The 121896-nt window shown below is 45.5% G+C and overlaps 4 protein-coding genes and 1 long non-coding RNA gene across 5 annotated transcripts; 4 read left to right on the plus strand and 1 right to left on the minus strand.

The window, feature by feature from the left end:
- Positions 1-55338: 55338 nt before the first annotated feature.
- Positions 55339-61549, minus strand: LOC131556255 (uncharacterized). The gene is made up of 3 exons (XR_009274587.1): positions 61474-61549; positions 60919-60996; positions 55339-56219 (listed from the first exon to the last, which is right to left on the minus strand). It is a non-coding gene; the product is annotated as an uncharacterized LOC131556255 (long non-coding RNA).
- Positions 61550-62369: 820 nt separating this feature from the next.
- FERMT1 (FERM domain containing kindlin 1) lies at positions 62370-82732 on the plus strand. Its single transcript, XM_058801703.1, has 15 exons — positions 62370-62442; positions 65360-65533; positions 67023-67256; positions 68683-68829; positions 69366-69579; positions 70015-70117; positions 71287-71394; positions 72245-72376; positions 72519-72568; positions 74630-74754; positions 77243-77349; positions 77905-78126; positions 78784-78908; positions 80583-80724; positions 81813-82732. Exons 2-15 carry the CDS (start codon positions 65383-65385, stop codon positions 81984-81986), a joined length of 2034 nt encoding a protein of 677 aa, XP_058657686.1. The 5' UTR covers positions 62370-62442; positions 65360-65382; the 3' UTR covers positions 81987-82732.
- A 4656-nt stretch (positions 82733-87388) lies between these two features.
- LRRN4 (leucine rich repeat neuronal 4) lies at positions 87389-96318 on the plus strand. The gene is made up of 5 exons (XM_058801799.1): positions 87389-87734; positions 89182-89898; positions 91030-91234; positions 92312-92449; positions 93513-96318. Exons 1-5 carry the CDS (start codon positions 87551-87553, stop codon positions 95059-95061), a joined length of 2793 nt encoding a protein of 930 aa, XP_058657782.1. The 5' UTR covers positions 87389-87550; the 3' UTR covers positions 95062-96318.
- A 7807-nt stretch (positions 96319-104125) lies between these two features.
- CCT4 (chaperonin containing TCP1 subunit 4) lies at positions 104126-110086 on the plus strand. Its single transcript, XM_058801975.1, has 14 exons — positions 104126-104316; positions 104738-104790; positions 105028-105117; positions 105707-105815; positions 106338-106480; positions 106749-106870; positions 106959-107091; positions 107420-107559; positions 107753-107849; positions 108154-108264; positions 108527-108657; positions 108738-108972; positions 109478-109591; positions 109873-110086. The coding sequence occupies exons 1-14, from the start codon at positions 104199-104201 to the stop codon at positions 109888-109890; spliced, it is 1614 nt and encodes a 537-aa protein (XP_058657958.1). The 5' UTR covers positions 104126-104198; the 3' UTR covers positions 109891-110086.
- A 1518-nt stretch (positions 110087-111604) lies between these two features.
- FAM161A (FAM161 centrosomal protein A) lies at positions 111605-120267 on the plus strand. Its single transcript, XM_058802555.1, has 8 exons — positions 111605-111724; positions 112791-113038; positions 113477-114655; positions 115102-115269; positions 117167-117266; positions 117688-117839; positions 118433-118583; positions 118740-120267. The coding sequence occupies exons 1-8, from the start codon at positions 111605-111607 to the stop codon at positions 119220-119222; spliced, it is 2601 nt and encodes an 866-aa protein (XP_058658538.1). The 3' UTR covers positions 119223-120267.
- Positions 120268-121896: the final 1629 nt, after the last annotated feature.

The raw sequence follows: 121896 nt of genomic DNA on the forward strand, positions 1-121896 counted from the left end.
CAGTTAGTGTGCTTTGGTCCTTCACACTCTGACAGCAGATGGAATACTCAGGGCTAAGAAGGAATTTCAGAGCAGCTCCATGACAGCTGTGTGATAACTGCAAAGCTCTTCAAAGATGTTTTAAAAATGAACCAAACGAGGGAGATGAAGAGAAGGGGAGCAGTGGGTCTGTGTCCTGTCCCTCAGCACAGCTTCCCTGTGCCCAAGCTTTGTTTGAGTCACACAGAAGCAGCACACCCAGGAGCTTCCAGGCACACAAGAGGGCTGGTTACTCACTGCTGTCAGAGAGAGACAATTCATTCCTGCAGCACCCTGAACACCCCCAAGGCCATGACACCGGCTGGGTTTGGCTGCTGAGCACCACCAGAGGGTGTGCACAGTGCACTGAGCACAGTGCAATATACCAAAACAAAGGGTTGACCCCAAAATTCCACACCTAGACACAGTGATTGGTAGGCAAACCCTCTGATTAGACCTTTACAAATCACAGTTCTTAAAATATGCTCACTGCTCAAGAGGAGTTACTGGTTTCATCCCATAGTCACCTGGGGAGAATGATTCCCTGTTCTGTTTAGAGGGTCAAAGCTCAGTATCCAATGGCCTTCAACTACTGATGAATTAATAAAAATACATGTTGGAGGTTTCTAAATGCACTTAGCACCAGGACACAATGACTGAGAGCTGGTAACTCTTACAAACTCCTGATAAATCTACATTTTGTCTACTTTATATTTGGGCAACATATATGGAGTAACATCTTCCTCCCTGGAGCTCCACATGCTACTTACCTGTACTAAATGTCTCCAATCCCATCTATTCAATTGCATCAACGATTTCTGAGAAATCTCTCTTACAAGTGAATTTTTCATCCTGACTTCTGAGTCCTGTGTGATGTCTCTGACACTAAAAAGACAAAAGTTGGGCCCTTGGGGTCTTGTCAAGAGCTAATGTAAGACAAAATGCTTGTAAGCTTTGATTGAAATACTTCCTCTCTCCCAGCACCAGCTAATGATTCTGAACGACTTTGTTCAGTGTATATTTCCCTGCCTTGAAATAGATACTGTGTTAAGTAGGATTTATTGGTGATTTAACTCTATCATGCCTTCAAAGCAGCTTCAGCAGCTCCAAATGCCGTTAAAAAGAGCAGGGAACATTCAGAGGCTGAGCCAGGGTTAAAGAGAACATCTCTGATCACCAAAGTGATGAAAAGTGGTCAAGAATGGGAATCACTGTAACTACTTGTCCCAAGCTATTGTCTTTCATATTGGAACTGCCAGAACATGCAGGATTTGGGGATGGAAATGACAGCTTGCTGTTCTGAGTCATCACCTGGTGCTTGGACAGAAGCAGTATTTGAATTAAAGCTTTTAAATCATTTGGTTTTACAAGAGCATTTCCCTAAAAGGACAGTGGAAGAGTGGAGGAAATGTCCACTGCACAGGAGAAAGGCTAAAAAATCCCCAGAATCCCATGTTTGACTGTGCCAAGAGCTGCTTTGTGACAGCAGGCAAATCCATTCACTCCTCTTTTCATTTTTTTTTCCTTTCCCACTGTACATCTGCCTTGTCTATTGGGAAAGAGAGATTTATGAGTGTCTCAGGGATTTGGTGGTGCAAGCACTTCTCCTCTCCAGTCTTGAGAGGAAGGTGCAAGCCCCACCCTTTGGCTCCAAGGCTGTTGTTGCAGAGACTTGCACAGCACCTGCAGGGACTCAGGGAGCACTGCAAGGGGAGATCATGAATGCCTGTAACCCCATCAGCTCTCTCTGGGCAGAGGCACTCTCAGGGAAACAGCTCCATGGCTGGGTCCTCAAAGTGAATGGGGAGGTGGGAGCAGAGGCCAACATGGGAACAGAGCAGCAAGGGCCACCACAGGTCCTTCAACCCCTGATTCTGTCAGTGAGAGCACTCACACAGCCAGGGATGCTCACCCTGAGACTCCCCAGCTGGGCACTCCCAAGTGGTGAATTTTGTGAGCCACAGATGGTGCCTTTGCATTAAACACTCTCAGAGGAATTTTATTCTTGAATTTTCCAGTCTCTTGAGGCAAGTTAATATGACCTCTTCTAAAGGAAGGAGTGAAATATAATCCAGCAAGGCAATATAATGCAGGACAAACTGGGGGCAGAACAGCAGATGATATTTGCTGAGCCCTGACTATTCAAGGTGGTGTTTCAACATCTTTGCAGGACACACAAGTAGCAGAATTTCCTGCTGAGAGCTGAAGGCACTGAACTGCTTTAGGAGGAGCTCAGAAGTTCACAGCTCTGGCAGCCCACGAGTGTCACCTGTCTGTAACCCCTGGAACAATTCTGTTCCCAATGTGCTTTCTCTGAAGCCACCTTGGAGTTTGCCTCAGCTGAGCAGAAGGGAAAACCAAAGCCTCTCCTTTCCTGACATGGTGCATTTATTCCCATGGATTTTAGTCTGATCCTCCCTCCTTAGAGAAAGCCACAAGCACAAAGAGCTGTAAGAACTGGTCACCTGAGAGTCCCTCTCTTTGTACTCTCACCTTTTAGGCTCTGCACACGTGGTGGGAGATATCTCCTCTGGCCAAACCAGGTACCAGCATCCAGACATGTGACAGCCTATTTCTCCTGAATTTTAACAGGGTTTGGGCAGGATTAACATTTCTTATTTCATGCAGGAATCTTGTGACAGAAAGAGAATTTAAACTTGAAACATCAATATAAAAACCTTAAATCACCCAATCGCCTGCAAACACTAATTCCACACTGGAGCAAATCTGCAGTAGATTCCAAAGGTGCAGACCATGCAGTGCCAGGATTTTTTCCCACCCTGTGCCATTCTCCCTTTGCCATGCTTCTGTCCCTAATTTAACAAGGGTGCTTCCAGCAGTAGATTTCTTTCTCTAAAAAGATTCACACATGAAGTAGCTCTAACAACTGGTGTGGTCCAAACAGTGCTCAGCAAGACATTGTATTTACCTCTCCAGCATTCCTGGAGAATGAAGACAACATTCTATCAGCATTCATCCTCCTAATCATAAGCCAAGATGAAATATTAAGCCCTGAAGTAATAAATTTCATCCAAACAGAGAGGGATCCAATTTAATGTATTCTGCATTTAGTGTAAGAGTCATCTGGAGATAAAGGACAGAGCTCTCATCATCAGAAAGAGATGAGGAAACAGCTTTGGTGTGGAGATTCTGGAAGGCCCAAGCAGGAGTGTCATGACCACAGACTTGTCTACATGGGGACAACTTGAGGATATTGACTGAAAGTTTAATTTTAATTTAGGGAGGGGTTCTTTTAAACTGTGTTAAATCCTTGTTAAATCCAAGCAACTGGTTTGAAGTTGCAGCCACAAATGGATTTCTCTGCTTTCTCTTCCAAAATTGTCCTTTATTTCTGAAGGGCTTGTTCACCAATGTAAAAGCAGGCTAACGACATCATTTTGAATTCACACCTACAGCTAACATCAATAATTCTTTTTTCATTCTTACACATGGAGATGAAATTTCACTTTCCAAATTTATTACAGCATATTTCTGTTATTAATAACTATTATACACAGCTGAGGTCAAGAACTAATTGTGCCAGGATTTATGTAAACACACAGTAGGATTTCGTGGGCAGATTAGGGGTCAGAAGAGATGATTTAGAATGTTTAGTGCTGATCTCATGTTTAACATAGGTCAAGTTTTCTGTGTGTATGCCACTACCTTACTTTTGGCTTAAATGTATTTTCCAAAAAATTGTAATTCATTTCTGAAGAAGAAACACTTCACATGGAGAAGCACTCTTCCCTTTGACAGTTTGTTTTATCTCCCTCTAACCAACATATTTCACAACATTCTACTTCTCATTTGAATTTGCTGAGGTCAGTTCCAAATCCCAGTGCTTCCCTGTTACACTTTCTTGTCAGGAATTAAAGCCCTTTTAACATGGGTATTTTCTGCCTAAGAAGTTCTCTCTGCTGAGCAACTTCAACATTTTCCCCCACTGTAATTTATTTTTGGTTCTTATCAAAACATAAAACACAGCAGAGCTTGTGCTGTAAATAGAAACAGTCCAGTCTCAGCTCATATCCATCACTGAATTTAATGGCTATCACTGATTTACATCACAGGGAACTCTGGCCCATGTAAACATGGATCCAGAGATGGACAGGCTCTGTCTATTCAGCTTCTTTCTGTAAACTAAAGCTGCTGCTACCAGGAACAGAGGGGTATAGGCCTACATAAGTGTGTCTGTGTATTAAAACATGGATGTGTGTGCATGTCATTTAACTGCAGCTCTGCAAAAGTGGGATATTGTCACATACATTGATTCACAACCACTCAACAGTGGCCTCAGCATGGTCCAATCTGGTTCCCATTGCAATGGATGGATCTGTCATTCCCTGTGAGTTTTGGAACATAAATCCTGTCTCTGTGTTCCTTCTCTGGCAGCCATGAGGATTGCATTCCCCAGTGCAGAAGCTCTCCAGGCTCAGGCACACTGTGCACATCAGCCTTACTGGTGAGTAACTGGGAAGGCTTGGACACAGGGAGACCCTGCTGAGGGGAGCTGCCTCCCATGGGACATCACCCTTCTCTCCCTCACAGGGAAGTGGGTAGGAGAATCTCAGCAGATCATTGAGCTGCTTCTCCCCCATATACCCCCACAAACATAAACCCAATAAATCCCATTCAGATCAACTCAAAGTCAATTTTCACTGAATATTGAAAAACACATAGTGGACAAAAGGAAAGTAAGTTTAGATTTGCTATTAGGAAGAAGTTCTCCCCTGCTAGAGTGGTGAGTCCCTGGCACAGGTTGCCCAGAGAAGCTGTGGATTCCTTATCCCTGTAAGTGTTCAAGACCAGGATGGACAGGGCTTGGAGCAGCAGGGACAGTGGAAGGTGTCTCTGCCCATATCAGGCAGTGGAATGAGATGAACTTTAAGGTGCCTTCCAACCCAAAGCACTCTGTGATTCCATGAGAATCACTGGGGCTGATGTTGCTGGCTTTGGCTCATGGCATTCTCCAGTGCCTGCCCCATCATTCCCACTGGCAAAGGGATCCTTCAGAGAGCAGCAAGTCCTACTCAGCTGTGAGCTGAAAATGGCTCCTGAACCTGGCATTCATAGAAGGCCATTAGAAATGGTGGCAAACTACACCCCTAGATTAGGCTGAGATGTTTAAAACCTACTCACACAGTGAGCAGGGAATTTTCATTGGCAGAATTCCCAGTACATGCTGAGGGCAGGCACAGAAAGGCTGCATGAGGCCAAAGCAGCTCTGAGCTCTACGCCTTCTGTGTCCAGCATCATCCCAAGTTCCTGCTCTTGCTGCAGTAATCAGTAATGTTTGACTCTTGACCTCAAGGACCCTGGAACTGGACTCATCCTTCTGACCTGGCTGAAGCTGATTGCACACCACTTCTCTCTTCATGTGGACCTCAGCCCCTGACACAGTATTCCAGGCATGCCCCATCTCCAGTGGAGAAGTGGAGAGCTTGAAAATACCACCAGATATTAAATTGCAAGGCTTGCTCCCAGGTGCCGCTGAAGCAAGTTCTGCTGCAAGGAGTTGGAAAATGTGTTGTGAACAAAACAAGGCTTTTTCAGAACATCTCTACTCTTGCCATGGGCTGTGTCCTCGCCATCTTCCCTAGCGCCTATCAGTAGCACTGGCCTCAGCTTGAAAAGCTGGGTATGGTGGGCACTTTCACCCAAATCTCCCTTTTTTTGAAGTACTCCTTGCCACGATATGGTTTTAGTTGCTGTGGTGATTGATTTGTGTTTAATGAGCTCATGTTATTGGTTGAGATTTTTCTGGGGTGAGTCATGCAGGTTTCATTTGGTAAAATTCACATGGAGATATTGCCATCTAGATCAGCACCAGATTAGCCGAGAACTCCAGCTTCAACTCACCCATTTTAACATTCCCAGGTGAAGTCAACTTTCTGATGAGGAAGATAAATGTCTGCAAAGTAAATATTGAGTTAATAAGGTACCCATTGTACTGCTGATTGTGATGAGGCAGCAGCAGCCGCCAGTTTTAATTGAACATGATTTAATGACGGAGCGATTCCAACGATATCTCAGGAGCTGTGAAATGAAAATAACGCCGCTCACATTTGCATGTACATGTGCAAGGGAAAAAAACAACAATAAAAAAGCAGCTCCTGGGCTGACAGCACTTGGAATGATGTCATCTGAATCAGTGGCATTTAATTGCACAAGGTGAGCCACCATATCTGTGAAAATGCCAAGGCTACACAGGGCACAGCCCAGAGGTTCTGCTCCAAAGGATAGAATGAGGGACTGGGAGAGCAAGAATCCCATCTCTGAATCTAAACTTTACCACTTCTCTGGCAAACTACTTCACCTCTTCATGCTTCAATCAGTCCATCTGTTGGAAGGGCATAACAATACTGAACTGTTTTCCCCAGTGCTTTGAAAACTGGGAAATGCATGAGCCAGATTTTGTTATACTTTTGTTCAGGGCTTTTTGTGGCTAGAGATTTACTCTCAGCGTCTGGGCCAGATTAGCTGCTTGTCCTGTTTCTATGGGCTAGGCATCGTTTTAAGGACACAAAATAGCTCAAACTGCAGGGGAGGCAGGACATGGTTCCACATTAAAATGTCATTAAGCTGATTGACCAAGCTGATTTCTGCAGGGAACAAACCACATCATTAAAGGACACCTGTCACTAAAGGCAGTTAGTCTATTCTGAGATCTCAGCTTATCATTTTACACTGCAGCCTGAAACAGGCCTTCTTAAATCCACTTTATGAGCTTGGAATATTACAGTTTGCATCCTGAAGATCTGACAGATGAATGTACAGGAGGAAGAGTGAAAGAAGTGACATTTGCCACAGTTAAAGGATGAAAAGTCTGCCCGTGGAGTTTGAAGAATCTCTGCAGAGTGCCCTGCTCTCTGCTGTGCTCACGTTTCCACCAGATCCCATCAGAGATGCCACAAACTTAGAAAATAAAATAGTTTTTCTAATAGATTGACATTTCATTAGTGAGTTAAATGAGAAACCATCCTAGCTGGCTTGACTGAGGTGCTCGAGGAAGCTGGTGGCAGAGTGAGGCCACAAACCCAGATCCCCAGGGTGTCCCTCCCTCTGAGCTGGGGAGCAGGGCTCTGGGGGCACAGCAGAGACTCCTGTGACTGCTGAAGCAGCTTGTTTCTACTTACATTTTTCCGTATTTTTTTAATCACATTGTGAGCCGACCATAGATTAGTGCCAAAGAGCCTCTAATTACATAGTAACAGTAGCAATTGCATAACCCCCTTCCAGCTCCCTGCAAGGGCTCAGTTCCACACTCACCAATGGAATGTCACATTTTTCCATGCTTTAAGTATCTCTTTTCACTAATGCTGCAGCCAATTGCTTCTAATACTGCAGAAAAGAACGAAAAATGCCGGGATTAAACCTCTACAAATCCTAACAGCGTGTTTACAATAGTCTTCAGGTTCACTCCTAACCACTGGGTCTGTGACCTTCTAGTAAATTATACTACCCTGGAAGGTTTCAGCTGCTGTTCCAGCTCCACTGTAAACATGTAAACTTGAGCCATCTGTGCTTTTTTAATATTTCCTGTAAAGCCTATCACTACTCCAATCTGCCGTTTCAATTGGCGGCACAAGAAGTCATTGTGTGCTAATTTTTCCCAAGGGCACTTGATGCACTTTATTAAATAGAGTTTTTTTCTTCCTCATTAAGGCCTTTCCACAACAATAAAACTATATTTTGGATACCCAGGCCAGCAGGCATTGGGCTGGTTTGTATGAAGAAACCATCCCAGCCACGCTACACTTTTCCCACAGAACAATGTGGAGGGAAAGAAAGTTTTTTAAGATGTTGCAACCTTTCCTTTTGGGGGCCTGCAGAGGAAGCATCTTGAAGACAAAACAGCAGAGGATGGGAAGAATTTGGCTGAACATCCCCCCCCCCCAAAAAAGGCTTGGATTCTTCCAGGGGCATCAAAAGCTCGCTGGGTCGTACACTTCTCACACACCTGCAGTTGCTGTTGGCTGCTGAGTTTGGGTTGTACCAGGAGGAGCTGTAATGCCAAACAGGATCAGACCCATGGTTCAGTGAGTTTGGGATGCTCTTTCTGGGACCCACGCACCAGATGTTTCATAGGAAAGCACAAAAAACCTAACTGCGGAAGCACCAAGGTTCAGGCCTTCATAAAGATCTCCTTTTATTTCATCCTCTACTATATCTTTAATAAACATGATTTCTCCTCCTGCCCATTGCACAAAACCTGTTAAAATATTGCTCACACTGTAGAATCTGTTTCAAATGAGCAAGGCACTGATTATGGAGGGGGAAAAAGTGAGATTTTTTTTTTTTGTAGTTTTATACTAATTTTAAACAATACCATGCCAGAATAAGTAACTTTGAGAAGTCACTCTCAAGACCCCATATAGGATAAATTAGAAGCATACATAGGATAATTTTTGTCAGGGATCTCCTATTTAATTTTAAAATCTTCGCCTATATTTAAAATATGAAGAGTATAACCTTTTCTTTGCTTTTTAGTGATTTGACCTGTAATCACAGTACAGCATTTTGCTAATAAACATGAGGGATTTTTGCTTATGTTAGTTTAACCAGCATTTAAGGTCAGAAAGGACAATTGTGACCCAGGAGCCTGATCAGCTCCCTGATACAAAATAACTGTTTATCATTTTCTTTCCCCAAAGCCCTCTTTATTTTCCTTTAAAAAAATTTAGTGACCCACATTCCACACAGGCTATTGGTGACTTTGACATACCTCTGCTCAAAGCTGTGCAGAGGAGGCTGAAGCAGGTGTTCAAACACTAAGCACTGCCCATAAATTTAATCTGACATCCTGCTCAGAGAATGCTGGGCAAAACAATTGAACCAAGTCCACACACTTTGAAGCTGCAGCTCCAAAAAATCACAGCTGAAAGGGGAGGGAGCCTCCTAGCAACAAAAATGCACCCGAGCCTCCCAGCTGAAGTGTGTGCGTCTCACAGCACCTCGTGGGTCCACAGGGTGGGTTTTGGGGAAGGGGGGAGGCTTAAAGCTTTGAATTTGTCATTTCTTTCTCAACTGGCTTTTAGTTCTGATCCTGAGCGAGAAGAAAGGGGTCCTTGTTTGATAAGAAGGGATGATAACCTGCACCCAAGCCAATAAAAAGGATTAACCCGAGACTGAAGGCTCAATACTGGGTTCTGGCCGATGCATGGTTCAATTAGACTAAAAGCTGTCCTACAGCATTAAGGCAAGTTACCTTCATTTTCAGCTTCAGTGAAACAGACCCCAGATGACAGGATAGGCAAACAAGGACTTTTTCACTTTTCACAATTGCTTTCATCCTGCATGGCCAGTATTATTAGACTTTAAAGAAACTGGAAAATCAGAGGAGTGTTCCAAGTAGGTGGTCTCAGGGTATTCATTGCATCCGGGCACATCAGGCTGGCTAACGTGTTTTGTAAGCCCAGCAATGTGGCTTGCAGTTCATTTCTTCAGTTCATTTTCATTTTCACCTAATAAAATCAATTTTCAACCCAAAGTGATGGCCTACAGATATTACTTTAGAAGCCTAGGATGTAAACACTTCAGACAGTCATGCACCTCCAGCTACAGCGTGCTCTCCAAAGAAGGGAGCCTGTTCCTCCCAGGCAGCCTGCTTTTATCCCATGCACCTGGGAAATCAGGGACAGGAGTGTCTGGCTCTTTTCAGCAGCAGGGGTCAAAATACTTTGAAAAGAAGAAACGAAAAAGCAACAGGATCGTGCCAGACTGACTTTGCACACACGTGGAAATGGAGGCACAGCCCAGCCAAGGTCATCCCTGGCTGGACAGCAGAGCTGGGAGAGCCAGGCACGGATCCAAAGCACTGCTCTGGGCTCTCCCATCCAGCTGCCCAGGCCTGAACGGAGCAACAGGGATGTAAATCTGGGCATTTACATCTCAGACTTTCATTTCTTTCCCCCGTGATGTAAACAGAATGAACAAACATCCATCTGGAGCACTGGAAAGCTGTTTATGGGAAACATGAGCAGCTTCTTTCCTATTTCCCTGGTAAGTAAAGCTTGGAGATGATTCCTGGAAATACAATATCCCCATAGATGATACCACAGAGTGCCTGTTGACATACTCCAACATTCAAAAAACAATTAATATGTTTTCTCCCACATTTCCCATGGCTGCCATCGTGGTATAGAGCCTTGTTCTTGCTATTTGTACAGGGGGCAAGGATTAAATGAACACAACAGTGTTGCAAGCACTAAAAATGGCCCAGGGGGGGCAGTTGTTTGTAGAGAATTAAATCAAGAAAGGACAAATTTAGAGGTATTTATTTGATAGGAGGCTGTGCTGACCATTCCTGGAAAAGCAGGAGTTGGAGAGCTTAGGAAACAGACTGACCACAACTGGAGTGCTTTCCACTCATGGCTCTGCAAAATGACTACAAGGCAAAGATCCAAACTTTTGATACACAGGAAAAATATGTTGGAAACTTAAGGTATCCTGATAGCCCAGGGCAGCCTGTTTGCTTGGATTTTCCTGGTGTAAATAGAACCAGCACACAACAGCTCAAGGACTGTCCAAGCAAGACTGCCAAAAGAAACAGTTATTTTTTATCCAGATCATTCCAGAAATTCCCTTTTCTTGGCCTGCAAGTGGAACAAACATCCTATTTGCTGGAGCATCCCCACCACTACAGGCAGGACTTGAGTATTCCCCGTTAATCAATGGTCATCCTGCCCTGGGCAAAGGTTGCTGACTGCAATGTGTGGGAAACAGGAAAAGCAGCTTAAAATAAAGTTGTGGGATTGCTTGGTTCATTCAGGCAGACCTGTCTGTGAGAAAAAGAATTAATGAAATGTTGATTTATTTTTTCTAACTCTTAAAACAAATGGAAGCGTGAAAATTCACTGGAGCAACACTGTTTTTATAGCCTCTGGTGTAAACACCCCTGAGATTCTGTCAATGCAGTTGAACTCTCAGCTGGGGGTGGTCAGAGCAGAAAGGTCACCACACCCAGGGCTGACCCTGGTTGAAACTGTGCTAACTTTGACTTTCTCCTTCCAAAGCCTCACAACAAACTGCAGCTTAACCCCTTGAAGATGGTTTGATTTCACTCAGCCATGGCCACAGCAGAAGGAATTGCTAACCCAGAGAGGCATTTGGCTACAGGAGTGACACAGGACTAAGAGACACTGGAATTGCAGGTTGTCCAGACAAGTTGTGGGTTCCCCATCCCTGAAAGTGTGCAAGACCAGCTTGGATGGGGCTTGGAGCAAGCTGGGATGATGGGAGCTATCCCTGCTCATGGCAGGGGGTTGGAACAAGATGGTCCCTTCCAAACCAAACCATTCTAGGATTCTATTCTGTCATTGTCCACTGCACCATTCACCACCTCCTCTCTCTACCTTCAGGCTGGACTAACTTTTTTATTAAATATCTAACATATCTCACACTATGCAACTTTGATCACAAATTGGGGTCCTAAGTCACTACTACTTTTAGCAAAATAGGTTTTATTGCATTTTTCTAGCTGATCCAAATCTAACAGTAATATTTGCATGGTGCCTGAGGCACCCCTCTAAACTGGGAATAAATGGCTGCTTTTTACATGACATACACAAGGATTAATCTTTCAGAGAGGCAAAGTGGGCAGAGGAACCAGTGGAGGGTGCTGCAATGACAGTGGACTTGCAGAAATACTGCAGAGTGCTGCAGAGCTCCTCATTGCACAGACACTCAGGGCTGGGACACAAAGGGATCAGCTGATTCCTGCCACCACCAAAGGGAACTGGATCAGGAGAAGCTGCTCCTTAAACATCTACCTGAGCCACACACACCTGGTGGTGAGCAGGAAAAGTCCAAGCTTGGTTTTTAATTTGACAATCTCTGACCTATGCCCACAGCAGTGTGTTCCCACAGAATTTCAGTGTAACAATAGTCTGTCCCACAGAATTTCAGTGTAACAATAGTCTGACCTCCTTCATGCTCACAGCTCTCTGGCCGAGCACAGACCCTGAAGCAGAGCTACAAAGGTTAAGTACAGCAGTGCTGCACACAGGTGATCTTGGCTCCCAGTGACACCCACAGAAACACTCCAGTCCTTTGTGCTCTGCCATGTCTCCCACCCAGCAGATTGAAACTCCCTCAGTAGTTTTAATTGGTGTCATTAACAAAAATTATAAATTTTTCCGCCAACAAGAAAGTGCTGAATGAACTTGGGCTCTTTAAAAAGTTATTCTGGCCTAGGACTTGTTTTTTGTTGTTTTTTTTTTTTTTCTAGCCTGTTCAGGGCTAGATTTGTACTGCAGCTACATCTAAGAATACATCCAAGCTACATCTAGGAATAAGCATGCCTGGCTCTGGGACTGCAAATCTGTTTTCTCCTTTTGATTTTAAATGAACAGTGGCAATGTGCTTTAGCACTGTCACTGCCTGGCCTTCTGTCACGCTGGCTAATTCCTCAATCCCCCCAGGGGCTGAGCTCACCCAAGTTATAAATACTGTACTGAAGTGCAAACACTGGGTGACCTTTAATACAAGAGTCAGAACTGACCCCTGCATTTCTTCACGCTGTCAGACATGCAGAAGATGCAGGACTAATAGGCACATTAATGCCCAAGGAAGAAAGTGAGGACTTCAAACTCTTCTTAATGGAGTTAAAACACATTCTTTAAAAAGGAAAAAAAAAAGGCTCTGAGAATGTGGCCTTTCACTAACATAAACAGTTTCAAAGAATGGTTGTGGCACAGAAGCAGTGACTGGAAAATCAGAAAATCTGTATAAGAACTGTTGTCATAGTGGATTTCCCATAGGGATTATTTTAATCTAGGGAAGCCATTAAAGACATTGGTTTGACTGGAGGGTCTCAACTTTTCTTTTTCTTCCCCCTCTCCAGACACATACATCAAACTCTATGGGGCTGTCAAGTTATCTCCAGCACTGGCTGAAAAATCTGTGACAGTATTAAAAAGAAAACATTTGATGGTCTTGTGAACTGCTGGGAGTTATCAGTATTAAGGTGTTAATAATGCCATAATCCAAGGCTGATAATTATTCCCCCAATTCTTAATGCAATTTAGCTGCTTAGCACATGGCACTTATGATACAGACCAGATTCATTGCAAAGCTGTTGGGGGAAATTGTCCTAAGAAAATTTTAAACCCCCTGGATTTCCAAGCCCAAAGAGGACATAGAGAAATGTATGATAGAAATGAAAGAAAAGGAAGGTGCTCTGTATTAAAATTTTTACAGGAAACAAACATGCCTCTTTCCACAGGCATTATTTAATTGTAATGTCTATTTATTTGGTATTTCTTTCTGTTTTCCTGCATTGTTGTAAAAGTGTAAATCCTACTTGAAAAATCTCCTTTTACAGGTTAAAAATCTCCAAAGGCTTATAAGCTGATGTGAAAGATTGACTTAATTGAGCAGTATATTTTTGATTTACTAAAGAAACCTTAATCCTTTGACTAAACTGATGTATAGATTTTTAAGAGATTAGCAAATCTAAAATGCATTAAATTCCAGGGCAATAAAACCATCTGACTGTATGAAAAGGCATAAATGTAAAACACAGCTTGTGTTGCCAGTTACTGTGGGGTCTCTTATCGTTGGGTTATCAATTAAATTCCTGATGTGGTTGTTGCAGAAATGACCATAAACCTACTGCCATCTGTACAGGAAACCCATTGTCCAAGGCATGGACCCACACTGAGAGTGCCCTTGCCTGCAAAATTTCCATCAGGAGTTACAGGTAAGCAAAGGACAGAAGAAGGAACTCATTAAAATTATCACAGAGTACCAAATTGTGCCTGTGCCACTACCAAACCACCAAGAGCTTTAATGGAAAGTTCTGCTGATGTGGGGATGGAAATGGCAGCAAGGCCAGGAAAACTGGAGGGCTGCCATTTCCTAGGGGTCAGGAACATGTGGGGAAACTGTGCTTTAGATTCCAGAGAAAATCACAAGAGCAACTGGAGGCTCTCTGAAAGTGTGAGAGGGAACCCTGTGAGAGGAGCAGCCCAGTGAACAGGACCATGGGTGAGCACACTGAACACAGGAATGGGAACCATACAAATACCTCAGAGAGGTGCTGGCCAGGAGCCAGATAACATTTACAACCATGATCCCTCCCCAAAACACCAATGACTGCCCCTGTGGTTATTTTTAAAGGGTTTTTTTTGCATCTGGAGCTGTCTGCTGACTGATTTAATCATCATTCCCTGCTGTGGCAATGGCTAGGAAAAAAGGGCTCAAGGACCAAAAACTGATTCCCCAAGGCTGCCAGTTCAAAACCAGGTATAGATATGACACATAAAGTATAATATTCAGTAGATCCACCATGTTACCTTCAGCAAAAAACCAAATCAGTCAAGAGGAAGCTTTTCAGAAGAAAGCCCTGGCAGGTGGAGCTGCATTCCCAGTGCTGGGTGGCTGATGCCAGGACCCTCATGTTGGGCAGCAGTGTTGCCTGCAGGGTAAAGCACAGGCCAGCACTGCTCCACTTTCCACGTGTCTGTGGGACTTCCAAGCCTTTTTCCTCCTCTCCTGTCTTGTGGTCACTTGGTTTCTCCAAAGCAGGAGCTGTCACTGCACAGATGCCCAGCACTGTGAATTCCTAATGCCAGCAGGGCCCCTCCATTCCACTGGAATGCAAATAAACCCCAGCACTTCTCCTGGAGCTCTGCAAGTTAAATAAAGCACTCCCACAACCCAGGCACCATGGAAAGGCAGTAAGGGATTAATTCCGGTTTGTCTGGGAGCCTCCTGGACCCTCCCCATAACCTTGCAGTCCCTTACTTATTTATTTGTTTAATCTTTTCACCAAAACCTACGTTAGAACACAGAGGAACCAGAAATGGGGCACCAAAGAAAAGCAAATTATTAAACTAAAAATATCCTTACCAAACATGCAGAAAAATAAATAGGTGGAAAATAAGCCCAGCTCTCCTGAGGGCAGAGCGAGGCAGTGAACACTGACTGGTCACAGGGATAGCTGCAGTAATTACATTTTACATTGCTTTAGGTTTCATTTGTGCTGTCAAAACTGTTTTGTCACACTGGATTTTTTTTTTAATGCATTTCAGATTTTGCTAATCTCTAGAAAATCTGTATCAGTCTAATCAGAGGATTGGGAGGCTCCTTGCTGTATCAAAAATATACTGCTCCATTAAGTCAATCTTTCATACTGGCTTATAAGTCTTTAGAGATTTCCAATTTGTCAAAGGAAGGGATTGGGGTTTTTTCCTGTCCATGTAGTTAAGTTTTTCTAATGATGAATCTTTGAGAAAAAGAAAAAAGAAAGAAGGAAGCAAAGAAAATGAGTAGACTAAAAGTGATGATCATTGAAAAAGCCTGCATTGAGCACAGTTTGGCTCAGGAGTGCCCAAAATCCCAAATATTTGCGCGAAGATCAGCAAATAATAAGGAAACTGTTATCATGGACAAACTCTTGACTCATCCCCTTGCTGCATGAGACTCTCTCCATTTCCAGGCTCCTCTGGGCCTGTTCCTCTCTGCACTGCCATCTATCACAGACTGGCACCCAGCTTCCAGCTTCCTGCAGTGCCACCTATCACAGACTGGCACCCAGCTTCCTCCCTGCAGTGCCACCTATCACAGACTGGCACCCAGCTTCCAGCTTCCTGCAGTGCCACCTATCACAGACTGGCACCCAGCTTCCAGCTTCCTGCAGTGCCACCTATCACAGACTGGCACCCAGCTTTCTCCCTGCAGTGCCACCTATCACAGACTGGCACCCAGCTTCCTCCCTGCAATGCCACCTATCACAGACTGGCATCCAGCTTCCTGCAGTGCCACCTATCACAGACTGGCACCCAGCTTCCTCCCTGCAATGCCACCTATCACAGACTGGCACCCAGCTTCCTCCCTGCAATGCCACCTATCACAGACTGGCACCCAGCTTCCTCCCTGCAATGCCACCTATCACAGACTGGCACCCAGCTTCCTTCCTGCAGTGCCACCTATCACAGACTGGCACCCAGCTTCCTCCCTGCAATGCCACCTATCACAGACTGGCACCCAGCTTCCTTCCTGCAGTGCCACCTATCACAGACTGGCACCCAGCTTCCTCCCTGCAGTGCCACCTATCACAGACTGGCACCCAGCTTCCTTCCTGCAGTGCCACCTATCACAGACTGGCACCCAGCTTCCTCCCTGCAATGCCACCTATCACAGACTGGCACCCAGCTTCCTCCCTGCAATGCCACCTATCACAGACTGGCACCCAGCTTCCTTCCTGCAGTGCCACCTATCACAGACTGGCACCCAGCTTCCAGGTTCCTCTGGCTGGTGGGAACAGCCCCATGTGCCCACCTGTGACTGCTCCAAATGAGCCCTTTCAGGCCTTCCTGCAAAGTCTTCCTCAAGTATGGGTGGGACTCACTGTAAAGAAGAGAAATCCATTCCAGTTTTCAAATCCCTGCCTTTGAGCTCCCTCGTGCTGCAGTGGGTGTGGAGCACCTGATGCTGTCAGTGTTTGTGCCCCAAGCTGTGGGAGGGAGCACCTGTGGAGTGAGGAGATGTGGGTTTGGAGAGCAGCAGAGGATGGGCATTGTCCCTGCAGTGTCCACCAGCATCTCCCCAAGGGCACAGCCCACAGGAGCAATTCCCAATGCATTACACTCAAAATGAACCACATTAACAAAAGCAGCCTGGCTGGCTCATGTGGATTGAGGCAGATTTGGCACTGCTCACATGAGCTGCTGTCCCCTCTGCAGTGGGATCAGCAGCTCAGCAGAGGCAGGTACGCAGGTGGGAGCAGCAATTTCTGCAGGGACAGCAGCTGCTCCCAGCCCTGGTGCCTGGGGACCAGAGATGCAGTGCCAGCTCTGGAGGAGCACAGACACAGACACAGAGTGTGTGACACTCTTGGAGAAAGCCTCAGGACAAAAGGAGGTGCACCTGTGCTCACACAGAGGGACTCACACTGCCCATTCTTGCCACAGCTGGTGACTTGCTCTTTCTTCTGGGGAGCAGCCAAAAACAACTCAGGGTTTTCCTGCTTTAGACATTATCAAAATCAGACAGCATCACTCCTCTTCCAGGGAAGTTGCAAGGACTGGAGGGCAGTAGGTAAAAGACTGGGAGAGGAGAAGGGAGAAGCAGCAAAGAAATTCTTTTCCCTAAGTTATATTAAGGGCTCAGACAAATGAATCTTGAGATTGTAGAATTATGGAAGATACTTCCAGCTTTTCACTACTGTTTTCTGTATTCATTTTTAAGCATGATCCTGCACAGGAAGCTGAAACTTCACTTTACAATTTCTTTATGTAAGTTTATTTCTTTCTAAATAACACCTGTCATATGTACTTATTATTAACACAAATGGGCTAGAATCTCTTTGAACTCACCTGTTAACGTGCTTGTAAAGCACCAAGAAAAATGGAAGTCTGATCTAGGGTTGTCTCATTGAATGTGAGCACAGAAAATAAAAGGAAGGCCACACAATACTGGAGCATCATGCTCAGGCACAGACTTGGCTGCTCTGCCTTGAGGTCACTTCTCATAGACTCTTCTAAACAGAATTTCAGCTACAAAGTGCTTCCAAATTCGATGTTGGTCAAGAATTATTAAAGTGCAGGGAAAACCAACAGGAGATTCCCCCGCTGTGTTATCAGGTCAAGTCCTCAAAGGGGACAAGGGAACAGCAGCCAAGCTGTACAGCTCCAGGGACAGTCAGCATCGCTGAGCACAACTGAAACCTCCCAGCCACAGAGGGTGAAATATCAGCCTCTCAAACACTTCTTGCTAAGCAAATCCATTGAAAGCAAAATGATTAAAGTCCACCTGGTGGATTTACAGGGCTTTGTGCTGATATGAGACCATTCACTCACGAGAGGCAGCCTTTTGACATGATTCAGTTGACTGCCCTTGGCATTTGACACACACCTAAGGAGTCTAAGTGGTTACTGCTATTAGCAAAGACTTGAAAAAAGACACTTGTCACATTAGGTCAGCTATCTCTTAACTTCATCCTGTGAAATGTCACCAGTACCCCTGGGTTCTCATTCCTTATCAGTCTTTGAGATAGATGTACTTATTGTTCCAAAGCAGCAAGAAACAGAGACAGGGAAACAAAGGAAAGTGTGAGTTATTGTCTCTTCCATAAATGACAAAAAAGTTCTTGAACTTTTAAGAAAAGGACAGACCTGATTGCTTTGTGCTTAATGTTTTCATAGGGATTTTAGCCATGGCAGTTCCCCTCCTGCAGGAAAGTCCCTGTTCAGTCTCTGCAAATGAGGAGCTGAAGGCTCCTCTGCACTGAGACCAAGGGGACAGGGTCCACAGACCTGCACCAGTACCACTGTGTTCAAACAGGCACAGGGGACACCTTTGCCACTCCCCCCTTGGGGGCATAGGAGGCATTTGTCAGGCACAAGGAGTGAGCTGGGTGTAGGAAACGTTGCTGGACTGGAGATGTGCTTCACACAGGTACAAACCAGTACCCTGGAAACAGCCACCAAGTTGCCCTGACTCTGTTTCCCCCACCTGAGGGAAATTCTGACCAAATTCACTTTCTTTGAGCCTGTGAAGTTTTTGTTTTATGTACAAGGTTATACACAGCCTAGTCCCATTTTAAACCAGGGTTACCTTGCTCTGCTAATCCAGAGCCAAGGTGTTCAGCCCCTCTCAGAACCAAACTCAGAGATAATTACAACCCTGTGCTGAACCTTCCCCAGAGCAGTCACTACAGCAGTGCTTATCCAACAGATCTGTGTAAGACACTGATATCCTGTTCACAGACATGGCTACACTGAAAGGATGCTGTGGGAATTGTGAATTGTTTTAAGATGTTGCAGAATCTCCCTTTTCTACTTCATTTAAGGCCTAGAAAACCTAAAGCCTTGAAATCCTGCCTTGCCATAGGCTGAACCTCTAAATTGCAATGGAAGAAGGATGGAAGTGTGCAAAAAGGAAAGAAATACAGAGAAGGGAGACATGGATTTCATAATATCTCAGCTGGACAAGTTAGTGTTTTACAGCTTGAATTTATGTGAACATTAACAGAATTGATAAGTCAGGGTCTTGCTGACCTTGGTACTATTCCAGAAGTAATATTTTCACTAAGGTGAACTATTTCTGGACATTTCTCCAATGTACTGAACACACACTTTTTTTTTTCTGGCATTGCAGTGAGCAGAGCTCCTTGTTTCTGTTCCCTGTTGAATGGGAACAATATATTCTCACTGCACCCAAGGTCATACAAATTCTTGCCCCTTGGCAGGGATTCACAATTTTCCTCCAAATGCTTTAATGAACAGATCTTGCTTTTCTCTCCTTGAACAGGTTGCACCTACTCCACAGGGCTCAGCCAGCAAAGCCAGGCTTCTGCAAGGTGTGGTCCTGCCAGCAGGAACCTTGAGTTTCTGACAGAACTCCCCTTTCTCTGCTTCACTCTGCTGTTTTCTTCAAGGAGCACAGTTTTGGTGTCACCATTTATCAGCACTCCTGACCAGCTTAAGCATTCCAAATACAAATCCCTTTTCTTGGGCTGTAAATGAGCTGCTCAAGTAGGGCAATAAAATATTAATAAATAATAAAAGGGGGGTGTTGGAACCAGGATTTCCTAGGGCATAGACTCTCTGGCTTTGGAGTAATTGAATGAGGAAATGTTATTTGTCAGCAGTGTGAGGGGCAGCTGGAAAGCACACAGGACTGGGACCTCAGGGGAAATAAGTGTCTTTTCCTTTCTGGGGAAGGGACACAGTCTTGGCCTGGGCACACTGCAGTAGTGACAGCAAAAGCTCAGGAGATCCAGGGAACCCAGTGAAGGCAGCTTTCCCTGGGTGAATCAGCACAGCTACCTGGGCCTGCACTGACACTGATTTATAGCAGCTGAGGATTGCAGGCAGCTAAACTCATTTCATGAACCACAAAACACATTGCATGCAATCATCTTAATCTATAACAACAAAACCTGTGTGCTCAAGAAAATTGCTTGATGATACCGCAGATAGACACATTTATCCAAGCTAATTAACAGTTACTGAGCATATCTTTAATTACTGGCAATACTCTGAATGGCCCATGGCCCACAAATGTATCTCTAGCATAATCACAGTCAACCCTTCTCCTCTTCAAAGGGTATCATAATTGTTTACTAATTAATCTTTGAGCTCTTGTACCACACAGTATGTTTAGCCTTCTATAAACACAGACTGCACAGTTCTGGAGAAGAAAAGGAGAGGATGATGTGTGAGGGAATTGACTATGTTTGCTGAAAGACTCATTGCTTGGCATTCATTTTTGCTAACTTTTTAGAATCCTGAGAGTCATCAGAAACCTATCTTACTTCTATGACTGAGACAAACATCCTGATTTGGTCTTAGGCAGCACTTTAACCTGCAGTGGCAGTCACTGTCTGCCTTGCTAGATTGCACTTGGGGCTCATGCATCACCAAATCTTGCCTGTACTCAAAATAAATTGTACTGGAGTTCTCTTTATTGAGCAGAGTCTTCAAACTCTTCCTGCTTGCATGACAAGCAGCAAGATCTGTACTGCAGACATTAACAGGAAGGGGAGCAAGTCTTTAACTTGAAAGGTAACAATAGGTAACGTTTCCTGGCACATCCTTGCTTAGGGTATGGCTGAAAGAGCTGCAGCTGTTAAGGCTGATCATTTCCAAGTTTTACATTGGCCTCTGGCTCAATTTTTCAGAGGTGGCACCAAGTCATGTCTCTAAATAAGGATAGAGGATGGGCTGCCAGGTCAAATAACTCCAACATGGGCATGGTCAGAAATAACTCAAAATTGTGCAAAGAAAGTGATGCTCTTCCTGGGAAAGTTTTAGTGTGACTGAGTTACAAAAAACAACTATAGTTTGAAACTAAATGTTAGAGTGTTTAAGTTACACCCAGCATACACCCCATCTTAAGTCAACATGGGGGATGGCAACATCAACAAGTGAAGTTAGAAAATGCTGGGATTCGTGGCATTTGGGCAAGTTCTGCTCAGCTGCATTGATGGTTTTCACTAGGATGCATTTTATGGGAAGGTCACTCACTCCCCCAAGCCCACACTGCTGCAGCAAGTACAGGCAGAAGGAAGATTCACCTCTTTCTCCCTTATTCTGAGATTAGACACAAAAATCCTTTCTTTTACATGAAACTCAGCAATTTGTAGGAAAAAAGGTCACAGTCCTTATTGGTTTTGTCTTCATTGGAGACAGAAGGAGGCAAAAGGCAACAAGGCAAAAGGACTGAAACCACATCAGACAGAACAAGCTCTGGGCATTGCAGGAGTTCCTCTACACAAACCAACTGACACTGTTGTGCAGTGACCGATGGAGTGAGGCTTTATGAGACAGAAAATAGACAGATTGTGCCAGGGGGAGAGTTTGGCCCCTATGAATAGCACTTTTCAGGGGCACTCAGCTGCTGGGCAGGTACGTGTCTCCTCTCAGGCACAAGAAAAGAGAGGGGAAAGCTTTCAGTAACCCCAGTGAGGCTTTGGGGCTCCATTGTGTTCATGTGCTGCTGAAGCTGATGATGTGCCAGTATGAAGCAGCCCATCAGATGGGCACAGGCTCTCTCTGTTCTTTCCTAGGAAGGTGGCAGATAAAAGACAAGGCATTCAAGTAGCTGACAGGGTAACCTGTAAGTGCCTGTCCTGAGCAATCTACTTGTCAGCTTTGCTGGCTAAGAGAGGAGACGTGTGCCACAGCTGTCAGCTTTGTGTCATCTTTCCTCTCTGCCTTTCATCGTCCTTCATCCCATGAATGGAGGTTTTCTTTTGCTTTCTTTTTTTGGCCCAGCTCGCAGCAGCTCCTTTGTCCCACTGCCTTAATGGATCTTGGGAGTGTGCAAATCAGCCAGTTCCAGGGATGGCTAAATGGGGAACAGGATCAGAGGCATAAGGAAACCACCACCATTATCATCATCATCATCCAAGAGGCACACTGAGGCCTGGAGGTGTAAATGCTCAGACTACCCTGGGGGTGACTGAACCCAGAGCCTGCCCTTTGGGCTACCATAACACGCTGGCAATTGTCCACAAGCACAGCACAAAGGACAGGGCTTTCCTTTTTCCCTGTGAGTGATTCCACAAACACTCATCACAGGGGTAAATGCCTGTGAAAACAGGGAATTTCAAAGCTGCTTTTCTCTATCAGTGCATCAATGCCATCACTAATAAAAGTAGTTTCTAAAAAATCCCTGCACCTGATGCATTCCCCTATTTCTCCCTGGCAGGAGCTGCCTAAGCCAGGCACTCCCAGCTGCTGGAGATGCATGTGGGTAAAGAGCATTTAAACATCCACCTTCTCATGGAGATAAAGGGCTCAGGGCTCACTCCTCAGCCCTCTTCCCCTCCACCACAATTATCTACCAGAAGGTGTAGGGATGGATTATAAAAATCTCTGGCTTTGAGCAGAAACATCCATCTCAAACAATAATGATGTCTTTAGGCAAATCTCCTCAATTCCTCAGAACACACACAGGAAGGAGGCTGTGGAGCTCCTGTGCAAGTTCAGAAGAGTTGTGAAGATCCAAGTAGCACTAGAGACAGGCAAGAGCACACATTTAATTTTAGAAAGATAGCATAGCTATGACTGCAAGCCATGAGAGGGGAAGGAACACCTTCAGAAGCAGAACTCAGAAGAATGGCACACAGGGAAAAATGAAGCATCAGCAGCTGGCACTGCAGCTCTGATAAGGGGCCAGGGGATTGCAGGCAGATGCATTTTATTGTCAAACAGATTCTAATGAAGTGTCTCAATTTAAGAATGTCAACAATATTCTACTTTGATCAAGAATATTTCATCATTCCTGGATCAAAGGAGTTTTTGTCTGACCTTTTTATTCCCGTTCATTTCAGAAACATAAACCATCAGATTTAAAGGTATATGAACTTTCACCCAGTGGTGAAAGTTTCCCTCCTGAGTACAGGGGTGGACCTGGTGGGATGCAGAGGCTGCTCCCAGCTGGCATTAGTCTTTGATTCTGTGAAAGTAAAAGTCAAAGTAAATATTGAGATGCAGCTCTGAGTGAAAATTCCAGTTTCTGCTCATCTCTCCTGCTGGTTTCTGTGAGGCAGAAGGTAAAAGCTCATTAATGTTTCCTTTCCTTTTCAGATACCCACTTGCTAGATGACATTTACTTCACTGTTTGGGTATTGAACAAGGAACTCTGAGCCTGTTCTGCTTCCAAATGTGGACTGACTGCCAAACAGAAAAAGAAGAAGGGAGTGAAAGAAAACATTTGCAATACCTTTGGAAAGACAAGCGTTCAGGTGGCGAGCAGCTCTCAGTTTTCAAGAGTTTCTTGTCAAAGATGCAAGTTCCTGCATGCTCAGCTCTGGGCTTTTTTAACCTATCCATTAGAGAGATGCATTTTTAGATAACTACATGACACTTGCTGTGTTCATGCTGGTCATTCTGCCTGGGTGTTCCAGCCCTGCTCTCAGCGTGTCCCAGGATGTGCTGCTGCTGTGGCCAGGCCAGCTCTGCCACGTTTGTCACAGCATCACCCCCAGTACCTTCCAAACACCTCTGCAGCCATCCCTGCCCTTGGGAGAGTTTGGAAACGAGTGAAGTTAAAAGAGCATTTTGCCTATCTTAGATATAACTATGATTTCTATCTGTAAAATTTACACTGCCTGATCACCTCACAAGCTTATCCAATCAGAGGAGTTAGGCACTGGGTCTGGCCAGCAGATCCCAAAGGTATTTACAGAATTCCCTATGGAACTGACTACCACAGATTCACCCAGTGCCTTAGAGCAAGTCTGTTGTCAGGCTGGTAAAGAAGTTCCTGAGTACAAACATTTTCTGAACTTCCTAAGTTTATAGGGGAAAATACTTGTGGGACCCTGCAGCAAAGGTTGTTTTGGCTCTGGCTGGAGAGAAAGATTGCAACTGAATGAAAAGCATATTGCAGTTGAGGGCTTTTTTACAGATAAAATATTGCTTGACAAAGTATAAATTACTGCTTTATTTATCAGAGGGAGATAATTCAAAGTCAAGAGAAATGAAACTGGAATATTTTAACTTCACTGTTTTTCACAGCTACCTGCTCACTGTTTTAAACAATAAAGGCCATAGTTAGCCCATTACTGATAAATAAAACACATTCTTAAAAGACAATATAATCCTACTTCATACATCATCATTACTTGGCAAGAAAACAAACAAATGCAGTGGGTTTTATCACAGCACTCTCATTTGATCAGGAGCACAATAATCTCATTCAAATCAACACCATAACTAGAAAGTAATTGCTGTATAATCAGACATCAAACAGACAAAATCACCCTGGGTGTTTCTACCAAAATCACTTGGTGTCAGTTAAATTCTACTCCCTTTGGATGGTTATTCACAAAGTGACAGTGCTCAGACTTCCTGAAGGCCCTTCCTGATTCCTTCCCCACTGTAGGAGGGGAGGTGCAGAAATGCAGCATCAGAGAGCTCGGTGCCAGGAGCTGGCATCAGTGCAGGGGATCATGGACACAGCACATCCCTGCTGTCTGCTCCAGCACCAAATCCAGGCAAACACCATTCCCTGTACAAATCCAGGCAAACACAATTCCCTGTACAAATCCAGGCAAACACCATTCCCAGTACAAATCCACACAAACACCATTCCCTGTACAAATCCACACAAACACCATTCCCTGTACAAATCCACACAAACACCATTCCCTGTACAAATCCAGGCAAACACCATTCCCTGTACAAATCCACACAAACACCATTCCCTGTACAAATCCACACAAACACCATTCCCTGTACAAATCCAGGCAAACACCATTCCCAGTACAAATCCACACAAACACCATTCCCAGTACAAATCCAGGCAAACACCATTCCCTGTACAAATCCAGGCAAACACCATTCCCTGTACAAATCCACACAAACACCATTCCCTGTACAAATCCACACAAACACCATTCCCTGTACAAATCCACACAAACACCATTCCCTGTACAAATCCACACAAACACCATTCCCTGTACAAATCCAGGCAAACACCATTCCCAGTCTTTACTTCTGGACCCACACCCCTGATTTGGCAGACAGCAGCATCAGGTTGAGAGGCAGAAAACAGGGGGTAATGGGAGGAAAAAATATCTAAGCTTTTTCCCAGCTGGACGAGGGATATTCTCCTGCATTCCCAGTAAGGAAGCTCAGGCTTCAGCACTGTGCCCTCAGTGCAGGAGTCAGTGCAAGGAAGTTTTTTACACACATGGCATGAAAAGCTTTCCCACTCCAACCTGGAAGCTCTTTCCTCAGTTTCCATCAGGCTGCTCTGGAGGGCAGGAATCCCTGGAGGTGCCAGGAGGAGCTCCAGTTGATTGTTAACAAAGGGACAGTTCTAGGAGGAAATCCTTTTGTACTGTGCATCAAATAGTGGTGTAATAATTGTATCATTTTCTCTGAAGAGCCTCAAAGCAAACGATTTCAAAGGCAGGAAGAAGTGAATACCTGGAGCTGTCTAATTACAGACTCTGAGATATGCACAGCAAAGAATTAAAATAAATGATATAGATGGATTATCAGAGAAGAGAGTGGGGCTGATAAGCCATATTTAGTATACTAATCCTGACTGTTTGTTTTGCATTCTTTGAGCCTTTTAAGATGACAGGTTCTGATCAACTGCTTCCCTTAGAGGTTGGCAGCTTTCCTGCTCTAGCAGTTAATTTCTGTTTGATGTTCTCAACTTTGTGTCAATGTACAAACTACTGTTAAGATATATAGCAGCGATTAAAATAATTCATCCATCTGGTTATAATTAAAGACCTAGTTAAATGTAATGACAACTTGATGTAGCAAAGCCAGCTCTCATCTTTTAAAAGGGCTGTGTACATTCAGAAACTAATGCTGTAAACGGGTGACAGACTACTGCAATGTGGCCATTAAATCCAGGGGAATTAATTAAACCTGTTTCATAAAAAAGCCTTAATGACATTTACTGGCAAGACAAGTAAGGCTGAAATTGCAGGAATCTATGATTGCTTCCTCTGGAATCTCACTGCTTCCAGGAGACCTCAGCAGACCCTCCAAGCACCCCTGCACTGAGGCAAAGGGGGGTTATGAGTTTGCTCTCCCATAAGGGCTGTAACTGCAAATTAAGTCCCTGCTGGCTGGTCCCCAGCTAAGAACATAAACACAGGGAGGGGACAACAAAATCCTGACTCTTTGGGCATTGCGAGCAGTGAGCTCTGTGAATAGGAGATGTTTGTGGGGATCAGAAAATACAGCAGAACCATGGGGACAGCAAAAGCTATTTGCTGGGAAATAAAGCAAAGACACCCCCAATGTCCTCTTTCTACTTTCTGGCTTTGCCTGTTGGCAACAGGAAAATGTGCCACTTATTCAAAATATTGTATGTCGTGGCAGAAAAATCTCAGGAGCTTCCATCACCTTGTGTCAGATCCAGGATTTCCATTGTCTTGAACAAGACCAGGATCAGCACCAGAAGCTGAACTATGGAATGACTGATGCTGACTCTGCATTGGTTTGGGTCTATCCAAGTGTCTTTTAAAAACTTCCCACAAAGTAGAACCTCATAACAACTTAATTTGGGTCCAAAGCAACATTAACTCAATCTGAAGGGATTACTTTATTTCAATATTGAAGTGTTTTAAAGAGGTAATTTTGAAACATAAGCCCCCTTGAATTGTTAGATTACAAGATCTACCTGACTGGAATGATTCTTTTTTAATAGAAGAGCAATTTTGCAAAAGTGTCATATATTTGTGTCATATAACTGAATCTGATTTTTTCTGAAAAATCCTGTTTCCACTGAAATCTGTCACCCAAGCCAAAGGTTGGGAATATTCTTCAGGTTTTGGCAGTCACAAAGAAATTCTCACCTGATTCTATTATTCCTTTTCAATGAACTCTGGAAGTGTAAAACAGTGCAGTCTCCACAGAAAACCAAGGGGCAGAAGAATATAAAATAGAATCAAAAAATATAAAATAGAATATAAAATAGAATCAAAATCTTCTTTATCTTTACAATGTTATTTGAACAGGTGTGTGCAGTGAAACTTCCCCTAATTCCCACCTTCCTTCTCATTCTGGGTGTAAAACAAGATATTGCTGAAAATTTCATAGGCTTTTTTCCTCTTTTGTCCTCCCTGCAATTAAAAAAGAGAAATCCACACACAAAGCTCAACTTCCAGCCTGTGCCTTGACTTTCTGCCCTTCAAATATTCCATGTAACATTCCTGGTTGATTAATCCACAACACCTACTTGATAAAGCCCCAATGCAGAGTGGAAATGATATTTCCACATCAAGACCATAAGCTGCTGGATTTCCTCTTCATTTGATTTAAAGTCTTTTGCCAGCTGATTTTATTTTAGGACAAGACTCTCAAGCAGGTCTGAGGTTTGAGTTTGGGGTATTTTCTTTGCTTGACTCACATATTTTAACTCTTTTCTCTTTGCCCAGCTGAGTGTGAGCAACCTTTTGCTGTGTTAATTAATAGATTAACCTTTGTTAATAGATATTGATGATTTCTTGCTTTGAAGCACCTTTTGCAGCTCCTAGCAAAGTGCCTGGTACTACATGATAAAATTGGCAAACTCCAGTGCTTTCCTCTCTGAACTCCCCTGTGGTTCAGACACCACAGTGACAGTTCTGCAGTGCACACTCCTCTGCTTCTATGTCTGCTGCAGCTCCAGAAGCAGGGAAACAAGGGCAGCTGTTAACAGTTCCAACCAGCCAAGGGAAAACCCAGAGGATAAGAAATCTCCTGAGAAGACCCAGAGCCATGAGATTTGCAGTCAGATAGCCAGCCCAACTCTCAGTGACCTCTCTGAGAGAACTGAAAACGTCTGGCTGCTTGTCAAAACTGAACATCCAGCCCCACTGCTGAAGGAAACCCCCAGTAAGAGATAGCCAAAGCAATATCAAAGGCACAAAATCCATGAGATATAAGTAAAGGGGTTGTTTTGGGGATAGCCCTTTCTGCACTGCATGCTCTGTACTGTTCCATAATTATATGCAGACACACCAGTTCCTGCTCTGCCCTAATCAGGATAACACAATCCTTACTGCACACAACCTCGGCGTCCCCTTTTGGACATTTCTCCATGGGCTAAAACCCAGCCAAAATGGCAAAGTATTGCAGGAGAGACCAAAGGGAGAGTTGCCAATGTTCAGACAGAGCAGTTCTTCCATCAGTCACACTCTTGCCTCTCTCTAGTTATAGTGACAACCTCCATCACCATGGGCACCATCTCTCCATCACCATGGGCACCATCTCTCCATCACCATGGGCACCATTCCTCCATCACCATGGGCACCATCCCTCCATCACTGCTCCATCTGGCCAGCCTGCCCTGGACTGCTTTACAGAGCCTGGGACACTGTCCAGAGCGCTCTGCTCAGTGTCCCTGACAAGATGGCCATCAAAGCCAGGGTTAGGGGTCAGGCACCCCAAGCCATTAGCACTCCAGAGTGATTGATTGCCATCATGTGTGGTCTCAATCGAGAGCCGGTAATGAGCTGCGTTCATTAATCCCATTTATATGTTTGCATAGTCCAGTCTTGGATTTCAGAGAATAAAAAGGCTTCATACTGAGATTGCACTACCTGGCAAGGAGAAGGAAGTCACAGAGGGCATAAAGGATTTGCACATAACTCTGCATTTTGGGAATTTCAGCCCAGGTATTTCTAAATGCCAGGCAGAGTGCACAGCATGGCCTGCACACCTCCCAGCAGCACCAAGCCACAAGCTGGTGTTCCCCACCTCTGTGCTATAGTTTCATCTGTACTTACAGGATGTTTTCCTGGCACTTCTAAAATAATTCTCCATGACCACAGCTCTATCCAGCCTTACAGGCACTCCAAGTTTCTGTTCCTGTTTAGACCATTATGAGTTCTCTGCCACTTGGTGTTTGATAACCCCTTATTTTCTTCTCATCACCTCCACCAAAAACATATTCATGTTCTGAATATGCCCCCACCACCTTTGGCTGTCCTGTGTTCCTCAAGCCCTGCCCTGTGATAACCTTCAGCACAGAGCCCATCAGAAGTAACTTGACCCCGTGCCCGACCCTCACATCCCATTGGAGCAGGCCAGGCTTCCACCCTGTGCTGAGCACACATCAGCCCAGGTTCCTTTCACTAGCATTAAAGCCATATTTTCCTACTTCCCCTCCCCAAAGAAACCCTAAAGGAATTATAAAACTAAAGGGTGAAATTCTGTCTCACTTGAAGCCAATGGGAATTCAAATAGTAAGTTGCCAAACTTTAGAAAGTTTTCTATACTTTCTTTCATCCTTTGCAACTTTTTAACACACTTGTTCTTTTGCATCTATAAAGATCAATAAAGGATAAAAAGGCATATCAAAAATATCTGAAGTCCAAAAGATTAACATCTCTATTTTTAATGAAAAAGCAAGAAAAGTGATGTTTATGATCTAGTAAGAAAGTTGTCTTTCATCAGAACCATTTTCAACGGGAGATGTGAACAAGATATACTGCCAACATTTAAATTTATCTAACTTTATTGAACTAGTTCTGTCTAACTTTAGTCAACATAATGCTTAATATATGAGAAGAAAATAGTTTGTACAAGAATTACTGCTATCACTGGAATCAAATTAGAGCTGATAATGATAATAATCATAATGTTTGTTTATGTGAGGTGTTTCTACAGACATTTTTACCAGTTAAATATTTCACAGGCCTAAAAAATCTAGATTAAATTAAGCTTTTTTTACTCTTTGATGACACATATCCCTGAAGAAACATCTAAAGTGAACTGCTAAGAATTTGGAGAAGAAAGTTGTAGCAGGGCATTGGCCCCACATGAAAACAGAGAAGTAAAACATAAGGATCGTGTTTACTCTGTATGAGTTTCCTGTCGACACTGTTTATTATTGGGCAATAAACACACTTGGGCTGTAGAGATATATCTTTAGAAGAGGTATTAAGAATCAAACAGTTTCTGTAAATCTTCTGAGTGGTATTAACATTCAGATTTAAACAAGGTTCCACACATAACACGCATTTGATCATTTAACAGGTCCACTTCCAAAATATTTCTGGCTGCAGATGTTCAGTTAGTATCGGATTCTTCCACTTGGCTGGGCCAAAATGCTGAGATTTAGTCTTATTTTAACTAAACATATCCTAAGTTATTTTTATATGTGTCTCTTGGGCCTCAATTTCACTGCAGCAAATTTCTGCAGTGGTGATGGGCTGTAAATGTTCCTTTCTTCCATTTCCCTTCATTTATCCCACTTTGTGGCATTATCTGATAAAAATGCTGAGGACACACTCCCTCCCTCATGCAAAGTACAAACATATGGGACATGAAGAAAAGGCAGCCCCACAGCACTGTCCCAGCACTGCCTGGAGTGTGAGGGTGATTTACAGCACCAGGCTGGTGACACTGAGCTGGTTCTGATGACACAAATTTGCTTCTTCAGCACAAAGTAAAATCCCCTCCAAACCTCCTCAGTTAGCATCAGCACATATCCATGATGTCCCAGAGCCTGGAGCAGGGATGATCTAAGGAGTATTTCTCATTCTAATTGCTTAAGGTCACTTGAAAACCAAAATATTTCTGTTTGCTTGTCAAAAGGTAAACATGGGAGAAAATGCATTTCAGACTGAAAGAAATGTTTCATTACATTCACAGATGGCAAGTGGATTTTTTTTTCCATTTGAGGCCATTTCTTCACTTTTAGAAATTTTTTAGTAAGTTTTATTGAACTGATCTTGGAACTCCCTTTCAAAACAAAGCCTAAACCTTTATGCAAAATGCACTGAAGTGACAGCTCTCACTTCACTCGTTTTTTTCCAGGGTGTGAAAGTTGGGCCAAAATGGCTTGCCAAGTTTTACTGCAAACAGTTTCTGTTGAACTGGGCCTGATTTTTCAGCAAATAAACCAGAGGAGTGACTATTTGTTTTACCTATCTGGGAAAATAATATTGGCAATTCCACCATTAACTTTTCGTCAATGACTGATGCAAAGGCATGAGGGACCTACCCTGTTTTACCAAGGGACTTGTCAGTGTGGATGGGTATTAATGAGAAGCCTAAACTGAGTTAATGAGAGAGCTAATTAAGCCCTCCATGGTGGTGTGCTTGTGTTTGAACCCATAGCATGTGCCCCAGCCCGGGGCTGGGCAGCCCATCCTGCCCAGCTCTGATTTCCAGCCTGGCTCTGGCTCTCAGTGTCTGACAGCTCTCTTACAGTGCCCAAATACCCTCAAAGTGGCCCTTCAAAGCAGCTACACATGTAAGAATAGTATCCAGCAAGTGTGTGAATACAGGCAACCTTCTCCCACTCCTCAGAAAGTCAATGTCCAGAGCACAGCCCTCCTCTGGGCTGTCAACACGCGCTGCCTCAGCGCTCGGCCTCTGGAGATTGCAGCCTGGAGGGAAGGTGATGGGAATTGAACTTTGGCTCTCAAGAGCACCTGGCTTTGTTATCTCTAAGGGCCCAGGAAGATTTCAGGCACTATCAGCCCATGCCATGTCCTGACACTTGACTCACAAAGTGGCACTGGTGTTGGCTTAGCTCCAGGCTGCAGATAGCGACTGTCAGCAGCGAGGTGAAAATGAATGGAGTGGAACAGAAGCAGAGATCCTGCTGCTTCTTCTGGGAAAACACAGCATCCCACATTGCCGAGGAGCTCTCTCTCTCCTGACTCTCTCTGAACATCAAGATCTTTGCTACAGAGAGTCCAGGAGGCTGAGTTCACACAGCACACAGATAATGCACTTTTTATAGTGCATTATCTCCATCTCTGCAGTGGCCACAAGGAAATGCTACAAAACCTGATGAATGTCAGGCCAAGGCTCTGAGGATCCCAGAAATGCAGCTGTGACACATTCCAAGCATCACTGAAAGCAAGGAAGTTCCTCATTTTCCCCATGCAATTTGCTCTCCTTCCAGAAGATGAGTATATTGTTATGTGCAGATATATTCTGTATTTCCTACTCAGAAGGAAGACACTGGAAGCCCACAGCCCCAGACAGCACACAGAGTCACAGCCCACAACTGGATGTGACTGCACTTCAGCCAGGAGCTGGAGGCTGATGATAATAACCTGACATCTCTCTGGGAACAGATCCCAGGCTGCAAAACTGATCTTCTGCCACTGCTGAGCCTGCCTGTGTTACGTGCATAAGACAGATGCAGGAATGCCCCAGGAAGGAGCAGACACTGCTTTCAATGAGAAACCAGATAACAGTGAGGAAAGCAGCTGCTTCAGAGAAACTTGGGTGCTTCTCAAGCATTCAGAACTGCAGAGGCATTTAGTGTTTGCTCTTTTATCAGTGCAGCTGCAAGTGATAATTCAACCTCCAAGTGGTCTGTGCTTTTGTTCTGTTTGAATTGAAAAATGCCCAAACAAAAATCCCTGCATTGTATCAGGATTATATGCTTGAAAGGAACTGAACAAATTGCATTTAGAATGATCAAAATGATCCATTTTCCTTACCTTGTTGCTGGTAGACAAAGGTTGGTGTTTGAAAATCAAATTTTACCACTATCAGTGTTACTGCCTGATGTGAGTGCAGTGATATAGCCTTATCAGGCAAATTCCAAGACAGATTTACCCAAAAGACATTTATCTTCATCATCCTCCTCTTGCAAACAGCAGTTGCCAGTGTGACACACTGACACTTCACTAGACATCCTAAGCATCTTTATCATCTCAATATCCCAAAATAGAAGCCTTCTGTATGCTGATGTCTCCACAAGAATACACTTGCAAATGCTGTTCATCCTTCTATAAGAACAATATAAAATAATAATAAACACTTACAAATTACTGCACTATGACTGCTGCTTCTCTTACAGCCTCCCATGTTTGAGACAGAGAATAAGGCCCAGCTTCTTGTATGTTTAGGAACCTCATTCCCACTAAAAATTGAGCCTAAATCCTGGTTTGAATTAAGCCTCACCTTTTGTGAATGAGGTACCAGACAAGAGCTCTGCTGCAGGAATCTCCAGCAGAACACGAGGCTGGTGCTGCACCCCAAGATGCAGTGACCTGAGCTCACTGCCCACCCCACAAAACAGCACTGCCAGTGTTAGGGACCTGTATTTAGACAGGTATCTGAATCCATGGAGAGCTCAGCAGGAAAAACATCCCAACAGAAACACCTCCTGGATGCTCCCTGCTTCCCAAACAACAATTTCCCCCAGCAGAAATGTTGATTTAAGCTGCTCATGCTAACGTGAGAGCAGGATAAGGTTATGTGATTCTTGGAGCCACCAGGCCAGGTCATGAATGATGCAGTAATGAAAAGAAAATTCCATGCTCATTGGCCAGCAAATAAAGACAGGATTGTGAAACCTGCTCTGCTGAGCTCTACTTGGTGTGGGGACAGATTTGCAGAAGAGCCCCTCACAGAGGATGGAGACTTTTGAATATCATCTCCCAGCCATTTCCCTAAAATTTCTTAGAGCTGAGCACTGTGAAAAGTTGTTTATGAATGCAAGCTCTGATAGCTACACCCTGGTCCAAGATCTAGGCATGCTGCTGTCCACAGAAAGTGATGTCCCATTAAATTCTGCAGTGCCAACCATCCTGGTTTGGGTCTGAAACTTCTAAATCCCATTGGGAATTGCCCTGGAGTGTGATGAAATCCCTTCCCCACAGCCTGCAAGCTTTAACTCTCCTAACCTCTACTGACATGAATCCAAAGAGGTTAAAGAGAGACCCTCACCATAACCCCAGGATTTCCCTGCTGAGTTGCTGTACTAAAATCTCTCCTGGGGAAGAAGCAGTGACCCCAGGGGAACAAACAAGACTTTCTGAGCCTCAGGTCCAGGGTGCTGCACACCCACAGTTTCCACCGACTCGCTTAGAACTAAAGGTGCTCAATGGCTCCAGAAGTCACAATAAAAGGTCACCTCCTATGGAGAGTTCTGATTATTTAGATTCTGCAATTGCTCATATTACCATGTCAAGAGGGGTTTTTTTCAGGACATCATTATCTCAAATTTCCTAGGCTTTCAATGTTTTTCCTAGGGATAATCCCCTACAATGTGGGTTTTTTTTCAATACATGCACTGAACAAAGTTCTCATACATGGAATGTAGAAGTTTTTATATAAACTTTCTAAAAAAGCCCAAAGCCTTCAGTTTCAATTTGGTCTTTAGAAAGGTGCAAAAGCTTTGTTGTATTTTTAAAAGCAAAGCATTAGAAAGGATGTTTTTTTCCCCTGGCTTAACTGACCCCAGAGTTCAACCTCAGCCAAGCTGATAGCTGAGAAAGTAAACTAATTACCACGTTATGTCCAGAGCCTGCCCTGCCCCAGCATCGCTGACCCAACACTGTCACACTGCACCTTCTTTTCCACACTTCTCAAAATTCATTTCAGTGGATCAGAGATGCTCCTGGATCATCCACTACCCCAGCATAGCAACCACAAGGACAAGGCAGCTGTGCAGTGGTTTTGGAGCATCCACTGCCTCTACTAAATAAGCATTTTCATGACAAAAGTCAAGAAATAATTACCAATTTCAAGAAGTTCCCAAAACCTCTATTTAAAGTGCCTTAAGTTGTAAGTTCAAGGAAGGCAATGCCTTTGTGACAGCACAGCTGTCAATTAAAAAGATTCCCAGGGCCTCCTGGTTAGTCTGACTCTTGGTCTTTAGAATTATATGAATATAGGCTTAAGACCACCCAAATCCCTTTTTTTTCCTCTTTTTGAGAGGGGGAGAGAAAGAGAACATGCACACAAGAGGGTGAAAGAGACCATTAGCCTGGTGCTGGCCAAGTGTAGTCTTACAGTACCAAAGAAGTGACAGCACACTGGCCTGTGCCAGCAGCTGTATTTACACTAGAGCCTAGCAGGAAAGGCCCACTGGAGGGGATGGTACACACACTGCAGGATGCACTGGCCTTTGGAGAGCTGCTGTAACCCTCATGTGCAGGATCCAGCTGCAGGAATTAATCCCCTGCCAAAGCACCACTGGGGGTAGCTGACTTTTGTCTCTTGCTTAGTGAGGAGTGGCTGATTTTGCACCTAAACCTCACCTCTCTGCCAGGAAGCATTCCCACAACAGTGGGACATGTTCTGCTGGAGAGCCAGACACAATCCTGCTTATCTCCTGTTTTATTAGCATCACCAGCATGACTGATGTGCTGAAGAAAACAGGATGAGCAGCCTCTAGTCTGAAGGACAGGCTTAGAAAATAGGGGAAAATAAGCTTAAAGTATCCAATTCATTAAAAAACAAAACCAATAAACTGAACAAAGTTTAAAGTATCTGTTCTCAGCAGAGAGGAAAGAGGTAGAACCATTCCAACTTGCACAGTTCAGCACCTTGAGGCTGATCTCCCCAGGCTCCCTGGCAGCCCATGGGGAGAGGAGGGGAGGCTCCTCCAGGGATGAGGCAGAGCTGGAGCCCTGGGCTGTCCATGGATGATACAGAGGGGCAGGGAGCCAAGACAGGCCCCTGGGAGGCAGGGGCTGTGCCCCTTGCAGATCTGGGCTCAAACCAATCCATTTGCCCTGGCTCTCTTCAAACTGAAATTCATTACACAGCCTTTGGACAACATTTCTTTGTTTTCTAATTGATTCAGGCTTTCTTAGGCTGATCTCTCAAGACAGAGTTTAAACAAAAAGAAACAGAATCAAATACTTGCTTTTTCTGCAGGGAAAACTAAGAAAAAAATCATAAACATTGCTCTGTGTTTTCCTGTGCTTCTCCCAGCTGTATTGTTCTTCCTTCACACCATGAGTTCTTGGAGAGCAAAGAAAACAGTCTGTGTCTTCAAGAACAAAGGCTGGCAGGAAAATCAAATTAAAAATGGCAACCACATTTGCAGCAGTATAGACAGCTAAAGTGATCACCTTTATTATTTATACCTCTTCAGGTATGGAGCAGTTCAGAGCCCTGTTTTGGCAGCTCCCTGTGCAAGGAAAGGAAACAGCCATCACCAACACAGTTATGGGAAGCACAACTGGCCAGAATCTTCAGGTGCTGAAGCTTTAAGCATGTTCACATATCCCATTCATTCCTTTACTCCCAGCTGCTTTTAATCCCCTGCCAAAAGCAGGTGCTTTTACACTTCCCCAAACAACAGATGGAATATGGGGCTTGTGAATTGGGGTGTAAGAGTCAAGATATGAGGGGAAGGTGGGACAGGTTGGTGGGGAAGGGAGCAAGGAAGAGGGGACAAAGCTCAAAGTCATAGGAAGATTTAGCATGAACTTGTCATGTGAGGGGCTCCAGCAGACAAGAAGTCCAAACCACGACATGTTTGGACATAAGTTTTCAGCACAGGAAGTGTTCCAGTCTGCTGAACCTGAGCAAGGGCACTGGTGCAGGCAGAGCAGGAACGTGCAGTGACTTTGGTTCAGGTTTGTTCTCTGCCACTAGCAGGACATGGCTCATTTCTGAGCTTCAGCCCCACAGGAGCCAGACCAGGGCTACCCTCACAAGTCTCTGGGAAAAGGGTAATTACTCCAAAACATTGCTGAAACCTCTTCATCAGCTTGGGAGCCTTTTATTGCTTCTACCTGAGGCCCTTCAGGCCAGGCCTGCAGCAAGCTCTTATGTGTAGTACAAAGAAGGGTATGGAATTATAGAAGAGTTGGAGGTGGAAGGGATTTTAAAGATCATCAGGGACACCACCCACATGGCCAGGCTGCTCCACAATCCATCCAGACTGGCCTAAACTGCTTCATGTTCTGCATCATTCATCCTGCAGAACCCATGGAAGTGCTTTCACTCATTCACTTGTCCTGCTTTAGGTACTTGTATAACCAAACCTTGCACTATTGGTAAAATAAAACAGAAATGCAGGTCAAGACAGCAGTGATGGTCAAGGGCCCAGTTCTGATTTCACACACGCAGAATTAGCAAAATCCATCGATTCACCACTCCTCCCACCTACACTCTCCCTGTTTCTGAGGGGTTAGAAAGGAGCAAGACAACTTTAGCTGACCCAAGGACCCTCTGGAAAACAGGAGCAGTTTTCCAGAGGTCTCTCCTCCACCTTCAGCCAGTGCCACAGGCTGCAGCCCCAGCAAGGCTTGGAGAGGAGAAGGGAAGCTGCTGCAGCTCAGTCCCTGACCTAGGCAGAGGCAGCACCCCTGCTGCCAGAAAGAGCCTTTCAGGGACTCCTTTCCACAATATTGGGAATTCCTGCAAAACTCCCATTTCTGACGTGCTGCTCCTCTGTGAAACATCCCCAGTGTTTGCAAAGAAGTGATTATGAATGGCTAACCAGCCGTGCATATATTTCAGGAGAACTTGGAAACAGCGCTGTTATTTTTGGAAACACGGACACTTGTTCAGGGTGAGCTGGCAAGGAGGAGTCGCTGTGGAAAGTTCCCTGAAGAACAGAGAGTCTGTAGTGCCATCTACTGCCTTACTCCGGGCTGTAACTGCAGATTTGGGAAAACCTCGGGGACAAAAAGTGCCAGCCTGGAAAAGACCCAAGCTCGCCCAGACCAACAACCCACAGCAGATTCCTCATCAGAAGGTGCAGAACACTCCCACAGAGAGATGCAAGAGCCAGTCCTGCCTAAGAACTATGCCACAAAGCATGGTGGCCCTTCATAGAGCATTGAGCTTTAATGACAAGCATCCTTAGTACTCTTTTATGCACACAAACAACAAATCTGATATGAACTCAATGCCTCCTCAGCTTCACCACAGACCAGCAACAGCAAGTTCCAAAGATACTCCAAACACATTGCAAAGATACATTGTATAAAATTATGGTTCATTAATTTTTTAACAATTTTAACTTTTTTCATAATTTAACTTTTTAATGTAATTATGTCTCCCTGCTACACAAGACAGAGCACAATTTCCCAGCCTTCAGTCTGCTGATCACTCACTATTATATAAACCTTCACTAGGCTCACAAAATTTATTAAAAAAATAAGAAGAAATCCATTCCTTCCCTGTGTGCTTCTATTCAACTGCCCAGTCAAATATATGACTGTTCCCTGAGTACATCTCAATTTTCCTAACCACAAATTCACAAAACATAGATGATTCCACAAAGAAAAACAGATCCTGCTTTTGGATTATAACTTATAAACCAGAAAACAAAACATGCAAAAATACAAGGGGAAGGTTGCTTCTCTCCCACAGCTACAGAGTATCAAAGAGCAGTAATTAGAATTTGCTACTCAGTACAACATATTATCAAAATCACCAAAAAGAACATAGCCATTTATTCATAAATGTGGTCTGGATTATACAGGCAGTGTAAATGCTTGGTTGGATGTGTGTCTGGTCTGGTTTGTGTTTGGTTTGGAATCCATTCATTTAGTCCTTAATTTGCCATTAAGGAACTGATACAGCAAGTGTGCACATTAAACATTTAAATACGGGTGCCTGGAGGCACAAGAGAACCAAACAACTGCAAGTGGTTATGGCTGAAAGTTTAAACAAGTGATTTTCCTTCCTCCACAAAGATGAGGTTAAAGGTTGGACCAGACAACCTCCAGAGATCTCTCCAACCTAAACTCTTCTATCACTGAAGCAAGGGCAGGAGGAGCCAGCCAGGAAGGGAGGGCAGCGTGGAGTGTAAAGCTCAGGAGCATCACTTCCCTGGATAGCAGGACAAAGCTCCTCCATCCAGCTCCTGGGACACTTCTTATCTTCAGAAGGATTCAGGTGAGCACTGCTGTGGCATCAGCAGGACTTGAGCTCCTTCACACCCAGGTCTTGCACAAGGTGTCAAACTACAGACAGACTTTTGAGAAAGCTCAGAGACACTGAGTTCCCCAGGCTCAGTGACATGTGTTCTTCAGCTTACTTTGGTTCTTTTGTTAAAAAGCTGTTAGAGACCAAATTCTACTCCATTAGGTCATGCCAGAATCATTAAGTTGCAATAAAAATCAACAAAAAATGCAAAACTGCAGATCAGGTGTAATATACACTGAAGTATCAAAACTCTTTCTTCTGCTTAAATTTTTCTTTTCTTGATCCATTAGCGCATGTAGGAAAGATTTTAAGAGGGGGATTCAGACCAACTTATCCTCAACTAAAATGTTGTTGCATACCTCCTTTAATATCAGGTAGCCACAGAAATGGGTGTTGTGGACCAAAAAATATTGGTTTTACCTCAGAAGGAATAAGACAACTCTTGCTTTTTGCTAGTATTGAATTGTAAGGGTCACAATCAGGTCTGGGAAAATACAAAGAATCTGAAAATGCTGACATGAACTCCTCAGCTGAATTCTGTTTGTATCATTCTTTTGTGCAAAATGCCTGAATTTTAGAGCAAAGCTTCCAGAAGAGATGACAAAATACACGTCACACTGTCTTCTTCCTACACAGGAACAAGATCTGCATCTATTTAAGGAACTGGCAGGATACATTAATTACCCAAGAACAAGGTTTGGCCATCTATCTTTAGTGGCTGTGTATAACCAAGCTTTAAATAAGTGCACAGAATGGAGGCAACAGTGGGCAGAGGCAGCAAGTGGCACTCAAAAAGCACAGCCTTGCTCCTGAGCAAACAGCCATGGTTTCCGTGGTGGTTGTAAGGAATTTGCTTTGAATCTGCATTAAATAGCCAAATTTTCTACATCCTGTTTGATGCATTTCAAAACATCTGTTTTGATTAACTTGAAATCAGTGCGGCACGTTAACATCTCAGAGGAAATTAGGTTCATTTAATTTGGATTTCAGGCTGTGGTCCCCTTGCTCTGGTGATATCAGGAGGGGATTTACATGTGGAGGTTGTGCTTCTGCCATGCCTGGTGATGGTGGGAGCTGAGCACTCTGAGCATGGAGTAGGGTACCTGGAGCCCAGGCGTGTTTCAATTGACTCCCTGGCTGGTGGGGATTCATCCAAGGGAGGGATTGGCCAGATGAGAATTAAATCCTGTGGGATCCAAATTCTAGATGGAATTCTAAGGTGTGGTTCCCCTTGTTATATTTCCCCTACAAAGACAGAAAACAGCAGGAGCTGTTATCACAAGCTTGTGTTGGTTTCAAGCACTGAAAGTAAGAGGTGAGACCAGACAATTCTGAGAGAAATGAAACCAACTGAAGCCACGTCCCACCATTCCTGTGGGTAAGAATCATTTCCAGAGTAAAACACCTTTCCACATGCATCTGTTGGCTTTCTCCACAGAAAAGGTACTTTTCTTCTGGATAAGGAAAAAAGCCAAAGTCAGCAGCACACCCATTTGAAAAAGCCACTCCAGTGTTACAGGTGCTGTAATTCAGTTGCCTCACATTCCTGTACTCCTGTAACTGCAGTCATTTCTGGTTTGATGGAAGCTCTCAACTGGAAAAGAAACAAGGAAAAGAACAGCACAGGCATCCTGGGAATCTTTAAGCATCATTCAGTATGGACACCTGGTCAGGCAAACCTGCCCAACAGGAACACTGAATCAGTAAATTCAAAATAATACAGAAGTACCAGGATTGGAATCTATGGAAAACCTTCAGAAGGAGGTCACTGAAATATGTAAAATTACAGCATTAGGAGTACTGCAGGCACAGCTTGTAAGGGATGATCCAAAGAAAATGCCTCAGGTCTGTTTGTAGGTAAAGTTCATTTTAACTCCACATTTTCTCAATCGCTCTCATTTTTACATATCAGATGTTATCAGCTTCCCAAAGCTAAGATTTTCAAAGCAGATTAAAGGTACAAAATATTTTCAATAAATTTTGGGCAACAAAGCTCTTGAAAAATCTCCTCTGTGCCCATTCAGCCTTCCAAGACAAGGATTGCTCCAATTGTGTATTTCTTCACACAGGATCTGGGAGGCTGCACATGTAGCTGCAGGAATAATGGCTGGTCTGAGTTCTCTGATGAGACTTAGCAGCTGGTGAAGTTTCCAGGCTTTGAGCTTCTTTCTGTGGCAATCAAAGCAAGGCAGCTTTGCAGACCTTAGTGTCATATTTCCCTGCTCCTTTCAAAAAACCATCTAGTTTTCAACACAGCTCTAATGATAACTTCACAAAATTCTGTGGTTTTGCTTTGTAGATCATTTAAGTATTTTCTCTCATGTTGCTCCACAGCTCTAGTGTGTCAGCTCCAAGTGAATCAAAGAAAACTCAAAGCAAAAGCTGCTTGAAACTAGAAATGCTCTTCTGGATCCTCAGAGGAACCACCAATTTAGCCTGATGAGGTTCACTCGAAAAAGACTTCATTGACTTAAGCAAATCTTTCAACATGCATGGCAAGAGTTTAAAGTTTCTAATGAACCATGAAACCAGGCAAGATTCTAGGGCTGTTGGAGAATGCTTTCCTTAATTCTAACTCCACATCACAATTTTGCCACCAATCCCACGATGCACAAGCCCCATGGGAGCATTGTACAAGCTGCTGAGGAAAGCTGTGACAGCCAGATTAGAACATGCAGCAGGCCCAGAGGAGCAGAAGTTACACCAGCTTGTAGCCAGGGCTCCAAGGGCCAGTCAGAGAGTGAGGTAAGGGCTGTCCAGAGCAACACTCATCTCCTGTAACAATCAGGGGCTAGTTTGGTTTTCTCTTTTTAAACAGGGTTTCATTGTAAAATGTCTCATCAATACTGACAACGATGCACTTGGATCCAGGATAAAACTTCTGGACACAGAGAGGGACTCCACTGCCAAGTATCCTCTGAAATGTTCCTGAGGCAGCTTTTAGAGTCACTGTTTAAAGGAAGATTAAAAGCTACAGAAAACACTTGAGCTGCTGAAATCCAGGATCAGTCTTTTGCTCTGTCACAGTGTCCCTACTCAAGTTAGGGCACAGAGGAACCATGTCTCCATTTTCCAGGAAATTACTTCCTACCTCATGGAAGTCATGGAAAGAGAAGCTTCAAACACTTCCTGGTGCTTAGCTGTAGCAAGGATGGAAAAATGAACACTTCATGCAGCTCACCAAGAAGGGGTAAAATTCCTAAAGGTTCTCACCAGTGCTGCCCAAACACACAATGGGGCAGTGGCCAAAGCAGGCACTTGGAGTGAAGGTGGAGGCTTAACCACTGTGCCAGCTTTGGATCACAGCTGTGCTCCATCCTAGAGGGAAGCTAAGCATAAGCACAGCTCATTTGAAATCCAGAAAATGCACCAGCATTTGGCAGCTCTCTCTGAGCAATGAAAACAATTGGTTTTATTTCTAATTTCACTGATGGATTCACATATAGATTCTCCACAGCAGAGCCTGGAGAGGCCTCTTTAGCAGCAGGCCTCCTAAAGGTGTGACATGCAGAGTGCAAGTACAAATTTACTGCAGCTCCAAACAGTAATTGCATTTATCCCCTCAGTTACAGAAGCAGCAGAACCACCAAACTGCAGTTCCTCTTCACTAGTCAGCTCTGGACTGACCTTACACTCCTTCACTTCAGTTTAAACATTGTCACTTGCATTTTCTTGTTTCCCAAAATCCTTCTGGATCCATATAAGAAAAGATACATGAAAGGGAGAAGCCTTGTGTACTTTTTAACACGTTAACTTTGAGGACAAAGATTAAAACCTCTTAGTGACACAGACTGGAATTAATTAGACAAAATATTCCGTGAGCATACTCTCCTCAAGGCAGCATCTGCAGCTCATGTGTAATGCAAACCATGTAAAGCAGCTCTGTCCAGCCTGATTTCTGTCCAGCTACCAAGGATTCTGACTGAATTTCACCAGACAGAAATGTGCAATTTTTCTGTCATTAGAGAGCACCCAGGGAAGTAGCACAACAAAATGCTTCCTGCTGCTGTTAAAGGCAGGAGGCTGTGATTTCAGCTCAGTCATCTGCTCTCACATTGAGTAATCCACAAATATTTGAGCTTTCTGGCAGCATAACCCCCCCAACACCACAGTAGCAGAATCTTTTCCTCTAAATGTTCCAAGACATTTCCATGTTTGCCTTCTCAGGCTATTGATAGTAAACTGCTTAATAGGAGAGGGCATCTGTGATGCTTTTCCTGACTATTGATAACATCTAGAAGGCTTAAACATGGCCTTTCCTGCTTCAGATTTTAAAGGAGGTTAATTGAGATCAGATACTTAAAGCTGAACTTAACAGCAACAGAGTAAGTGCACAGTCCAGACTATGGAAAAAAACATGTTAAAAAATATTTGGAATAGTTAAATATATCCAGATCAGGCACACATGATAACTTCAGAGCACTTACAAAGAGAATGAAGGACACTGAGCCATTCCTGGCTATCTGTGGAGTGCTCACTGGAAACACAGATCAAACTCCAGGGGACCAGAGAGCTGATTTTTAAGAGATAGGGAAGAGTTTGGGAACATTTAGTTCAGTCTGTAGGCCTGAGTATAACCTCTATGATACAAAAGAAAGGGTAAGAAATGGATACATGCATCAGAACAAACAGAAATGTCACCTTTAAAAGATAACTGGCTCAAAAACAAAATCAGAAGATTTAGAAAGTAGAGAGAGGGAAAAGGAGACATGCTGCAGAATAGCAAACTGGGGGCCAGAGAGAAGTCAGGCATTTGTTCTCTTCCTCCCCCAAGGACAGGAAGAGTGAAGGACTACATTATAAAAACAAAAACTCAGCTGAGAAATCACAAAGATGTTTAAAAGTTGAGTAATAGTTGTAGAGACTGTGAAATCACCTGTCAGAGTGGTTCCAGCTAATTATTTACTTGATTGCAGCTATGCCTTCCAGCCCCCACCATCTCCTCTTACTCCTGACATCCCATTTCATTCCTCCTTGTCTCACAGTCTCTTCCCAGCACCACTTCTTCCCCCAGCAATGGGAGAAGGCTTTAAAGAATTCTGCCTCAAGTGAGTGATGAATTAAAATAGAATTAGTGTCACTAATGAGAACATTTTCCAGCTTTTATTAGACCAGTGGCTATGGTGACTTCTTGTGCTCCAGTTACAGAGTTGCCTCCATTGCAGCAGGGTCATGAACAACTTAAAAACACATCTTGAGATTTTCTAGGCATGAGGTAGAATTCCTGAGGACATCAATAGCTCCTGCATAGTGCAGCATCCAAATTTTTTCCAGTTTGGAAAACACATTGTGTCAGTGCAGAAATAAGCTGTGGTCCTCTAGCTAAGGCCTGTATGACAATAATGCATGTGCAGAAGGCAGCAGAATTACAAAGAACTGCTGGACTCTGGCATTTCTTTCCTCTGAGAGCTTCATAACTTCAACATTGTATTACCATCAGCTCCTTCCCTGGGATCTATTTTACAAGGAACTTACAAATGGCATGTGTAACAAATGCTATCTATTGCATTTTATTATTCATCTTTTTCCACATATTGACATTTGAGATGCACCCAGGGACTGTGCACAGAGTGTGTCTGGCAGCAGTGGCGTGCACTGATGAATGTCCCCTCGGTGCTGATATGAAACACATGGGTTCTATTAGCAAAGCCATGGCTGAAATGATCCATTGGAAATTACTTACCTATTCCATGAACATGACTCACCAAAGCCAGGAATGTTCTACAGATTAACTCTTCTGAATGCATGGGAGTTAAACCCCTCATGCTGGGAAAAGGGGGAGCAACCACCCATAGGCTGCAAGGGGTCAGCCCTAAAATCTCTGGAAGATCTCTGACAGTACAGGAGTAGTTATAGATTCAGACAATGAGCAAATGAAAAAAGAAGGGCTGTTGTTATTCCTGTTCACTTTGACAATTTGAAGGTATTTGTCCTTCAAGTTCAGGTTACAATTGAAAAAAGAATCCCTATAGAAGTTCTTAGATATGTGCTTAATTCTATTAAAATCAACATTCCACCAAAATTGTTGAAGTACAGTGTGTGCTTAAATATTTTTCTGACTAGTGGGTACTTACTTGCCAGGGTTTTATTTTCTTTATTGGTGCAACATTAACTCAAAAGTGCTGTGGACACATAAATATTAGCCAAAACTATTAACTTTTTCAGCATTTCTTGGCCTTTTAAAAAAAAATCTGGCCCAGCTAGAAGGCTGCCTTATCATTAAACCAACATATTAAATTTCTCTGACAGTAAAATCTATCTATAGACATACAGTAACAACAAATTAACCTCCATCTGACATGAATGAAAACAGTTTCTAAGTGGTTATAGTTCCTAAAACAGAATCTATATGCAATAAATATAATTATTTCACTGAAATTGTTAGCACATGTTTTTCTTTTGCAACAGACATGTTCGCTGTACCATCTTTGTTGTATTGATATGTTCTTTAGTAGCCCCTTCTGTGCCTGCAACCTTGATTTAAATTTATCATGACACATTTTTAAACAATAGCAGGAAACCTCACTTATGACTTTAATTATAAAATGGTGTTATAAAATTATATCCACATTTTACTTTTGGCAGTTGGCAATCCTCATTTAACATAAATAACCCTTCTTGGCCTCAGCAGTTCTCTTTGGTTGATTTCAATGCTTACTGTATGTAATTGATATAAAAACACAAGGTTTAGGAAGCAGTTATTGGAACTTGTTAAAAGAAGTAGTCAAGTTCATAAATGCACTCATTTTGCTATGCTACATGCCAAGAGAATTAATAATGGACATTTGGGAATTGGGGAGAAACTCTGGCTTTTTAGAGAAAGACTGATGTAACTGCAGTATTCCACTCCTATGTTAATTGTTTGGCTCACAGACCCACGGCTTTGTTTCTCTTCCACCCACAGCTGCTTCCAATAATTTTCTAAAACCTGACACATCCATCCACACACATCCATGTTAGACACAGACATCCAAGCTCCACATATGCACTAATACCCAAACAATTCTGCTGCTCTGTGCTGAAGGACAGGAGCAAATACCTTAACCTGGTGGCATTATTAAAAGGAAAAGACAATCCCATCAGAAGAGGCTGTTCCAGAAGACTGGAATTGAGCAAGACTAGAAATGAAGCTACTTTGAGTCACTTCCCAAAGCAGGTCACATCAAGGGGCTGATCTTCATCTGAAGATCCCTGGATTTGCACAAAGGCACCGTGGTGTGTCTCAGCTCTGCACACTGACAGTACAGGAACATGCAGAGTTATTTGTCTGCATGAGTGGTTAACCCCAGCACTGAATGCTCCAGTGGTCACACAGGAGCAGGAAATGTCACCTGTGCTTAACACAGGGCGAGCCATCACCTGAACAACTGAAGCAACATCTTCTTAACTTCTACCTGACCATCACACAGCATCACTAACAGGATTAAAGTCAAACATGGGCTTAGAAGCACTGGATGAACTGGAAACAAAACCCAGCTCAATTCTCAGTTGATGGCTGGTCTATAGCCTTCACTGAGCTGATGGTCCTTCCCTCCTGAGAACAAATGACTTGGGTTAGGGCCCACTCATAGTTTTTCCTTTTGTTCATTTCAGGACACAACTTCAGTATTCTCTCTTATTAAAGCTAATTTATGAGAAATTAAAAAACACTGAGAATGTTATTCTCAAACTTCCATTAGGCTGGTTTAACTCATACCACAAATAAAAATCAGGCTAAGAACAAGAAGGAGACTTGTTCTTTCTGCATCAGGATCCTCCACCTGAGATCTTGAGGGAGGTGTCCTACCAGCTAAGTCACACAACAGGACAAAGCAGAGGTCTGCATTTGTGGATGGCTGGAGAGCTGTGATGCCATAAACTGCCACTAACAAATGCCAGATGTGGATGTTGGGAGCAGGGGCAGCTGGGGAGCTTGGAGGAAAGCTGAGATGCTTAAAATGTACACACTGTCTGTAGGGAGATGGGAGGGCAGGACAGAGAGGCCAGATGTGTGTCTCACACAGACAGAGACCAGGCAGACCTGCAAGACAAAGCTAAAAAAAGTCTTAAGCAAATGAATGTTTAAATGAGGAGTCAGAACCTTGATATAAAGCTTTTTGATATAAAGCTTTAGAAGGGACAAATACTTTCCCTGCCTCCTCTTGCATCCCCACCCCAGCTGGTTTTAGACATCCAAAGCTGATGTGGTTGGTATGTGCCCATGAGTCATATATAAGCCAGTCTCCTAAGCACAGCCAGGTACCAAAGTGTCTCCTATCCTTTTCCAGGGAACAGGGAGAACACACCAATCCCACCACAAAGAAAGGTCTCATCTGTACCTTGCCACTTCCAATAGGTGCTGGAAGCAAGAGCCCTTCTGTGGCTCTGGCCACTCACTAAACCACTCAGCCAGGAAAACTCAAGGGCACTGGGATTCCAAAACCTTCCTGCATTCTCCCCTCCACCATGCAACAACCCAGTCTCTGTGACATGGTAAAATTCATTAAGTAAATCAATCTTAGGGGTTTAATTCTTCTCAACCACTGAACTATAAGTTCAAACTTTCAAATCCCATCCCTGTCAGCTGAAACCTACTGGCTTTAACCAGGGCTCTGCCCAAGACAGAGCCAGGGCAGCCCTGCTGCCTGTCCCAGCAAGGTCCCAAAGACTGTGGGACCCCTAAAAGCAGCAGGACAGCTGCCAATTAGTCCTGAGTGCCTTTTCCTTGCTTGGCCAAGGCCAGCTTTGTGCAGGTGTTAAATGAAAGCTGAAAAGCAGCAGTGGGGAAGACTCTCTGCCCTGAGGTTCAGGAGGAGGCCACACGTGGGATCTGCCTTTCTCTGGCCCACAGATGGTGCAGGGCTGCTGAATAAATAGGAAGCTCACTACCCAGAAGTGGAAGAAATTACTTCAGAGGAGGCTGAGACTCTTGGGACTTCCACATTTCCTACTATAAATTTGGAGTTTGCTATTTTTATTGAAAAGGGGGTAGGACTTCCTCCTCACACTTCCCATTACTGTGTGCAATATTAATCCTTTAACCTTATAATTAGAGACAGTCATAGTTTGTGGAACCTGAGGTTTTGCAGCCCTCTTGAACTTCTGCAGTAGAAAGTGGGAAAAGGAAGCTGCAAAGATGAAGCTCACCACATCTTTCCTTGTAAGTCTGTGATTTTCTGTTCACCTGTGAAAGGAGATTCACATTTTTTCTTTTCAGTCATCATATCTGCCTGCTTAAAGACCTGTCTCCAACACTCAGATTCCATGTAAACAAATGAAAAAAAGCCTCACAGTGGACAAACTTGGGTTTCCTGAGTCAACCAACAGCTGCAATCAGAACCCAAAGCCACATCCTCAGCTAACAAATATGGTGCAACTGAAGCTGATAGAGCAAGGCCTGTCAAACACATCCCTGTCCTGCCTTTTAAACAGAGCTGAGGCAGAATACCTTCCCTAACACAGGAGGCAAGGAAACAGCACTGTTCTGTTTGCATGCCTGGGATAGGAAAGCACAGTGAGGAGCTGGCAGTGCACCAGGGCATTTTCATTCATCAGAAACAGAGCCATGGCTGATGGCAGGCACCAGAAGCACTGAAGGAGAAGCTGGACAAAAAGGATGTTCACTGACTTGTAACCAGAGGTGAATCCTCCCTGTTGGCTCAACAGTCTCAGAAGACAGAAAACATTTCAACTGAAGTCAGTTTAAAACCTTCCCTCCCACCTTCATTTTACAACTTAACAGTGAATTAAAGGATTTTCTGCTCCAGGGAAGATTAGAAGCATTTATAAAGCAGCAAATATTAGCTTTCACATTATTTTTATTCTGCAAATTATTTTGCAAAACTAGGTGAAGTTTCAGATGAAATAATAAATTGTTAAATCTCTATTTTTACTGTCAAAGTAGGGGAGACGGGAGGATTTTTAGGATTAGGTTGGTTGGTTTCGGCACAAAAGATATTTGTGCCCTTCAAGAGGCCTCTAAATTTTGGGGCTGACCTCCTAGAGAAGACACCTTACCAGATGTAAGCTCCCACTCTGAGTACAGTCATGGCACACAAGCAAGGACTCCTTTCCAGGTTCAGCATCACTTCTGAGCTCCTCCTCTTTTCTGCACATGGCTTAGGGCTGCCCTGTGTCTGTGGAACTCTCATTTCTCTTGTTGGCCCTTTATATTAACAGCTTGATTCCCCAGCTCCCACCTCCACACCTGATATCAGGAAAAAGCTGAACAAACTCAATTTTTCCCACTAAACCTCCTGCAGCAGCATCAGCCTCCTTAATTTCAAATTCGGCATGACACTTTCCTATACTTCACATGCAGGTAAAACTCTCACTAATAACAGATCCATGACGTGTTCCTAGATTTCAATTCCTCCTGCTGATCATTTATCCAGAACACACAATATCTGCAGTGCTGGTACAGTCAGCAGTGCATTCCTGGCTGAAAATGGGCATCACAAAAAGCTCTCTCCTTCCAGGACCTGGCTGATAGTAAAGTTGCAATTTGTGTTCTAAAGTCTCCAAAGTTCTCAGTCCTCCACCAAAATAAGCTTTGCAAGTGTAACAAATTGTCCAAGTATATAGAAACCCTATAAAACATCAGGCTAAAGAGCCACAGCAAATCCCCAAAGAGGCTCTTGGAGAGATTTATTGAACAACAATGTCCTCTGCTGGCAGGAACCAGCCCCAACCTGTAACGCTGAGCTGCAGCACCTTCCCAGGGATTCTGGGACAGGCATTGAACAGGCTGAACAGGAAGCCAAGGACACACCAAAATCAAGACAGACAAGATGGCTTTTGGATGGTATTGTCTCATTCACCTCCAATAAGGACAGAGGTCAGGGGATATTTGATGCAAAAACCCCTGATGACAAGAAATAAATTTGAATATGATTCAGGACTGGCCTATGACTCCAAACCCAAGCAAACAGTGCAGCAGCTTGGAAAAGGGAACCAGATTGTCCTCCCAACCTTGCTGCTTTTCCTCAGGTCTCTTCCATCTATTTGGATTTTGAAAGCATCAGAACAGGGAAGGCATCATTTTCCCAGCTAGACCTTACCCTAAAAAATGAGCTGAGACAATTCCAAGAGCACACAAATGACACAGTAGTCTGGATTTATTTCCAAGTGTTGCACATTTACTAAAGAGTAGATTTTCAGAGTATTCCTGTTCCAGGAGACTTGGGCATCTCAGGAACTCTGGTAACAACAAAATTCCTGCCAATCCTCTTTAAACACAGTGGAGCTGGGCTCCTCCATGTCCCTGAGTGCTGATTCTGAAGAGCTTCTGTTTCAGTAACACTTCCCTGAATACCTGCCCTAATTCTTAAAATAAAAATCAGTAGTCAAAAACCAAGTTTATGTTTGGTGCCTGGCCTTGAACCCCTCCAGGGATGGGGAATCCAGTGCCTTACCACTCTCACAGAAAAGAACCTTGTTAAAACATCCAACCTAAACCTCCTCTCAGTCTGAGGCCATTCCCCCTTGTCCTGTTGCTAAATGACCTTGTAAATGATTTCTCTCCATGTTTCTTGTTGACTTCCTTCAGGTATTGGAAGGCCACAGTTAGGGCACCCTGAAGCTTCTCTTCTCCAGGCTGAGCAATCTCAATTATTTAAGTGCTTCTAGTAGTCAACATCCTTTAAGAACTGCAGCTACATCACCAGTACAATGAGAGTTCTTCCAGCTTTGTTTGGGAGTCAATAGAAGTCATCAGTGGAAGAAACCTCCAATACCTGCAAAAAAACTGCATTGTTGCTTATGGAAGCAGGGGCTGGACTCAAGAAATGAGGATTGGGAATCCATGCAATGGCTCAGAACTGGCAGAATTTGAGTGTCACAATGATGATATTGTGACAAAGGATGGCGAAAAATGCACTGTAAGGTTGAATGAGACGAGGTCACCCAAAGAAGTGAGCAAATTTCATGATGGGAAAACAGTGGAGCTATTTCTAATGATCCTTCAGCTTAGTCTCCAATTCTATTTGTGTGTTTTAAGGGACCATAAATATTTTTATCGGCACTCAGGACACAAAGAGAGCTTTCCAGTTTCTATATAAAGAAGTCATTTTGGACAGATCAAAACAATAAAGGCACAGGGCTCCTGGATGACAGATGCCAGGATGTTAGAACCCATAAGTGGTTTTCAAATATGGCCCCATCACCATCCCCCACAGTAGCCCTTTCAAGTGGGAATTACAAATTGCTTACTTGGAGAGGAAATTTCAAACAGGCCACTTATCAAAAAGTGCCAAATAAACCTGTCATTGGGATAGAAGTTACAAACCATTCCTAAACTCTGCAGACATTTCCTGAGCCTGTGAACTCTGATCTTGGCTTCTAATAAACATGACATCAGCTCCCCAGCCCTGCAGACACAAGACACATGACCCACCACCATGTTATCGCTTCCTCTGCACTTTCTTCAGGAGCTGCTCTCAGGCACAACATCAATAGAAGACTTTCTGCTCATTTCAAAATTGGTTTTGGATCAGGTCCTTGAGGGGAGGGCAGAACAAGCACAGCATGGAATCAGTGTGTGAGCTGCAAATATTATTGCAGGTATCCACTTCAAAGCCACCCTGAACCCAAGACTTTGAGGAGTTTTCCAGGTATTGAGGTAGTGAGCAGGTTAAGACAATACTCCTGTTCCTGTCAAAGACTTATTAACTGCTCACCTCACCTCCAAGAAATATAACAGAGCCTTTAAAATCTCTGATAAAGCAGGAATGTACTGGATGGTCACTGAATAACATCCCAAAACTGGCTACCAATGACAATGCACCAGAAGATTCCAAATATTGGGATGACAGCTTCATTCCCAGAGAAGGATTAAGATAATTACAGCACTATGATTTACATTTTCTATGTAGGCACTTCCTTCTAAGATTTGCTTCTGAAACCAACCTTGGAAAAATATATTTGAAATAAAATTTCACATTTATCTCAGTGCTAGAAACCTGAGACCTTTATCTGATATACCAAACTAAACAGGCTGTCTACTCAATGAGCCAAAAATCCCAATAAACACAGAACTGTGGCTCTTACAAATGTAACTTTAAAACATATTATCAAAATACAATCTTTACAAATAAGATTGTGGGATATTCACCTAGAAATGGAGTGTCTCCTCTACTCCCATCTAAAGGACAGGCATTGCCTTCATACTTGGCTATTTCCAAAAATTTTCCAGATCAAACATAAGTTAGAGCTGGCAGGGTATATTGTGCAACATTTAAAACTTTTGTTTACAAATCCTCATGACTAACTCATGAAACTTGCTAGAAAAGACATCTCCAAAAGCCACTAAGAATCCACACAGATGGAAAATTACAGCGGATGCAGATCTCAAAAGCTGCCCAGGGCTCAGAGAGAACAACTGCCCACTGCTCCTTTCTGCATTTGCCCTCCTTCATCCTCATCAGTTCAGAACCTACAATTCCTAAAACTGAAGTCCTGAAGCTCTGCAGGGCTCAGAAAGGAGAGCTCCCTGCCCCAGGGTGTGACCTTACCATCAACTCCTCCAGTCAACTTTAGAGCCATTGCCTGCAAAGAACATTCTAGCACAGAGCTCCTCCAATATCCTCAAGTCACAGTGGCCTTGGCATGGGGCTCCTCTGCCAGGTGCAATGGAAATGTTTCACTGCTGTCATGTCAGAGTCACAAGGAGGAGCCCACTCCAGGTAATGGATGAACAAGGAGGCAAATCTGTGGCTATCACAGTATAGCACGTCCTTGGGAGCCTGCAAAGGTCAAAGCTTCTCTGGATCCTGCTGCAGGTAAGGGGAAACTCCTCCCAACTCCTGAAATGGACATGAAATATTTGAGTTTCAGGTTGGTGGATTTCACTCCAAGGACTTATCTTGGGAAGGAGATAAAACATTAACAGATGGCACAAGATCCCTGGAGCTGTGTGCACTGACAATCAAAAGCAATTGTCCAGTTTATATTGTCTCATTGTCTCACAAAATCACAGCATGGTTTGGGTTAGAAGGGTCTCTAAAGATGATTGATTTCCAGCTCCCTGCATGGGCAGGGACACCTCACACTAGATGAGGTTGCATTTGCCCTTCTGGTTTCAGAGCTGTGGAAGTGCATGGGTGTCCCCGTGTGGTGTCTGTACCAACATCATGGATCTGCAGCACTGCAGCAGGACAGCAAAGAGCACACGGGGAGCAGCACTGCAGCAGGACAGCAAAGAGCACACGGGGAGCAGCGCTGCAGCAGGACAGCAAAGAGCACACGGGGAGCAGCGCTGCAGCAGGACAGCAAAGAGCACAGGGGGAGCCCTGACTGCCAGGGAGGGAGGGAGCTGCAGTCATGTTAGTCAGAAGGCAAAGCCCTGCTCTGACCAAGGGAGCCAAGTGATGTTTAATGAGCAGGAAAAATGCAGTGCTTTGGGTTTAATGACTCATGGAGCATGCAGCACCTCCTACCAACGTGCTGTGGCATTCCTGCCCAGGAGGAAGTGTGTCAGCTCCTGGGGCACAGCTCTGCCTGCCGCCAACCCAAACACAAATCATGCCCGGCCCTGCTCAGCCCTGACATTACTGTAGCCCAGGGTTAAGCTCATCTCCCAAGAGCTTTCTAAAATCAAAACCTTTCTGGTTATAAACAAAACACAATTTCTAAACCCAGGCTACCGGGACTGTGCTTGGAAGCCCAGCAATTTCCCTGCACACACCTTCAGCCTTCCAACATCAAAGTGCCTGCAATCCAACCTGCTGAAGCTAACCTGATTTCCCACTCGGGAGCAAACTTTAATATAGGAGTGGGACTTGTGTTTTTACACTACTGCCCTACATTTGCAAATCCCTGGAAGTAATTTTGTCCAGCCCACGGAAAGGAGGGGCTACAAAGCCAACTATATTGAACTGCGCAGTAGAGAGCACAGCTGCACTGAACAAAACCAGCCTGTGACACGAGGAGCCAACAAAAGCCATGAAGTTCCACATAGGAAAAACTAATACATCTCAGCCAACAAAAGAAGAGACTTTTAATTAACTTGCTCTCATTGAGTGCAGAGATAATTAAATTACAGAAACAACAACATTAGTGTAATCAGTTTAGAAGAACCCACATATAGAGACAAAGGATTTTTCAAGATCCATCCATGAAAAAAGAAGCTCCATTTAAACCACATTACTCTTACCTTGTTAACTGCACTTACGTGCTTTCTTTTGGAGAAAAGACCATGACTCCAATCCAGTTTAATCAAATCCTTGAAAGACCACAACTCTTGATCCAATTCTCCAGGTATTTTGTATTTTTATTTCTTTCCTCTATTCATGTAGTCACTCCTGAATGCCACCATCCACTTCATCAAGGTATAGCTCCCTTCCTTCCAGCTGCACAGTAAAAACTGGCAATAGAACTTGATTGCATTGAAGGGCTTAAATTTCAAATAAAAAGCCAAAGTGACAAATAAGATAATGAAGCTAGACAAATCATTTGTAAGAATGAGCAGCTATCTGTATCAAATCATGAGGGATCTGCTCTGCTTGAGCTGCAGCACTCTTTAGGCAAAACAATAACCCACCTTTCCAGTGCCAGCCAAGGTAAAAGTCACCCATGGTTTGGTCCATGAAGGTCCAGCAGGAGTCACACCAGGCCAAGCACAAAGGAGCACCTTAAACAGGACCACTCAAATCCAGGAGTTAAGCACCTGTTGAAGTGTTTTTCCAAAGTGATCCTGATGCCTCAGGTTTTGCTTTTCTATTTTTCAGGTTCTGTGTTGCTTTAGTGTGTGGGTCTGGGCCCCACATTATGGGATGGTGAGCTCTCTGCACAGAACAGGGAGACAAAACAATTCCTGCTCCAGCTGGGCACCAAAGACAAATGATCCAGATCTCAGGCCCAAAAGCATAAACAACATGGACTGAAGAGAGAAAAACAAGAAGGATGGGATAGCATGACCTGAAGCTATAACTGGACAATGAACTCCAATGTGCAAATGGAGCAGAACTGATCCCAGTGACGGACCCTGTGACCAGTTGTGCATTTTGGGACCATTTTGGGTTCACTTAGGTGCAGCCCTGGCTGGGCTCTTGTGCTGCCCAAGGTGGACCCATGGAGGCCTTTGAATAAATCTCTGCTTTATTCTTTAGCTCTGTCCAGCCTCTGTTCTAGGGCAGCCTTCCCAAGGCATCAATCCAGAATACATAACCTTACCCTTGGGATCAAGGGCTCACATTAAGGGGAATTCAGGCTAGGAAGGGGGAACCCACTGGGGGGTGCCCCTTGAGGTTAAAGGTGCTCAGAGCAGGGCTCCTCCCACAGAAACCCTGCACATACCTGCCTGACAGAGATGGTGAGATGTGACAGGAAGGGGGAGACTTCCATGGGAGAGAAAGTGGCAGGAATATCACCAGCAGGCTTGTAAAAGCCCAAAGAGAGCCACAGCCAACTTCTTTGGCATTAACAAATTCCACACTAAATCTCAAATTGCATAGACCTGACACCACCACATCCTCAACTCTCCTAATATCTGTACAGCTCAGCTGCACCAGTTGTAATCTCAGAATCTTCTCCCAGCAGTGCAAGACCTCTGATGAGGATAGGTTTTATAAAGAAAATATTTAAAAGAAATACCTTTTAAATAGATAGTGCTCCAGACAGACTTAAAGTCAGGGAGTAAAAAATATTTTTTTTAACTATGTAAAAGTTAGAACTACAGAAGAAACTGCATGGCTGCTACTATTTGCTTTTCCTGGGAAAAAACCCAAACTAATAAACAACAAAAACCCCATATGTATATAAAAAATATCATGAAGTCGTTTTTTTATTAAGTGATATTTTAATGAGAGATCTTTTCTCCCAGATATCATCTATATACTAAAGAAAGCTGATTGCTCACACTACTTTGTGAACATGCAATAGCCAGTGTTTATGAAATCCTGAATATGATGCCAAGCACACACTGGTTGTGACAGAAACCTCCACTGCTTGCTGGGCCCTAAACAGCAACCTGAGAGGAAATATTGATTGCACACCTTCATGCAGGGGCAGGAACACCAGGATGGATCTCACTTGATCGTGAGGCAAGGGCAAACAGGAAACTGAGACAGGAAGAAGAACCATTTCAGAGTCCGGCACGGGAAGAGTTGATGATGCAGATGTGTCTGTAAGGGGGCTGCACCCCGAGTGCGCCCTTCGCACCCCCAGGAGTATCGGCACAAGCTCTCATCAGCTCGGCGCACCGAGCAGGCCGCCAGGTGTCCCCCGCGCCCCGGTGCCGCTGCTCCCGGCGCTGCAGTGGCACCTGGCGGTCACCCACAGCAGGGACTGGTACCAGCCCCGCTGTCTCACGGGACACCGGAGCTCCTCACGCCTCTCGCACAGCTGCGCGCTCCCCGCTGCTCCTGCCGGGTATCACCATTGGTGTTGTTGCCGTTGCGTTGGAGATGTTACAGCAGCAGCTGCAGAGCCTGTCAGCAGAGCAGATGTAAAAGCTCCGAGGGTGAAAGCACCGCTGCAGGCAGGCTGTGACCAGGCTGGCTCCCAGCAGCACAGAGCCCTTTGGGTGCCTGGCACTGCCGGGCTTCTGGGCACGCCCCGAAGGCAATTCCTGCCAGCCCTGACCTGGGGCATCCGGAGCTCCCTCGGGATTTCAGATGACCACATCTTGCAGGGTTTCATTTCTTCAGTGCTCAGACAGATCTGCAGGAGTGAGTGACAGGATGTGATTCAGCCACAGGTAGAGAGGGAAAGGCTGAACTCAATGAGATTTGTGTATAGTGTGTCAGGACAAGGGAGAAGTTTGTCTTTAGGGAGTTTCTCTTTTATCAGTGCTCAGCTCTAACTGCAAAGCAACAAAAAAACACAGCCCAGCTTTGAAGAAAAGCAGTTAAAGGATCATATGCAAGTATCCAACTCTTGCTTGGTCTTACAAAGAAATCGGTTTTCTTCTGTCACAGCAAGTAAAATAATGACTGGTCCTTCAGCAAGCACAGGCAAGAAACACAACATTGTGTCAGGGCCAGAAGAGAAGAGATGAAGTAACACCACTATTGTAACAACTGCTGTTTTGGGCATGCTCCTTTTCAAAGGAATATTTAAAGCAGTACTTCAAGGATTGAAAATATCACCAGTTTTTGAGGATCTGCACACTGACAAGACTCTTCCTTAAATTAGTTTCTAAATAATCAATAAAATATTTGCTAATGGGTTTAGAACACCCCTGAATCCATATTATGAGGTTTTCCTCACTGTTCTCAAAGTCTAGCCTGGCTTTCTAAGAGACACAAATTAACACAAGGGTAACAATAAAACTGTAAGAGTTGGTAATCCAGCCAGAGACTGAAAGGGGTGAGGGAGAGAAAATGAAAAAACAGAGGGAAAAACCCTACCCTTAGGCACATGAATCTGCAACATGATTTTTCAGAGTGTTAATTACACTGCAGCTTTTACAAGTCACATGCCTTAGGGGAACTCCAGGTGCTGCTCAGCCTCTGGAAAATGCTGATTTAGGTGCAGGAATAGACACAGGGAAATCTTATTTAAAGCTTCTATATTTAAAAGGCTGGGTCTAGCATTAAAAAAAAAAGTTAAAAAATCAAAAGTATATTTGCACATTTGGATAGGAACCCAAGTTTAGCAACACAGCATTTGCATTGTTTTCATCAGGCATTATTCATTCAGGAAAGTTGCACAACCCCCTCTCACAGCAGCATCCCAATGTTTGCTGATACATTGCACAACTCAGACACTGCTGCCTTCTCCTCACGCCGAGTCAGTTGCAGGGAGCAGGGAAGAGCTCTTCCCTCAAACCCAATCCAGCCCCACGGGTCTAATCCATCCCCCCAGAGCACACTTGCGGCCCAGCAGAGGGAGAATTGTGGCAGCAGCAGCTCTGCTTCCCCAGGGCTGTGGCCCAGAGGTCAGGAGAAGGCAGGAGTAGCTCAGGGGAAGCCAGCTCAGATCCCACCTGCAGCTGAGCCCTGGAGATACTCAGGGCTGTGTTCCCAAACTCTGCCCGAGGGAGCAGCACTTGGCTCCCAGCAGCCCGAGGGCTGGAGCAGGGGACACCTGTACAACTCTGTGTCTGCCTCCTGTGGCTCAGAAACAGCTGATTTACAAGAGAGCCTCTGCAATCTCCAGCCACTCTGTTTTCCCTGGGAATGGAGCGAATGAGGCCACTTCTACATTCCATCCTGCCCCCTATTGCAGTTTCAGCTCCTCAGGGCAAAAGACTATCTTCAGTTCATCTGCACAGACACAGAACTTTCAGTTTCGTTTAGATCATGTAAATACAGCTGTTATATTTAAAGCATCTGAAAAGGATGAAGAATGATTTAGGGTACTACTAATATGAGCAATTTCAAACTGAAGAGGTCAAACAAAGGTGAGTCTATTTATCTTAAAAGCTCCCATGCCAGTAGCCTCAATCCAGCATTAGATAATATCTCAGAGTGTCACTCCAACTGAGAACCAGTATCCTAAGGAAAATAGTTATAATAACAGCACGTAATCAGACAATTATTTTGAACCCAGCCTTTCTCATTGCTGTTTTTGAAAGGCAAGTACCAAATCCTGCATTAGCCTTTGAGACTCTTTCTTCACTTGGTCCTACAGCTGAGATTCCAACTGCAAGACACTCCCATCAGACATGACAGAATCCACAAGAAACACCCCACAGGGAATGCAGACTCAACCCACTGCCACCATTTGATGTGATGCTGTCTCTTGTAGCCTTTAACTTTTATGTACACAGTCAGGCATTAACAACTTTTAACTCATAAATTTTACAACCTCACAGCAGGTGATTGGCCTCCAAGGGTGGAAAAGGAAAATGTATTTCCTTTAATTAACCATGATACATATTTAAGAGGAAAATTTTCAAGATTAGCTTGGTACAAATCTCCCTGTAGCCTGACTTACAGGAGCACAGAAAAGGTAACACCAAGAATTTCTGAAAATCTTACGCCACATAACAGATTTGACAACCAAGCCACACTTTTTCTAAAAGCCTAAAAGACAGTCTAAACCACCCTTTTTTTTTGTTCTGTTTTACAACCACCAGACTGAAAGAAGGTAAAAAAGCTAAATAGTAGGATGAGTTCATCCTTGGTCATGAAAAACAGTTCTGTTTGCAACTCTAGCTTTGCAAAGCTTTGTTGCTTCAGCTGCAAGCAGCATGAGAGAGGTGTGTGTCACCAGTCAGCTGTCTGGGGAACATGCTCACTGACATGATCCTTTTTGGGCAGTTCCCTCCTGGGTCTGCTCTGATCCCTTCCCCTCACCCTGCTCAGTTCCCCCTGGGGAAGGGGGTTTTGGTAGCAGTGTTAGTGACTCAGCCTGTGCAGCAGGCAGGGAAGTGCTTCACTGTGTGGTGCTTTTCAAGCATGAGCCAGCCACAGACAGAAAGCAAACTTTAAAATCCCCAGAAGTCCCAACACCCCGAGGCTGGGGACAGAGACACCCTCTGTGAGCTTGACTCATTATGGGTCAGTGCTCCCTGTTCAGTACCAAGGGGCACCCCAATGCATCAGCCTCAGACCCCAGTTCAGATCTGCAACAGCAGCTTCAACTCTCCTAAACCAGGAGATTGAGGTATTTTATTGTTCCTCTTAATCCAGGTACCCCATGGCTTAGATTCTTCTCTTACAGGAACTGAATTTTTCCAAAGCTTCAGATATTCAGACCATGGCTGTTGGTGCCACCAAGCAGCAGTACAGCCAAGGGATACCAAAAGATAAAGCATGGCCACCTCCCACCTGCGGCCATTTATCAGAGAGCAGATTTCCAACACAAAGGCCCTGTGTGGTACAGATCAGCTTTTCTCAACAGCTTTGTCAGTAGTGCTCATGCCAGGGTTTGCCCTGATTAATTTCTCTGTCAGTAATGGGGGGGGACACAGAGATATACACTTTAATTCTTTACCTACAGCAAGTGGAAGATGCTTACATTTAGCACAACAAAAATCATCTGCCTGCCAAACACAGATTTCAGAAGTCCCATCACAAAATAACAAGTTTTCCATTCCATGGGGAGAGAGGGCACTACTCTTTCACACCTGCCCTCTTTGGTTTTGATGTCAGTATGAGAAGAAAGATCTCCAGTAACCAGCTACAGGATATGAGAACACAACACTGACAATCTCTGCTCAGCTTTAGTCCTCACCTGCAATCCAAGCCCAGATACTCAGTACAGCAAAAGTCACTTCTTCAAGGCTTTAGGAAACTTAAAAGTGCCAGGTACTGGCAGGAGCATTTAAATATTTTATAAACTTCTCTGTGTAACTTTCCCTACACTGAGAACTCACCAACTGCCCTCCAAACTCTTGGCACTCCCACAAGTAATTCCTTGGAAAAGCTGAAGTTACTGAGTGCCTAAAGAGCCTCGGGGGAAGTGCAGCACTTGCACAGTTGCTGCTGTTCCCCATCCCCCCCGGCTCTGCTCTAGATCTGCTTTAGCCACAGCCTGGCAAACCCTGAGTGGGAAATGCTGCTCTGGGAGGAGGAGGAAGCATTACAGCTACTGCATGGAAAATGCAGAGAATAGAAGTAAGGCAAGCTGGAGAGGAATGGCAATTTGGAAAAGAGATGCATCCACAAACTGGGGTGAGCCCAATAGTACCCAAATAAATACTGAGCATTTTTTCCTATAGTAAAGAAAAAATCATAATAGAAATCAAGAGGCCTATGAAGAAAAAGAGAAAACATTTCTCCAGACATTGTGTTTTCTAACAAGAGCATTGACACAACAATAGAGCCAGTCGTACATGATTAAATCATCACTTGCTGATAATTTATGACACTGGCTTAAGAAAAGCTATTAAAAGTGTATTGGAAGAAGAAATACACATTTTACCAAAAGTTGAGTATTTATTATTCTGCCTTTGTCATGTTACTTCCTATGCTCCCAACACCATACATTTGTCAACTAAGAGACTCTCAGCTATAGATGTTTAGTAGACCCTTTGGAAAAGGAATCAAACTCTAAACAGATCCCATTCAGCCTTAGCTGAGTAACCCCAAGAATAAATTAACACTGCCTATATCCAGTAAACCTCATTCCTGACTATAGGAGGCTTTTAGCATATAAACTGTAAAGAAGCTGCAAATGGAGGTTTCATTTCCCATCCTTCTCCATGGGAACTCTGGAAAAGTTACTACTCTATTACAGTTTTCCCCACTCACCTCTCAAAGGATGAGATTATTACAGGTCTCCAAATCTGGTTTCCTCAGCCTGTTGAAAGATGACTGAAAATGAAAATGCTGCCTCCGAAACATTCCCTAATTTGCAACTCCTCAGATGTAAACCATCACTGCCTCAGATGCTGGGGGTATGATCAGTGTTGACTGAAAACCCACCTATTTCCTTGCAATGCTTTATATTAGATTCACAGAGAACTTACCCCAGCCTCCTTGTCTTCTGGCTTTTTCCCCAGATCTTTTTTCTTCATGCAGCAAGTACATTTTCCTCTCCAAGGGATCTGGCAGATAGGAGACAGAGATTTTTCCAGCAGTCCCAGAACAGTTCAGATGCAACATGACCCCCAGCCCTCCTGGCACAGTAGGACTAGGCTGACATCAAACTCTACAATCTCTTCTCTAAAGTTAGTTGTTCACAGGCAACTGGGAAGGGAAATAGTACTTGCACTTAGAAGAGGTCAGGATTGGGACCAGCCTGGAGATAAAAGTCAGCGTTTATTAACTGGCCTGGCAACCATCTACACTTTTACTGATTATCTCCCAAGCACCATTTTTTTCCAATTTGATAAAGAGCTTGTGATTTTGCTGAATTTGTTTAGAGAACAAAACCCAAGAATGTGTTTCTGAGTTGAGCAGCAGGCTTGGTTGTTCACCAACAAATTCACACCTGAATTTTATATTATCCCATGGTCCATACAAAGTTATTTACTCATCTGCAGAGGTACCTTTATTTAAATAATAATCAGCAGGCAGCTTACCAAACTGTCCTACAAAGATCTGAAAAGCCACTGAGTTGAGCCAGTACCAAGGAGCAGCAAAAGCAGAGTTACTCCACATGACCTCAAGGATAAACTGCCCCTCAGCCTGAGCTTAAGTAGAATGCCTGAAACTGGCCCCAGCTGGGTCTGGCTGGGGTGATTAAAGGTGGCTCTGTGCCCTCAGGTGACGGAGGGCCCTGGAAGTCTTTGTGAGCTCTCAAGGGCTTGTCTCCAAGGATGGCTGATATGACAAGTGCATGCATAGACTGGATGAGATGAGCATGATCAGAGCAGCTCGGGGAGCAAGCCTAGGGGAGCAAATATCCTGTGATATTATCTGTGGTTTGACAACTTCATAGTTCTCATAAGAGTAACCATTTGCTGCCCATGGTGTGGGTGTCCTTTATATCTTTGCAGTCTTTTTCCAGGGTATGAGTTTAATCTGAACGAATTTTTCCTTTATTATTTCTGTTTCTCTTTTCTGTCATTGATATGTTTTTTCCCTTTACCCCATCACTGTACCACCGTGTATAAGGCAATAAAGATTTTCTGTGGAAATCTGGCTCATGGAGAAGCTTTTGCCCCCTTCCTGCCGGTTCAATCCACTTTTACTCTGTGCCTCAGTTCTAATACATCCTCACCTCACAAACACACCTTTCTGTTCTTTACCATTGCACCCTCGGAACCGATTTTCTCCGGGTAGCCTCAAACGTGTAAAAGCACCCCTGGAGCTGCTCGATGGCCTGAGGCCGTGGATGGGGTGCTGTCTCTGGGCAGGGGACCCTGAGCGCCGCTGGGGCGGGCAGCGCTCCGAGCCGCCTTCTCCCACCGCGGGCGGGCGGGCGGGCAGAGGGAAGGAGAAGGAAGGAAGGGCCGCCTCCCCCGCTCCTCCCTTGGCTCTCTCAGAGGCCAGGTGGTGGCGGCGACAGGCGTGGGAGGAGAGGGGAGCGCTGCCGGCGGGAACGGCAGGTGAGGAGCGCGGGGCGCCCGTGGGGAGCGCGGGGCGATGCCGGAGTGACCGGGCCCGGGGCACGGGGGGCGGTACGCGCTGCCCCTGCGGCGGGCGGCAGTGCCCAGAGCTGTGCCCCAGAGCCCGGGTTGTTGCTTTACAGCCCTTCCGTGGGGCCGCCGGCACTTCCTCAAAGTGCAAGTGGCGCTGCCGAGGGTGCTGCGGGCCCCCCTGGCCCCTCCGAGCTGCGCCAGGCACCAGAGAGATTTCGGGACCCCTCTTGACCTTAACTCCGTGTGGGTAGCGCCTGGCTCCAGCACGATTCGCATCTTTCTCCATTGAAGTTTGGGGCTGTGAGGGCTAAAATCTGCGGAGAGCTCGATGTGTAGAGCCACTGGTGCTTTTCCATAGCTGCGCTGGCCACAGTGTGCCACAGAAATCCCGAGTGGAGGCAGCAGTAGCCCGAGGACACGTTTCTGGCCTGTGTGATCCACCCGTGCCAGGCCTTGCAAGCTCCCACGTGGAGCCCGGGAGCTGGGGCACGTTCCCGAGCAGATCCAGGCTTGAGCTGGAGGCTCTAAGATGTGGAGCCCTGACGGTTTGGGTTTGGTTGGGTTTAATTCTGAGGGGTTCCTTGTCCTCGTTGCTTTGCTTGCCCCGTTTTCGAGCCCAGGCTTTGTTTGTGCTGCGTACTCCAGTAGATTTACAAGTGTTTGTGTTGCCTTATCTTCAAACTGAAACCTCCTGGTTGGAAGAGGAAGTGGAGAGGTAAAGAGCAGCTTTAGGGAGTGATGGAGTGCCAGGATTAGTGCACTGAGGCCATGCTTTTCCAAGCTGGTGAAAGAAAGGGTTTCACCCACCCCTTGGGCTGCTCATTTTCACCCGTGTCAGCACAGGCATTTGTGTGCAGAATTAGACTGGGAAGTGAAACCTAATTTATAGATGCCCAAAAAAATCCAGATCAGTTCCTAAATGTTTTCACTGGCCCAAGAGGGCAGATGAGACTGCTGCTTTTCTGTAACAATATTGGTTTATAGTGGAACAAGGGTGGGCAAAAGTAGAGTTCATCTGCCAGACTGCACCCCTGTGCTCCTGAAATAAAATCCCATAGTTCTCATCCTTTGGCCATGGGTTACTTTTGAAGTTGTTTATTGATGCTTAGGAGCATGACTAGGGGCATTTTGCCTTTTCTATAGTCAGGATTTTTGTTTTGCTATCAATACATTGCAAGGACTGCTGTGCTGTGCACCTTGTACTGCACTTGTGCTGAAAGCCTCCCCTGCCTGGGGGACCAGCTCGGGATCTGGGTCTTGGGTGCTTTAGGAGGGCCACAGCCCTTCCCCTCCACAGGTACCCCCTGCTCTAGTGCACACCTAAGCTCATAAATCCATGTGGCACGTGGCAGCACAAATTCAAAATCCTTTGTCCCAGAGGCAGGAAAGGCAGTGTTCCCAGTGTCCAACACAATGCCTTTATTTACCAAGGCAAGCCAAGCAAACCTCTTGGATAAGTACCAACCCTTGTTGGTTTAGTAAGTGTTTAGTGTAAAGGTGTAGGCTGCACATGCAAGAACCCAGTCAACAGCACGGCCTGCTCCATAGTGTGGCTTGGCCTCTTGGAGTCACACAGTTATGAAGCTGCAGCTCTCTGACTTAGGGCTCTCTGTGTGTGTCTGTAATTTTGGAACTTCAGGAGAGATTTCCAGCCCCATCCCAGTGAAACTTGCTGGTACGATGCTTTCCCTCTAAAATTATGGCTTTGAGCAGGTCAGATTATTCATTTATAATGTCATTTGTTTAAGGGGAAATCCATCTAATCTTTAACACATACACATTCATTACCTTTATGTTTGGAATCACTTTCCTTGTTAGTCGATTTTGTCATTATTACTTCATCTCTCTTATCTTTTTGACAATACATTTTGTAACAAAGTCATTGACATCAGGTTTTAAATTACTATGGACTCATTTTTAAGAAGAACTACAACAGACTGTAACGTTGTTACATCTCTTCTGGCTTAGTTATTTTCTATGTTGAAAGCAGTCTGTGTAGGGCCCCTTCAGAGAGAGTCTGTGAGCTGGGCTCTCGTGTGTTGTTGAAAGTTTGCAATAAATGGAATTCATCCATTTTAGTGCCTATGCCTCAACTGCAAAGGCCTTTTTCAGGACAGAGAGCTGTCTCACTGCTTAAATATCACAAATCCTGCCTGCAGCACCAGTTACCTTATACCTACAAGCTTTTCCTTCAGCAGAACCCAGCTGATGATAACCAAAGCTTCTACTTGGAGCATCTCCTGTAGTTTGGCTTGGCATGATTACTGTTCCCCTGTCCTGGCAGGAGCCTGGTGGGATCTCAGACAATTCACCCTGCTGAGAAGGACACGTGCCTACATCCCTGTGCAAGTCAGCAGGAACTGCAGATCTGTGTCTGGATAATGCTGGCAGAGAGCCACTAAAGTTGTCTCCCCTTGTATGTACCCAAATAGGTAAAACTGCTCTCTGGATTTGGTGCTGTGGGAGCAAGCTGGTAAAACTGCAAAAGTAAACTTGGATTTGCAGTAAAAATTAGAGCTCTAAGTGTACAAGTCAACAAAATGCCTTTGTTCCCTGTAGGCTTTGCAGTGTCCAGGCTGGCACATTAGCACTGGGTGGTGGGCAAACCCAGCTAAAACTGAGCTATATCTACCCAAATGGAGGCAACTGGGTTGGGGGTGTGGCAAAATCAGAATGAAACCAAAAAATTGCACATTCCTATCTTGCAAGAGCAATTGCAGGAGCAGAGTCTGGTTCAGAGGTAACAAGATAACACTTCTGAAGTTCCATCCAAGGCCGCTGTGAAGTCCTGGCAGCATGGAATGATGTTGAGACTGTGCAGAAATGCATTTGTTTCAGAGTGGAAGAGAAACATCCTGTTCGTTTGGTTGGTTTGCTTTTGCAGAGCTTACACAGACCTTTCCCAAGATGGTTTCCTCAAATGAATATGGGTCACACACCTGGGACCTCTTGCTGACAGTTGATCATCAACATGAAGGTTTAGATAAGGAATTTCCACTACAGGTCACAGGGGATCTTCATGTTGGAGGACTGATGCTGAAATTAGTAGAAAAAATCAGTGAGTAAAGACCTGTTTCTTTTACAGTGTTACTAAATAATATGTGCATCTTTCCCTCTCTGAAGAAAAGCTTCTGTGTGTTTTGAAATGGTACTCCCTCATTTCTGTGTCACAGCACAGTGTGTGGAGCTTTTTGTGGTCAGAAAACCAGAAACCCCTCCCTGTGTTCCACCCTCTGTGTTACCATAGTACCAACAAAACTTTGGGGCTGCCTTTTGGTTAGACAAAAATAATTAAACCAGACTAACTACTCAAGTCCCTTTCCAGCAGGATGGTACAGCTGTGTGGTTTGGGGGGCAGGAGAGGTAGGTGATGCCCTGTTTATGCACCCATGGCTGTCAGACAGGATCAGTTGTTAAAAGGAACTTCAGGAGTTCCTGTCACCTGTGCTGTTGTGGTGTTCTAACCTAAGTCTGAGCCATGTTATCCATTGCATAGACACAGTAGGGAAGAGCTGGGAAAAGCCAAGACTAGCCAAGTCAAAGTTAGGAAGTGAAAAGTAAAATCCCCTGTGTGCAGGGGAGCACAGGAAGAGAATGTGAGATCAGTTCTGTCCCCTCTGCACACTTAGACACTCGGTTCAGCCGGAAACTGCTGGTAGCCACAGTTTCCACTGAGTCAGAAGAACAATTTTTCACAGTATTCTTTTTTTATATTCAGCTGGTGTGAAAAGCTTTGTGTATTAATATTTAAAGCAAATCTGTAACTGACTTGTGTCAGCAGCTGTCTTGAGACACAAAAAGTCAGCAGCTCTTACCAGGGGACCCCGAGATAGGACAGGGCTCTGCTGTGTTATCTATGGACACGCTGAGGAACAGCCTCTGCCTCATGGAGCTGGTGAGGAACAAGGATTGGTGCAGAGACTGACATAGCTTGCCCAAGATCACACAGAAGCTTTACCTGCTACTACATATTGACATCTGGGAAGTTATCTAATTTTGGAATTCCCATGGAATTAAGAGCAGCAATACTTTTATCTCTCTCCTTGTGCATGTGCTGCTACTCAGCTGTGTGTCACCAAGACTTCCATGGAACTGAAGCTGGTTCTTAATGCTGAGATGAGCTGCTCAGTGCTGCTGCCAGGAGGCTGTGGAAGAGCTTGTGCCCATCTGGGTGACAGGAGATTTTGTAGGAGGATTTTCAGCTCGCACTGACAAGTTCTGAGCTGGAACCCTTTGTTGTTAGTCTTTATCCCAGCACAATCCCAGCAGTATTGCACCACAGGTAGCCCCAGATTCAGGAGCTGTTCTTTCCCAATGGATATCCACAGACTAAGGCAGTGCCACAGTCAGCACCTAGGTTAGATCTTCAGGGAAAACAAAGTTGGTTCTCAGTGACTGCCACAAGAATTCAGCAAACAGGGTCTAGGTTGGGACCTGTAGCTGCTGCTTTAATCTAAAATATTTGTGTTTGCAGAGACCTGTTTCCAAATCAAATGTTTGGTATATTTGCTCCATAGTTTGTTAGTAACCATTTTGTATTTTCCTAGAAATAGCACAAGATTGGTCAGACTATGCTTTCTGGTGGGAACAAAAAAAATGTTGGCTTCTGAAAACCCACTGGACACTGGATAAATGCGGGGTGCAGGCAGATGCTAAGCTGATCTTCACTACTCAGCACAAAATGCTGCGGCTTCGCTTGCCGAACATGAAGACTGTGAGACTGAAAGTCAGCTTCTCTTCCATGGTGTTCAAAGCTGTCAGTGACATCTGCAAAATGCTCAGTAAGTAAAGATAAACCTCCTCTGGCTACTAAGCTGGAGCATTTATTGGTGACTTTGTTTTGATGTGAAGTCCTTCCTCACAAAACTGTTTGGCTCAAAGAGAAATGTGAGACAGGTTTTTGGTGGTTTCAGTATGCAATGCATGTCAGTGGTTCTTTGTGATAACTGATGCAAGCACTGTCAGCAATGTGTCCCATGAGCTGCAGGAGTACTGGATAGTCAAAGCTGGCAGTTTTCTAGGAATCTTTGTCCTCCTGGAGCAGGACTTGGTCCTGATTATTCTGTGCCAGTGACTAAGAGCATAAGATTATCAATGTCCTACACCAGCCTTCACCACAGGCAATTTTACTGGTATCAACTGATTTATCACCTATTTTCACTAACATTAATAACATCCAACTCTGCCTACATGTGTTCACTTCAGATGTAGCATGTTTTAAATGTTCAAGACTTCTGTATGCCCAGATCTGTTCAGGTCAGGGCCCATCTAAGAACCCCAGCCCAGCCCATGAATGTCTCACAGCACTGAGTCCCCAACTCTTCCCAAAAATGGAGCATTTCCAAGCAGAGGGTTTGGAGCATGCCAGATGTGTGCCTGTGACCAATGGGAATCAGTTGAGTCTACAAGCAAAAAATCCCTTTGGTTTAGGGTAAAAATAGGGATTCAATTCCTCATCTTAATTTAGATCTTCAAAGCTTACACTCATCTTCAGAAGGGATTTACTGCCTCATATTGATCCACTTTCAATTTCATCTCCTAGCAGTAGATTGTGAAAGGTGCAATGTCTTTATTATACCTAACAACTCTGATATTATGATGCCATAATTGTCCAACTGGCATTTGGCCAAATTAAATATTTCTACATTTTCCCTCTAGGTTGAGTCAGTGCAGAAACACTGTAACTTTAAATGAATGAGTGAATACTGTCAAAAATGTCTTTGCTTACCCCAGGGTAAAAGTGTTTTTCAGAAATGAAGGGCCAGGTTTGTGACTGGAAATACCTATCTGGATTAGTAGTGCATTAGAGAACAGTGAGAACCAAGACAGAATCTTGTATGAGAAATGCATTGAATAATAAAAGGCAATTACAATGGTTCTTGCTTATCCATAATTCAGATATTTCACAGAGGTTATTATGCTTAAAGGTGACTGCAGAGCTGTTAGGGAGAAAGAGCTTTTTCCTGGTATTCTACAATGCAGTTACACTTCCTACAAAAGGAGATTTAAATCCTGTCCAAACTCACTCTTACATCCCAAAGTCTTTGGCCTTGTTATAGAATTAGTGGATTTTCCACAGCTTCTACTTTCAACCTGCTAAAAATAAAGTCCAGATTGCAACATGAAGCTTCCTGAAATGCTGTTACCAACCATGGGTGCTCTTTTGGATGTAATCATCTTGCTTCACTTCCCAAACTGCCTCTGTAGATATCAGGCGGCCAGAAGAACTCTCTTTGTTGAAGCAATCAGAAGGCACACTCAAAAAGAAAAAGAAAAAAGACAAGAACAGCAAAGAACCAGCTACAGAAGATATTTTAAACCTGTGCAACTCTCCAGTGAGTTCTGGATTACCAGGTAATGAAAAATCAATATGATTTTATTGTTCTGACTGGAAGTCAAAAGGAGGAAGAAATTCTTTGTTACACAAAGGAGGCCAGTTTCATGTAGGATGGTCTTGGAGAGACAGTGGGCCTGAAATCAGTGGCTTCAGGAAATCTCCAATATGTCAGTATTTCCCTGTTGTCCCTAGAAATGTGTTCATTGCCATTGATATGAGAAAGGCCACACTAGAAAACAGATTGTGGTCACAGGATGTGCTGCTACCCTTTGAAAAAGAGGGACAAGAATTAAAGTATTCATGAAATTTGGCAACCTGCAAGGAAAATGAGGAATAAAGGCTTGAAAGCATGTGTTTCCTGTGTCCAACACAACTGAGATCTCACAGAGCAGCAAAGAGCATTTCTGTCCCTGAGGTCACTCACCTGTGAAAGGACAAGGGCAGCTGCAAACAGCAGAGATAGGAGACTCTCTTGAAGGAAAAGGGGTTTATGATGGGAAGTGGTGGACAGGACCATTTTTCATGGCAATAACATGATGCTCTTAACTTGCAGCCAATTCAGGTTTGTACAGTAAGACCATGACACCCATTTATGATCCTATCAGTGGCTCTCCAGCTTCCTCCACCATGACCTGGTTCAGTGATGGTTCCACTGCTGAGCAGAGCTGCAGCATCCTGGCCCTCAGCCAATCCCCCTGCTCCCCAGAGATGCTGGCAGAGATGTACCAGCCACGGACTTTGGCTGACAAAGCCAAGCTCAATGCAGGGTAAGGTGCCTCTCTGAGACCCTTTGGGTTCAAAATGAGAAGTGGTGGCATTGTGCAGGCTCTGGGCTCAAGTCTGTTGTTAGATGAGGGTAAATTCATTTGAGCACAGTGGGCACAGTTAAAGGACAGTTTGGATAGCAAACTCCAAAGGCTTTAAGTAGACACTGGAAAGAGATGTGGATAAGTTTAATAATTTTGCATTAAAAAGAGGTGACTGAGTTCTGCACAAGTAAACATTGCTTATTGTATATACACAGAAAATGGAAGTTGGAAATCTATATGAATGCTCCACCTTCTTGAGTTACATGAATTTCCCCTGGATTTAGAGGAATTAGAGCTGTTTGTTCCCCCTTTTGTTTCACAATTGCACTGGAGCTCTGCAGGTGTGATGGTTTCTTCTGTACAGATGGATCTGTGGGTTGTTTTCTTCCACAGCTGGCTGGATTCATCTCGATCACTTATGGAACAAGATGTTCAGGAGGAAGATCAACTTCTTCTACGCTTTAAATATTACACTTTCTTTGATTTGAATCCCAAAGTAAGAGCCTTGTTTTTATTGCTATTCATTGTTTGCCTGTTTTCATGTCAAGGAGCTATACAGCAATATGGAATATATATAGCTCCATGTAAAATTTTAGCCAGGATTTGTAACAAGCCTTCAGAGAGATCAAATTCAGCTTCTCTCAGCTATGGCTGCACTTTTACCCTCTGGACCCTGAATTGCTGTTCCTCACATTAAATGAGATCTTAAATTTAAAGATGGGATCTGAAGAGCATCAGAAACAGTATCCCTGTTTACAGAGGGGCTGCTTTACTTTCTGCATCTCTTTTAACAGGAAAAATTAAGGAGAAGACTAGACTAGCAGTATCCTAAATTATATAAGGGGTCCTGGTTTTGAAATTTGGCTTTACAATCACATTAATATTGAACTGTCCTCATTGAATTTCACAGCTTTTCTGGGCTGAAGCCCTCAGAAGAAATCAGGGCACTTTCCAGTTTATTTGGCATGTTTTTGGGTGAAATGGCACCCCCACTAAAATCCAGGTACATGTCTCAACTTCAGCAGCCCAAACATTTCCCTTCTCTGCCCCAACCAGCCCTGGAGCCATAGGATGAAATGCCCAAAAGAGCTTCAGGCAACCAAATATCTCACCTTTTCTGGGAGAGGTCACACTCCAAGGTTTGCCCTCCCATCACCTACATTTCAGCAGCTCTGGGCCTTGAACATTTCTGTGAGTCACTTCAGCCTATTAACCAAGTAGATAATAAGGAGTAATCACTATCCAAAAAACAGATAGTGAATTAAAGCAGATCTGGCAAATCTCAAGCCAGTGCAAAGCCAGACAGAACCAGAAGTGAAAAAGTCAAGAGCAGAAGAAAGGAAATGAGGAACAAGAGAGTTCTGCAGGTCACATTTGTCAGCTGTGTCACATGAGCGTGGTCTCACATTTTGATTACACCAGTCCAAGGCTTCCTTCAAAAGGGGATGTTGGGCCTCACCTTCTGCCCCAGCCAGGGGCTCCTGGCTGGTTTTGTGTAGGCTCAGCCAGCCGTGGGACCAGGCACACGATCACAGGAGCTGGTACTGGGCAAGGAGGGAGCAGAGGAGGGAACCCATCACAAAGCAGTGTGGCTGAGGCAGCTGGATCAGCTGCAGCTGGCCCGAGGCTGTGCCTGACCCCCTCTTTGCTGTTCCTTGCCTGCAGTACGACGCCGTGCGCATCAACCAGATCTACGAGCAGGCGCGCTGGGCCATCCTGCTGGAGGAGATCGAGTGCACCGAGGAGGAGATGCTCATCTTCGCAGCGCTGCAGGCACGTACCCGAGCCCGGGGCTAAACCTGCTCCCCCAACAGGCAGGCACAGGTTAGGACAAGGCCAGCGCACAGCCCAGGAGCTCTGCTTGGATTGGGGTCTGCTCCTGGGGTGAGAAACACTCAGCAGCACCCATCAGCTAAAGCAGCTGAATTCAGTGGCAGCACTAACACCATTAGTGACACAATTATGGAAACAGTAACTAACATTATCTGCATTACTAACATTATCTGCACTTTGATATCAGTGTTAGTATGAAGTGTGGTTTCCTGTACCAGCTACCATCCCTTCATCTCTTCTTCCTGAAATTCCTGTAATACACCATGAGTACACCATGTGAACATTTCCCAACAGCCAGGAAAATGCCACAGCACAATGTGAAGATAGGGAAACTATGGAGTATTTGGGAATTGAACATGACTGAGCATGGCTTAGTCTCTGACCATAGGTAATAAAGCACAAACCTGCTTTAATAATCTATTCCTTCCTTTTAAATGTAAACAGAGCTGCCAAGAATTCACAGCCTGTCACTGCAGAGCACCAGAGCACTTTGCTTCCAAGTTTCCACCTTGTATGGATGGCAGGAGTGGGGATCCAAATGTAGCAGCCTCCCAGAGCAGGGGCAATTATTCAGCAAATGAACACAAACACTGATCATTAGAACAGGAAACCATCAGAGCCATTGCACAGGAGCCACAGTGGCCATGGCTGTTTCCTTGGGAAAACCCCTGATTCCTGCAGAACTTCACACAGTTCTCCAAGACCCAGGAGAACCAATGATCTGTTTTGAAACACTGTGATTGAGTGTTGATAATTGCTGCATTGACTATTGGATGCTGTTTTATTTTAGTACCATGTCAGCAAGTTATCATTATCATCAGAGACACAAGATTCCACCTGTGAGTCAGAAGTGGATGAAGTAGAAGCTGCCCTTTCCAATCTGGAAGTGACACTGGAAGGTGGAAATAAAAGCAACATTTTGGTATGTCCTTTGGGATCCCAGAATAATTTCTTTTGCTGTGCCAAATCTGTTGACTCTCATGGGCCTTCCTGGTTCTTGATTTTTTTAACAGTTGATTACAGAGTGCATTGTACTAAAATTGTTCCTCATTATTCCTGATTAGGAGGACATCACAGACATCCCGAAACTCGCTGATAATCTCAAGCTAGTTAGGTGAGTTGTTAAAATTAACAATAAAACATACAAAACCAAAAGCTTAACCTTACAAGAGATCTTTTGAGTTTTTCATTGTAATCTAACAGTACATGTGGCAGTTATAAATAGACAAATCCCCCAGATAGGTCTAACCAGCCTAATAATATTCTCTTCCAGTCTTTCTCTTCCTGCTTCTGACAGTGTTGCTTGGCAAATCTCTGCCACTCCTGGGATGTGGGGTAGCTGTGTTTGTACTTATTAAAGACCCTGCTGTCTGTATTTCCTAGTGCTCCTCAGTCATCATCTCTAAACAAAACAGCCTAAGTTTTATTTTCAATCATATTTACTTTTTTTTTTTTTCCCACTAAGACACCAGAAGAAACTTGCAGTTCTCCCTGAGAAGAATTTCAGGGAATGTATTTTTTAAACAAAAGGAACATCCAAATTACCCCTTTCTTACTGAACATGGAGTCTGTTTTTTCTAATATCAAAATGGGTTTCTGTGATCCCATTGTAGTCTCTTGTTTTATGGGTGATTTAATGACTGTAGAGACCTCAAGTCTGTAATGCCTTTTATCACAAAACAGTCTTTGTGTTTTAGAGAGATAAAGTGTTCTGTTTTATAAGTATTTATCAGATTAATCCGTTGACAGATGGTATTTTTAATCTAGGAACTGAAAACTGCACCTGAAAATTTTTAACTGTTGTTAACTGCTAACAATTGTTAATTATTAATTTCCAATTTGGAATTTCATTTGACATTCTTATTATGCAGGTGGCTTAAGGTGAAAGGGAATTAAGGCTTTTAACAATGGATTATTTATTTTTCCCCAGCAGTAGAACAGTTTGCTTTTATAAGCATTCAGCAGTTATTTATCATCATGAAAAGGTTCCTATATAAATTACAAAGTCTAAGGCACTGTGGAATCCAGGTATTCTTCAAACAGCAACACTTTGTGGCTGTAATTATTTGATTAACTGTAAACCTGGATGCAAAGCTGTGCACGTCCCAGTGCTTCCTGTTCCTGTGGTGAACTTTTATTCCTGTTTATTCACAGTATGCACCACAGTAAACACTGCTTTCAGGTGGGGACAGTATTGTGGAAAATTGCAACATTTTTTTCAAAAACAGCAAGAAGAAGCTTTCTAAAAAGTTTTCAGCAACATTTTCAGGGATATAAAAATAATTTTATCTGTCTAAAAAAAATTATAGTCCCTTATTTTTGAAGAATGTTGCTGTATCAGAAAACTAAAAGCCAAATTATTTGGTAGTTTTGAAAATATAAGGTTTTTTAATTAAAACATAAAAATTGCCATTTTCTAGAAAAGATTCTAAATCAGCATTTTTAGAGAGGATCTGGGGATATATAATAAGAGTATATATAGTACATCACTGTTTTCCAGCTAGTTCTATACTTTTTGTACCATCCCCTTAGATTTAAAGGGAAACACTGGATTTTTTTTTCCTTTTTTCTTCTTTTTCACTTCATTGATGACCTTTGTCACTAACCATGAAGTATTTCTCCACTCAAATTTTCTCTACTCACATGCTAACACCTCTGGTTTTCTGTCCTGAAGGGCTACAAAGCTTCTGTAAACTTAGTGAAGAAATAGAGTTTTGTTGTGTTAGATATGATTCAGATTAAGCCAGAAAAGCTGATCTCTGCTTCCTTACAATGAATATGAGTTGGTTTTACGGGTGCAGATATTCAAGATAAGGCAAGAAGGCATTCAAGATATGAAAAACTGATGCAAATTCATGGTAATAAATCAGGGGTTACATTTGTGCTACTGAGTTCGTGGGAAGGATTAGTCTGTTAGAAGGGAATGGCTTTGATTAGAAATGGAGGAAATAAATGAGAAAAAATCACAGATGGGATTCAGCTAAAATCTGGAGCAAAAACCACATCCATACCTGGGATAACCTGGACTGGATCCAGGCATTTCCCACCCCGTCAGAGGTGTCATAACCAACCAAAGCCTTGAATTTCAGAGGCTCTGCAGTGTTTCTGAGGGACTTTTCAATTTTATGTGTTGAAATAATTTTCAATTTTCAATTTTATGTGTTTTTTCTGGTAGGCCCAAGAAGCTGGCACTCAAAGCTATCAAGACATACTGGTTTGTCTTCAGAGACACTTCAATATCTTATTTTAAAAACAAGGAATCTGCACAGGGAGAGCCTATTGATAAACTAAACCTGAAAGGTAGGAATTCTCCTTTCTTTGATTTTTCTTTTGCATCTGTGAACTGGGTAAAACAAATCCCTGCTAGACTCAGGAAGGCAAGCACAGCAGCATTTGTCTGGGAGCTTTTTCAGCTCCTGAGACTCCTAAGCAGGCAGATTGCATCTGCAGAAGAGGCTTACATAGAAAGGATTCAATAGTTTAACCTGAGCTGGGATTATCAGAGCTGATTTGTAAAATTCCCTGCACTGCTGAATTCTTCAAGCTGAGCCCGGTAGGGAATGTGGCTTGTGGGATGCTTTATTTCCAAATACTTCCACTCTGCATTAAAAGGAGTGTTCCCCTGTGTCCCTGGCACACACACAGTGGCAGCAGAGGATTAGGGAGGGTGCCATGGGCAGGAATGCCAGAGCTGTCCCTGCATTCTGCTGTGCAGGGACAGCTCCAGGGCCTTCCCTGGGCCTTGTCTGTGTGTGCCTGGGGATTCCCGTGGCTGCAGGAGGGGCCCTGGCTGTGCACACACACAGCACCCTGTGCACACACACATCCACCTCTGCTCCTGGCTGTGCACACACACACAGCACCCTGTGCACACACACACAGCACCCTGTGCACACACACATCCACCTCTGCTCCTGGCTGTGCACACACACATCCACCTCTGCTCCTGGCTGTGCACACACACACAGAGCACCCTGTGCACACACACATCCGCCTCTGCTCCTGGCTGTGCACACACACACAGCACCCTGTGCACACACACATCCACCTCTGCTCCTGGCTGTGCACACACACACAGCACCCTGTACACACACACATCCACCTCTGCTCCTGGCTGTGCACACACACACAGCACCCTGTGCACACACACATCCACCTCTGCTCCTGGCTGTGCACACACACACAGCACCCTGTGCACACACACATCCACCTCTGCTCCTGGCTGTGCACACACACACAGCACCCTGTACACACACACATCCACCTCTGCTCCTGGCTGTGCACACACACACAGCACCCTGTGCACACACACATCCACCTCTGCTCCTGGCTGTGCACACACACACAGCACCCTGTGCACACACACACAGCACCCTGTGCACACACACATCCACCTCTGCTCCTGGCTGTGCACACACACATCCACCTCTGCTCCTGGCTGTGCACACACACACACAGCACCCTGTGCACACACACATCCGCCTCTGCTCCTGGCTGTGCACACACACAGAGCACCCTGTGCACACACACATCCACCTCTGCTCCTGGCTGTGCACACACACACAGCACCCTGTACACACACACATCCGCCTCTGCTCCTGGCTGTGCACACACACAGAGCACCCTGTGCACACACACATCCACCTCTGCTCCTGGCTGTGCACACACACACAGCACCCTGTGCACACACACATCCACCTCTGCTCCTGGCTGTGCACACACACACAGCACCCTGTGCACACACACATCCACCTCTGCTCCTGGCTGTGCACACACACACAGCACCCTGTGCACACACACATCCGCCTCTGCTCCTGGCTGTGCACACACACACAGCACCCTGTGTACACACATATCCACCTCTGCTCCTGGCTGTGCACACACACACAGCACCCTGTGCACACACACACAGCACCCTGTGCACACACACATCCACCTCTGCTCCTGGCTGTGCACACACACACAGCACCCTGTGCACACACACATCCACCTCTGCTCCTGGCTGTGCACACACACACAGCACCCTATGCACACACACACAGCACCCTGTGCACACACACATCCACCTCTGCTCCTGGCTGTGCACACACACACAGCACCCTGTGCACACACACACAGCACCCTGTGCACACACACATCCACCTCTGCTCCTGGCTGTGCACACACACACAGCACCCTGTGCACACACACATCCACCTCTGCTCCTGGCTGTGCACACACACACAGAGCACCCTGTGCACACACACATCCACCTCTGCTCCTGGCTGTGCACACACACACAGCACCCTGTGTAGCCTCCATCTACCTCTGCTCCTGCAGGGACATTCTTTATTCAGCATCAGGGAACCCATGATGCCCAGTACCCATGCCAGAAGAAACCTTTGAAATACAAGATTGACCCCTGTGAACAAATCCCAATGTGCATATCCTCAGTAGGTCAGAGAATGCCTGGAAAAACACCAAGCAGCCTCTCCCAGCAGTTCCTCTCCATTTCGAGTGCTGAGCATTTCCTGAGACCAGGCTGAGGTTTTGGGAGCACTCCCATCCCTTCACTTCCACGTGGGCCCACGTGCTCCCTGAGCTCAGAGCATTCATCACCCTGGCAAGCCAGACCAGGCAGGGAATGGAACAAAACCCTTTCATTAGGGCCTAAGCTTCAAAGTCTTGGCCCTTAGTCTCAAAGAACAACAACCACAAAGCACTAAGTTCCTTAGTGTTAAAGCAGTAATTAAAGCTACTGATATAGTAATGAAATAAATTCATTTCCTTCTGATTCCCTGTCATCTAGGATGTGAAGTTGTACCAGATGTAAATGTGGCAGCGAAGAAGTTTGGAATCAAGTTACTAATTCCTGTTGCAGATGGCATGAATGAAGTATATTTAAGATGTGATAATGTGAGTAATAAGACATGAGAAAATTTGAATTCAAGATTTATGGCAGATTGTCCTGCTCCAGAATTTGTATAGAAAAATGAGGATGCTGCAGAGAGTTAATTGTCTAAATCTTTAGAAAATTTAAGAATGATGTTGTGACCTAACAAATACATAATTGTTAAATACATAATAAGGACAGTAAGTCACCTTGTGCTTACCATCAGGCTGTTAGGAAAAAAGCCAGAACAAACTATCAAACAATAAAAAGAAGTTACAGTATTTTGTTCCAGTGTTGTCAGAGAATTGAAGTTTGGATTTTGTTTTCTTTTTTCTTAATTAGAACTCTCCCCATTCAGATGAGGAGAGCATGATAAGGGTCTTACATTAGTTTTCAGTTTATGTATCAGATCAAATTGTGTTAAAAGTGTTCAGTAGGTGAACACCAGTCATGCAATAAAATCTCCAAGAGAATCTATTTCAAGGTACTGGATTTCTTAGAAAATTTAAAACCTAGGTGTAGCTGGAAGCAGTCCAGCCAGGAAGGAAGAACAGAACAAACCCCTGTCTGTGTTCCAGGAGGATCAGTACGCTCGGTGGATGGCCGCCTGTGTTCTGGCCTCCAAGGGCAGAACGATGGCCGACAGCTCCTACCAGCCCGAGGTGCAGAAGATCCTTTCCTTCCTGCAGATGAAGAACTGGACCATGTGTTCCCAGGCTGCCTCTGAGCCAGAGAATGTGGATATGAAACCTGAATGCTTTGTCTCTCCACGCTACACCAAAAAATTCAAGTCCAAGCAGGTACCTGAGTGTGGCTGCTGGCCGGGCGTGGGCCATCCCAGGGGCTGCCCTGGGATGGGGCTGGATCAAAGCAGCACTTGGAAGCCACGCAGTACAGCTCCCTGCAGCAGTCCTTTGTCCCTTTACGAGAGGCCTTTTCTTCAGATGAACACAGGGACAGGTGTTCTGGCACCTCTCCTACATCCATACCCTGGCTTAAGTCACCCATGATGTTCTGCTCCTGAGAACTCTGTTCCCTTCCTGAAATTCTCTTCAGAGTAACAAAGGGAGCATTTTGTGGATTGCAAATCACTGTTTCCATCTGAATCAGCAGGGTCTTTGGGTCCTCTTGTCCTTCAAGTCTTTCCTTACTCTGCACCTAATTCCTTGTCCTGCTTTTGCTGTGCAAGATCTCAGCCTCCCTGCCCTCAGGAGGGTCCCCAGAGCAGTGCATGGAGCCAGGGCAGTGCCTCACAGAGCCAGACATGAAACCTTGCTGTCCCTTCTGCCCTCTGCATTTGGGATGTGTCCCCAGGTGCCCTCTGTGCTGCATCTGCACAAACAGTGACAACAAAGTGTTGAACACAGCACAGACCTCATGATTTCTGATTTAGTGAAAGCAACAGGATATTTGTTCTCCAGTCAGCTGAAAACTTTCTCTCTTCCTGTGTTTCCCAGCTGACTGCCCGAATTCTGGAAGCCCACCAAAACGTGTCCCAGATGTCCCTGGTGGAGGCCAAGCTGCGTTTTATCCAAGCCTGGCAGTCCCTGCCTGAGTTTGGTTTGTCCTACTACGTTGTGAGGTAATTGCACTCTCACATCAAGCTGCCATAACGAGTTCATGCTCAGTGATTTGCAGGAAGTTCTTTGACACCCTGTTCCAAGATCATTTTGTGGTTTTCCCCCACAGATTTCTTTGAATTTTAGTGATTTCCATACTGCTGGTTTTGCTATAGGAGTAGCCCCCAGAATCTCCATTCCTGGAGTGAGACTGCATTACCTCTGCCTTGGTACAGACCTCTTGGGTTCAGCCTGAAGTAACCTCTCACTAGCATTAAACCCTTACTGTCATAAACTCTCCAAAATGTATAAAATGCCTGTCTAATTGGTGTGCTCAGGTTTGCAGGATGTGTTCACTCTGACCCTTGCTCATTGCAACATGATAAAATGCTAATTCCTTTTGTATTTCATTAAGAAAACAGCAAATTATCCATTTTTAAGGCTAATCTGAAAGAGCAGTGAGCACAAGAAAGGTCCCATTGTGTTCACAACAGCTTCCCTGGACACAGCAGAGGCCTGACCTGCAGCCTTTTATCTTGACAAAACACCAAAAAGCTGAAAATTGCTGACACAACCATACTCGGAGGCACCTTCCTTAATTTATGTTTAACACCCCTTCCAGGGCAGGCTAGGAATCATCTGGGGTACAAACTGATCTGCACTATTGAACTGTGACTTGTCAAAATCCAGTAGCTTCATGTGAACTGTGATTGTGCTGGGCCTTGGATGTCCCAGGTCCCAGACTGTGCCTGGCAGTCACTTGAGAGAGCCCTGCTTGTTTGGAGCCAGAATTCTCCCTGAATTCCATGCCCAAAATGGTCCCTGATCCTGTTGAATTTACTGCCACAGGTACAGATTTTTTGCCCCATCTGTCACCATTAATCCTGTTAAAAACAAAACCAACCCAACACCTAAACTGCATTTTGTAGTGATGAATTGCTGCAAACTGCTGGGCAGAATCTCAGTGGGGCATTAAGTAAATCACAAATTGTGTCACAAATTTTTTCCCTGAGGTCCAGCTGCATCTAAAGAGAGAAGGTTCACAAACAGGATCAGAAATACTGAGAGTACTCACAGCAGGCAGATGAGATTTCTTTCAGCTTTCAGCATAAAGGCAGAGGGAGGTTGTTTCTCTTCCTAGCTATTCCCAACTCAGAAAATTTTGTCCCCCAAAGATTTTGATGCTTTTGTATTTATTTTTCATCTCTAATCAGATGAAAGTTGAAATGTTAAAATGCCTCAGTAATTTTGTAACGTGATATACTCAAAAACAGGTATATATCAGTTGTTTTGATTATATAATTTAGGTTAATATAGGTTAATATAACTAGAGGAACATGTTTCAACATTAGAGAAATGAAGCAACAAAAATTATTGTTGGCATCTTTTCCAGTAAAAATGTAATCAAGTTCATGCATTTGGGAAGAACAGTATTTTTTAGCAGGAAACAATGAAATGGAAAGATTTCAGCCAGGTCTACCTTCCTGACTATTTTCCATCTCACACCACGGCTCATCAGCCTGCACTTTTGCTTTATAACAAATCCTGTTCTAAAGATGAGTCCAAGCTCTCCTGAATCCCAGGCTGTGGTGACTTTTCCCACGTTTTCTGCACTTCCAGAGGAGAGCAGCTGAAATGTTTCTCTAGCCAGAAATCATTGCAAAGCAGATCTGCTCAGAGGCTTTGGTTCTTTTCAGGTTTAAAGGAAGCAAGAAGGATGATGTGCTTGGCGTGTCCTACAACAGGCTGATACGGATAGACATGGCCACAGGAGATCCCATCACCACGTGGAGGTTCTCCAACATGAAGCAGTGGAATGTGAACTGGGAAATCCGCCAGGTAAACCTGGGACAGCTCTGCCCTCAGCCCTTGCATTTCACACACTCAGGGATGCCTTCAGAAAATATTTTCAAGCCTCACTGAAAAGATTTTGAACATGTGGTGACATGTTAGTCCATAAGCTGTCTGCAGTTTTTCTTAGTGGAGTCTGTAGTCAGAAATCAGAAATGAGAAGATCACCAGTTTTAATGTTCCTACCAAGCTTGCTCTTTACAAGTTGCCCTTGATTTTGATGGGATGAAATAGAGACTCCAAGGTGAATTCCCACATGTTATGTTTACTGCTCTGTCAGTAAAAATCTCATTTTAATCTCATGCATCATCCTCTACATGGTGTTGGTTCAGTCTCTATTGCAGACTGAGGATACAGGAGCCCAGTTTGTTTTCCAAATCCCAAACTGAGATTGCAAAGCCTGCAACTCTGTCTCCATGTGTGGTCCCTGATTTGGGGCTTCGAAGCTTAAATCCAGCTCTATAAATTGTAGATTTCTGGGGTGGAACTGGTGTAAATTGAAGCAGCCTGGAAACTGTTCCTGCTTATGGAGTTTTGCAGGAACCAGGAGAGATCAGATACCCTCCCTACTGCTCTCCTGCAGTACTCCCTGCACCTGGAATTCTGGGCCAGGTTTACATTAAATCCCTCTCAAAAAAGGCAGAATCCACAATGATCAACTAAGCTCTGTTAGCTGCATTTTAGAGCTAACGGTAGCTGGAATCAAAACCAGGATCCCAAAGGCAGATTTAAGGTCAGCACATAACAATGGGCAGATTAAATATTATTCATTAGACAAAGAGTCAGGAGTGCCATTCCTGCTCTTCCCAGTGCTCACTTCATATCCCATTGGGAAAAAGCTTAAAGATTTTGTTGCCTGCTTGACCAAGCAAAATTATTTCACCACCAGAGGGCCCTGCTGTAGCAGCAAATGCAACCCCAAGCAGCCAAACACCCCGAGCATCCAGCAGGCCCAGAACTCTCGGTTAGCAGGGGCAGGCAGTGCTTTACCAGTGTTTGGGACCCAGCGGTGTTCTCACTCTTCTCTTTCTTCCCAGCCTCTCTGTGTCTGATTTTGCCATATCTCTTGTGCTTAGGTCGCCATCGAGTTTGACCAGAATGTGTCCATTGCTTTCACGTGCCTGAGTGCAGACTGCAAAATCATCCATGAGTACATTGGGGGCTACATCTTCTTGTCAACACGTTCCAAGGACCACAATGAAACGCTGGATGAAGAACTCTTCCACAAATTAACTGGAGGTCAGGAATGAGGTGGAGTAAACTCTTCCCCCTGCCTGCTTCTTTTTAGCTAAGACTACCAGAGATTAAACAAAAATATCTCTGTTAGTTGCTGGCTACTAATTGGTGTATGTGTCAGTCTTGTACTGTGACTGGGATGGTTTACAGCTTTTGTTAAATACTGATGTCAGTTTTGTTAAATACTTAAGGTCACTGGATGCAGTTTGGCAACTCCATCATCAATCCTTGAGAAAATTGAATCATCTTTGTTTTCCTTTTGTACAGTTCCATGTTTTTAAACAAATAGTGTCTAGCCACTGGACAGTTTTTTAACCTAGTACTTTTAATTTCAGCTATCTGTTTGGGTATCCAGAACAAGTAACTTGAGGATATGGTACAGTGAATTTTCTTCTCTGTTACAGCCAGGCAACTTCCATTGTTAAACTGGCAATTGTTAAAGAGCCCAGCATTTATCAGAACTAAGGCTGAATAAATATGTATTTTAAAGCTCCACAGTTTGTCTAACATTTACCCTGAGAACACAGAACATTCCAAAGTCCTGCAGACAAAGCTATTGGAACTCCTGTAGTGGTTACACTGTTGCTCAAAAATGTAGAACCCATGTCCACCTTCATCCACTGAAGTGGTTTCCTGAAAGCCACAGAGCGTTCATCTTGGCAACACTGCATCCAAACAGTTCATCTTTTGAGGAACATTGTTACTTACCTGGTTGGAAAATGTGCTTTAGGAACTATCTAAAACTATTAAAACGGCTCTGAGTGTGTTTCTATTTCTGTCTCTGTTACTGTTTCACTGTGACATCTCATTGAGCTAAGCTGTCCATGTGAGGCTCTGAAAAGTCTGTTTTATTTCACTTGTTTGCAAATGCCAAGAGTGATGCTTGGAGGGCTGGAGCCCCTCTGCTCTGGAGACAGGCTGAGAGACGGGGGTGTTCAGCCTGGAGAGACCTCAGAGCCCCTGGAAGGGCTGTGAGAGGGCTGGAGAGAGACTTTGGCCAAGGGCACACAGTGACAGGACAAGGGCAATGGCTTCCACGGACAGAGGGCAGGGCTGGATCGGATACTGGGGAGAAATTCATCCCTGTGAGGGTGGAAAGGCCTTGGCACAGGTTTCCCAGAGGAGCTGTGGATGGCTCTGAGGAAGCAGATCTGCAGCCAGCAGCTCTGCCTGCTGGAAGGAGCCACACACATCCACCGAAGTGAATGAAATTTGATACTACCTTGTAAAGCAAGGACAGAGTGAAACCAGGAGAATCCATGAAACTGCTGGACAAACCAAAACTGGTTCCACATATCTAAAGAAATACAATGGACAGGTGGTGTCATATCATAAAGGGAGGCTGCAGAAACCACTGCATAAACTCACAAACATCACTGGAAACTGAGAGCCCTGATTTTCATGCCATGTTCTCTGCTTTTCCCCAGCCCCTGTCAATGGGCTTCAGGGGAATCACTCCCAGTTTGTGCAGTTTAAACTACAGCTTTATATTTTGCAAAAATAAAAAATTACAGCCCGCTTCCCAGCCCTCTGCTCTTCCCTCTCCTCAGCACTTCTTGCACAAGCTGAGGGACCATCCAGTTTTCCTTCAGATTGGAACCTACCCACTTGTCAGCTGCTTGACACAAGCCAAGTATTTTCCTCACGTTGTGAGATCCACCCAAGTGCAAACACTGGCCATATTAAAAGCCTGCTAAGGGAGCCATGGGAGAGCTAAATGCCCATATTAGTGCCAGCACCTCTTCCACAGAGAGCTGCCCCCCAGATGAGCGTCCAGTCAGGCTCTGCAGTGAGGATGCTGCCCATGGCTGCACAGAGCCCCTCGTTGGCAGTGAGCAGTGCCAGTGCTGCGGTTGCTCCCTGGGAGGCACAGCCCACGGTAGGCACTCAGAGCAGAGCCTGTCCCCAGTGCTGCAGGGAGGCCCTGGAGCTGCCACTTGCCTACGTGACCTGAGCACAGGAATGCAGGGACAGGGGGAATGTGAGCAGAGCTCTCTCATTAACGCAGTGTGGCTCGTCCCATTGCCAAACAAGCACGTTCACTTGCACTGCAAGCTGTCTCTGCTGGGATTTCAGAGAAACTAGCAAATATTTCCATTTTCTTTCCTGCCCCTCCTTCAATCTTACCCAATGTGTCACTGCCTTTCCACTGAATCCCTCACTGCTGCTCTGCAAGGAGGAGTTCTGCCAGCTCATCCTGGCTGGCTGGAAGCCCTATCCTTTGCCATTTTAGGTTTAAGAGAGTGATCCCCTGCTGATGCCCTCTCTCTGTATTTCCTCAGGTCATTCAGCTGTAGCTTTTCCTTGCCCCACTCACTTTGCAAGGCTTTTTCACAATAGATGGGAATTGAAGCTGTTTTTATCCAGCTGCTTTGAGTGCTGCATGTGACTGCAGCTCCTCTTCCTACAAAGAGGAGAGGTTTCAGTGGGAAGACTCCTTCCTGCAGAGGTTGGAGTGGGAAGGCAGGACCCAGGGCATTCCTGCACTTCCATAACTCCAGGCTGGATGTGGCAGGCAGCACCTGAGAGGAGGCCTGCCCCAGCCTGCTGTGCCTGACACCTGCAGCAGCCCCGGCTTGGAGTCACCTTCCATCCCAGCCATGTCACCCAGCACGTCCCACCAGGCTCCGGACATTCCCTCAGAGCACGTGGAGTTCCACACCCTCCCCAGTTTGTGCAATACCCCGATCACCCTCGGCTCCCATGAGCTCATCCCACCTATTGATACACAGGGCTGAGAGCAGGTGGGCTGCACAAACCACGTTATCAATTGCACAGATGTGGGAGAGGCTTCCCAGAATGAGTGAAAGAGTGAAGAAGTGAAAGCAGGACAGGGGCGTCTCCCCAGAAATTTTGCAATACAGAGATGAATTCCTGGGCAGGAATGTTATTAGATGAAAACAAACCTTTAGGAAACTAGCATTTCCTCTCTGCTGCAACCCTGTTCTGCACACGGTGCTTAACTAAACCCAAGCCAGGTCAGGGTAAAGCACTGCCGATGTCAGAGGATCCTGCTGCTCTTACATCAAATTCCATTGGGGATTTCACCACTGCCTTCGGCCTGGGTTAGGAGACACACACCCCATCATTTTCTGAAACCTCAGGCTAAATAATCCTGTTCTTCCATTCTCTCCCCTTTCTCTGTAGGAAAATGTCTTGCTTGTGCTTGCTCTGTGGACAGACCCGTGAAACAGTTCTTTTGTTGCCTTTAAAAGCCTTTCTCCAGATTTGTTTTTCAGGATATTTTCATTCTTAACCATCACTTGGATCACGGCCAGTAAGAAACATTCACCTCTTAAACTTTACAGCCTGGTACCATCCTCACCTTCTGGTGCTCTGCTTATCTTGGTGTCACTGAGGAATGCAGGCTCAGCCCGAGAATTCCTGCGGGCAGAGGGGCTTTGTGCAGCCCTGAACGCCCCGGGGAGGGGGCGTCTGCTCCAGCTCCCTTTGCACGGCCCGTGTGAAAAGGCTGACAGGAACGCCTGCCCTTGCTAACGCTCCCTCAGGTTGTCACCGAAACTCTCAGAAAAGCGGAAAAAAGAATAAAAGGCGACATGAGAACAAGCCAAAGTGAATCACAAAGGGGAAATCTCTGCCTGCTGTTAGCAGATATTTCAAAGAAGCTGGTGAACAGGGGCTGCTGCCTGCCCTGGGAAACCTCCACTAGTACCTGTATGTAGCACCACAGCAGAAATATTTCAGGTGATGAGAGATTAGCTCTTTGCAGCTAACCAAAGACCTGGGAAAATACAATACCTGCCACAAAAACTGGCCAACGAAAAAAGCAGAAACAAAGATGGAAAATAAAAATAACCAAAGCTCATTTTCCAAGGGCGCTCTGCCTCTTGCAACAGGTTCTCTGTATCACTCAGAAATCAAGGGCCTCAGGGCAAAGAAAACCTCCTCCCTTCCACCTTCACCAAAACGAGCAGCAGCTTTCCCAGTCTGCTCAACTCAGTCTCCAAAATGAAGTCAGTAAGGATCAACTCATTAAAATTAAAGCAGCTTTTGGCTCCCCGAGTTTCCTGGAGTATTTTTTGAAAAATATTAAAATCAATAAGACAGCAAATAACCCTAAAATAAGCAATGAAAATTCACTGTCTGTAAATATTGAGCTAAGGGCAGCAATCATAAGTATTTAATAATTTAATAATCCGGGGCAAAGCCAGGCCAGCTCCCTGCTCCTCGGCTTCCCAAAGAGGAGTGCCGCAGCCGGCAGCTCTGTGAAACCAGAGGGAAGGCAGGCTTTCCACCGGCCTGCCTGGAGCTGGGCTTTCCTGCCCTTGTACCAAATTCTTCAGATTTTTGTAACCTGCTGCGCCCTGCCCTTTGAGCCGGAGCTCCGGAGGTAGCTGCGGGCCCGCACGTGCCTGCCCCGCTGGCCCGGCCCGGGTCACTGGTGGCATCAGCCCTCGTTGGGAACCATCCCTCTGCCCCGGAGCCCTCCGCGGGAACGCCGTGCGCGCCTCGCTGGCCTCCCCGGGAACGCCATGGCTCCACAGAGTCCTACTGAAGCCCCTATCTGTGTTCTGTGCATGTTCTGGTGCTTTTCAAGGCTCTCTCCCCACGCTCACGATGACCCACACGGTCAGTAGATAAGGTCTGCCTAATCCGTGCTTGCAGACTCAACGATTTTGGGCAAGCAAGGCCTTTATCTGCACTTTAGCACCGAAGTTTACAGGTCGGTGCTGCCTTCATGTCAGGGATCTGTTTTGTTGCCCCGACAAAGAAAAAGCACTGACTACCGTTCTCCTTGGAAATTTTAACAATTAATTGTCCTACAGTAGTTACAGAACAACCACTCTTAACTTTTACTTTGGAACAATCTCCATCAACTCATCCCTTTCTGGGATCATTTCCCTGACTTTATTCTCTGCTCTCGACCTAATTATTGTTAGAATTGTGGGAATGCTGAAAAGCCCAGCTCGGGGCAGGTCCCTCAGTGGGAGATGGTTTCTGTGTCAGTTTTACTTATCCAGCAAACGATGAGAGAAGTAGCGGGAAGGGAATTGTCCCAAGCCATGTGGTACACAGATGCAGGACAGAGAACGCAGCCCACGCACAGCGGGAGCAGGAGAGGCCTCCCAAAGTTCGTCACACGGGGAGTGAGGTGCCCTCTCCATCCGCACAGAGAATTCCTCTCTGCGGGAGGAGCAGGTGAGAGTTTCACTTCTGACATATCCTAAGGGCCTCCTTAGAAAGTAATTTGTCCTGCGTGAACTTTTGCAGAATTTACTCTCCAAGAGCAAGAGTCTTAGAAATTTAAACACTTGAAGCCCCTCACTGGCGCCTAAAGAGAGACCAAAGCTCATGTCAGCAGGCAGAGCCTCAGCTTTACATCATCCTGACCTGCCAACAAAGGAGCACAGCAATTCCCCTCCCTCCCCCCGTCGGTGGAAGACGTGAGAGTCGGGACTATTGACACTGATCTTTTCCCTTTATCCCCCTCTGCTCAGACAAAGACAGACAGGAGCAGCCCTGCGTGAGTGTTGGGAAATAAGAGCCCTCCCACCCACCTCCCGGTAGGGCCAAGGAGCGGGGAAAGCTGCCCGGAGCCGCCCCCTCTCGAAGCTGGATGCGGGGGAGCGAGCCTGGAACAGACCTCGCCCGAGCCTGTGGGCAGAGCCGGGAGCAGGGAAAGCCGGGGCCGGAGAGAGGCAGCTCACGGGGCCGGCTGAGTCACCCCGAGCCTATAAAAGCCGGGCCGAGCAGCCGGAGCCGCTCGGAGCGAGGCACGAGGCACCGGCACTGTCGGACAGGTACGTGCGAGCGGGTGCGGTTTAGAGGCAAGGATTAACATTAAATCTGATATTGGAATACAGCAGCCCAACTCCTCCCATCCTCTCCCTGCCCGTGTGCTGCGGAGCGGGAGATCCAGCGGCCCCGGTGACCGGGAAGCCCTGAGGCCGCTCGGATCTTGCCCGGTTCCGCCTGACGAAAAGGACACGGGCAAACACAACACATTATTTGGGGCTCCGGTGTACACTATTTTGCTGGTCCCTACTTCAAACCTGGGATGGCAGCAAAGGATAACGGTCTGGGCAAGACCTGGCATCATTCAGGGAACAGCGAGGAGCAATTAAACTTTGGAATAAGTCTGAGATATTTCATAATCCGTGGGGTTTCGGTTACCACCCTACACTGTAATATATTTCTGGACGAGAAATCATTTTGTTGCCGGGAAGCACAAAAGACAGCTCAACAAGGAAAGCGCGAGTTTGGGGCTGGGGTTAATTCCTTCCTTAATGACACACATTACCTGTGGGGACTTCGCACAAGGCGCTAAGGACGTTTGTTTTTTACGAAGACCAAAGCAGGAGTGGGAGGAGGGAGCACGGAGGCAGCTGTAACACTAAATAACATGTTTCTTGGCGCTCAGGCCTTTGGGGCCCCCATCCAGGAGCATATTCAGTTTCTGACCACTTCCACTGAAATGTGGTTCGGGAGCTGCATTTTCAGTGCATCCCTTCCCAGCAGCTGGGCCGTGCAGAGCCTGCCTGTGCCTCTCACCCACAGCAGGCCCAGCCCTGCCTGGCACACAGGCTCGGGGGCACTGCCCGCTCCTCGGGAGCCCAAACATCCCTGTGGGTCCCCACTGGCACTGCCCTCACAACGGGGCAGAACTGCCCTGGCAGAGCCCACACAAGCCCCTGGGTTTTCTGTTCCAGCTGCTGCTAGGGAAAGGAAAGTCCTTCCTGACACAGGAAAGGCACTAATACCTGCCCACTCCACACAACTCTGCCCAGTCGGGGGTTCTGGGTTTTAAAGTTTGGTAACTCTCCTCTGTCCTCAGATCTTTCATTTGCTTTACACAGCCTCATGGGAACCAGTTCCCTGCCACAGGCACATTGGACCCGGTTGTTTGGGCATCACCCCACTGGGCTGCCCAAAGTGGACACAGTGCAGGACAGCCTGCTGGCACTGAGGGGCAGGTGTGGGATACAGCTTGGGTCATGCTTCCTGCATGAACGACTGGAGGCACACTTAGACTAAGACTGCATGATACTTCTGTCCCCAAGGATTCATGTTTGCTTAGGCTTAACTACAGAAGAGCTATTCATTATTAATTATCATTTATCCCTGTCTGGATATAATAGGAAAGGGCTTATAAACCGTTTTTCTTTTAAATAGTTTGTAGATGACTGGAGGGATTTTAATTTAGCTCTAAATGTCGTTGTTTTGTTTTCCCCTCCCTGAAACACAAAGGAAACAGACCTTGCAAACTACAGGCACCTTGGAGAAGGATGTTGTCCCCCTTGCTCATCCTCCCTCTGCTGCTGGGGACCACAGCACACAGCCCTGTGAGCAGAGCAGCTTCCAGGGATGTCACCACCTTTTTCCAGCTGGCTCAGGAGGACACTTGGGAGAATGTTAATCTCACCAGCATGTCCTGTGAGGATCAGAAGAACAGGACCTGGATCACCCTGCAGCTGACCAACAGCAGCCTGACAGCTTTCCCAGTCTGCCTTCCAGAGGCCCTGCAGAGCCTGGATCTCAGCAATAACCTCTTGCAGGAGGTGAATGGCACAGAGATAGCAAACCTGCCCCAGCTGCGTGTCCTCTCGCTGAGGCACAACCACCTCTGGGCAGTGAGGTGGGGATCTGAAACCCTCAGCAGTCTCCTCAAGCTGGACTTGAGTTTTAACAAGCTGTCATCTGTGCCATCCTGCCTCGGCTCTGCCCTGCCCAACCTGAGGTGGCTGTCCTTGGCTGGCAATCCCCTGATTGAAATCCAGCCACTGGCTTTTTCCTGCTACCCTCAGCTGCAGGTCCTGAACCTCTCTGTGACGCTGCTGGGGCAGGATGACAGCAGGGGAATCGGGGACTCTGCTTTTGCCATCAGCACAGATCCCCACGAGGCCACGGACAGGCCTGGGAACTCCATCGAGGTGCTTGATCTGAGCAGGACCTTTCTTGAGACCAGTAAGTCTCTTGGGTTTCCCCCTGTAAGCACAGGGCTGGGTCAGGCCGGGGGAGCAGAAGCCGTGCTGGGACCATGGCTCCCATCCTGGCTGAGCTGGAGCGCAGGGGAACACCCCCCACTGAAAGCTGCACACAGCTGCTGCAGGCACTCACGCAAAGCAGCCTCCCAAAGGAAGGGCACAGACCAAACTGTGAGACAGGAGGGTTTGTCCCAGGGTAGTCACCCACCTCCATCCTAATCCCACTGTCTGCCATTGACAGTCACCTCCCTGTCAGCCCCGGGATTAGCTCTGGGAAGCGCAGGAGGAAATTAGTTTCCCTTTCCAGACAGGCTGTTGAAATCTTTCTTTGTCCCCACAGCCACTCTGAGCTCTCAGAGCTGCACTGCAGTAGCACAGAGAGGCTTTTTGTGCCATCCACAGCCCAAACACTTCCGCTGAGGGGGGGAGAATCCCTGCCCCGAGCAATCCACAGGATATTTTCTCCCTTTTGCCCTGCCAGCCTCAGTTTATACCTGAGGTGCTGGGACACACAGATGCGAGATGCCTTGCCCAGCTGCTCTCAGCCTGGGCCAGGGCCAGGGCCCCAAGCTAGAGGTTCACTTCAACTCACATTAAACAGCTGCACCACCAAATTTCCTCCATAAATTTGACTAATTTGTCTTGTGGTAGTGAGTTCCCTACTGAGTCATGGGACAGAAAGGCCCTATTATACAAGACCATCCGTTCAGTTTCATGCCTCTTGGCTCTTTTTCCATGCTAGAAGAAAGAAGTGATTTGCTTTTCTTGCACCAGTCAGGACCTTGTAGACCACTTTCCTGAGCAGAGAAATCCTTGTTCATTTAATCTCACCCAACAAGAAATCTATTCCATATCTCTTATCAGCTTTGTCCTATTTCCCCCTCTTTTCCTCTGCCCTACGACAGCCTGACCTGTGGGGACTATTGCAGAAATGCAGCTGCATGAATGTTCACACACTGGTGTATTGACTTTTGTTCTGTTCCTTTCCCAAAGAGAATAGCTGCAGAAGGTGACAGATATTTCATATCTATGAACTCAAACCCTTTTTCTAGGCAGAAATCCACAGGAATGCTCTGTTCAGGCAATAGCTGTAAATATTTTTCTGTTTCAGTTCGACCAGAGTGGGCCAGAGGCTTGGCCAGCCTCAGATCACTTTACCTGACAAACATGCCACGGTTAAGAAGCCTCGACAGCGACTTCCTCAGGTCCCTGCCTGGTCTCCGAGAGCTGCGCTGTCAGGACTCCCATTCCCTGGGCTTTGTGCAGACAGAGGTGTTTGACAGCGCTCCTCACCTGAGCCATCTCTCGTTTGAGAAGTGAGTTGGGTTTTTCTGTCCTTCCCCACATAATGCTGCCTTTGCCCCACAGCCTGTGGTGCCTGCGAGCTGAATTGAACGGTTTGTTATCAGATTTAGGAAGGAGGTGTGGGCTTGCTGTCTTTGCCATGTACAATCTGTGATCTGGCCTGATAGAACTGATGCAGCCCAAAGAGGCAGCCTGGGGCTCACAGCACAATTAACTGTTTGCTTGAGCTTGCATCCATTGTGTTCCCACTCCTCTGCCTCATCTCCCCATCCAATGAATTCACCCAGGGCTGTTTGGATCAGCACAGATCCACTGAACCCTGCTTGTGCTAAAGACCAGGCTTGCAAGGGCAAAATCCTATCAGAGGAGAAGCAGGTCTCTGAGGGTTCCCTGCTCTGCCAGGACGAGTGCTGACAGTTCTCCAAAACCTGCAGCTCAGAAGCAGACAAAAACCCTGTCCCACTTTTAGTGTGACATTTTAATAGAGCTCCTTGTTCATCATTAGTGAAAGCCATGTTTCAGTCCTCATCCTAGGGGTAGCACCTCTTGATACATCTCATACCTGAAATACTAAGAGGGGCAAAAGTCTGAAACTGATTTATCAAAATAGGAGCAGGTGAGGTGCACACAGAGCAGCACAAAGGAAAAAAATCTGGAGAGCACTTTGAAACATTTTTATAATAGTGACCCAGATAAGAGCATATCAGAAAACAAACACTAGAGCACTGCCTGTGCCTAGATACCAGTTTCAGGAAAATAAACCCATACAAAGCAAAAATCCTATGGATTCCATCCCCCTTGACTGCCTCACTGCATTTACACAGCACTTCCCAACACTTGCAGAAATACCAGTTCAAAGTGCTAAAAATCAAAGTGCTAAAACTTTAAGGAATTGAAGTCCTAGAAATTAGAGAGCATCTCCTGAGCATGCAGAGTGCAGGGTGGTGGGTTAATAACTGCTCTCTGCCAGGGGAAATGGGAATATTGCTTTGTGCCCTACACACACTAAGGGTAAGGGATACTGAGCACAGTCCAGTCGTTGGAAGGTACCTCAGCATTTCTTAATTATTGCATTTGTGTTCTTGTAGCTGTAACCTGAGTTCCTTTAATCCTTGGAACACCAATTCCTCGGATGGCATCACCATCAGCTTGCACGGGAATCCTCTGCTGTGCAGCTGCCAGCTCTCCTGGCTGCTGTCTACGCCCCAGAAAGTTGTTCTGCAAAAGTAAGTGAGCTCAGGAGATCGAGCAATGCTCTGCAGACACAACCTCAGTGTGCAAGTTGTCTGGGGACCAGGCATTCACCATTCACCGAGCTGTTCAAATTCCTGGTGTGTTCTTCCCTTCCACAAGAGGTAGAAATGCAAAATAATGTCCCTTTCAGGGACAAAGCATAAGGTGTTATTGGCTGTGGTTCTACTTTTAGGTGAGAATATTTTCTTTCTGTTTTGGACCATATTTCACATGTTTCCATATTAGCTAACGATAGAAAATGAGCTGTCTTGATGTACTAGAGCTGGGAACAGAAACTGGGAAACTTTGGAAGATCTTTAACAAATTATTTTCTCCTCACCCTGCTACTTGCAAAGCTTACATCACCACCGGCAGTCAACAAAACCCTTGCAAATAGCACCATTTCTCACCTATTGTTTTCACGCTCCCCTCAGTTTTACAGACTAATTACAGTAAGCTGCAGTTAAAGGAAATATTTGCATATAAATGGTCTCTCTTCCTTTTCAAAGGCCACCAAGATTTGTCATCAAATCTCTCAGAGGGCAGGGAAGTAGATTGTTGAAATTAGACAGTGTTGTTTCATCGGGATGGGTTTAGCAGTTGCATTCTTTACCAGAATTTCAGTGGCTGAGTAAATAAGGAATTCGATCTTAGTCATTGAAAAGTCCCGCATCAGCCCACCTCCAGCTGCCTAAAGCAGATGGATTAGGAATCCCGGGAATCCTGTTACAGCTCCCTGCATGTGTTCCCCTGTTACAGCTGTGTTGAATCCCGGTGCCCTTTGCTAAAGTTCACAGCCATTGTTGTACCAAAGGACACTTCCCCCCGGGCATAGATATCCCTGCACCTTCCAAAGCAGTTCCAGCTAAATTCCACAGGCAGTGCTGTGCAAAGCTGCCTGCACTGTTGTCAAGGCAATCTAGCTTTGGTTTCACATTCTCACTAACATAAAGATGGTTTTGACAGCAGGTCACCAGTTCCAATCCAGGCAGCCTGAACAGAACAGAAACCTGTCATGTTCTTCTGGACCTTGACTATTCTGGTTTCCCTCTGCAGGGCTCGGGAGACCTTTTGTACATCCCAGGAAGACTCGGGCAGACCTTCAACATCTTTTTCACTGCTGGAGCTCTACAACAAGTGCCAGTCAGAGAGCAACGTTACACAGCCCGACTCGAACACAGCCCCTCCTGAGGGTGATGCTTTCAGCTTCACCAGCCATGATGCCTCTGCTGCAGTAACAACAGACTCAGCCCTGCTGACAACAGATCTGACTCACACCAGCTCCCTCATCCAGAGGGGTGTGATGAGCACTGCAGCATCCAACCCAATGCCAACCAAAGACACCTACACCAGCTCTCTAATCCAGAGGGGTGTGGTGAGCACAGCAACATCCAACCCAATGCTAACCAAAGACACCTACACCAGCTCTCTAATCCAGAGGGCTGCAAGGAGCACAGCAACATCCAACCCAATGCTAACCAAAGACATCCATACCAGTTCCCTCATCCAGAGGGATGCAAGGAGCACAGCAGCATCCAACCCAACAGAGCCCATCCTAACAAACGCCAACAGTTCCTCCCACGAGGAGGAGGCAGTTTCTGAACCCACAAGCAGTCCCCCTTCCTTGGCATCTGTAACCTCCTTCCCAGTTTTTTTCCAAGAGTTCTTTGCTCAGTCCCCAGACCACAGCTCCCCAAGTCCAGCTGGAACAGAACAGCTCCAGAGAGGGCTCAGAACAACTGAAATGACACACCCTCAGGAAGGGCCATTCAAGCAGAGCACCAGTGCCTTTTCCACTGGAGGAACAGGAGTCCCCCACAGCACCACCCACCACAGTCGCTCCTCTGCCACCCCTGCCAGGCAAGGTGCCCCCCAGACGAGCCCCCCAGAGCTGAACCCCACGAGGAGCAGTGCCCCCTCAGGGGCTGTGCCCACCACTCCATCCCCACACTACACCGATGACTATTACTATGAAGAGCCCAGGGAGGAAGGCCCAGTGCAGACAGCCCAGGCTCCCTGTGACTACGATCCCTGCAGGCACCTGCAGAAGCCGTGCAAGCAGCTCCAGAGCATATCCCAGTGCTCATGTCCTGGCACTTCCAGGGAAGACGAGGTTCCAGACTCCCCCAGGCTCAGGGCAGTGATTGAGATCACTGACAGCTCCGCACAGATCCGCTGGTGTGCCCCAAACTCCGTTGTTCACAGCTATGAGCTGCTGCTTCGTGCCCAAGACAGCGAGGACAGGCAGTTGGTCATGGACAACATCTACCCCACGGCCAGGCAGTACACCCTGTACAACCTGCTGCCATTCACCACCTACCACATCTGTGTCACTGCCTCCAACAAGGCAGGGTCAAGCCGGGCCACAACAGGCCAGGAAATTCCAGGTAATTCGTGCACCAGCTTTAAAACAAAACCCAGCTACAAGTATGTTTTTGCTGGTCTGTCTGCAGCAAGTGGACTCTTTCTCATTACCACAATCATTTTGTCTGTATGTCTGTGCAAGGTGTGTAAAAAGCCTCAGAGTGAGCAGTATGGCACACACTTAGTCTCCTACAAGAACCCAGCATTTGATTATCCCTTAAAAGTACAAACCACAAATTAGCTCTGGGTGATTGTTCTATACAGTCAAAGTTCACTATCTCCATCACCTTGGTGTGTTTTTATGAGACTCTGAAAGTGCCCTTCAGCAAAACTATGAACCAGCAGATTCCATAACCCAGACATTTCTAAGAGAGAGAAAACCACCAAAAAAAAGAGGAAAACTAATAATGAAGTTAGTCAACCAGAAGAAAGTCTTTGGACTCCTGTTCCTGTGCTAAGCAGCAGCAAGCCTGGACACTAACCTTGAAAAGTTGTTTTTGTAATCACCTACAAATAGAGTAGCATGAATTTCACACAGTGAGAGGCTGCCTGGCCAGCTGTCTGCCTCCAGTATCTCTCATGAGCACAGTCAGAGGAGAGCTGCAATCCAAGGTGCATTAAGCTTAGCAAGACACACTCTGCTTTTATTCACAGAGCAAAGCTGGGGGTTCCGTTTTTTAAAGGTATTATCCATAGAGTATAGCTGAAAGGAGTGAGTGGGCTCAGTGACAAGGTGTTGTGCAGATCTAACTCCTAAGCAAATGCAGATGATCAACCTAACTTCAGGAAAAAGAAACATGAAATTTTATTGTAGTCACAGTCTGTGTGAGATCCTTAGGTAAGGGATAAGTGTTTTGTTCTGACTTTTTACGATGTTGTCCACAGCTGAGCCCCCGACAGTGACCCACACAAGGGGGAGGGGAGCATGTTGACATTTACTTCCCAGTGGATTTTAGGCAGAGAGGATGTTCCGTCCCAATCATCCGTCCCATCTACAGATTTAGCAGCTGATGATTTACCTCATACAGAGGCAAAGAGCCAAGCAATGAAGCAATTGAATGTGTGCGCTGCTGAGGCTTGAAAAACCCAAATCCCCTGCACTAGCAGCAGACAGCTCTGCAGACACCTTTCAAATGAACCCTTGGGTGCCAATTTCTGTACAATAACACTGAGAAATGCTGACAATCCCAACTCTGACTTTGCCATTGGAATCCAGAGAGGCGTCCCAGCCTGATATTTCCCCAGGCTCCAGTTCCAGGAGCTGCCCATTCCTGCTGCTGTACAGACACAGTGCATAAACCCCTGAACTCTGAGGGGAAGGTGCTGTACTGTGCAAGAGTCCCTGTTCCGTTCTTTTGGGTTTTTTAATGCTTTCAGTATTACTGAAATAAAAGCCACAGAGCTACATTCTGGTTTTTTGTTAAAGACATGGATCTTGGTGTTGTCTTTACCATCTACAATGTTTGCCTGAGAAATTAACTCCTTTTGTTGTTTTGCAATGAACTTTCAACATGTAGTAAAGAAATGTTTTTATGATGTTATATTTGTGTTCTCTGATGTCCCAAGAGCTTTCATTTTGTATGTGGCAGAAGGAGGCTTGTTCCTTTGTCAGCACTGTGGGCTTGCAGTCCTTTCCTGGGAATTTGTCCTCTGGGAATGAGCATCACTGGACAGACACAGACTCCTGCCATGTGTGCCCCAAGTCTGGCTGAGCCCCACGACTCAAACTCCTAATAGAAGTGAAATGCAAATGAAGAGGACAGGATGGTGTGACATCTCACTTTGAAAATCTCTTATTTTCACATTCTGGTACTTCAGAGTTTTCTCTGTTTGGACCTAGATTTTTATACTTATTTCTGGCCTGGCTTTTCCTGCCAGGATTTCAAGGAATATGTACCCGCTCATTAATTCCTTGTTTTCTCAAGGATTCAGTGATTGGGTACATATGATTGTCATTTGAAGAGAGCAAGTGAGCCAAAGAGTCATTCCAAACTGGGGCAGAGATCATCCATTCCCTTGTGTTTGTACAGCACAGCTCTAGGAGACCTTGGCTGGGGTGTTTGGTTTTACCAGAAACAAAGCAAAATAAGAGATTTGTGAATAGCAATTTATATTGTCTCAAAGATTAGCTCCAGAGAAGGGCAGGGAAAAAAGATAATACTGCAACTGAAAATAAAGATTGCTTCAACTTAAAGATGAGTTAGTCCAAAACAAGGGGACATCATTTAAAGTGAGGTATTGGGAGGACATTTCTCACCACCCTTTACCAGCTCATAATCACTGAGCTAGGAAGTTCATCACAATCAATTTCTCCAACCAGTTCTCAGCCAGCCTCTCCTGAATTTCACAGCCAAGGGATCACATCAGACCCTCCCACTCATTCAAGTGCCCTTTGTGGGAGCCACACAAATATACAAGTCCTGCTCCGACAATCCCCACTTGTTCCAGCTTGAACAGCCCCATTCCATCTGAGCTGATGAGCCAGCCTGAAGCACAGATGCCCCAGCCAGGGCAGTGCCTCTCTCTGAGTGCCACTCAACCCTTCCACAAGTGGAAAGGGGAATGTATGAGATGTAGCAGCAGGGTTAAAAACAGGATTTGTACTTATCAACACCTATGAGAAGTATCAGTGCTTCAAATGCAGATTTATTTTTTTTTTTGCTATTTTTTGAAAATACCACTTTGTATTTTCACCAGGATTCACTTTAGTAATGACCAACTAAACTCTTTAAACTCTTTTTCCAGTGGAGGGAGCTCTCAGAGAGCTGCTCGGGACTGGGGCAGTGAGGGAAGCAAAGCGACCACGGAAAGTTTCCCGATAAAGCCACATTGGGGAGCTGCCCAGCTTTGCTCTGCTCACTTGTTCCTCCCCCTTTTCCTGATTGCACCCAACAGCAAATCCTGTTTGTACCTCCAGCTTCAAATCAGCCTTTGGCAGCATGGCTGGAAAACCCAAACATCTCTGTAACAATTTTTAATATATATCAAAAGCCAACATATTAAAAAATATAACTAAAACTTCACTTACTGTTACGCAGTTCCACCTGTTCTGTTTCTCTGAGAGGAAGATCACTTGGGGCAAGTGCAGAGAGCATTGAAATTCAGTTTTTGAACAGCTTGTGTGGCTTTCTCTGTGTCTTTTCTTTCTCAGGTCCTTCTCCATTCGCTTGTGTTTGTCTGCTTCCCAAAAACCAAGTCCAAGCAAAGAGAGTCCACAACAGTCACTGGTGCCTGTGGGTGCATCTCTTAATTGTCAGGGCAGAAGTGCTCGATGCTCCATCTCTAAGAGCACTTGCAAACCAGTCTCAGTCTCTGCCAGCAGAAACACTGGGAAATGGAGCTCTCCATACAGGAATACAAAGGCTCTCGAAGGGCCAGAACTCTGGCTGGCTGTGAGGGAGCAGAGAGGCACACCTTTCTTTTGGTGCAATGAGTGCCATTAGAGGAGCAGTCCCTGAGAGCCCTGTCAGCAGGCATGTGGGGAAGCCCAGAGCAGCAGGACAAGGTGCTTCAGCCTGATCCATTCAGCACCAGAAGGGATCCCACTTTTCAGTTGTCCCAGGCCAGAGGGTGACAGGCATTAAATGGCCAGCTGGGAGGTGGCACAGCCCAAGGCAGGGAGCTCACAGCACATCCCAGGCTCCATCAGCCTCTGCCTGGCAGGATGCACAAGTTCAACCACGATGCTCACAGCCCTGGAACAGCCATGCTCCTCCCCAGGGATCTCTGGAACAAAGCATCGTGTGGAGTTACAAACCAGGACATCTCTGAGGGCTCAGGTGTTGCTTGCCAAGAAGCCTCTGATTGGTTCTTTACCTGTGAAATACAGAGAGATACATCACAGGTGAGAACATGTTTCGTATTTGCAGAAACAGATTCATCAAAGAACATGTTTAAACTCCGGTGCTTTTTCTTTTCATCAGCTGTCCAAAGGATGCAGAGTTTGTTCTGAACAGGACAATCCGTTAATCCCAACCTCTCTAAAAAGTAATCAAGCAGCATTACAAATTACCACTGTTCTGAAATACACCCAGGAGGCAACGCCTCACAAGGGTTGTGCTCTGCTGGCACCTAGAGGGAGAGGGGGGAATCATCTCCCCAGGAATTCCCACAAAGGAATACTCATTCTTTCACCTAAGAGCTTCACCCTGCAGACCAAGGGTCACTGACTTACACTACCCGTGTGCTCCTGTGTCTCCTGTGTGAGGGGAAAGAATGCTGAGAATGAACAGCAGCAGCAGCCCCAGTCCCACAAACTTATTCAGCAGCTTGTCTGTCCCTGCCTCTCATTCCTTTTGTAGCCTTATGACCAGCAACTTCTCTGCCAACCTGCCACTGATGAGGAAAAATGTTTGTTTTTCTGTTAGAGCAAGGAGGGAATTACTGCCTGGAACAACTGGAAAATCAGTCTACAAGTGCAGTAAGATATTTATTTTTTTAAACTATTGTAGATTTACAAGCAGAGATTAGGTCACATTCATTGCACTTAGAGGAAGAATAAATAGCAATGTTTGCACTGATGTCTTAGCAGAACAAAATCACTACTGATAGGGGTTTTGTTCCCTCCCAAAGCACAGGGCAGCCCTGTATTCTGTGCTGCTGCAGAGCCCTCACCCTTCTGTGCTGGGTGATGTTACCTACAAGTGCATGTAATAAGGTAACACTTGTATGGCACTGCAGGCATTTCCTGGCACGCTCCCTCAAAGTGTGTCCTCATTTTTCCTAGATCCCTTGCTGAAAAAACTGTGGGAGCAGCCTTTTCATCCATGGATGGCAAATTAGATTTTTAAAGGAACATAAGGGAGAAAAAACACTCAGAAGATATTAACAAGAAATGGTGGGAGTAGGATGAACGGGACAAAACCTCTTTACTATACATATTGTAGAGCAGAAAGGAAACAAAAAACCTCAGAAGAAATCAAGTCAAAGAATCCCAAGAAAATCCATAAAATCCAGAATCCCTCATTCATTTTCTTCTCCAGGAGAGGGAAGCAGCCATGCAGCCATCCCATGCAGGCAGGGCTGGCAGCTCCTGCAGGGCTCAGCCTCAGGCACCATGAGCCAAAACCTCGGGCATGAAACTCCAGATAGAAGAAATGAATATTCTCTATGTGGAGACTTCTTCTCTGAAAAACTAAAATTTACTTGTGCAAAAAACTTCATGCTGGGAAGACTTGAGTAGTGCATTTATTCAATGTTTAGAAGCTACTCACTCTTATCAGGGCATGATTAGGGAATGGTCCTTAACAACTTATCTAAGGCCATGGGGTTAAATGATGTCACCCTGGTTGTGGCAATCACTCCTGCTGTCATCACTGCTGCCTCGAGGGTTCTTGGTGAGCTCTCTCCAGGGAGAAGCAAAAAACACCCCCTGGAAGATTAACCTCCATTTCAGGAACGTTGTGTCAGCAACAAACATCCCCAGAGGACTAAGCTCTGTCCTCAGTGCAGCTCTAACTAAAAATCTCTCTTCTTCCTGAAGCTGCCTTCACACCAAGCCAGAAAATGCAGTTTCTATAGTCAAAATTAGGTCCAGGCTCTGTTTGAAGAACATGGTACTAAGCACAGATTTTTTTTTTTTTTCAAGAAACTAAGCTAAAAGACTCTGTTACAACCCCAGGATCTTGTGTGGGGGTGTTTATTGTGGGATTTGTATTGTCTTTGCTTCTTGGAGATGCTGGGAAAGGTCAGAATAGCCAGAAATGATGATAAGAGGGTAAGGAGAGCAATATAAGTGCAGGAAACTCCAAGTCTAAACTCAGCTCTTAAGACAAATCCAAAAGGCTTCAGGGAGTGCTGGCTTTAAACGTGACCCAATGACACATTTGTTCCTTGGGTGCCCTGGCTGCAAGCTCAGCCTTCACCCTGCCATGGCAAGTCCCAAACTCAGAGCCTGCTCTGGGTCAGTCCCCAGCCGGTGCCACCTCCACACCTGCAAGGGCCTTGGATGGAAGCCAACCATGGCCAGGGAGTTCACACTGGACGCAGGAGGAGGCAGGTGAGGATAACAAAAGTGGAGAACAAAACCCCCTTAAATCAGCCACACAACCCATTTCAAATCCAGTATAATCCAGTCTGTCCCTGAGGGCTGATGAACCCTTTTGTCTGCCCTGAAGCCCAGCCCCAGGGAGGAACCCTGCCAGACCAAAATTGTTAGTGGGGAACCCACTCGCCCAGCAGCAGCTCCAAACTTAGCTCACGCCCACTCGAGATCCAGGCTCCGCCCAGCAATGGGACAAACTGACTCCAAAGGATCCTCGGCACTGCAGGAGCTGCTTTTGCCAGGCACAGAGCCAGGTGTAACCGGGACAGCACCAGTTCTAACTTCCCAAATTTCCTTCCAAATCCTGGAACGTGCCTGCTCCCAGCCCTAGGGCACCACTGAGCAGCACGTGGTAACTGCTGGTAACAGGGCACAATCCCTGTGTGTTTTCCTCTCAGGTCCTCTGTGACACGCTGAGGCAAAACCCAGCCCAAAGGCCAGCTGAGCAGCAGAGAAATGACACCTGCCAGCACCCAAATTTACACAATATCCTCAGAGGCAGCCATGCCACTGACTGTACACACCCAGGAGAAACCAGGAGCTGCCTGGGACACCACAACAAACCCTGAACGATCCCTAACCTGGGGCAACAGGAGGTGTCCAACCACAGCCTAAACCTTCCTCAGCAGCTCCTTTAAAATCGTGGCTCTTTATTGATTGCAGCTTTTGCGTTAGTGCTAAATACCCAGGATTTGGTACTGCTGCCATCCTTGCTGGCTGTAATTGAGCAGGGTCAGAGTTCACAGTGATTTCGGTCACTTAGGGTGTGTTTGGGTCATTTTAGAGGTGATATAAATCCAGATGTACCCAGACTATTACTAGAGAGACCTTTTCCCTGTGTATGACCTGGGTGCATTTCCCTACCTTTATAAAAAAACTGCTTTCCTCTCTGCCTGCTAAAAATTGAATATAAAAAGGCAAAAATCATCCCCTTCCAAACCCTCTTCTCAGTTATCTGTTTCAAAGGTGTATAAATCCAGCAAAGAAACAAAATCAAAAGCAACTTCTAAAAATGGTAGAAAGATAATAGAGTCATGATTTCCTTATTTCTCCATTTTGACAACTGCCCAAATGCTGGGTTTTGATGTCTCACCATGAGGATGTGTTTCACTTGCAATGAGCTCCTGATATAGGTGCAGGTGTTTGAAAATGGAAAACAACCTCAAGAGCTCCCATTCTCCACCTGTTTCTTACACCTTGCTGCTGCAGGGGAACATTTCTTGGATCATTTTCTTTACATGGGAGCACTTTTAACCCTGGCTTTTCACACTCAGCCAAAGATATGCCATAAAAATTACAGAGTTTAGGTATTATGTGGGCATTTTCCTTTCTGTCAGAGCTCTTTTTTGAGCTGTTGTGTTTTACTGTGAGCACAATACAAAATTAATTCACTTTGTGGGTTCGAGTATGTGCTTTGCATCTAAACCACATTACATTTGTATTCTGTTATAACTTAAATATTTAGTCAGAAATATAAAATAAAAAAACCCAGGAGCTTCTTATAGCAATACAGTGGTTAAGCTCATCCTAATAGGTATAAACTATTTTTCAAATCAAACCTTATTTTTAGTGAGGATAAAGGCTACTGCTTTACAATGGTGATACAAGCTGAGCCTCTCAGAATACATGGGAAGTTCAGGCTGTTACAAAAAATATACCTTGTATGTGTTCTTTTCCTGTAAGCCAATCCTATCTAAGCTCACCTGTGACAAAGCTGCTGCTTCAACCCCTTTTTTGCAACGGGTTCTGCAAAAACCAGACCTTCAAAACCTACCAAGGACAGGTGGGATGGCACAGCAGGTCCTGAGCTAAGGAGGAAAAAGCTGCAAGGTGCCACACCGAGATTTATAAAAGGGAAAGGCTGGGGCTGCCGGGCGAGGAGTCAAACCATCCCTCCCTCAGGGCGGCATTCCCGGCGTTATGAACCCCATCCCGCTCCATCCCTCCGTCAGTTCCCGGCTCTCTCAGGGCTGAGGGCGGGAACCCCCGGGCTGTGAGCCCCATCCCGCACTATCCCTCCCTCTGTTCCCGGCTCCCTGAGGGCTGAGGGCGGCATTCCCCGGGCTGTGATCCTCATCCTGCTCCATCCCTCCCTCAGCTCCGGCTCCCTGAGGGCTGAGGGCGGCATTCCCCGGGCTGTGAGGCCCATCCCACACTACACTTCCCTCATCTCCCGGCTCCCTCAGGACTGAGGGCGGGAACCCCCGGGTTGTGAGCCCCACCCCGCACCCTCCATCCTTCGGCTCGCTGAGGGAGGATGGCGGCATTCCTGGGGCTGTGAGATTCTCTGGGCTATGAGCCCCATGCCGCTCCATCCCGACCTCAGTTCTCGGCTCCCTGAGGGATGACAGCGACATTCCCCGGGCTGTGAGCCCCATTCCGCTCCATCCCTCCCCTCAGGGCTGAGGGTGGCATTCCCTGTGCTGTGAGACCCATCCCTCCCTCAGCTGCAGCTCCAGCTCCGGCTCCCTGAGGGCGGCATTCCCCGGGCTGTGACCCCCATCCTTCCCTCAGGTCCCGGCTCCCTCAAGGTTGAGGGCGGCATTCCCTGGGCTGTGAGCCCCGTCCCGCTCCATCGCTCCCTCAGCTCCGGCTCCCTGAGGGCTGAGAGCGGCATTCCCTGTGCTGTGAGACCCATCTCTCCCTCAGCTCCGGCTCCCTCAGGGCTGAGAGCGGCATTCCCTGTGCTGTGAGACCCATCCCTCCCTCAGCTCCCGGCTCCCTCAGGGCTGAGAGCGGCATTCCCTGTGCTGTGAGACCCATCCCTCCCTCAGCTCCCGGCTCCCTCAGGGCTGAGAGCGGCATTCCCTGTGCTGTGAGACCCATCTCTCCCTCAGCTCCCGGCTCCCTCAGGGCTGAGAGCGGCATTCCCTGTGCTGTGAGACCCATCCCTCCCTCAGCTCCCGGCTCCCTCAGGGCTGAGAGCGGCATTCCCTGTGCTGTGAGACCCATCTCTCCCTCAGCTCCGGCTCCCTGAGGGCTGAGGGCGGCATTCCCTGTGCTGTGAGACCCATCTCTCCCTCAGCTCCGGCTCCCTGAGGGCTGAGGGGGTCCCCCCCGGCCGCGCCCTGGCGCCCCCCCGCGGTCACGAGCACAGCGCGAGACGAGCCCGGCCCGGCCCAGCCAGGCGGGAAAACCTCCCCTAAGCCCCTGAGCCGGCGCGCGTCTCCTCTTATAGGCGTCCGCGCCGTTCGCCGGCAGGCGGGTGGAAGGGGGCGTTTCGCTGGGCGGGGCAGCAGCGCGCAGGCGCGCGGCGGGCAGCCCGGCGTGACGCGCGGCGGAAGGCCCCGTTCTGGAAGCATCCCGGCCCGCTCCCGTCCCGCTCCGGCCCGGCCATGCCCGAGAGCGCGGCCCACAGAGCCCCCGCCGGGGCCGGCGGCAAGGCCAAGGGCGCCTACCAGGACCGCGACAAGCCCGCCCAGATCCGCTTCAGCAACATCGCCGCCGGCAAAGGTGCGGCGGCCGCGGGGGGAGCCGGGCCCGGCCCCGCGTGGTTCGCGATTGGGGCGGGGGGCGATGGAGCCCCGGGGCTGGCACCGGCCGGGCCGTGGCCGGGCTGCGAGCGGGCGTTGCCTGGGTGTGAGGGCCGGGATGCGGCCCTGGGCGCTGACACGAGCCCCGTTCTGCTCCTTTGTGAGTGCCCAGAGCTAAAATGGCTGCAGACAAGGGGCCCGATAAAAATGGTTTAAAAACAAAGAACTGTGGAAATCAGGCCTGAGACTGCAGCCTTTTCCATCGTTCCGCTCCTTGGGACCCTTTACTCTGCCTGGGGGCTTTCAAGGGACAGGGATTTTCTGTTTAGAAAAGATGTTTGATTGATGGAGCGTTTGTAAGTGCTTGAAATCAGCTTGGAAACGTTTTCTTCTCTTCCCAGCTGTTGCCGATGCTATTAGAACGAGCCTTGGACCAAAGGGAATGGATAAAATGGTAAACTTTTTGTTTTAAATTATCAAAACAGCTTACTGGAGATACTGTAAATTCAACATGGCTTTTAGATGATGCCTCCTTTTGCCTCAATTCTTTCCCACGTTCCAGGTATTTTAAGGGAAAGTGGGAACTGAATGGACATCTTGGTTTTGAAAACAATGTTTAAAATTATTTCGAGGCTCAAATGACAGTCTTGCAGCTGCTGATCAGAGCTGTGTTCCTGCCCTTTATTCCCAGATTCAGGATGCTAAGGGAGATGTGACAATCACCAACGATGGTGCCACCATCCTGAAACAGATGCAGGTTCTGCACCCTGCAGCCAAAATGGTGAGTGGATTCTTTTCCATCTTGTGTGGATTTGAGGAGCATTACCCAGGATGGTGACAGAGCAGGAGATTTTGTGCCTTGTGCTCCAGGAACATTTGTTTTGACTGTGGCTTGTGCTTAAGAGTCACAAACCATTATTTATTACCCATGTGCCTTATGCACAGTCCTTCTGTATGTTTTAAAACATAAGAAAAATGAAAATTTAAAAAAGAATGTTAAGAAAACGTGGCTCAAACGTTCATGTATCGTTTGAGAAGGTAAAACTCATATCCCAAACCATTAGGACAGAAGGGAATGAGTGAAGGTATGACCAGGTGGTCTGAGGATACAGTAGCTGGTCCTTTGAGATGTTCAGTGTTCATGGATTTGGTTGTGGTTGGAGCTGAGGTTCCTGTGACCCTCCTCCAGGAAGGAAAAAGCAAACCTGTTAGATAGGTGTGTTCAGTTTAAAATTTGGGAAAAAAAGCTCTGCTTCTGGAAGTGAATCACTGTCCCCAGCTGTATTTTGGCCAGAGAAGTGTCTGGGTATGGGTAAACAGCTCTCTCTTTTTTTTTTTTTTTTTTTTTTTTGCTATAATTTTTCCTTTAGTTAGTAGAGCTGTCAAAAGCACAAGACATTGAAGCTGGTGATGGCACCACCTCTGTTGTGGTCATTGCTGGAGCTCTCTTGGATGCCTGTTCCAGACTCCTTCAGAAAGGTAAATAAATTCATGTAGCATGCAGGGACTGTGGGTACTGCAGTCACTTTGTCCTTTTGCACGTGTGGGATGGAGCTTAGGGTAGCTGTAATCAGTTGGAAGGGTGAAGGGTGGATCCCACATCCAGAGAAATTGGGGAGTTCCATACAGGGCTGGAAAAGCAGTTTTTGAAAATCTGCAGTTTAATCAGTGTCAGCCTCCTCTCAGGCTTCAGCTGAACAGCAGCAGCTTTGGGAATGGCAAGAGAACTTGGAGAAAGTGTTTCTGGGATGTCAGGGATTGCAGGGACTTGTCTGTAAAGACAAATCCCTTAGAATGTTACAGCTTTTCCCCCCAGGTTTAATGGCAGCAAATAATAGGGGAGGTCATACATTGCTGAAGAACATTCTGCTGAAATGCTTCAGTTCATTCTGACCTGAGCACCTTGAGGTTTAGAATGGAAAGAGATGGGGAAGAAAAACCAAAAAGACCTGTGTTGGGAAGGGTGGAGTGTCTAACAGGCCTGTGTTATTCTCTGCACAGGAATTCACCCCACCATCATCTCGGAGTCATTCCAGAAGGCTCTGGACAAAGGGATTGAGGTGCTGACCAACATGGCCCAGCCCGTGGAGCTCAGTGACAGGGAGACCCTGCTGAACAGTGCCACCACCTCCCTCAACTCCAAGGTACAGCTGCCCTGCCCTGGCAGCTCCAGCCCAGCCAGGCCCTAAGAAAGAGCAGTTCCATGTTCTGCACATCCCTGGGGTGGGTTCCCTTGGAATCACTCATCTGTCCCTGCCATGGAGCAGCCATGAAGGAGATTCCTTGTTGAGACATCTTTTCCTGCAAAACTCTGGCATCAAATACTGAAACACAACAACAATATTGTTGTGAAAGTGCTGTTCATCAGTGTGAAGCCTCTCACCATGGTTTCTGTACCATTGAATCCCTTAGGTTGTGTGTCAGTATTCCAGTTTACTTTCTCCAATGAGTGTGGATGCAGTGATGAAGGTGATTGACCCATCTACAGCCAATAGTGTGGACCTCAGAGATATTAAAATTGTTAAGAAGCTGGGGTAAGAAACAATTTGTACTTAGACAGATTTTGTCTCTGTGACCTCAGTTTCCCAGAGTGCTGCAGTGATGGCTTCTGTTTGTTTCCAGGGGCACCATTGATGATTGTGAACTGGTTGAGGGACTCGTCCTGACTCAGAAGGTGGCAAACACCGGAGTAACCAGAGTGGAAAAAGCCAAAATTGGCCTCATTCAGTTCTGCTTGTCTGCTCCAAAGACAGATGTAAGTCAGACTGTGGCTAGAGCAAATCCTCATCCTCTAGGACTTGGCACAAGCAAAGAGAATAACAAATGTTTTTTTTTAAGATGCTGTGGTGTCAAGTCTGTGCCACAGCTAGACTGATGGGCTGCTGGGTCCTAAAAGACATTACAGTTGGTATAAAAAAATTGTTTAAATTATAAATCATGTTTAAATTACGTTTAAAATTGCTTAAACTTCAGTGTTACCTGAAGTGTCTCTAATAGCATTTTGCTGTTATGCTTATTTGTTTAGAATTACAGCATTTTACACACATTTTGACACTTGCTTTTCTCTTTTTAATTTGAAACAGATGGACAACCAGATTGTTGTTTCTGATTATGCTCAAATGGACAGAGTGCTGCGTGAGGAGAGAGCCTACATCCTGAACCTGGTGAAGCAGATCAAGAAGGCTGGCTGCAATGTGCTGCTCATTCAGAAGTCCATCCTGAGGTACGTTAATGCCCAGGCACAGTTGGAATTGTGTGGAAAACTGAGGCCAAACACAGGCACACTTGGCAGAGTAGCAGTGGCTGTGCCTGTAGAAAGCAGCAGCACTGTCTGTATTTTGAGTTTGATGGCATCCTCACTTTGTGCTCTGAAGAGTTTGAGCACTGGGACCTGACTCCTTCCCTCTCGTTTTCAGGGATGCTCTCAGTGACCTGGCCCTCCATTTTCTGAACAAAGTTAAGATCATGGTGGTTAAAGACATTGAAAGAGAGGACATTGAGTTTATATGTAAGGTAAGGTGGCTCATATAAATGAGCAGCAGTGTTTAAAATCTACCCCAATACTAACTGCCCAGCCAGGGCCAATTTATTATGACATGTTCACAAGTTTCATGTTTTGACTATAATGCAAGAGCAGACATTGCCCTAAAAAACATTTTGTGCTCTGCTGAGCAGTCACACTTCTGTAGAAGGATTCAGGACAAAAAGCTACAGTCCCTTCTGCATTTTACTGTCCTGTGCAGAAGACCAACATGCAGTGTACTTGCTGACTCTGCAGTCAGCCTCTGGATTAATTTTTTTCCCATTATTTTTTCAGACAATTGGAACTAAGCCTGTGGCTCACATTGACCAGTTCACCCCTGACATGCTGGGCTCTGCTGAGCTGGCAGAGGAGGTCAACTTGAACGGTTCTGGGAAACTAATAAAGGTGAATGAGGGACAAAATGTCAATCCTACTTAACATCTGTCTGTTATTTTAATAACTGGTGGCTTTGACGTTTTTACTGTGGAATTTATTACATTTAAGTACCTGTTTCTAAGCTCTGAGTAGCGACCAGCTTCGGTGGTGCAGTGGTTTTGCTTGGCCTGACATCAGTGCTGTTACAGGATTTGAAAGTGCCAACGGCAATGTCTTGTTGTCCCAAGCTTTTATTTGCTCCCCAGTGTCAGTATTTGGGTTTATGTTTCAGATCACAGGCTGCACAAACCCTGGGAAAACCGTGAGCATCGTGGTCCGCGGCTCCAACAAACTGGTGCTGGAGGAAGCCGAGCGCTCCATTCACGATGCCCTGTGCGTCATAAGGTGCTTGGTGAAGAAAAGGTAACGTCTCACCTGGGTTATTGTAACTCCTGGAGCCTGGCTGTGTGTGAGGTGAGGTTAATGGGCATCCTGTGCCCCAGGGCTCTGATTGCTGGCGGGGGAGCCCCGGAGATCGAGCTGGCGCTGCGGCTGAACGAGTACGCGCGGACGCTGAAGGGGATGGACTCCTACTGCGTCCGTGCCTACGGGGACGCGCTCGAGGTCATTCCCTCCACCCTGGCTGAGAACGCGGGGCTCAACCCCATCTCCACGGTAACGGAGCTGCGAAACAGACATGCCCAGGGAGAGAAAACTGCTGGCATAAACGTCAGGAAGGTAATGAGGGGTTGGAGTACCTGGGTGTTACAGGGGACATGCTTAACCTCCTAAGGGTTGGACTAGGGAGAGGGCAAGGTGGTAGCCTCCCTAAAATTAGAGGGAAATGACAGTTTGTTCTCTCAGGAGCTCACCCTGAGCATTGATAATAGCACATATTAAATGCTTTATGCACACAACAAGAAACATCTCACATCTCCACAAAAGCGTTTCAGCTACAACCAAAGATCCATTTAGAATGGTCCATCAGTAGGAAATGCAGTGGAGGGTGGTCATAAGTTGGGAGTAGCACCAGAGCTTTTTCTCAGCTGGCACTGTTGACCTTTTTTATTGGCTAATTTTGACTGGGTACATCAAGTACCTGGGGAGAGAAGATGTGTGCTGTAATGCCCCTGTTGCAAGTGAAAGCCCTGTGATAGTCCAGGAGTTGATTGCCCTCAGAATTCTGGTGCTAAATGTGCCTGTAGTGTGTCTTGCACAAAGTGAAGGCTCCTTGTTCCCCTAGGGTGGCATTTCCAACATCCTGGAGGAGCTGGTGGTGCAGCCCCTGCTGGTGTCCCTGAGTGCCCTGACCCTCGCCACAGAGACCGTGCGCAGCATTCTCAAGATTGATGATGTGGTGAGTGGTGTTGGCATCCTGGTCTGGGTTATCCTTCCTTCACAAGCACCAGCACCTTGTCATTCACCTGCTGTGCTTCAAAATGCAGTTACTGTGCAGAGTATTCTCAGTTTGTGTGCTGCTGCTTAAGACCATTCAGCCTTTTAATAAGTGCAGCTAATGAATTATAAATACTGCATCATAAAGCAAGGCATTAGAGTCACTAAAAGGCCAGGATCTTTATCAAAGGAGGAATTGTGATGTGTCCTGTGCTTCTGCCTGACTGTGTGTCCTCCCTGCAGGTGAACACTCGAGGATAAGCTGAGCACAGGTGGGGACCAAGGCCTCGAGCTCCTGCCCTGTAGCTGGAATTTGGACTGCTCACCAAAAGCGCCTGTGGGAATTGTCTTAAACTCCACCAAGACTGACGTACTTTGATCAGGTTTAACTTAAGTAACAGTTGGTTTTCAGAAAGAAAATGCTGTTTTATCAATAAACATGCAGTAGTCTACCTGACTCTTTGCTGTATAATTTTGTTGGGTTTGGTTACATTTGCTTTTCTCCGCTCCTCTTTAGACTAAAACATTTAAGGTGACCGATCACCTCTTGTGATATATTCTAAAAACACCCTTGAAGTGCTCTCCAGTAACACTGAGCTGGCTTAGAGCTGCCTCTCCCAAAGCCTTCCCTGAGGCAGTGGTGGTGCTGCCCTCAGTGGTGCCTCTGGGAGGATCTGTGCAGTGGGAGCCCCTCCCATTCCTGGCTCTCCTGAGCTCTGCAGCGATTCCTGCTGCCATCCCATGATCCAGAGCCCTGCAGGGTGTTCTTCACAGCCCTGCCTCCCCCTGCCCCCAGAATAACTGCCTTTCCCAAAGCTGCTGAGAAGTCAAAAGTACCCTGCTATATAGTAATGCAAATCAGATTTCCAACTTCTAATTCTTAGCCTTACATTCTAAATTAACACTTTCATTGTCATTATTGCTATATTGAAACAACCTGATTCCTTTTAATGTTTAAAGGAGAGTGTTTCTTCCATTTCTTCTCTCATTTCCACTAATGATTGGTTGGAGCATGGTGTTGACCTGCTGTTATGACTTACCAAGTAGAACAAACAGAATAGCTCAACTACTAATTAATAAATTAGACAATCAATTTAGGCATTAATGCTCTGCATTAATTATTCATTGCATGTTTAAAATTGCAAATAGTGCCTTACCCCACAGGTAACATCCAACAATGATCTTAGTTCAGGTACTATGATTAAAGCTTTCATCCCCCATTATGATTCTTGACAAGAATTCCAGCAACAATTGTGTGTGATTTTACCACAAAAAGTATTTGTAATTTCACTACATTAAACAGGTCCATGCAGCATTCATTCCTCTTTGTAGAGGAAGAATGTTCCTGCTTGTCCTGATAGAGGATAGGACATTCCTAGGGCAGAATGTTCCTGGTTCAGGATAGAATATTCCTAGGGCAGAATGTTCCTGGTTTAGGATAGAATATTCCTAGGGCAGAATACTCATGTTTATCCTGGTTTAGGATAAAATACTCCTAGGACAGAATGCTTCTGCTCCTCCTGGTTTAGGACAGAACATTCCTAGGACAGAATGCTCCTGCTCCTCCTGGTTTAGGATAGAACATTCCTAGGGCAGAATACTCATGTTTATCCTGGTTTAGGATAGAATATTTCTAGGACAGAGTATTCCTGCATATCCTGGTTGCAGATAGAATATTCCTAGGACAGAATGCTCCTGCTTTTCCTGGTTTAGCCTTACCCTCATATTGCTTACCTGAAGTACAAATATCAAACCGGAAAAAGCTTAGTAACTTCAGGGCGCAAAACCCGCGGGCTCGCCAGCGACAATTGGGGGTTCCCACTAAAATCCTGCGAGAAACCAGCTAAAGCTCCGCACGGGCAGCGGCGGCGGGCGGAGCGCAGCCCTGCGGCGCTCGTTGCGGGCGTTACCGCGGCCCGCCCGGCCCGGGGCCGCCCCCGCGGGGCGGAGCGCAGCGCTCGGAGCCGCCGCCGGCATGGAGGACGCGCACCGGGCCGCCCGCCTGGCCGCCGCCTGCCTCCGCACGCCGCTCGACCCGCGCACACGGGCCCCCGCCGCGCTCTACGAGCGGGGCCCGCCGCCCGCCGCCGCGCAGGTACCGCGGGTTCCCCGGTCCCGCTCCGCGCACGGGGCTCGGCGCTGCCCCCCGGGCACGGGGGACACACGGACACGGACGCACAGACGCGGGCGGGGGACGCCTGGCAGATGGCCCGGGCGCGGCAGCGCCGATCCCTTAATGCGCTCGCGGAGCAGATGGAGGCGCTGCCTGCCCTGCCCCGCTCTCCCTGGGAAGGGCTGGGGCCGCTCCGCGGGGCGAGGAGACGAGCGGGCTTTGAACACGCCGGGTCCGGGAGGTGCGGGGCGCTGGATCCCAACGCTTCAGGATTTTTGCAGTGATAACGTGACAAAACATAAAAAATATTTTTTCTTTTTTTTTTCTTTTTTTTCTTTTTTTGTTGGAATGTCAGAGCTTATTAAAATACCCCTGAGTTGAAAAGTAATACTCTAATTATATTTATAAAGAAACTGGCTGATGACTTTATTTTTTTGCTTAGAACAAAATGAAGCTTTTGTGATGCTTCCTGCTAACCTGGTTTCAATAACTTCTCTGACTTGTGTAAGCTTTAAAAATGCTTAAAGAATGTTAACTGCACACAGCTGCAAGCTGACAAATAGTACTGGAAATATAAGCTGTGCAGAATTCCTGTCATTTCACAGTAAGTTATAGAAATGGCATAAATATTTATGCACCGCATCTCTACTGACTTATTTTTAGAGTCGTTATGGAACTAGGAGGCAGAGAAGGTTCTGTTTGCTTGTAAATAAAGGCATTTTTAGAGCTGCATAGCAATCAAGGAAGAACTACACTTTACAAAATAGTTAATTTTTTTCTTTTGGTAAGTCCTTTTGATCATATTTCCTCTTATAAACATATTGATTACAGGGCAGACTTGGGAATTTTTACAGACTTTAAATAGGACCCTTAGGATATAAATTAATATGCAATAAGATTATTCTATGTACTTCTACATTAACATTTGTATACAGGTATCTCTATTTGTGTTACTTTACCATTCCTTAGACTTAATTAGGAGAAAGCAATATTAAGAACCTTGTTCCCCTTCCTTCCAGCAGAAAAAATTTAAAAACATCTCTTCTAGGATGGCTTTGACTTGGATTCAAATACCAACAGAGAGCAGGCCTCCCCTCCAAAGAGAGACTGTGACAAATGGATAGACTTTTCCAAAATGTACAATTCAAATCAAGAGTATTACTTAAAGCTGGAAGAGTTGAAGAATGCCCACATGGAGACCATGGCAAAACTGGAAAGTATGTATCAGAACAAGCTGTATTTAAAAGGAATACAAGCCCTGGATAAGAGAAATGACACCTCTCCAAAGTGCTGTAGGTAAGTTTGGGGGCACTTTTAGCTGAAGATTCCCAAATGCTTTGCAGGCAGCTGTAAAACAGCAGGGTGTGTTTCTGGGCTGGAACGTGTTCCATTCCCCACCTCTCATAACCAGATAATCAGAGAAAAGTCAGTTTTTGTGACAGAAACGCTGTCATGTTGCTAGTGGTCCGTGAGGTTTAGAGGTGGCTGTGCAGCAGGGGTTGGGCAGCACATTTAGGAAAGCACAGGGCCTTTCCCAGGTGTCAGGAAGTGCTGACTTGGTGACCAGCACTAGAACCAGGATCTGCTCTGAGTGCTGCTCCTTTCCCTTCCCTCTCCCTTAGGCACTCATTTTTCGTTCTAGTGATGATTGCTTAGAGTGGAAGTCACCAGCTTTGCATCAATGTTGGACTGGCTTAAACCAAGGTTGTTTTCTTTCCCCCCTTTATTTTCAAGGCCAACTTGGGACAAGAGTTCCTATCAGCCTCTTAACCTGCACAAATCCTTTTCAGACTCAGACTTGAGCGATCCCTCGGGCCCAAGCGCATCGGACGCATCTGATGAAGAATTAGTGTTTGAGGAGAATGGCAGCAAAGCTGGATCATCCTCATTTGCTAAACAGCAGATTGAAAAAATGTGGGATGGGTTCTGCCTGGAAGACTACATCTCCCGTGCCAAGCACAGCCTGCCCAGCTCACCAGCCTGCAGGAAAGTGCACAAGAAAGAGAAAGAGAAAGCATGGTCCCCCAGAGTCACCGTGCCCAAGCCCTTCCAGATGACCATCAGAGAAGCTCAGAAGAAAGAGCAGAACGTCAAATCCAAGTCACAGATTGAGCTGGAAAACCACCTGCTGAAGAAGCAGCTGGAGGAGGAGGCAGAGTGTCAGAAGAAGTTCCGAGCCAACCCCGTGCCCGCCGCCGTGTTCCTGCCGCTGTACCAGGACATCGTGCGGCGCAGCGAGGAGCGCAGGAGGTCGGTGAGGGAGAGGAGCAGGCTCCAGCTCCTGGCCACACAAAAACCCTTCAAGTTCATTGACCGAGAGAGGCAAAGGCGTGAAGCCAGGAAAATGCAGTTAAAAGACCTTTCCCCACCTGAAAATAAAATCAAAGTGTTCAGAGCGAAACCAGTCCCCAAGTGTGTTTATAGTGCAGATTTCCATGACAAGGTGAAGGAGGAGGAGCTCTGCAGGGAAATCAGGATCAGGATGAGAGCTGAGGAGCTGCTGCGAAATTCATCCGTACCCAACAGCAGACTGGCCTTAAAAGGGACCAACAAAAGGAAGAAACACAGGAGCACTGAGCCAAAGCAAATGGAGCAAAAGGTCAGGATCAAATCGAGCGTTCCCGATTTTGAACTCCTACATGAGAAATTCCAGAAACGCCTCCTGCAACAAAAAAAAGTGAAACCCCTCACGGTCTGTGAGCCTTTTGACCTTTGTACTTCTTACATCCCTTCAAAAAAGGACAAGATCTTGAAGGACATGCAAGAGGATGAGGAGAAATTGAAGGAAACTCGGTGGCCATTTGCCTCTCCAAGAAGGAAGCCTCAGTCAGGGGCAAAGCCTCATCTGGGAGAGGGAAAATCCAAACCTCCCAGAACCACAGAATCCACCAGACGACGGCTGCAAGCCCTGAGGTGACTGCTTGGAGATGCTCTACTTCATATATGTTTGAAATTTTTTTTATTATTATTATTAGTATATATTTGATATTTTATTTGGGGTTATTTTTGGTGTTTCTACATATATAGTTAATTCTTGCATATAGTGAATATAGGATTTAATTTGTTAACATAAGGGCTTATAAATTTTAAAATATTTTAATATAGGATTTCATTAGTGTTTATTATTGTTAAAGGAACACTAGTGCATTTTTGTCAGCATGTCCCTAAGAAGAAGACAAATCACTCTGATTTCCCAGGATGTCCCGAATGCCTTGAAATAGCACATACATTGTGTGTCCTCTCATAGCAACCCTGTTTTCACCCTGTTGTTCTCTTTGGAATCATCTTTGCCAAAGCTTCCTTTGAAGTCTTGCTCTAGGTTTAAACTGAATTCAGCCTTAGTTTATTTTCCCCACCAGGAATTCCCTTGAGGAAAAGAGAAAGCTGGAAGAACAACAAAAAAGGAACAGAAACAAGCAGAAACAAAGAACGAAAAAATTCCAGAAAATTGTGATGGCTCGGGCTGAGGCCAATGACCCACATCAGAGCCTAGCTCAGATGTCTAAACCCAGATTAAAAACATTCAGGTATTTTGTTGCATTCCCCTGAATCCCAAACAGCTCATTCAACAATGAGAAGGAGAGGTTTGGGATTGCAGTGTATGTTAAACATACAGTGTGTAAAAAAATAGCATAGTCTAAGTTTAGATACTTACATGTGGTAAATTAAACATGGTGCAAGCAGCTGATTAAAAAGTGTTCAAATTTAGCATTTCAGCTGAGAAACTGATGCCAACCTATACTGAACTCAGAGTATAGAAATATATAGCATATAGAAATATATATATTTTCCATATTAGATTATTATAGACTCAATAACGGGAGAGTCCTGTGTTTTCTCCATTGATGTGTCAACTAAAGAGGAAAAGGTTGTAAAAATCAAAGGGAAAGGGGACAGTGTGGATACAGAATATCCTTGCAGAGCTGGATACTGCACTGGTGTTGGTACAACTTTGGTGCAGCAGGAAACATTTCACCATTCACCTCTTTGTCCCAGCAGGTCCCCACTGAAGAGGGAAATAAAAGCAGGAATATTTTAACTTCCCAGTGTAACAGCAGTGAGTGAGGAAGCTGCTGGTGCTCAGGACTGGGATCCCGGGTTCCCTGGAGTAGAGATGCAGTGCACAGACTCTCTGTGTGTCACGCAGAGAAGAACACGAGGCCTTCCTGGAGTGCTGTAAGCTGCCACTCCAGATGGCTCCAGCTCTGACACAGCCCCAACCCCATGACTGCTGCTTGCCCTCGTGTTTGGGGCTAATTTAACCCTTTCTGCTTTTCTAATCCTAAGAAAAATAAATCCTGTCTGAACAGGTCTTTAGTGGGGTTTGTGATCTGGCCTGGCTCGGTGGTGCTGTTATGTGGGGATGCTGAGGCACTGACTGCTCTGCCCCTCTTGCTTCATGCCTGGGCAGGATTCAAGCACAAATCCCAATTTCCAGTAAGCTGGCACACTGTTAATAACAGGAGCTTTATAATCTGAGTGTCCTCATGATCTGCTGACTCTGGGACAGGGAATGAAGAGGCACAGTGATTGTAGATGTGGTTTGGGTTTGTTCAACAGCAGATTTCACACTGCACTGTTCAGCTTAATCAGATGGCAGGAGAGTGAAATGCTGCTGTTGCAAAGCAAGGTCACTCCCTGGTGCAGCTGCTGAAGCTGATAGTGCTCATTGCAGCCCAGCTGGAATGTGTCACACTGTCTGTCAGAGGCAGACAGGCAGACAGACATTCAGAGCAAGGAATGGAAGTTCACTTCCAGCATGGTGAGGAGTTCAGAGATGGCCGGGGGGGAGGCTGGAGGGAGCAGAGGTGTAAAGGGCCCCCTGTGCCCAGCTCAGAGGCACATCCCAGAGCTGCCTGTCCCAGAATGAGGAAGGGTTACAGCCCATTCCTCCTGGATTATCCAGTGCTCCCTGTGATCCCAGAGATCATTTCAGTTAGGAATCAACAGTTTCATTGTCCTGCTCTACTCGCTGGCCCCTGACAAACCAACTCAGGTAAAAGGTGTTCCATGATCCAGGACATGGCCACCCCTCTTGGGTGATCAGCTGCTGAAGTAGCAAGATTCTCACCTTCAGACTTGAAAAGTACTGGTCTTTATTTAATGCTCTTAATTTCCTGTGGTGGATTCTGTTTAACTTTGCTTACAACAACTGGAAGATCTGTATGAAATCAGCATGTAAAAAACCCTAACTATCCAAATTTTTATACCTAGAATCCAACCTCAGCCTCTATTTAAGTCCCCTAGCCAGGACCTGCCTCTGCCTAGCCAAAGTGACTCCTTCAGAGATGAGTTGTTCAGTACCTCTAATGTATCTTGAAGTATGACAACATTTAATTTGTTATGAGCAATTTAACTGCTGTAGAAAATGACTCCTTGTACTATAAATTAATAATGATTTCTCTTGTGCTCTGCTCCCCTTAGGAACAATGAGAGGCAGAGAAGGCAGGAATACTTGCAAGAACTGCAAGAAATGGAAGAAAGAGTGAAACAAATGCCATTGCTTTTTGAAAGAGTCACTCAGGTTGCCTTGTTTCTGAACTATTAATTTTTGACTGATACTGAATAAGACATTTGTGCTCTGACATTTTTAGAAGATACATCAAAAGCACTTTTCAGGGCAGAGTTTCTCCATTTCAATCTCTGTTGCCCCATCTCCATGTAAATATCAGTAATTTTTGGAATGTGCTTGCACAGGGAACAGAGAATTGTTGTAAATGTGTCTGGTTCAGTTCCAACATGAGTAACCCTGACCACAACCAAGCATTGCTGCTACAGAAAAGTAAAATCTGGGATAAAATTTTCAAGTATTGTTTTGCCATTCTTACCTGCAGTGAACAATCATTTCCACTTGTCAGCAGCAATTAATGAATCAGAGGATTGATATAAATAAAAGTATCATTTAATGCATTAGATAACATTTAACCATTACGGTTTTTCTACAGAAAAATGCCAGAATAGCTGCAGAAAAGTATTATTCAAACAGGCTGAGAGCACTGGGGATCTGCCCAGAGTTTGTTTCAAAGAAAGGAGGAGCAGCCAAATCTCTGCATTTCTCCACTGCTGGGGATTTCACCTCCACTGCTGGCAGAGCAAGGTACAGATGACTGAAAGCTTTTTCTTTTTACCCACTATGTATCTAATAATTAGGAAATTTTCCATGTGTAGATTTAAGGGTTTTTGAAATTATTTTCAGTATTTTCCAGGGAACTATTTGGCTATGTGGTATGTTAGCATTAGTGTGTATTTTTGATTGTTTTTCCTGAATTAAATAGTATTTCATAAAACAGAGGAGAGCTGCTTAACCAAACTGGCTATGTTATGTAATGCACTTCAAAGGAAAAAAGAAGAAAAACATTCCTTGTTTGTTCCTTTCATCCAAAATTCTGGCAGGTTGCTGTAAGTCACTACCTTTAAATTTTAGATTTTTTTAAGTGAAACTTATTAAAAATAGTTTTTAATATCTATTGGGTGTTATGATTTAAAAGGAAGCATAAATTTTTAAAAAAGGAATATAAAAGTAGTACTATTTAATTATTTTCCAGCATAAAAAGAGACTCTTGTGTGCTGCCTTCTCTTTTCCTTCCCCAGCTCCACCCCAGCCAGGGCTACCAGGCTTTGGCCTGGGTTCCATAAAGGTGGAAAGCATCTTCCCAGAGAATAAACCCCCCATGCAAATTGTCTTTTCAGAATCACCAAGGTTAAAGTGAGAAAAATTCAATTCTTGGAGGAAGCAGCTGCTGACAGTCCCCATTCTGAGCAGTCCTGGGAGGAGGAGGAGAAGGGAAAAGGTGTCAAAACCTCCACCCCAGATGGGCAGTGCAGTGACCTGGAGGATGGGGCTGGCCTTGGGCCTGGATCCAGCCAGCACAGGGACCAGGGGGAGGAGGAGGAGGAGGAAGGCAAGGCAGACCTGTCACTTGGCCATTCCCAGGAGGAGGAGGAAGAAGCAGAAGCAGGTCCATCTCTGGACCATTCCCAGGAGGAGGAAGAGGAGGAGGAAGCCAAGGCAGGCCCATCCCATGGCCATTCCCAGGAGGAGGAGGAGGAGGAGGAAGCCAAGGCAGGCCCATCCCATGGCCATTCCCAGGAGGAGGAAGAGGAGGAGGAGGAAGCCAAGGCAGGCCCATCCCATGGCCATTCCCAGGAGGAGGAGGAGGAGGAGGAGGAAGCCAAGGCAGGTCCATCCCATGGCCATTCCCAGGAGGAGGAAGAGGAGGAGGAGGAAGCCAAGGCAGGCCCATCCCATGGCCATTCCCAGGAGGAGGAAGAGGAGGAGGAGGAAGCCAAGGCAGGCCCATCCCATGGCCATTCCCAGGAGGAGGAGGAAGAGGAGGATGAGTCCAGCCCCAGGTCTGATGGCTCCCATGAAGAGGAAGCTCAGTCTGACCCTGAAGCTGAGGGTGCTTTCCAGTATGAGGATGAGGAGTATGAGAGTGATGACTCTGAGGAGAAGGCCAGTGATGAGGAAGGGCACTGAGGAAGGGCTGGGGCTCAGGAGCCTCTCTCACTGCTGGCTGTGCTTTTTGAAGCACTTTGTGTATTTTCAATATTGCTTCCTCTGGGAACCATCCCCTCCTGCCCATGGTTATCACAACACCAAGCAGGTTATGTTCTCTTTTCCTTTGAGGAAGAAATTATTACATCATTACCTTTTACAGCTGCTCCAGATGAAGAGAATAACAAAAGAATTCAAATTCTTGAAGCAAATGTTTAAAGCCACCCCTGGTTTGGAATTCTGGTCTCTTGTAGAATCCTCAATTGCAGCAAGGAAAACATTTGCCTGAGTTTGGCAGATAACAGGCACTCTAAAGATCAAGGTATATTATGAAATATTGTATCCCACACCAGAGGAAAACTTGGTGCTTTGCTACACATCCAAAATTCTGTGAATTTGTACCTCTTATTTTAGGAGCCCTGCCAGTGCAGGAATTCTGTTTGTTTTCCAGTCAGAAAGCTCAAGTTGCTCTTTTTCACCAAGAAAATAATTTATTTTATATTACTGCTCTTTGTTGCACTCTTCAGTGACATTGGTGCACCTGTGTTCCCAAAGTGAGCTGCAGCCTCACTGTTTAATAATAAATTACACAATAATCTAATAATAAATTACAGGGTGCTGAGTAACTGCTGAGGCTCCAATCCAGCCAAGGCAGGGCAGGTTTTGGAGCAGGAATTGCCATTTTACCCCTGCAAAAGGGGAATCTTTTTACCTCAGGGAGCTCCAGTTGTATGAAGCTGAGCAAGGGAGTGCTTTAATAGCTCTTCTTACACACTGGCTACTCAGGACTTCAGCTAATGCACAAAAAACTCTCCAAAAATGTTTAGGATTTGTTTTTTTCTTGTATCAGTACTCCCTTCCCCTACTCTTACTGACTTTCTTGCTAAAAAATCTGTCATCCTTTTTTCCCCCTTGTTTTGTTACACACTTTCTCTGTGTTTGGAAGTTTTTTAAGCATTCTTACTTTTATTTATTTTTAAAGTGTGAACATAACTAATGTGAATTTGAAACATTTTTAAAACTTGAATAAAATATCTGTGAAATTATTAATCCTTGCTTCACAAGGAAGTTTGCTTGTGGTTGTCAGTATTCTGTAACTCTGAGGAGTGGTACAATTACCAATCACAAATTTGGGTACTTGTCCCTTTAGGAAATCAAATCCTGTTCTGAAAGAAGGCAGAGGAGCTCTAAATTATGTTATTTTTCTCAGATTATTTGAAGTGATTTCAAAGGAAAAAAGTCAAATCTGTTTCTAAGATTTGACAGCTCTCAGCTAAGTGTTCTAAAAGAACAAATATGTAATTATTGAACTGCTAAACTAGGGATTGAAAATACCACTACAATTCCTGTGAATGTAGAGAAAGTAACAAAACCAACCCTTTTTTAAGGTTTTAGAAGGGGTTGGGAACCTGTGTAAAATTTAGATTGAGTTTGTCACTGAATTTTTAAATATTTTAAATATAAACCTTCATACTAACAGAATAAATGAACATGATAAACATGATTTAACCAGGAAGGGTTAGGACAGATTTTGGAGGTTATGCCTCAGGTTTTTTTAGCATTTCTGGAAAAGAAAAACAGAATTGTGTGGACTAAGGAGATCCAATTGATGATGGTTCCCCAAGATTTCCAGGAAGCATTTCTAGGATATAAAGTGCTAGCAAAATATCTGACAGAAACCAACCTCTTTGCAGGAAAAGCAAGGTCCTCATGAATGGGTGAAGAAACCTTGAGGTACTAAAGGAACCACTTATGGAAATCACTTGGAGCAGCAGAGTTTTCAGGCAGGGAGGATAATGAGATTAAAGTCAAAAAAGCTGTTCAGAAATTGCATTACAAACATAAAGGGATAAACATTCCAATAAGGAATTAAAAAGCAAAGAAAAATCAGAGATGACAGAATAGAAATGGAGACACACAGGTCAGGGTGAATTAAACCTCACAAAGCAAAGTACAGCAGTAAAAAATATTTTAAACAAAGAGGAGCCATGTACACCTGTCAGGAGATGAAAAATAGTCTGGCCTAAAAACCAAGCCATGATTTGACCTCTTATTTTTCTTTTTTTTTCTTTTTGCAAGGAGGATGATTGAAATTTGGAGAATCCAGAATAACTAATAGGATGAGAGCACTGGAAAAAACCCCAAAACTGTATTTACAGAAAAAACCCCAATAAGTTCAACAGGAAAATCAAAATCCAAAGGTGATGTGATAGAAGCATTTTAAGGCTCATTAGAGGAGAAATGCTGATGAGTTATGCTTTCAGGGAAGCCACCTAGCAGGAGGGAGAGGAATAGGAAAGTTTCTCACAGATTATTGAATATTCTGTCTTTAATATTTTAATTAATGGCCACAGCACAAGAGTAGGAACATGTTCAAAAATTTGCAAAGAAAATGAGGAAGGTGTATCTGAAAAAAAGGATTTAAAATACCACATGGGAAGAAGGGGGTAATTTTGTATGTGAACTGTAGCATGAAATAATTTTGCAGTGCAAGAATAGTGTATCTATATAAATAATTATATTTATATTCTGACATAAAAAGCCAGAAGTTTGGGATATTGTGCTTTTTGAAGCACTTCTTGTATTTTCAATATTGCTTCATCTAGAAACCATCCCCTCCTGCCCATGGTTATCACAACACCAAGCAGGTTATGTT

The sequence above is a fragment of the Ammospiza caudacuta genome, chromosome 3 (genome assembly GCF_027887145.1).
Source record: "Ammospiza caudacuta isolate bAmmCau1 chromosome 3, bAmmCau1.pri, whole genome shotgun sequence".
In the NCBI taxonomy this organism is placed as follows: domain Eukaryota; kingdom Metazoa; phylum Chordata; class Aves; order Passeriformes; family Passerellidae; genus Ammospiza; species Ammospiza caudacuta.

Bases quoted from the DNA above. Each gene is read 5' to 3' on its own strand.
- FERMT1 (XM_058801703.1), top strand. From the start codon at position 65,383: ATGGTTTCCTCAAATGAATATGGGTCACACACCTGGGACCTCTTGCTG. The intron at 70,118-71,286 runs GTAAGAGCCTTG...CCTTGCCTGCAG, and splicing joins TCTTTGATTTGAATCCCAAA to TACGACGCCGTGCGCATCAA. The intron at 77,350-77,904 runs GTGAGTAATAAG...TCTGTGTTCCAG, and splicing joins TATATTTAAGATGTGATAAT to GAGGATCAGTACGCTCGGTG.
- LRRN4 (XM_058801799.1), top strand. From the start codon at position 87,551: ATGCGGGGGAGCGAGCCTGGAACAGACCTCGCCCGAGCCTGTGGGCAG. The intron at 87,735-89,181 runs GTACGTGCGAGC...TGAAACACAAAG, and splicing joins GCACCGGCACTGTCGGACAG to GAAACAGACCTTGCAAACTA. The intron at 91,235-92,311 runs GTGAGTTGGGTT...GTGTTCTTGTAG, and splicing joins AGCCATCTCTCGTTTGAGAA to CTGTAACCTGAGTTCCTTTA.
- CCT4 (XM_058801975.1), top strand. From the start codon at position 104,199: ATGCCCGAGAGCGCGGCCCACAGAGCCCCCGCCGGGGCCGGCGGCAAG. The intron at 106,871-106,958 runs GTAAGAAACAAT...GTTTGTTTCCAG, and splicing joins AAAATTGTTAAGAAGCTGGG to GGGCACCATTGATGATTGTG. The intron at 107,092-107,419 runs GTAAGTCAGACT...AATTTGAAACAG, and splicing joins TGTCTGCTCCAAAGACAGAT to ATGGACAACCAGATTGTTGT.
- FAM161A (XM_058802555.1), top strand. From the start codon at position 111,605: ATGGAGGACGCGCACCGGGCCGCCCGCCTGGCCGCCGCCTGCCTCCGC. The intron at 111,725-112,790 runs GTACCGCGGGTT...CATCTCTTCTAG, and splicing joins CGCCGCCCGCCGCCGCGCAG to GATGGCTTTGACTTGGATTC. The intron at 113,039-113,476 runs GTAAGTTTGGGG...TTTATTTTCAAG, and splicing joins ACCTCTCCAAAGTGCTGTAG to GCCAACTTGGGACAAGAGTT.